Below are 144,179 nucleotides of genomic sequence, written 5' to 3' on the forward strand. Positions count from 1 at the left end.
AACATCTTTTTATTCTCCCTAAAATTTACTGATAGTCTCTCACCCCAACTCTCATTTGCCCTTTTTTTCACCTCTTGCACCTTTCTCTTGACCTCCTGTCTCTTTCTTTTATACTTCTCCCACTCAATTGCATTTTTTCCCTGCAAAAATCGTCCAAATGCCTCTCTCTTCTCTTTCACTAATACTCTTACTTCTTCATCCCACCACACACTACCCTTTCTAAACAGCCCACCTCCCACTCTTCTCATGCCACAAGCATCTTTTGCGCAATCCATCACTGATTCCCTAAATACATCCCATTCCTCCCCCACTCCCCTTACTTCCATTGTTCTCACCTTTTTCCATTCTGTACTCAGTCTCTCCTGGTACTTCCTCACACAAGTCTCCTTCCCAAGCTCACTTACTCTCACCACCCTCTTCACCCAAACATTCACTCTTCTTTTCTGAAAACCCATACAAATCTTCACCTTAGCCTCCACAAGATAATGATCACACATCCCTCCAGTTGCACCTCTCAGCACATTAACATCCATATATATGTATATATATATATATATATATATATATATATATATATATATATATATATATATATATATATATATATACACAGACATATACATATATATACATACACAGAATTCATACTGTCTGCCCTTATTCATTCCCGTTGCCACCCTGCCACACATGAAATGACAACCCTTTTCCCCTGCATATGCATGAGGTAGCACTAGGAAAAGACAAGAAAGGCTAAATTTGTTCACACTCAGTCTCTAGCTGTCATGTATAATGCACCGAAATCACAGCGCCCTTTCCACATCCAGGCCCCACAAAACTTTCTATAGTTTACCCCAGATGCTTCACATGCCCTGGTTCAGCACATTAACATCCAAAAATCTCTCTTTCATGCACCTATCAATTAACATGTAATCCAATAACACTCTCTGGCCTCTCTCCTACTTTTTAAACCAACATTCACCGAGAACCAATCACTTTCCTCTCTTCCTACACGCACACATGCCTTACATCCTCGATAAAAACTTTTCACTGCTTCTAACAACTTGCCTTCCACATGAACATATAATCATAAAAAGTCACTAAAGTGCAAAAATGTTGTGGTACTAAAACTGAGTGCACACCAACAGCTAGAATCTGATAATCATTATGATCAAATTACTGCCACACTGAACAGTCCAACAGACAAATGCAACAGCTTACCTCATGCATTCATGCCCAGTGTAAAGTAGAATGCTTTTGTCTATGTAGACAACTTGGGGTGTACCTACTGATCTACAAATGCCTACGATGAGATACTGCCCAAGGTACAACTAATGCACTGCACTTATCTTACTTAAATTATGAACCAGTATTCTTCAGCTGCTGCTGACTATTCTTGGCAGATCCAGTACCTTTATAAGAAACCCATCCAATTTTCATCTGAGGGTTCTCATGTTAACTTTGGACTTCTCCCTTACCTTACTAGCAGGATAATGAAGTGTCTCAATCTTTCTTCTAAGGCATTCATATAGTTTTGTTTAATGTTTTTCCAGCATATCCCCAGGGATACTTACAAATCTAATAACTATTTCTTCTGCTGTTTTGTTTTTACTTTTTTCATCTACATCTCTATAGTAATGTGGCAATTGAGGGAATAATTGGTGTACATGGGGTGTTCAGTGTTGTAAATGGAAATGGTGAGGAGCTTGTAGATTTGTGTGGTGAATAAGGACGGGTGATTGGAAACATCCGGTTTAAAAAGTAGGAGAGATGGCCAGAGTGTTATTGGATTATGTGTTAATTGATAGGTGCGTGCAAGAGATATTTTTGGATGTTAATGTGTTGAGAGGTGCAACTGGAGGGATGTCTAATCATTATCTTGAGGAGGCAAAGGTGAAGATTTGTAAAGGTTTTCAGAAAAGGAAAGAGAATGTTGGGGTGAAGAGAGTGGTGAAAGTAAGTGAGCTTCGAAAGGAGACTTGTGTGAGGAAGTACCAGGAGAGATTGAGTGCAGAATTGAAAAAGGTGAGAGCAAATGACGTAAGGGGAGTGGGGGAGGAATGGGATGTATATAGGGAAGCAGTGATGGCTTGTGCCAAAGATGCTTGTGGCATGAGAAAGGTGGGAGGTGGGCAGATTATAAAAGGCAGTGAGTGGTGGGATGAAGTAGTAAGATTGTTAGTGAAGAAGAGAGAAAGGCATTTGGACGATTTTTGCAGGGAAATAGTGCAAATGACTGGGGGATGTATAAAAGAAAGAGGCAGAGAGTCAAGAGAAAAAAGGTGCAAGAGGTGAAAAAGAGGGCAAATGAGAGTTGGGTTAAGAATCATTAAATTTTAGGGAGAATAAAAAGATGTTTTGGAAGAAGGTAATTGAAGTACGTAAGGGAAGAGAACAAATGGGAACATCAGTGAAGGAGGCTAATGAGGAGGTAATAACAAGTAGTGGTGAAGTGAGTATTTTGAAGGTTTGTTGAATGTGTTTGATGATAGAGTAGCAGATATAGGGTGTTTTGGTCAAGGTGGTGTACAAAGTGTAAGGGTCAGGAAGAATGGTTTGGTAAGCAGAGAAGAGGTAGTGAAAGCTTTGCGGATGATGAAAGCCAGCAAGGTGGCGGGTTTGGATGGTACTACAGTGGAATTCATTAAAAAAGGGGGTGACTGAATTGTTGACTCGGTGAGGAAATTCAATGTATGTAAGGTTCATTGTGAAGTGCCTGAGGATTGAAGGAATGCATGCAGAGTGCCATTGTACAAAGGCAAAGGGGATAAAGGTGAGTGTTCAAATTACAGAGGTATAAGTTTGCTGAGTATTTCTGGGAAATTGTATGGGAGGGTATTGATAGAGAGGGTGAAGGCATGTACAGAGCATCAGATTGGGGAAGAGCAGTGTGGTTTCAGAAGTGGTAGAGGAAGTGTGGATCAGGTGTTTGCTTTGAAGAATGTATGTGAGAAAGACTCAGAAAAACAAATGGATTTGTATGTAGTATTTATGGATCTCGAGAAGGCATACAATAGAGTTGATAGAGATGCTCCTTAGAGGGTATTTAAGAGTATATGGTGTGGGAGGTACGTTGCAAGAAGCAGTGAAAGGTTTTAACAAAGGATGTAAGGCATGTGTATGAGTAGGAAGAGAGGAAAGTGATTGGTTCTCAGTGAATGTCGGTTTCTGGCAGGGGTGCGTGATGTCTCCATGGTTGTTTAATTTGTTTATGGATGGGGTTGATAGGGAGGTGAATGCAAGAGTTTTGGAGAGAGGGACAAGTATGCAATCTGTTATGGATAAGAGGGCTTGGGAAGTGAGTCAGTTGGTGTTTGTTGATGATACAGCACTGGAGGCTGATTTGGCTGAGAAACTGCAGAAGCTGGTGACTGACTTTGGTAAAGTGTGTGAAAGAAGAAAGTTGAGAGTAAATGTGAATAAGAGCAAGGTCATTAGGTTCAGTAGGGTTGAGGTACAAGTTAACTGGGAGGTAAGTTTGAATGGAGAAAAACTGGAGGAAGTGAAGTGTTTTAGATATCTAGGAGTGGATTTAGCAGCGGATGGAACCATGGAAGCGGAAGTGAGTCACAGGGTGGGGTAAGGCCGAAGGTTCTGGGAGCGTTGAAAAATGTGGAAAGCCAGAACGTTATCTCAGAGAGCAAAAATGGTTATGTTTGAAGGAATAGTGGTTCCAACTATGTTATATGGTTGCAAGGCATGGGCTATAGAGAGAGTTGTGTGGAGGAGGGTGGATGTGTTGGAAATGAGATGTTTGAGACAATATGTGATGTTAGGTGGTTTGATTGAGTAAGTAATGAAAGGGTAAGAGAGATATGTGGTAATAAAAAGTGTGAGGTTGAGAGAGCAGAAGAGGGTGTTTTGAAATGGTTTGGTCACATGGAGAAAATGAGCGAGGAAAGACTGACAAAGAGGATATATGTATCATAGGTGGAGGGAACAAGGAGAAGCGGGAGACCAAATTGGATAGGGAAGGATGGAATGAAAAAGATTTTAAGTGATCGGGGCCTGAACATACAGGAGGGTGAAAAGTGTGCAAGGAATAGAGTGAATTGGAACAATGTGGTATACTGGGGTCGAAGTGCTGTCAATGGATTGAACCAGGGCATGTAAAGCATGTGGGGTAAACAATGAAAAGTTTTGTGGGGCCTGGATGTGGAAAGGGAGCTGTGGTTTTGGTGCATTATACATGACAGCTAGAGATTGTGTGGGAACAAATGTGGCCTTTGTTGTCTTTTCCTAGCGCTGTGACGATTCCTAAATCTCTGACATTTGCTTTAAGTTTCTCCTTTTCCTGTAGAGTCTCTAGGTGATGTTGCCATTATATTGATAATCATTCCATGACTTATTTGCTTAAATTTCTCTTCACTGAATTTAGTCAAGATTCCTTATAGGCCATTTATAAATCATATCGTCTTTTTGCAGTCTCATTCTCTGAGCCTATGATTTTATTCATCCTCTGAGCCTATAGTTTTATCAACTATAATCTCATCTCCAAAACATCTGACTTTACATTCCTTCACTTTACTGTTAGTGTCTAAGATCATTACTACAAACAGAACTGGAGCTAACACCCTGGAAAAAGCATCAATCTCTTCAGCCTTGGTTCCATCTCCTACAACAGTTAGAGAAACTCTTTGACTCAGCTTTCTAATTTACCTTTCATGTTTGCTTTGCTACTTTATCCAATGAGATTTTGAAGTTCATTTTGCCTTAAGTATTAGCAAAGTTACAGAAACCACTCTAATAACATACATCAGAATTCTGAAAAGGAATGAAAACCACAGCTCCCTACCCACATCAAGGCCCCACAGACCTTCACATGGTTTACCCTAGATGCTTCACATGCCCTGGTTCAGTCCACTGACAGCACATCGATCCTGGTATATCACATCGTACCAATTCACTCTATTCCTTGCACGCCTCTCACCCTGTATGTTTAAAATCGTTTTCACTACGTCCTTCCACCTCCAATTTGGTCTCCCGCTTCTCCTTGTTCCCTCCACCTCTGACACATATATCCTCTTTGTCAATCTTTCCCCACACATTCTCTCCATATGTCCAAACCATTTCAACACATACGCTTCTGCTCTCTCAACTAAACTCTTCTCATTTCCACACATCTCTCTTACCCTTTCATTACTTACTCGATCAAACCATCTTACATCACATATTGTCCTCATACATTTCATTTCCAACACATCCACCCTCCTCTATACAACCCTGTCTATAGCCCATGCCTCGCAACCATACAACATTGTTGGAAAAACTATTCCATCAAACTTACCCATTTTTGCTCTCTGGGATAACATTCTCTCCTTCCACACATTCTTCAATGCTCCCAGAACCTTTACAGTGGAATTTATTAAAAAAGGGGGGTCTGTGTTGTTGACTGGTTGGTAAGGATATTCAATGTATGTATGGATCATGGTGAAGTGCCTGAGGATCGGAGGAATGCACGCAAAGGGGATAAATGTGACGTTCAAATGAAAGAGGCATATGTTTGTTGAGTATTCCTGAGAAATTATATGGGAGGGTATTGATTGAGAGGGTAAAGGCATGTACAGAGCATCAGATTGGGGAAGAGCAGTGTGGTTTCAGAAGTAGTAGAGGATGTGTAGATTAGGTGCTTTCTTTGAAGGACGTATTTGAAAAATACTTAGAAAACAGATGGATATGTATGTAGCATTTATGGAACTGGGAAATGCATATGATAGGATTGATAGAGATGCTTTGTGGAAGGTTTTAAGAGTATATGGTGTGGAAGGTAAGTTGCTAGAAGCAGTGAAAAGTTTCTCCCAAGGATGTAAGGCATGTGTACGAATAGGAGTGGAAAGTGATTGGTTCTCAGTGAATGTCAGTTTGCGGCAAGGGTGCGTGATGTCTCCATAGTTGTTTAATTTGTTTATGGATGGGGTGGTTAGGGAGGTGAATGCAAGAGTTTTGGAGAGAGGGGCAAGCATGCAGTCTGTTGGGGATGAAAGAGCCTGGGTAGTGAGTCAGTTGTTGTTTGTCTATGATACAGTTATGGTGGCTGATTCGAGTGTGAACTGCAGAAGTTGGTGACTGAGTTCGGAAATGTGTGTGAAAGGAGAAAGTTGAGAGTAAATGTGCATAAGAGCAAGGTTATTCATGAGCTTCAGTAGGGTTGCAGGACAAGTTAATTGGGACATAAGCTTAAATGGAGAAAAATTGGAGGAAGTGAAGTGTTTTAGATATCTGGGAGTGGACTTAGCAGCGAATGGAACCATGGAAGAGGAAGTGAGTCAAAGGGTGGGGGAACGGGTGAAGGTTTTAGAGTGATGAAGAATGTGAGGAGAGAGAGAACATTATCTCAGAGAGCAAAAATGGGTATGTTTGAATCAACTGTAGTTCCAACAATGTTATGTGTCTGCAAGGCATGAGCTATAGATAGGTTTGTATGGAGGAGGGTGGATGTATTAAAAATGAAATGTTTGAGGACAATATGTGTGTGAGGTAGTTTGATTGAGTAAGTAATGAAAGGGTTAGAGAGATAAGTGGAAATAAAAAGTGTGGTTGAAAGAGCAAGAGAGGGTGTGTTGAACTGATTTGGACATATGGAGAAAATGAGTGAGAAAAGATTGACAAAGAGGATATATATGTCAGAGGTAGAGGGAACAAGGAGAAGCAGGAGACCAAATTGGAGTAGGAAGGATGGAGTGAAAATGATTTTGAGCAATCAGGGCCTGAACATAAAGGAGGGCGAGAGGCTTGCAACGAAAAGAGTGAATTGGAACGATGTGGTATACCAGGGTCAACGTGCTGTCAGTGGACTGAACCAGGGCATATGAAACATCAGGGGTAAACCATGGAAAGGTCTGTGGGGCCTGAATGTGGATAGACAGCTGTGGTTTCAGTACATTACATGATAACTAGAAACCGAGTGTGAACGAAAGTGGCCTTTTTCATCTGTTTTCCTGGAGCTACCTCACTGACAGAAGTGGTAGCAATGCTGTTTCCAGTTTTGATATATGCTTTGTCCCATCAGTAGTATCACTGATTTTGCTATCATTGTCTTATAAGGGAAAATATCTGGCATTCCATCTCTAGTCAATGTTGAACATTTGTAATAATTATGTTACCGTTATGTTAGTGCTTGTAAGGGCATTCTTATCATACTGATCACTTCATAGTCCATTTTTCTTTTTTTCCTTTTGGTGCTGAATGTTTATCTGGTCTGTAAGTATCCTCCTTCTTTTTATGTCATCTCTTCCATATTTTTCTCACTTCAAAAGGTCCAGTCTAAAATTTTCTTTTGTCCTTTGCTTTGTTTACATATCAGAATAATAATAATACTTTTGGGTATCAGAATAATCATAATACTTTTGGGTTCTGTTTCATGCTTTGTGTTACTTTATTCAGTCTCTGGTTTCTTCTATGACATTCCACTAATTCTGTCAGAATTTTTTGTTTTTTCATTTTTTTTGTTTCTTGCAAATCTTTTCAAATTTTCCATTCCCTCCTCCCACACATCTGTTTTCTATCTCTTGGTATTTTTCCTCTTACATTATTTTTTCTGTTTCTGTGGCATTAATCCATTAGCTAATCTTACATAAAACAGTGTTGTGTTGATGTCCATTATTGTCCTTAAACCTTTTAGTCATCAATCTACTGTTATATGGCTAGGTGCCATGAACATCAATCTACAAACTTAATTTCCTGTCAGAAGCTGAATTCTACAAACAATCAAACAATTTAGGCTATGTTGGCTGATCATAAATGGCAACCCAAAGAATGAGTTACTAAAGCTGCCTGGAAATCTCAATACCATGCTAGTGGCCAAAAGGGGCAGTTCCCAGCCTTTTCTTTGGACTTCCTCCATTTGTGGCATTTTCTGTTATGCATAGCTCTCACTGCTTGCCCTCATCATCCATATTTAGGATTGGCCAATCTGGTTAATAATGTGTTCTCCCTATACTAAGAATACCACTCTTAAATCACATGAAAAAAGTTTTAAATCATTTTTGTGCACCTAATCATTTATATTTAGTAGCTATGAATCTTTTTGAATAGCTTAGAATAGGCACATATCAGCAAATGTGAGTTTTCCTAAACTTGGAACAGTTAAATCTTAATACATATGAAAAAGTAACAGCTGTTACATGAGATTTGTGTGTGTGTGTGTGTGTGTGTGTGTGTGTGTGTGTGCAGTGGAAAGGCGAAAAAAAAAGAACCAAAAGGGTTAAACACATTCCAAGTTGTACCTGCAACTGTGTCATTAATCTCACTCATATTTGTTGACTAAATGGAAATTAATGAAGTGAGATATTACCCTCAGCTCAGCTTGTTCTAGTCTCAGAAATGAGTATATACAAAAAATACAAAACTGTGTTCTGATCTCAACTGACAGCCATATACTGGACTTGATGACAAGGAAAAATGTCTACAAGTAAGGGTGAAGTAGTTAACTTGCAATCTGCACAGAAGGTATAAAACTCTTAAAATGAAGAGGATGACTAAATCTGATGTAAGCTACTGCCACACACACTATATTATGTTAAATAAATCTGCATAGTTAAATTCACAAAACTTTCAGTTTACGAAAAAATACCTGCATTCTTGATAATTGCAAACTTTATAAGAGGCAAAATGTGTCCTAAGCTTATGGTATATGATACCCCAGTCACATATATGTGCATCAACATTTAATAATTAACACTGAGGAACAATGACCTTAACAATCTATATAATGAGGTAAGATATATACTTCCTAAAGGCAAAAGGTCACAAGATCCATGACATTTGGATACAGGTACCATGTCCAAAACTAACTAATGCAGCAAGTATGTTTCTTTTAACTTCACATGCATAAAAACAAGCTAATGTTTCCTACAGTGAGTGTCAATACAAGAGATTTTGTTGTAATAGGAATACTAATTCATCTTTGGATAAAAGCATCTAACTTAAATTTTTGTCCTGTTTCAAATTTTCCCAGTGTGAATAAACAGCTTGTTAGGCTATCTAAATCTAACAAATTTTTCATGCATCAAACATAAGGACCTTTTTGTCAAAATGATTCATGATACAGTAAGTCCCCACTACTCTGAAACATTCAATTTCCTTCCTCAGATCATAAGCTGGTCTTCAATTTCAAACTAAACGGTAAGAATTATAACAATCTCCACCATCATCTTTGTTGAGTGTATCTGGTAATAGTGTGTAAATCACCGTTTCGAAGTTCTTGTACACCCTTCATTATAACACTTGAGTCATAGACACTCAACTTCTTTATCGACAGGTTACCTTTATCCAGTAACTTTTGTTATACAGATCAAGTATGTTTATTAAAGTAACAAAGTATACTCAAACACATCATTCACTTGGACCCAATATATACAATCATGTATCATAATGAAAAAAAAAACAATGCCAAAAGAGACAGAAGGTCCAAAGATCCTTATTCATAAGAATTCACCAACTCAAAGGTTTAATGTACTATATATCCAAACTTTTAAATATGTGTCATAAAGGTCAATAAAGTAAATCATTATCATGATGATTATCATTATCATTATTATTATCATTATCACTTGGTATATCATAATTATAGCTGCAGATTGGATGTATGCATACACAGCTGTTGTTCATCTGTTCATGAAACTACCTCAAGAAGGCAGGAGAAGCAGTTTATTAGGTACATATATATTATCATTTTTACCATTATTAACATTATTTCAATCATTTTCATCACTCTCGATAACATTATTACAAGAAAATTCTAAAGACTATACTGAGAGAAGCAGGGTTCCCATAGAGAACAGAACTGCACTGATAAAGCAAAATATGTACATTACAGTTTCAGAGACATTTAACTCGGCACAATTTGTTGCTTTTAACCTCCCGTACAATCTTTTAGTTTCAATCCGGAAGTCAAGAAAATGACACACATTAATAACTATGATATCAAGATTCTATATTTTGGCTATTTCTTAATAATACTACGAGGCTTGACTGAATCAGGCAATGTTCTTTAACAGAGAATATATCTTTTCACTAGAGTTGCACCTGCCAGTGGCCTGTTAAGTGTGAGGCACTGAAGGATAAGTAGCTGCACTGGAGCTCATCAGTTACAGGGACTTTTGCTGTGGCCACCGCCTTGAGGGAGTTTCAAAAGGGAACAGGCATCAAAGAGAGAGAGAAAGGTAGATACATAGATATTCTCTGATCTGAACTCCCTATCTAGCTGTGTGCAAGCATGGGAGAAAAACCAAACAATCAATCAGTTACATGTTAATCATATGTTCTGTCTTCCTACAGAATGACATATTTGTCCTTATAAATACCATGTTTGAGAATGAAGAGTTAATAGATAAATGGTTACTTAAATTCTAAACAAGAGATAAGGCATCATTTACAAATGCTCAAAGATCTAGAAAAAGAGCAAGAAGCTACAAAGCTTTAGTATTTTTCCCATTGTAAAATACTTCAATGGGTGGGATGTCAAACTATAGGACTCACTGATGTCATTTCTATTTTCAGTAAACAATCCTCTGAAAGGTTTAGTTACCACAGTATTCAAATGGAAGCAAGATCCATACCATAATCCCTAAATAACAAAAAATCCTTTACTGGCTATGTTTGTAGGACAACATCAATTAGCTAGTTCTTATACAATGTGAGGAAATATAGGAATTCAGCAGAGGCATAAAAAGCCCTTACAGCTGTAGGAACACTTCCATTCCTGGAATTGACACACCAATCACTTCAAAATGCATTATAATATAATATTGCAAGAAAGAAGTTTATCTTTAGTAAAAGGCAAAACACCCTGAATTAGAAGGATAAATCAAAGTGCAGTTAAGGGGGTAATATCTCTTAACCAATCAGGCAGGACACATCCTAATCTACATAATGCAACACAATAACATCCAGCTGTCTTCAGCTTAAACCAAATTCACTTAAATTATCAAAGGAGGACATGATCATATCTAAAGCCTGTATATATGATAAAGTACAAAAACTGAACTATCTTCAAGGTACCAAATCCCTTTTTCAACCTCCTTAACTCTTATTTTCTACAACATGCATGACAGCTCTCAAAGCCATACTAGCTCAAATCAAGTTACTCCTAAAGTTACTTTCTTGAGAGAAGTAGCGAGTACCTTTTATAATCAAAAGATTACAAGGGTGATTTTGTACTCAGAATCTTTGGAAGAACCTTTTATAAGTAAATATCTACCAGTTTTAACATTCAGTGGCTTTAGAAATCCATGTCACTTTCCTTAATTTCTTCTCAACTGAATTCATAACAATCATTTTCATTATATATCTGTGGCCCCCACTTAGCAATGAAAACCTCACACTAAGATCCATTGTTGTAGGAGCAACTGAAAAATTATAAAGAAAGAGGGATATGTTCCTGAGCAAAAATTTTCTGAATATAACTCTTAAGTACTGTATGAAATATACACAGAGCAGCTTAAGAACAGTATATCAAGCTTTCTCATCTATTGCTTTAGACCATATCTAACATTTTCTTTCATACTTGATGCATATGTTAAACAAAATCACAACCATTCAGTCAAATTGGATGGACGCCAATGCTACATCATATAGACACAAATTTGCTAAAAATTGGCACTTATGGATGCAAGATTCAACTTGATGACTCTCTTCAGTATATATGGTAGTTATCTAATTCATGAACTAATACTTACACATCTATTAACAAAAATTATATAAAAAAATGGGTGGTAAAGGTGAAACAAGGCAATTGTTGGTAATGACGGAACAGCTGGCAAGTGGGACAACTTACTGTTAAACTTAAACTCAGTAAATAAGATGGGAAACCATATCTCATATCTTTTTCAAAACAGTCATCATCAGTAACTTGTTACCTACCTCATGAACCAATAATTACTTAGATATTCACAAAAGTAATAGAAACACTGGGTGATAGATGGAAGAGCTAGAAACACCCAGGAAGTGTATGTGTACAAGATAGTGCCCACTAAAGAACATTCAACATATACAATTTCCTAACTCATGAACTTGTAATCATTTAGCTAATTACAAAACTTATGGTGAAAATGTTAATGAAACATTATCAGATGTGATGATGACGGCATGTGGTGGTGTTGTAGTGGGTTTGAGGTGAAGTGAGAATTAAGGGAAAGGATTCAGCAACTGTTGCCAAATCACAGATGCTGATTCTTTATAATCCTGTGATTTTATGAATGAAAAACAAGCAAGAAATTCTACATAAAATCTCTGTCAGCACTCTTCCCTAACAGAAGCAATCTTTGGCAGACTCAAACCCTAAAGCATTCTTTTCTTCCCTACTGAAATATATCTTGTTTAGAACTCTTTTCTAGAACAGGCCAGTTTCATCCATACTAAACTAAACCACCTAAACAGGTTCTCTATCATATCTCTTTTCTTGGCTATCTAGCTGATTTTCTATTTCTTTGCATCTATCAAATTGATCATTACCTTGAATTCTTTCCCAATGCTGGCCTTGATATTCCTCTTTTGCAATGATGAATAGGACTCTTGAGTTGAGAGTAAGCTGAAGGTATATGGATGGAATTCTGTCTGTTATTGAAGTAATCAAAATTTAATGTAATTTCCTTGTTTGCTCTCTATCATTGGGATTAATGGTTGGTTATGAATATGAAGTCATTATTGTTGAGGTTATTATTTTTTTTATCATACTTTGTCGCTGTCTCCCGCGTTTGCGAGGTAGCGCAAGGAAACAGACGAAAGAAATGGCCCAACCCCCCCCCACACACATGTATATACATACGTCCACACACGCAAATATACATACCTACACAGCTTTCCATGGTTTACCCCAGACGCTTCACATGCCTTGATTCAATCCACTGACACCACGTCAACCCCGGTATACCACCTCGCTCCAATTCACTCTATTCCTTGCCCTCCTTTCACCCTCCTGCATGTTCAGGCCCCGATCACACAAAATCTTTTTCACTCCATCTTTCCACCTCCAATTTGGTCTCCCTCTTCTCCTCGTTCCCTCCACCTCCGACACATATATCCTCTTGGTCAATCTTTCCTCACTCATTCTCTCCATGTGCCCAAACCATTTCAAAACACCCTCTTCTGCTCTCTCAACCACGCTCTTTTTATTTCCACACATCTCTCTTACCCTTACGTTACTCACTCGATCAAAGCACCTCACACCACACATTGTCCTCAAACATCTCATTTCCAGCACATCCATCCTCCTGCGCACAACTCTATCCATAGCCCACGCCTCGCAACCATACAACATTGTTGGAACCACTATTCCTTCAAACATACCCATTTTTGCTTTCCGAGATAATGTTCTCGACTTCCACACATTCTTCAAGGCCCCCAGAATTTTCGCCCCCTCCCCCACCCTATGATCCACTTCCGCTTCCATGGTTCCATCCGCTGCCAGATCCACTCCCAGATATCTAAAACACTTCACTTCCTCCAGTTTTTCTTCATTCAAACTCACCTCCCAATTGACTTGACCATCAAACCCTACTGTACCTAATAACCTTGCTCTTATTCACATTTACTCTTAACTTTCTTCTTCCACACACTTTACCAAACTCAGTCACCAGCTTCTGCAGTTTCTCACATGAATCAGCCACCAGCGCTGTATCATCAGCGAACAACAACTGACTCACTTCCCAAGCTCTCTCATCCCCAACAGACTTCATACTTGCCCCTCTTTCCAAAACTCTTGCATTTACCTCCCTAACAACCCCATCCATAAACAAATTAAACAACCATGGAGACATCACACACCCCTGCCGCAAACCTACATTCACTGAGAACCAATCACTTTCCTCTCTTCCTACACGTACACATGCCTTACATCCTCGATAAAAACTTTTCACTGCTTCTAACAACTTTCCTCCCACACCATATATTCTTAATACCTTCCACAGAGCATCTCTATCAACTCTATCATATGCCTTCTCCAGATCCATAGATGCTACATACAAATCCATTTGCTTTTCTAAGTATTTCTCACATACATTCTTCAAAGCAAACACCTGATCCACACATCCTCTACCACTTCTGAAACCACACTGCTCTTCCCCAATCTGATGCTCTGTACATGCCTTCACCCTCTCAATCAATATTGTTGAGGTATTTCATCATTTATGACATGTGTCTCTAGTAGCTGAAGAAGTCCTACATAACGAGGGCATTAGAAAACCAAGAACAGGTGATGCTTAAGACAAATTATCTGTGTATAGGTACATGAAACTATTATGCTCTTTCAGTGCCTAACTTACTGTTTCAGGCATTTTGAATGTGTTCATCACTGTCCTGCTTCCATTCCTTATTCATATTATACTTGTTGGAATGTCTAGAAATGGAAGATAACACATACTAGTTTCTATACAAAAGGCTCTGAACATTCTTACATGACCACACCTAACAAAACACACATCCCCATCCTGAAAAAAAAAAAAAAAATGCTGCTACCCACGAAACCTGAATCACTCACAAAATATAATCCAGCTTAATATCACTGGCATCATAAACAAACACTCAACTTGCTCCAAGAGCAAATTTTCTTCATCCCAAATGCCAAACTTACACCCAAATCCACCCTCTGCCCCTTCTATTACTACACAATTTCGAGAAAGTAAAAACAATACATACAAGAAGAACTCATTACTGTCCATAATATCCAATTCAATGACATCTATCAACACAAGAAAAGTCACAAAGGCAACATTTTCGAAATTTCATCCTTAATCTTTTGCACACGAATACTACATACAAGGACCACCAGACATATTATATGAACTCTTCTCTGACCACAAACCTTTTACCTTTTATTAAGCATCATCTAACCCATTCAATTTATCAGCAACAACTGAAAAGACAATAACAAATTACAAAGAAGCTGACAAAATACATAGAATCCAAAATTCCAAATTTAAACATACACAACTTCCTATCCACAGCCTAAGGCATCTTTCATTTTCACAATATAATCACCCAAGCCAGCAAAAAAAATGACAAAAGTGGATATAAAAGAATGTGAGCCAAACTTCTTAAAATCAGCAAACCTTCAAAAAAGCACAGGAATACAATCAAACAAAACCACTCACCATCAGTACAGACAAGAAAATACCTCCAAATATTTGAAACAAAAATGACAAAAATGGTTGGCCAACTTCTAACAGGCTACCAAGCCAATTTCATCCACAAAAGCCACACTTGTAAAATTCTCAAGCTCTACTGTGGAGTCTTCCAAGGAGCTGTTTTTCCTATAATCCTTATCAGTCCCTTCCAATATGACCTCTTTATGCTCCCTGCACATCAGTGTAAATACCTTCACATATATACATGATCTCACCATTATGCCAAAAAAGCAAAAAAGGGCAGCACTATATCACACCATCAAAACACTGGCTTACTCAAAATAATGTCAGCATCCCAGAAGAAATCCACCTTATCCCTTTAAACCCCTGACATGAATCTAACCTAAGTACTTCCATCACCCTGAATGATCAACCATTCCAATTCAACAAAACACTAACTTACTTCCTGCTCCAAGAGTACCTCCTTTCTTTACTTTAAGTAGCTTAAATACTAGCTCAATCCTTATTCTACACATCTATTATGGCTGAAGACACCTAACTCCATTATCATCTACAATAACTTATTTACTTATAACACAAACTTCCATCTTACCCAAAGTCTTCCACTGTGGTGTTCCTATAGCCTTCAGCTTTGAAATTCTCATTTTGTCAAAAAATCTTCAAGCTCCAACTTGACTGCAGTTTGACTTTCAAAATGCTGTAGTTTTCAGTTGTTTTAAATCACCTCCTGGATCCTCCTGGTCTCATTATTTTCTGTTTTTTTCACCTAAATGTTTCAATCAACACTGAGCTGCAACTCTAAAACATTCATAAGATTTATAATCCTTGCAGATAAGACTCTCTATTTATGGTTAAGAATGCAAAACTGATCAATAATCACTTCTCTAGTAACTGAGGTCAACAAAGTATTTCCTACAATGAAGATACATACTTTGGTTTCCATTATCTTTAGCAACATTCTGAATTTTACAAGAACTTTTCCCTCTAGCTATGGTACACTGATTGCAAAGAGAAGCTAAAAGGCACATCTGAGCATAAAGACAATGCACTTTCATGCTCTTTATCATAGTCATTTTTGCTGACTCTCATGTTACGGCATATAAATATTCTCCTTTGGCTTTCCTCCTTGTGTCAGCCAAGTTTTTGAATTTTCTGATTACATTTCTCCAAGCTCTTCAATACCTGACAGGTTGCCATCTTTGAATGAATCAAAAAATCATTATTCCAAACTAATACATTCACATCTAAAACTGATTATTACCATCTATAACTCACTCTAAAGAGTTCAAAATTCTATGGTTGTGAGTATTCTTGGAGAGATATACAGAACTTTTCTTTCTGGGTAATAATCCACTCTTGACATACATTATTCAAAATGAGTCTTCCATTCAAAACACAGCCAACTCTAGATGTGTAAATCTGAACAGACTAGCTTGAAAAGTTTCTTAATTCAATAAGTCAAAGAGTTCTCTATAGAACTTTTTCTATCTGGGTATCAATCCACTCTGCCATGCATTATCTAAAATGAGGCTCTTTTCCATTGAAAACAGAAAACCCTAGATGTGTAAACTTAAAAGATTCTTTAATATTTTCTCATTGGAGTGATGATAGAGAAATGTTCTCAGTACTGATGTAGCAGTTCTTCATATCAATTTTCTTGACTATTAAGCATAATTTCTCTATTTCTTATATCTATCACAACTTTAATTTTCTTGAACTTTTATCCAATGATAACCCTTACATCTCTCTTCTTTGCCATGCTGAATGGAATTCATGTTGTGTTTGGTAGCTGAATGCAGTTATGAGGGACTCCATCTTCTTTCATACTTGTTCACCATTTCCCACACATGTGAGGTAGATCCAGGAAGAAACAAAGGCCTCATTCTTTCACATTCATTCTCTAGCTGTCATGTGTAATCCATCAAAACTGCAACCCACTATCCACAACCAACCCCTAAAGACTTTTCCATGGTTTCCACAATGCATTTCCATACATCCTGGTTTAGTTCTATCAGCACATAGCACCTATACCACACCGCTTTAATTCAATCTATCCTATGCATACATCTCCTGCATGTTCCGACCACAAGCACTCAAAATCTTATTAACTTCATCCTTCAATGCCCAATATGATTTCTTCCTTCTCTTTGTCCCTTCCACTTCTAAGATATATACTGTCTTTGTCAATCTCTCCTAACTCATTCTCTCCATATGTACAAACTATACAGCAAACACTCTTCAGTCTCTCAAGCATACTCTTCTTATTACAACACCTCTCTCTTACCCTACCATTGCTGACTTTATAAACCCTCCTCACCCCACATACTGCCCTCAAACATTTCATTTCCAATATATTCTCTCTCTCTTCCATACATTCTCATCTATAGCCCTTGCCTCCAATCAATGCAGCACCATCTGAACTATAGGATATAAAAACTGAACTTCAAAACTAAAATGACAGTATAGGGACTGGGACCAACTTTTCTGCTAAATGTATTGTGGCTCATATGTGTTTATCAGTATGGTTACCCTTATTTTAGAAATAATTAAGGAGGTAATAATCTGTTTATCACTCAAGAATATGTAATCCTATTGACATTTAAAAGTGTACCTCATGAAACTAAGACAAATACAAAGATTCAAAGATCAAATCTCAGGAAGAAAACTAAAAGTCATATCAAATAAAAGTATGCTTATACACAGTATACACATAACTTCATTAAAACTTCCCACACTTCTGAGTGAAATTATGCCTAAACCCACCTTATATCTCTTCTGGGATAAACATTTTATTACTTCTATGCCATTCACATGGAAGTGTAAATTACCTATCATATCTAATTTGCATAATGGGCAATCTAATGCCTAAAAACTTTCATCAAGCATTGAAAACAGGAAAGAGTGAATATAGCTTTACATGCTAATGAATACAATTAAATATGGGTCTCGTCAGCAATCAGTACTAACTTTTGCAAACATTACTGTCAAAGGTCATCAAGAGCTCATGCACTTCTAAACTGTATAAGATCCACCAGCAACTGTATCCAGACTTTATGAAGGGTATATTTCTATAGTGTTGTAAACTTAAATTTCACAATATTTAGGGTATAACTACCATACAATTTAGACATGAATAATTCTATGATACCCACTCCATGTTATTTATATGTGGCCAGCATGACTTGTATCTTCTAACTGCATCCAATAATGGTAGAATATTGACAAGTTGTAGTTTGGGACAAAGTAACATTCACATTTTGGATTGTCATGGATTTAAGAAATATTTACCACAGACTGCAGCCTCACTTTATCATAACCTTAACAGACTGTTTTGGATATCAAATGCAGTTTCAAAATGCTGTTTGTCTATATAAAACAAAAAGACATTCATTGAAATCATTAATCAGCACTTACCCAAAATCATTCCTTGTTTTCACAATGCCACTTGATCTCATATATTTGTATTACCAAAACCTAGACTCATGTAGGTGATGCAACAATGCCCTCATATAAATTGTAAGAGCAATATGCTTCCTCTTTGCATCACTACACCTTGCAATATCAGTAGTACACTTTGTGCATGCAATGATAAGAGCAGAATATGAGAATATACCTCTTGAACAACTGAAAGAGCACGAAGCTTTACTGCCATGTATTCAGACAGAGAGAATGGTGGTGTGGGCTACATCTGAGCACAGTGAACAAAGTAGCCACCTTTGAAAACTCATGCTCCATGCAGGTGATGATCTCAAAAATTCTGGACCATGGATTTTGGAAGTCTATAAAGAATCATGGATTTTCTTATACACTAACTGTATGAGTATTTTTGTAAAAATCCTCTTTTTTAACCATGTTATCTAAGTAATGTAAGCATGACTTACTAAACTGACTGACATGCTGATCTCTTAACATGCCTATTTTCCTAGCTGATACTGATGCTAAATCTTTGCAAAGAATAAAGAATTACAAAAAATATCACATTTCTTATCATTTTAAATTTCAATAAAGGTTTCACATGGAAAAGAGTTTACTTTGGTGGAGTTATGACATGTATGACTGCCCATGTTTACTATTCAAATAAGTTATTACAAATGCCCACCCAAGGCCATTATTAAGCTATAATTCTTATTACCATCCCATAAGAGGTTAAATATGTTTAATGTCCTTAGGCTGAAATTTCTTAAGTGCATAACACAGCAGCGTACAAGTTCTAAGACATACCAAGGTTTACACAAAAAACTTGTACAAAATCTTATACAGAGCATCATCCACATAATGTGTCTCAATATCCAACTACCCTTTTGTTAAGTCCATTTCCACGACTGCTGATGGATCAACCTCACCTTCATTTCCCATTAACACCAATACTCATTAAGATTCTATCATGTCTCTCACCTTTCTCTATTTTACAGATATCCTTCCTTCCTAAAATAACCAGTCATTCATGCACTAATGATAATGCACTCTTCCATTTCTTTCAAACCTGCTCCATCTAGATCTCTTCTCATCAATACTTGTATACAATAAGATTTGGAAAGGATTTCCAACTGTTTCAAGCTTCTTACACCCAAAATTCTTTCTATTTCTATGTCTAGAACTTCACAGCTTTCTGATCTACTTCTATGGATTTATAACTTCACTAAACAACACAGCAAACATTTTTTATATCATAATAACATCCAAATGATGTTATCACAAAAAACTACCTTTGATAAACTTGCTTAAGATTTTTCTAAATAGTTGTTCCAATTATACAAACATCTATTTCATCCTTGAATGCAGCTCTGCTTGCATCTTGGGTTATTCTAGCTCCACATGCCTGCGATCCTGTTAATCAACTCTTCTATTTTGACCTCAAAATTTTACCAAATTTTCTTTTGCTGCAAATCTGGTTCTCTTCCTCTTCTATACATGTTACTTTAATTTCAGCTCCAGAAAATTGAATCCCTACATAGCCTTGTCATTAATTAAACCATACAATTCTAAGCAAGCCACTGTGTAACATAATTATTTTGTGGCCTATGGCAGCTCAAGGGTAAGCTATTGCTAAACAAGTTTCTTTATACTGTTCAGCTCTTGAGTCTCTCTATCCAATAAGTTTTTCTATACAAGTTCAAAATGCCCAATTTCAGGATACAGATTTTCCAACTTATAAACAACTCATTATTACCCTCCATTTTTTCATTTTCTCCTGCAATTTTTTATGTTTCATTCAAACCCAGGCCTTGATGAGTTTCATTCATGACTGAAGCCTGAGGAGGGGCGAGGGAGGGTAGGTGTTCATAGAAGAATCTCCAAAAGTGGATTGAAATAATGGTGGAAGGAAAGAAGAGCCTCTGTATTACTGAACTTGCTGTGCACAAGAAAACAAAATAAAGCATTTCAGTGAATTTTACTATGAAGAAACAAAAAATGCTTGAGTTAAATCAAATTGTGATGTACAAAGATGTAGGTAATCTGAAAAATGCTGAAAAATTTTGACAACCCAAGTTCAGAATCTTCACATGGTAAACTAAGAACGGTGCAACCTTTGCTGTTTGGAATGAAAAAAAAATGTATAACGAATTGTTTTTTCTAAATCAACTGACACTAACATTATAAACCTACTTCTTTAATTATATCAGTAATGATTGCAGCTACTTTAATTCATCAATAGCACACACAAAATAATTAGAAATCAAGAAAAAGTAAATGGGACTACAATTCTAATCTACATGTCAACTGGCACTATGAAAAATTTCTTACATTTTAATTACTTAATATCCTGTGCAACAAACATATTACAACCCCTGAAAAAGCTTGTTCTCATTAAGTAAATAATCAAGTAAGCTATATATGAATATGGTTATGCTGGTAGTACTCTATGTAGTGCAATCAATCTTTGAAAATAATGGTAAATGAACTAAGTGCTGAGTATGGCATTAACCCTAGTGTCATGCTCTTAAATGTTACTTCTCAATATGTGAAGCCCTTAACCACTATCCTATAATAAAAAACTAAAAAAATTAATTAACCATTTGGTTCATATAGAAACATTGATAGCATTTATATCAGTTATGACACAGTAACTTCCTCTAATAGTTTTCGACAATTTTCCTCAAGGTCTTGTGCAAGAGTCAAGATAGTATTATGGTCTGTCATCTCTTGGAGGCGCTTCATTTGCTGTCCTAAGAACACCCGCAATGAAGTTGTGTGCACAGGGTCTCTTTGAGCCAATGCTTGTCGTCTCAGGACATGTTCTGTCTCAAGTTCATAGGGCTCAGGTGATCCAAGACGGCCTCCATTAATAACCTTTCAGGAAAACCAAGAAAAAATCTTTATGAAGAAGACTTTGAAAAGTTTTGTGTTATATGTTACTTTCTTATAATCAGCAAACATTGATGAGTATGTAAAACTAGATATCCTGCAAAAAATCTGTAGTAATAGATGGCCAAAATTCAAATCTACTATTGTGTCCGATCAATGATCACGAGTTTGAAGGAAAAATACATAAGACATTGAAGTTCATGCTATCTATCCTGAGTAAACACAATAGAATTCCAAAATGGGGTTCACATCATTTAACATACCAGAGTATTGAAACTAGCAAGTACTATGCTCTTCATATCACTAGTGTTACCTGAATGTATAACATGAAACTTCTATTTTTCCACAACTACCTGAACGTCTTAAATGAGAGTCACTCATTTTATGATATGAATACTATTGACATTTTTATTCTATGATTACTTTCCTTTCAGAAGACGTCTTGTACTCTAGCATAGACAAGTTACATGGAAAAATTCAATGGGTTCAGGTTTGTTACATTACCATTTGGAAACCTAATTACATAAAACAGTTACATCATGCTGATGTGAATAGTTCTTAAATTTTTCTGAAGAAATTATCAAAACAAATTCACTCGAAAATAATCCAAAAGTAAAGGAATCAGCAAATTGTAAATGAAAGTTACAATGCAAACTAACATAATCTCCAGCCCACACTATCCTTGGTTCATCCTCATTAGCATACTTCACTTAAATTCCATATCTGATCAGTCCACTTATGAACATATGCTCTGTACTTCTTTGCCTAAAAAGCAGGCTTCCTGTAAATTTTGTGAAAAACATAATTCTTATTGTATCACATGACACAATTTTCACTGTTCTGACTTGAAATTCTATGAATACCTTTGTGTTAAGGGAATTCTATGATACTTTGGAGAGCTTAATTGAATATGGTCAATGATTTGCTAAACTTCAAGCCTTTCTCCAATGGTTTAATCAATGCTGGGAAATTATTGGAGATAAAATGTTACCTAAGCTGTTCAATGAATGAAGAAAATAAAAGAGTAGAAGAATAAGCTGAAACTAAGTACAACATTAGGGTTCTCAGTCCAAACTTTAGAATACATAGGAAAAGCTTCTTCATCCCACCCCCCCAAAAAAAAATCATACAGCTGATGTGGTCCATGCTGAGTCAACACCAAAGTTTGTGGAAAGTAATGGGAATAGGTAATTAAGAATCAATGGTATACAGTGAAATTGGAATATCCTCAGATCACAAACTGCATGGCTTAGGATAACATCTTAAAAGATGATTGCACTTTGCAGCATCAACAGTTAGATACATGGACAGGAATGCACAAACAGGTGACTATAAGTGATTCTTTTAGATTTTCACACAGGTGGAAATTGGATGCTGAATTCATCGCTGACCCAAGATGCTCATTATTTTGAAGGACCAAGTTATTAACCTATAGAAGGCTTACTGAATGACCTCTTATTGATTGAGGCTATTCAAGGATTCCCTTTAATATTAAAAATTTTAATGAAAATCATATATTTCAGTTTACTTATTTTACTTTGTTGCCATCTCCCACATCAGCAAGGTAGAGCAAGGAAACAGACGAAAGAATGGCCCAACCCACCCACATACACATGTATATACATATACGTCCACACACTCAAATATACATACCTCTACATCTCAATGTACACATATATATCCACACACAGACATATACATATATACAGATGTATATAATTCATACTGTCTGCCTTTATTCATTCCCATCGCCACCCAGTCACACATGAAATAACAACCCCCTCCACCCGCATGTGCGCGAGGTAGCATGAGGAAAAGACAACAAAGGCCACATTCATTCACACTCAGTCTCTAGCTGTCATGTATAATGCACCGAAACCACAGCTCCCTTTCCACGTCCAGGCCCCACACAACTTTCCATGGTTTACCCCAGACGCTTCACATAAACTGCTTCAATCCATTGACAGCACGTCGACCCCAGTATACCACATCGTTCCAATTCACTCTATTACTTGCACGCCTTAAACCCTCCTGCATGTTCAGGCCCAAATCACTCCAAATCTTTTTCACTCCATCTCTCCATCTCCAATTTGGTCTCCCACTTCTCCTTGTTCCCTCCACCTCAGACACATATATCCTCTTGGTCAATCTTTCCTCACTCATTCTCTCCATGTGACCAAACCATTCCAAAACACCCTCTTCTGCTCTCTCAACTACACTCTTTTCATTACCACACATCTCTCTTACCCTATTATTGATCAAACCACCTCACACCACATATTGCCCTCAAACATCTCATTTCCCACACATCCACCCTCCTTTGCACAACTCTATCAATAGCCCACACCTCGCAACCATATAACATTGTTGGAACCACTATTCCTTCAAACATACCCATTTTTGCTTTCCGAGATAATGTTCTTGACTTCCACACATACTTCAATGCTACTAGAACTTTCGCCCCCTCCCCCACCCTATGATTCCCTTCCACTTCCATGGTTCCATCCGATGCCAGATCCACTCTCAGATATCTAAAACACTTCACTTCCTCCAGTTTTTCTCCATTCAAACTTACCTCCCAATTGACTTATTCCTCAACCCTACTGTGCCTAATAACCTTGCTTTTATTCACATTTACTCTCAGCTTTCTTCTTTCACACACTTTACCAAACTCAGTCACCAGCTTCTGCAGTTTCTCACACGAATCAGCCACCAGTGCTGTATCATCAGCAAACAACAACTGACACACTTCCCAAGCTCTCTCATCCACAACAGACTGCATACTTGCCCCTCTTTCCAAAACTCTTGCATTCACCTCCCTAACAACCCCATCCATAAACAAATTAAACAACCATGGAGACATCACACACCCCTGCCGCAAACCTACATTCATTGAGAACCAATCACTTTCCTCTCTTCCTACACATACACATGCCTTACATATTCGATAAAAACTTTTCACTGCTTCTAACAACTTGCCTCCCATATCTTAATACCTTCCACAGAGCATCTCTATCAACTCTATCATATGCCTTCTCCAGATCCATAAATGCTACATACAAATCCATTTGCTTTTCTAAGTATTTCTCACATACATTCTTCAAAGCAAACACCTGATCCACACATCCTTTACCACTTCTGAAACCACACTGCTCTTCCCCAATCTGATGCTCTGTACATGCCTTCACCCTCTCAATCAATACCCTCCCATATAATTTACCAGGAATACTCAACAAACTTATACCTCTCTAATTTGAGCACTCACTTTTATCCCCTTTGCCTTTGTATAATGGCACTATGCAAGCATTCCGCCAATCCTCAGGCACCTCACCATAAGGTATACATACATTAAATAACCTCACCAACCAGTCAACAATACAGTCACCTACTTTTTTAATAGATTCCACTGCAATACCATCCAAACCTACTGCCTTTCATATTCCGCAAAGCTTTTACTACCTCTTCTCTGTTTACCAAATCATTTTCCCTAACCCTCTCACTTTGCACACCACCTCAACCAAAACACCCTATATCTACCACTCTATCATCTAACACATTCAACAAACCTTCAAAATACTCACTCCATCTCCTTCTCACATCACCACTACTTGTTATCACCTCCCCATTAGCCCCCTTCACTGAAGTTCCCATTTGTTCCCTTGTCTTATGCACTTTATTTACCTCCTTCCAAAACATCTTTTCATTCTCCCTAAAATTTAATGATACTCTCTCACAACAACTCACATTTGCCCTCTTTTTCACCTCTTGCACCTTTCTCTTGACATCCTGCCTCCTTCTTCTATACATCTCCCACTCATTTGCATCATTTCCCTGCAAAAATCATCCAAATGCCTCTCTCTCTTCTCTTTTACTAATAATCTTACTTCTTCATTCCACCACTCACTACCCTTTCTAATCTGCCCACTTCCCACACTGTCAAGCCACAAGCATCTTTTGCACAAGCCATCACTGCTTCCCTAAATACATCCCATTCCTTCCCCACTCCCCTTATGTCCTTTCTCACATTTTTCCATTCTGTACTCAGTCTCTCCTGGTACTTCCTCGCACAAGTCTCCTTCCCAAGCTCACTTCCTCTCACCACTCTCTTCACCCCAACATTCTCTCTTCTTTTATGAAAACCTCTACAAATCTTCACCTTCACCTCCACAAGATAGTGATCAGGCATCCCTCCAGTTGCACCTCTCAGCACAATAACATCCAAAAGTCTCTCTTTCGTGCGCCTATCAATTAACATGTAATCCAATAATGCTCTCTGGTCATCTCTCCTACTTACATACGTATACTTCTGTATATCTTTCTTTTTAAACCAGATATTCCCAATCACCAGTCCTTTTTCAGCACATAAATCTACAAGCTCTTCACCATTTCCATTTCCAACACTGAACATCCCATGTATACCAATTATTCCCTCAACTGCCACATTACTCACCTTTGCATTCAAATCACCAATCACTATAACCTGGTCTCGTGCATCAAAACTACTTTCACGCTCTCAGCTGCTCCCAAAACACTTGCCTCTCATGATCTTTCTTCTTATGCCCAGGTGCATATTCACGAATAATCACCCACCTCTCTCCATCAACTTTCAGTTTTACCCATATCAATCTAGAGTTTATTTTCTTACACTCTATCACATACTCCCACCACTCCTGTTTCAGGAATAATGCTACTCCTTCCCTTGCTCTTGTCCTCTCACTAACCCCTGACTTTACTCCCAAGACATTCCCAAAACACTCTTCCCCTTTACCCTTGAGCTTCGTTTCACTCAGAGCCAAAACATCCAGGTTCCTTTCCTCAAACATACTACCTATCTCTCCTTTTTTCTCATCTTGGTTACATCCACACATATTTAGACACCCCAATCTGAGCCTTCGAGGAGGATGAGCACTCCCCGCGTGACTCCTTCTGTTTCCCCTTTTAGAAAGTTAAAATATAAGGAGGGGAGGGTTTCCAGCCCCCTGCTCCCATCCCCTTTAGTTGCCTTCAACGACACATGAGGAATGCGTGGGAAGTATTCTTTCTCTCCTATCCCCAGTATTTTTGGCACCAATTAAGCTCTAAGGACAAAAACAGTGATAAAGAGGATCTTGTGCATAATGTCCTGTCTCATTCATGTTATGTTGGCTTATATATGGTGTTACAAGGACTGCTTCAGTCAACAAATACAAAAAGCACACACCACCAATAAGAACATGTATATTCTATCTAAATATCCAATGCCTGTTCCCACTAGAACTCCCTCAAGAGGTGGCCACAGCTTCTTAGCCTTTGGTACCTCAACCTTATCAGACCACTGGTAGAGGGTAACTCTTGCACAATGTTTGCAAAGGCTCACATCTAATGCTCCTACTGACTACCACTACTTAGTGCTCCTACTTAAAGTTTCCACTTAATGCTCCTTCCTAAATGTTCCTACCTACTACTTCCATCTACTGCTCCAAATACTTTGCCAAAAGGAAGGGTTGTCAAGTGTCATGCTTGATAGATACAGGTTGTGGGTTTATGGACAAGATGCGTGCAGGCCACATGTGAAAGAGGCAGAAAGAAAAGAAAAAACATATATCAATTTCTAATAATGAGTGAGGCATGCAAAAGACAGTCTTTCTTTTTTTTTTCTTTTTTTGTCTTGTACCTCCTTGCCTTTTCCTACACTAGTAAGCTTGCCCTTAGAACAGATTACTCATCTTTTCATTGAAAATATCCTCACTTGGCTCCTGTAACATCTCTGAACCACTAGTCTTGGTGTACCATTCTCTGACTGTACTATTGTCTCAGTGCACTGCTACTCCAGGTACCATTGTCTCACAATACTGCTCTTTCTGGGTACCACTCTCTCTCAAGTAATGCTGAGTCAGTGGGCCACTTTCTCCATCTCACTGTACTGCTGTCTCTATCTCAAAGTGCCACTGTCTCCAAGTTCCATCATCTCTGAGTACTGTTAGCTCTGTGTACAAATGTCTCCATTTACTTCTGTCCTCAAATACTGTTTACCTATGTTGAACTGCTGTCTCCACATACTGTTATTTACATGTACTGCTGTTTCCATGTTCTGGTGACTCATGTGCCGCTATCTCAGTGTAATACTGTCCGCATGATGTATAATCTCTATGTTCCACTGCCTCCATGTATCAATCTCTATGAGTACCAATATCTATCATATTTTTTATCATACTCTGTCGCTGTCTCCCGCATTAGCGAGGCAGCGCAAGGAAACAGACGAAAGAATGACCCAACCCACCCACACAAACATGCACACACACATACACGTCCACACACGCACATTTACACACCTATACACCTTAATGTACACACACAGACATATACATATATACAGATGTACACAATTCATACTGTCTGCCCTTATTCATTCCCAGTCGCCACCCAGTCACACATGAAATGACAACCCCCTCCACCCGCATGTGCGCGAGGTAGCATGAGGAAAAGACAACAAAGGCCACATTCATTCACACTCAGTCTCTAGCTGTCATGTATAATGCACCGAAACCACAGCTCCCTTTCCACGTCCAGGCCCCACAAAACTTTCCATGGTTTACCCCAGACGCTTCACATAAACTGCTTCAATCCATTGACAGCACGTCGACCCCAGTATACCACATCGTTCCAATTCACTCTATTACTTGCACGCCTTAAACCCTCCTGCATGTTCAGGCCCAAATCACTCCAAATCTTTTTCACTCCATCTCTCCATCTCCAATTTGGTCTCCCACTTCTCCTTGTTCCCTCCACCTCAGACACATATATCCTCTTGGTCAATCTTTCCTCACTCATTCTCTCCATGTGACCAAACCATTCCAAAACACCCTCTTCTGCTCTCTCAACTACACTCTTTTCATTACCACACATCTCTCTTACCCTATTATTGATCAAACCACCTCACACCACATATTGTCCTCAAACATCTCATTTCCAGCACATCCACCCTCCTTTGCACAACTCTATCAATAGCCCACACCTCGCAACCATATAACATTGTTGGAACCACTATTCCTTCAAACATACCCATTTTTGCTTTCCGAGATAATGTTCTTGACTTCCACACATACTTCAATGCTACTAGAACTTTCGCCCCCTCCCCCACCCTATGATTCCCTTCCGCTTCCATGGTTCCATCCGATGCCAGATCCACACTCAGATATCTAAAACACTTCACTTCCTCCAGTTTTTCTCCATTCAAACTTACCTCCCAATTGACTTATTCCTCAACCCTACTGTGCCTAATAACCTTGCTTTTATTCACATTTACTCTCAGCTTTCTTCTTTCACACACTTTACCAAACTCAGTCACCAGCTTCTGCAGTTTCTCACACGAATCAGCCACCAGTGCTGTATCATCAGCAAACAACAACTGACTCACTTCCCAAGCTCTCTCATCCACAACAGACTGCATACTTGCCCCTCTTTCCAAAACTCTTGCATTCACCTCCCTAACAACCCCATCCATAAACAAATTAAACAACCATGGAGACATCACACACCCCTGCCGCAAACCTACATTCATTGAGAACCAATCACTTTCCTCTCTTCCTACACATACACATGCCTTACATATTCGATAAAAACTTTTCACTGCTTCTAACAACTTGCCTCCCATATCTTAATACCTTCCACAGAGCATCTCTATCAACTCTATCATATGCCTTCTCCAGATCCATAAATGCTACATACAAATCCATTTGCTTTTCTAAGTATTTCTCACATACATTCTTCAAAGCAAACACCTGATCCACACATCCTTTACCACTTCTGAAACCACACTGCTCTTCCCCAATCTGATGCTCTGTACATGCCTTCACCCTCTCAATCAATACCCTCCCATATAATTTACCAGGAATACTCAACAAACTTATACCTCTCTAATTTGAGCACTCACTTTTATCCCCTTTGCCTTTGTATAATGGCACTATGCAAGCATTCCGCCAATCCTCAGGCACCTCACCATAAGGTATACATACATTAAATAACCTCACCAACCAGTCAACAATACAGTCACCTACTTTTTTAATAGATTCCACTGCAATACCATCCAAACCTACTGCCTTTCATATTCCGCAAAGCTTTTACTACCTCTTCTCTGTTTACCAAATCATTTTCCCTAACCCTCTCACTTTGCACACCACCTCGACCAAAACACCCTATATCTACCACTCTATCATCTAACACATTCAACAAACCTTCAAAATACTCACTCCATCTCCTTCTCACATCACCACTACTTGTTATCACCTCCCCATTAGCCCCCTTCACTGAAGTTCCCATTTGTTCCCTTGTCTTATGCACTTTATTTACCTCCTTCCAAAACATCTTTTCATTCTCCCTAAAATTTAATGATACTCTCTCACAACAACTATGCCCTCTTTTTCACCTCTTGCACCTTTCTCTTGACATCCTGCCTCCTTCTTCTATACATCTCCCACTCATTTGCATCATTTCCCTGCAAAAATCATCCAAATGCCTCTCTCTCTTCTCTTTTACTAATAATCTTACTTCTTCATTCCACCACTCACTACCCTTTCTAATCTGCCCACTTCCCACACTGTCAAGCCACAAGCATCTTTTGCACAAGCCATCACTGCTTCCCTAAATACATCCCATTCCTTCCCCACTCCCCTTATGTCCTTTCTCACATTTTTCCATTCTGTACTCAGTCTCTCCTGGTACTTTCTCGCACAAGTCTCCTTCCCAAGCTCACTTCCTCTCACCACTCTTTTCACCCCAACATTCTCTCTTCTTTTATGAAAACCTCTACAAATCTTCACCTTCACCTCCACAAGATAGTGATCAGGCATCCCTCCAGTTGCACCTCTCAGCACAATAACATCCAAAAGTCTCTCTTTCGTGCGCCTATCAATTAACATGTAATCCAATAATGCTCTCTGGTCATCTCTCCTACTTACATACGTATACTTCTGTATATCTTTCTTTTTAAACCAGATATTCCCAATCACCAGTCCTTTTTCAGCACATAAATCTACAAGCTCTTCACCATTTCCATTTCCAACACTGAACATCCCATGTATACCAATTATTCCCTCAACTGCCACATTACTCACCTTTGCATTCAAATCACCAATCACTATAACCTGGTCTCGTGCATCAAAACTACTTTCACGCTCTCAGCTGCTCCCAAAACACTTGCCTCTCATGATCTTTCTTCTTATGCCCAGGTGCATATTCACGAATAATCACCCACCTCTCTCCATCAACTTTCAGTTTTACCCATATCAATCTAGAGTTTATTTTCTTACACTCTATCACATACTCCCACCACTCCTGTTTCAGGAATAATGCTACTCCTTCCCTTGCTCTTGTCCTCTCACTAACCCCTGACTTTACTCCCAAGACATTCCCAAAACACTCTTCCCCTTTACCCTTGAGCTTCGTTTCACTCAGAGCCAAAACATCCAGGTTCCTTTCCTCAAACATACTACCTATCTCTCCTTTTTTCTCATCTTGGTTACATCCACACATATTTAGACACCCCAATCTGAGCCTTCGAGGAGGATGAGCACTCCCCGCGTGACTCCTTCTGTTTCCCCTTTTAGAAAGTTAAAATATAAGGAGGGGAGGGTTTCCAGCCCCCTGCTCCCATCCCCTTTAGTTGCCTTCAACGACACATGAGGAATGCGTGGGAAGTATTCTTTCTCTCCTATCCCCAGTATTTTTGGCACCAATTAAGCTCTAAGGACCAAAACAGTGATAAAGAGGATCTTGTGCATAATGTCCTGTCTCATTCATGTTATGTTGGCTTATATATGGTGTTACAAGGACTGCTTCAGTCAACAAATACAAAAAGCACACACCACCAATAAGAACATGTATATTCTATCTAAATATCCAATGCCTGTTCCCACTAGAACTCCCTCAAGAGGTGGCCACAGCTTCTTAGCCTTTGGTACCTCAACCTTATCAGACCACTGGTAGAGGGTAACTCTTGCACAATGTTTGCAAAGGCTCACATCTAATGCTCCTACTGACTACCACTACTTAGTGCTCCTACTTGAAGTTTCCACTTAATGCTCCTTCCTAAATGTTCCTACCTACTACTTCCATCTACTGCTCCAAATACTTTGCCAAAAGGAAGGGTTGTCAAGTGTCATGCTTGATAGATACAGGTTGTGGGTTTATGGACAAGATGCGTGCAGGCCACATGTGAAAGAGGCAGAAAGAAAAGAAAAAACATATATCAATTTCTAATAATGAGTGAGGCATGCAAAAGACAGTCTTTCTTTTTTTTTTCTTTTTTTGTCTTGTACCTCCTTGCCTTTTCCTACACTAGTAAGCTTGCCCTTAGAACAGATTACTCATCTTTTCATTGAAAATATCCTCACTTGGCTCCTGTAACATCTCTGAACCACTAGTCTTGGTGTACCATTCTCTGACTGTACTATTGTCTCAGTGCACTGCTACTCCAGGTACCATTGTCTCACAATACTGCTCTTTCTGGGTACCACTCTCTCTCAAGTAATGCTGAGTCAGTGGGCCACTTTCTCCATCTCACTGTACTGCTGTCTCTATCTCAAAGTGCCACTGTCTCCAAGTTCCATCATCTCTGAGTACTGTTAGCTCTGTGTACAAATGTCTCCATTTACTTCTGTCCTCAAATACTGTTTACCTATGTTGAACTGCTGTCTCCACATACTGTTATTTACATGTACTGCTGTTTCCATGTTCTGGTGACTCATGTGCCGCTATCTCAGTGTAATACTGTCCGCATGATGTATAATCTCTATGTTCCACTGCCTCCATGTATCAATCTCTATGAGTACCAATATCTATCATATTTTTTATCATACTCTGTCGCTGTCTCCCGCATTAGCGAGGCAGCGCAAGGAAACAGACGAAAGAATGACCCAACCCACCCACACAAACATGCACACACACATACACGTCCACACACGCACATTTACACACCTATACACCTTAATGTACACACACAGACATATACATATATACACATGTACACAATTCATACTGTCTGCCCTTATTCATCCCTGTCGCCACCCCGCCACACACGAAATGACAACCCCCTTCCCCCACATGTGTGCGAGATAGCGCCAGGAAAAGACAACAAAGGCCACATTCGTTCACACTCAGTCTCTAGCTGTCATGTAATAATGCACTGAAACCACAGCTCCCTTTCCACATCCAGGCCCCACAAAACTTTCCATGGTTTACCCCACACACTTCACATGCCCTCATTCAATCCATTGACAGCACGTCCACCCCGGTATACCACATCGTTCCAAGTCACTCTATTTCTTGCATGCCTTTCACCCTCCTGCATGTTCAGGCCCAAATCACTCAAAATCTTTTTCACTCCATCTTTCCACCTCCAATTTGGTCTCCCACTTCTCCTCATTCCCTCCACCTCTGACACATATATCCTTTTTGTCAATCTTTCCTCACTCACTCTCTCCATGTGACCAAACCATTTCAAAACACCCTCTTCTGCTCTCTCAAACACACTCTTTTTATTACCACATATCTCTCTTACCCTTTCATTACTTACTCGATCAAACCACCTCACACCACATATTGTCCTCAAACATCTCATTTCCAACACATCTACCCTCCTCTGCACAACTGTATCTATAGCCCAATACTTGCAATCATATAACATTGTTGGAACCACTATTCTCGACTTCCATACATTTTCAACACTCCCAGAACTTTAGCCCCCTCCCCCACCCTGTGACTCGCTTCCACTTTCATGGTTCCATCCGCTGCTAAATCCACTCCCAGATATCTAAAACACTTCACTTCCTCCAGTTTTTCTCCATTCAAACTTACCTCCCAGTTGACCTGTCCCTCAACCCTACTGTACCTAACAACCTTGCTCTTATTCACATTTACTCTCAGCTTTCTTCTTTCACACACTTTACCAAACTCAGTCACCAGCTTCTGCAGTTTCTCACATGAATCAGCCACTAGTGCTGTATCATCAGCGAACAACAACTGACTTACTTCCCATACTTTCTCATCCACAACAGACTGCATACTTGCCCCTCTCTCCAAAACCTCCCTAACAACCCCATCCATAAACAAATTAAACAACCATGGAGACATCACGCTCCCCTGCCACAAACCAACATTCACTGAGAACCAATCACTTTCCTCTCTTCCTACTCGTACACATGCCTTACATCCTCGATAAAAACTTTTCACTGCTTCTAACAACTTGCCTCCCGCACCATATATCCTTAATACCTTTCACAGAGGATCGCTATCAACTCTATCATATGCATTCTCCAGATCCATAAATGCTACATACAAATCCATTTGCTTTTCTAAGTATGTCTCACATACATTCTTCAGAGCAAACACCTGATCCACACATCCCCAACCACTTTTGAAACCACATTGCTCTTCCCCAAGCTGATGCTCTGTACATGCCTTCACCTTCTCAATAAATACCCTCCCATATAATTTCCCAGAAATACCAATATCTATGTACACAAAAAACATATCTTAATTACAAAGTTCACTTCTTAGGTGTGATAAGCAGGTGGGGGTAACCAAATTTTGGTTGGGTACTGAAGCACTCATTAATAAGCACCATCATATGAATGTTAAATGACAGTACATCAAACAGCAGCTAAGAAATGAACTCGAATGTAAATATCAACAATGTGCATGAGTAACTAGACACAGACACAGATATCAAGGGCTTTAGATCAGTTCTTCCTCTAATTCTGAGAGATGACCTAAAAGCACTACAATGATTAATGTTTTAATCTACTTTATCATTTGTTTTTAGTTTTGTGTTGTATAAGCTGCTAGAACTGACATGACAAACTAAGAATTGAAACATGGTGCAACAGGATTCACCTGAGGCTATGCATGCCCATAAAGGCTAAAGTCTAACAATTGCTAATACGATTCTCCTTCAAGAGATCTTTACCTCACCTCCGGAGGGTGACCATACAAATTCTTGGATTGACTTGAACCTTCTACAGAAGCTTAACCATTTCACTTCAGCAGTTCTAATATCTGCTGTAAACTCTGTCTATGTATCTCTGCATGCAACACTCTTAAATATTCTATAAAAAATGTCTTCAATTTATCATTACAGTCCACTACATCAAAAATTTCATAATATAATAATAAAAAACTCAAACTGACAAAATACAGTTCACTTGTGTTACATGCCCTATAACTTAAGTTGCTCCACTGCCAAGCATTTATGGTACTCCATGAGTACTGTCAGGCATAGACAGAAACAAAAGTGGTATTTCTGGCAAAGCTTTTGTCTGAGGCAAATATGAGTACTAGGGGCTTTCATTACTAATATCTATCATCCTGTAAGGATATCACAGCTTCATAAATTATTACATAACATCAAGGGATGTATCTCGAACAACCTTCCTTGGCATCCCCACGTATACTAACCAGTCTATGTAAAAATATTAGGCTGCAGTGTCTAGTAGCAATGCAAAGGATGCCACTACATGCAATAACAGCTGTATATTTTGCCTTGAAGATAAGGAGGGCAATCCATGAATTTTATCGTGGAAGGTTTTAAGAGTGTGGTGTGGGAAGTAAGTTGTTAGAAGCCTGCATATTAGTAGGAAGAGAGGAGAGTGACTGGTTCCCAGGGAATGTCGGTTTGCAGCAGGGGTGTGTGATGTCCCCATGGCTGTTTAATTCATTTATGGATGGGAAAGTTAGGGAGATATATGCAAGAGTTTTGGAGAGAGGGGCAGGTATGCAGTCTGTTGTGGATGAGAGGGCCTGGGAAGTGAGTCAGTTGTTGTTTGCCAATGATACAGCTCTAATAACTGATTCGGATGAGAAATTGCAGAGATTGGTGACTAAGTTTGGAAAAGTGTGTAAATGGAGAAAATTGAGAGTAAATGTGAATAAGAGCAAGGTTATTAGGTTCAGTAGGGTTGAGGGGCAAGTTAATTGGAATGTGAATTTGAACAGAGAAAAACTGGAGAAGGTGAAGTGTTTTAGATATCTGAGAGAGGAATTAGCAGCAGATGGAACTGTGGAAGCAAAAGTGAGTCACAGGGTGGGGAAGGGGGTGAAGGTTCCGGGAGCCATGAAGAATGTGTGGAAGGTGAGAATGTTATCTAGGAGAGCAAACATGGGTATGTTTGAAGGAACAGTAGTTCAAACAATGTTATATGATTGTGAGGCATGGGCTATAAATAGGGTTGTATGGAGGAAGGTGGAAGTGTTAGATATGAAATATTTGAGGACAATATGTAGTTTGAGGTGGTTTGATCGAGTAAGTAATGAAAGGGTAAGAGAGATGTGTGGAATTAAAAAGAGTGTGGCTGAGAGAGCAGAAGAGGGCATGTTGAAATGGTTTGGACATATGGAGAGAATGAGTGATGAAAGATTTACAAAGTGGATATATGTGTCAGAGGTGAAGAAAACAAAAAGAAGCAGGAGACTATATTGGAGGTGAAAGGAGGGAGTGAAAAATATTTTGAGCCTAAACATACAGGAAGGTGAAAGATGTGCAAAGAATAGTGTTAACTGGAACGATGTGGTATACTGGGATTGATGTGCTGTCATTGGACTGAACCTGGGCATGTGAAGCGTCTGGGGTAAACCATGGAAAGATCTGTGGCGCTTGGATTTGGATAGGGAGTTGTGGTTTCAGTGCATTACACATGACAGCTAAAAGAATGAGTGTGAACGAATGTGGCCTTTTTTATCTGTTTCCCTGGCGCTACCACATTGGAGCAGGGGACAGCGATGCTATTTCCTGTGTGGCGGGGCAGCGACGGGAATGGATGAAGGTAAGCAAGTATGAGTAAGTACATGTATATGTCTGTGTATGTGTAGGTATATGTAAGTTTATTGGAAAGGATCACAATTTTGCATGTGATCAAGTATATTCCTATGAGTCCACTGGGAAAATGAAACACAATAAGTTCCCAAGTGCACTTTCGAGTAATAATCACATCAGGGGAGACACAAGAGAGAAATATAACAGTCAGTTGATATACAACGAAGAGATGTAGCTAGGACGCCATTTGGTAAACATGCGATTGTCCAGGAGAGACAACAAGCGTATCATAAACTTATCATGTGGACAAGAAGGTGAATTGTTTATAAATATTTTCAACGATAAAGTTATCCAATTTGTATAGTTCATCACTAACATTAAGATTATAATTCTTTGCATATTTAATAATAGAATATTCAGTGATATTTCTTGTGGTAATAGAGTTAGAGTTATTAACTGAGATGGCATTACTCGAGTCAGTACAATGATCATAGTTTTTAACATGATCAAACAAGGCATTTGATTCTTGTATCATTCCTATACTATAAGTCTAACAGAAAGATCCTTACTGGTTTGCCCAACATAAAACTTATCACAATTTCTACATGGCACTTTATAGATGCACCCATGAGAATTTTCTGGTGGGTTCCCGATTAAGATACTCTTTATGGTATCATTGTTGCTGAATGCAACATTTACATTAAAGGATTTAAGCAACATGGGAAGTAAAGTAAAACTATTATCAAAAGGGAGAACTAAAAGATTCTTGGTGTCATTGGGAAGTTTGCACTCAACTCTATAAAATGATTTCTTTGCTAACTTATGAGATTTCTCAATGAAAGATGTAGGATACTTTAACTTAGATCCAAAAGAATATATCTTCTCAAACTCATCATCAATACACTCTGGACTGCAAATACATAATGCCCTAAGGAACATAGATTGAAATGATGATAATGTAACTGTCATCTTGAGATGAGTAATAATGGATATATGAGTATACATTGGCAGGTTTTCTGTATATGCTAATCTTAAACTTGTTTCGTTGCCTATGAGTCAAGGAATCTAAAAATGGTAACATACCATTATTTTCATTTTCTACAGTAAATTTGATGGAAGGTACTAAATTGTTAAGAGGAGAAATATTTGTATATTTTCATTTTTTGGCCAAACACAAAGAACATCATCTACATACCTAAACCAAATTGCATTAGAAGGTAAGATATCCATTAGTAATTTTGTTTCAAAAAATTCCACATAAAGATTACTTACTACAGGTGAAAGAGGGTTACCACTGCCATACCAAATTTTTGAGCATGATAATCTCCATTGAAATACACAGTCTTTTATACACAATTTTATCAGTTCAATTAAAACAGACTTTGAAACAGGTAAATGAATATCATCCAAGACATCAAATAGATATTCTAAAAGGTCATCAACTGGAACTTTTGTGAAAACTGAGGAAACATCAAAGCTAACAAGTTTGAAATCAAAATTAACATTGATATTGTTAAGCTTGCTCATGATATTCTAATATCATGAACAATGTAGCATAACAATATCAATGTTAATCTTTATATCAAATTTGTTAGCTTTGACATTTCCTTACTTTTCACTAAAGTTCCAGTTGATGACCTTTTAGAATATATATTTGATGTCTTGGATGATATTCATTTACCTGTTTCAAAGTTTGTTTTCATTGAACTGATAAAATTGTGTATAAAAGATTGTGTATTTCAATTCAATGGAGATTATTGAGCTCAAGAATTTGCTATGGCAATGGGTAACCCTCTTTTACCTGTACTAAGCAATCTTTTATATGGAATTTTTTTAAACAAAATTACTAAAGAATATCTTACCTTCTAATGCAATTTGGTTTAGGTATGTAGATAATGTTCTTTGTGTTTGGCCAACAAATGAAAATTTACAAATATTTCTCCCCTTACTTAATTTAGTACCTTCAATCAAATTTACTGTAGAAATTGAAAATAATGATATGTTACCATTTTTAGATTGCATGATCCATAGGCAACGAAACAAGTTCAAGTCTGGCATATACAGAAAACCTACCAATGTATTCTCATATATCCAGTATCAATCATCTCAACATGACAGAGTTACATTATCATCATTTCAATCTATGCTCCTTAGGGCATTATGTATTTGCAGTCCAGAGTGCATTGATGATGAGTTTGAGATGATATATTCTTGTGAATCTAAGTTAAAGTACCCTACATCTTTCATTGAGAAATCCCTTAAGTTAGCAAAGAAATCATTTTATAGAGTTGAGCCCAAACCTCCCAATGACACCAAGAATCTTTTAGTTATCCCTTTTAATAATAATTTTACTTTACTCCCCACGTTGATTAAATCATTTAATTTAAATGTTGCCTTCAGCAACAATAATACTATAAAGAATATCTTAATCAGGAGTTCAACAGAAAATTCTACTGGGTGCATCTATAAAGTGCCACGAAGAAATTGTAATAAGTTTTATGTTGGGCAGACTGGTAAGGATCTTTCTGTTAGACTTAAGCAACATAGGTATAGTATAAAAACGGGACAAGAATCAAATGCCTTACTTAATCACGTTAAAAACAATCATTGTATTGACTAATACCATCTCACTTATTAACTCTAACTCTATTACCACAAGAAATATCATTGAATCTTCTATCATTAAATACACAAAGAATCATAATATCAAAATTAGTGATGGCCTATACAAATTGGATGACTTTATTGTTGATAAAATTTGTAAACAATTCACCTTCTTTTCCACATAATAAGGTTATGATATGAGCGTTGTCTGTCTTCGACATTCGCATGTTTACTAAATGGCGTTCTATATAAACTGACTGTTCCATTTCTCTCGTGTCTCGCCGGATGATGTGATTATTACATGAAAGTGCACTTGGGAACTACGAAAGTGCACTTGGGAACTTACAGGGTTTCATTTTACCTGTGGACTCATAGGAATGTAAGTATATGTGCGTGTATGGACATTTATATATATATTCATATTTTATTCATTATACTTTGTTACTTTGTTGCTGTCTCCCATGTTAGCGAGGTAGCGCAAGGAAACAGACGAAAGAATGGCCCAACCCACCTACATACACATATATATATATATACACGCCCACACACGACCATATACTTACCTATACATCTCAACGTTTACATATATATATATATATATATATATATATATATATATGTATATATATATATATATATATATATATATATATATATATTTTTTCTTTCTTTTAAACTATTCGCCATTTCCCGCGTTAGCGAGGTAGCGTTAAGAACAGAGGACTGGGCCTTTTTTGGAATATCCTCACCTGGCCCCCTCTGTTCCTTCTTTTGGAAAATAAAAAAAAAAAAAAAAAAAGGAGAGGGGAGGATTTCCAGCCCCCCGCTCCCTCCCCTTTTAGTCGCCTTCTACGACACGCAGGGAATACGTGGGAAGTATTCTTAATCTCCTATCCCCAGGGAGATTATATATATATATATATATATATATATATATATATAGGTCAAGACAGATGGTGTAGACCCACTTCCTAACTGTCGTATGATGATTCGCATTCAGCATACCTAAAAGCATCTATCCTGAAATTCTCAAGAAAATCCATTTTTTGAAAAAAAAAAAATCAAGAGAAATCCAAGGCGTGTGCATGCAAGATCTAGCTACACGACACCCAGAGGTCAGGAGAGGCAGCAGCAGTGAGCTGCCCTAACCAAGGAATCATTAGCCTCGTGGACGGATTCTATTCACCGCTCACTTCTACAGCAGAACCTCGCAATAAGTCAACAGCTGGGAAGGTGAGATCAGTTCCCCTGGCCTGACGTGGGCCTACCACGTAACAAGGGCCTCACAAGGACGACTGAACAACCACGGACAGATCAGCTTTGAGCGCCTCTTCGCAAACGGAACTACCTTGGCCCACCAGTGATGCTACTACGTTTGTAAATCGGGAACCATTGCAACACAAACCTCGCCAGGTGGTAGAGTTTCCCGCAGTGTATCGAGACAGACTTCCCCAGAACTTTTTTAAAGGGGAAGTAAATGTTTATAGTTGTGTTACTGGAGTGATAGTTTTCATACATGGTGTTTTGACAAGAAAATAGTGAAATTGGTGAAAAATGTAGCTTAGACATTGAAGCTTATTGATACAGTGGTTAAATTGATGAGAACTGCTATTGATGTTTCTGTAAATAAATTATACATTTCCTTTTTCCATAGCCAGAGGTTGAACCATTATGTAACATTCATTTTTTCATTCATTTCAAGCTAGAAGTTTCAGTTTTCTAAATTGTTTCTTACATTTTTCATATGTATATATATGTATGTGTGTGTGTGTGTGTGTGTGTATATGTGCATATGTATGTGTATGTGTGTGTATGTGTATATGTATATATATGTGTATATTATCCCTGGGGATAGAGGTGAAAGAATACTTCCCACGTATTCCTCGCGTGTCGTAGAAAGCGACTAGAGGGGACGGGAGCGGGGGGCCAGAAATCCTCCCCTCCTTGTATTAACTTTCTAAAATGGGAAACAGAAGAAGGAGTCACGCGAGGAGTGATCATCCTCCTCGAAGGCTCAGAGTGGGGTGCCTAAATGTGTGTGGATGTAACCAAGATGTGAAAAAAAGGAGAGATAGGTAGTATGTTTGAGGAAAGGAACCTGCATGTTTTGGCTCTGAGTGAAACGAAGCTCAAGGGTAAAGGGGAAGAGTGGTTTGGGAATGTCTAGGGAGTAAAGTCAGGGGTTAGTGAGAGGACAAGAGCAAGGGAAGGAGTAGCAATACTCCTGAAACAGGAGTTGTGGGAGTATGTGATAGAATGTAAGAAAGTAAATTCTCGATTAATATGGGTAAAACTGAAAGTTGATGGAGAGAGGTGGGTGATTATTGGTGCATATGCACCCGGGCATGAGAAGAAAGATCATGAGAGGCAAGTGTTTTGGGAGCAGCTGAATGAGTGTGTTAGTGGTTTTGATGCACGAGACCGGGTTATAGTGATGGGTGATTTGAATGCAAAGGTGAGTAATGTGGTAGTTGAGGGAATAATTGGTATACATGGGGTGTTCAGTGTTGTAAATGGAAATGGTGAAGAGCTTGTAGATTTATGTGCTGAAAAATGACTGATGATTGGGAATACCTGGTTTAAAAAGCAAGATATACATAAGTATACTTATGTAAGTAGGAGAGATGGCCAGAGAGCGCTATTGGATTACGTGTTAATTGACAGGCGTGCGAAAGAGAGACTTTTGGATGTTAATGTGCTGAGAGGTGCAACTGGAGGGATGTCTGATCATTATCTTGTGGAGGCTAAGGTGAAGATTTGTATGGGTTTTCAGAAAAGAAGAGTGAATGTTGGGGTGAAGAGGGTGGTGAGAGTAAGTGAGCTTGGGAAGGAGACCTGTGTGAGGAAGTACCAGGAGAGACTGAGTACAGAATGGAAAAAGGTGAGAACAATGGAAGTAAGGGGAGTGGGGGAGGAATGGGATGTATTTAGGGAATCAGTGATGGATTGCGCAAAAGATGCTTGTGGCATGAGAAGAGTGGGAGGTGGGTTGATTAGAAAGGGTAGTGAGTGGTGGGATGAAGAAGTAAGAGTATTAGTGAAAGAGAAGAGAGAGGCATTTGGACGATTTTTGCAGGGAAAAAATGCAATTGAGAGAGAGATGTATAAAAGAAAGAGACAGGAGGTCAAGAGAAAGGTGCAAGAGGTGAAAAAAAGGGCAAATGAGAGTTGGGGTGAGAGAGTATCAATAAATTTTAGGGAGAATAAAAAGATGTTCTGGAAGGAGGTAAATAAAGTGCGTAAGAGCAAGGGAGTGAAGGGCGCAAATAGGGAGGTGATAACAAGTAGTGGTGATGTGAGAAGGAGATGGAGTGAGTATTTTGAAGGTTTGTTGAATCTGTTTGATGATAGAGTGGCAGATATACGGTGTTTTGGTCGAGGTGGTGTGCAAAGTGAGAGGGTTAGGGAAAATGATTTGGTAAACAGAGAAGAGGTAGTGAAAGCTTTGCGGAAGATGAAAGCCGGCAAGGCAGCAGGTTTGGATGGTATTGCAGTGGAATTTATTAAAAAAGGGGGTGACTGTATTGTTGACTGGTTGGTAACGTTATTTAATGTATGTATGACTCATGGTGAGGTGCCTGAGGATTGGCGGAATGCGTGCATAGTGCCATTGTATAAAGGCAAAGGGGATAAGAGTGAGTGCTCAAATTACAGAGGTATAAGTTTGTTGAGTATTCCTGGTAAATTATATGGGAGGGTATTGATTGAGAGGGTGAAGGCATGTACAGAGCATCAGATTGGGGAAGAGCAGTGTGGTTTCAGAAGTGGTAGAGGATGTGTGGATCAGGTGTTTGCTTTGAAGAATGTATGTGAGAAATACTTAGAAAAGCAAATGGATTTGTATGTAGCATTTATGGATCTGGAGAAGGCATATGATAGAGTTGATAGAGATGCTCTGTGGAAGGTATTAAGAATATATGGTGTGGGAGGAAAGTTGTTAGAAGCAGTGAAAAGTTTTTATCGAAGATGTAAGGCATGTGTACGTGTAGGAAGAGAGGAAAGTGATTGGTTCTCAGTGAATGTAGGTTTGCGGCAGGGGTGTGATGTCTCCATGGTTGTTTAATTTGTTTATGGATGGGGTTGTTAGGGAGGTAAATGCAAGAGTTTTGGAAAGAGGGGCAAGTATGAAGTCTGTTGGGGAGGAGAGAGCTTGGGAAGTGAGTCAGTTGTTGTTCGCTGATGATACAGCGCTGGTGGCTGATTCATGTGAGAAACTGCAGAAGCTGGTGACTGAGTTTGGTAAAGTGCGTGGAAGAAGAAAGTTAAGAGTAAATGTGAATAAGAGCAAGGTTATTAGGTACAGTAGGGTTGAGGGTCAAGTCAATTGGGAGGAGAGTTTGAATGGAGTAAAACTGGAGGAAGTGAAGTGTTTTAGATATCTGGGAGTGGATCTGGCAGCGGATGGAACCATGGAAGCGGAAGTGGATCATAGGGTGGGGGAGGGGGCGAAAATTCTGGGGGCCTTGAAGAATGTGTGGAAGTCGAGAACATTATCTCGGAAAGCAAAAATGGGTATGTTTGAAGGAATAGTGGTTCCAACAATGTTGTATGGTTGCGAGGCGTGGGCTATGGATAGAGTTGTGCGCAGGAGGATGGATGTGCTGGAAATGAGATGTTTGAGGACAATGTGTGGTGTGAGGTGGTTTGATCGAGTGAGTAACGTAAGGGTAAGAGAGATGTGTGGAAATAAAAAGAGCGTGGTTGAGAGAGCAGAAGAGGGTGTTTTGAAGTGGTTTGGGCACAAGGAGAGGATGAGTGAGGAAAGATTGACCAAGAGGATATATGTGTCGGAGGTGGAGGGAACGAGGAGAAGAGGGAGACCAAATCGGAGGTGGAAAGATGGAGTGAAAAAGATTTTGTGTGATCGGGGCCTGAACATGCAGGAGGGTGAAAGGAGGGCAAGGAATAGAGTGAATTGGAGCGATGTGGTATACCGGGGTTGACGTGCTGTCAGTGGATTGAATCAGGGCATGTGAAGCGTCTGGGGTAAACCATGGAAAGCTGTGTAGGTATGTATATTTGCGTGTGTGGACGTATGTATATACATGTGTATGGTGGGGGGGTTGGGCCATTTCTTTCGTCTGTTTCCTTGCGCTACCTCGCAAACGCGGGAGACAGCGACAAAGCATAATAAAAAAAATACTAAAATATATATATATATATATATATATATATATATATATATATATATATATATATATATATATATATAGTGCCATTGTACAAAGGCAAAGGGGATAAGAGTGAGTGCTCAAATTACAGAGGTATAAGTTTGTTGAGTATTCCTGGTAAATTATATGGGAGGATATTGATTGAGAGGGTGAAGGCATGTACAGAGCATCAGATTGGGGAAGAGCAGTGTGGTTCCAGAAGTGGTAGAGGATGTGTGGATCAGGTGTTTGCTTTGAAGAATGTATGTGAGAAATACTTAGAGAAGCAAATGGATCTGTAAGTAGCATTTATGGATCTGGAGAAGGCATATGATACAGTTGATAGAGATGCTCTGTGGAAGGTATTAAGAATATATGGTGTGGGAGGCAAGTTGTTCGAAGCAGTGAAAAGTTTTTATCGAGGATGTAAGGCATGTGTACATGTAGGAAGAGAGGAAAGTGATTGGTTCTCAGTGAATGTAGGTTTGCGGCAGGGGTGTGTGATGTCTCCATGGATGTTTAATTTGTTTATGGATGTTGTTGTTAGGGAGGTGAATGCAAGAGTTTTGGAAAGAGGGGCAAATATGAAGTCTGTTGGGGATGAGAGAGCTTGGGAAGTGATTCAGTTGTTGTTCGCTGATGATACAGCGCTGGTGGCTGATTCATGTGAGAAACTGCAGAAGCTGGTGACTAAGTTTGGTAAAGTGTGTGAAAGAAGAAAGTTAAGGGTAAATGTGAATAAGAGCAAGGTTATTAGGTACAGTAGGGTTGAGGGTCAAGTCAATTGGGAGGTGAGTTTGAATGGAGAAAAACTGGAGGAAGTGAAGTGTTTTAGATATCTGGGAGTGGATCTGGCAGCGGATGGAACCATGGAAGCGGAAGTGGATCATAGGGTGGGGGAGGGGGCGAAAATTCTGGGAGCCTTGAAGAATGTGTGGAAGTCGAGAACATTATCTCGGAAAGCAAAAATGGGTATGTTTGAAGGAATAGTGGTTCCAACAATGTTGTATGGTTGCGAGGCGTGGGCTATGGATAGAGTTGTGCGCAGGAGGATGGATGTGCTGGAAGTGAGATGTTTGAGGACAATATATGGTGTGAGGTGGTTTGATCGAGTAAGTAACGTAAGGGTAAGAGAGATGTGTGGAAATAAAAAGAGCGTGGTTGAGAGAGCAGAAGAGGGTGTTTTGAAATGGTTCGGGCACATGGAGAGAATGAGTGAGGAAAGATTGACCAAGACAGCGGCAAAAAAAAAAAAAAAAAAAAAAAAAAAAAAAAAAAAAAAAAATATATATGTATATTCTTTCTTTCTTTCAAACTATTCGCCATTTCCCGCATTAGCGAGGTAGCGTTAAGAACAGAGGACTGAGCCTTTGAGGGACTACCCTCACCTGGCCCAATTCTCTGTTCCTTCTTTTGGAAAATTAAAAAAAAAAACGAGAGGGGAGGATTTCCAGCCCCCCGCTCCCTCCCCTTTTAGTCGCCTTCTACGACACGCAGGGAATACGTGGGAAGTATTCTTGCTCCCCTATCCCCAGGGATAATATATATATATATATATATATATATATATATATATATATATATATATTTTTTTTTTTTTTTTTTATACTTTGTCGCTGTCTCCCGCGTTTGCGAGGTAGCGCAAGGAAACAGACGAAAGAAATGGCCCAACCCCCCCCCCCCATACACATGTACATACACACGTCCACACACGCAAATATACATACCTACACAGCTTTCCATGTTTACCCCGGACGCTTCACATGCCTTGATTCAATCCACTGACAGCACGTCAACCTATGTATACCACATCGCTCCAATTCACTCTATTTCTTGCCCTCCTTTCACCCTCCTGCATGTTCAGGCCCCGATCACACAAAATCCTTTTCACTCCATCTTTCCACCTCCAATTTGGTCTCCCTCTTCTCCTCGTTCCCTCCACCTCCGACACATATATCCTCTTGGTCAATCTTTCCTCACTCATTCTCCCCATGTGCCGAAACCATTTCAAAACACCCTCTTCTGCTCTCTCAACCACACTCTTTTTATTTCCACACATCTCTCTTACCCTTACGTTACTTACTCGATCAAACCACCTCACACCACACATTATCCTCAAACATCTCATTTCCAGCACATCCATCCTCCTGCGCACAACTCTATCCATAGCCCACGCCTCGCAACCATACAACATTGTTGGAACCACTATTCCTTCAAACATACCCATTTTTGCTTTCCGAGATAATGCTCTCGACTTCCACACATTCTTCAAGGCTCCCAGGATTTTCGCCCCCTCCCCCACCCTATGATCCACTTCCGCTTCCATGGTTCCATCCGCTGCCAGATCCACTCCCAGATATCTAAAACACTTTACTTCCTCCAGTTTTTCTCCATTCAAACTTACCTCCCAACTGACTTGACCCTCAACCCTACTGTACCTAATAACCTTGCTCTTATTCACATTTACTCTTAACTTTCTTCTTTCACACACTTTCCCAAACTCAGTCACCAGCTTCTGCAGTTTCTCACATGAATCAGCCACCAGCGCTGTATCATCAGCGAACAACAACTGACTCACTTCCCAAGCTCTCTCATCCACAACAGACTTCATACTTGCCCCTCTTTCCAAAACTCTTACCTTTACGTCCCTAACAACCCCATCCATAAACAAATTAAACAACCATGGAGACATCACACACCCCTGCCGCAAACCTACACTCACTGAGAACCAATCACTTTCCACTCTTCCTACACGTACACTTGCCTTACATCCTCGATAAAAACTTTTCACTGCTTCTAACAACTTGCCTCCCACACCATATATTCTTAATACCTTCCACAGAGCATCTCTATTAACTCTATCATATGCCTTCGCCAGATCCATAAATGCTACATACAAATCCATTTGCTTTTCTAGGTATTTCTCACATACATTCTTCAAAGCAAACACCTGATCCACACATCCTCTACCACTTCTGAAACCATATATACATATATATATATATATATGGGAGCGGGGGGCTGGAAATCCTCCCCTCTCATTTTTTGAATTTTCCAAAAGAAGGAACAGAGAAGGGGGCAAGGTGAGGATATTTCCTTAAAGGCCCAGTCCTCTGTTCTTAACGCTACCTCGCTAATGCGGGAAATGGCGAATAGTATGAAAGAAAAAAGAATATATATATATGCAGGTGAGTGGGAGACGTATAAAAGAAAGAGAACAGGAGGTCAAGAGAAAGGTGCAAGAGGTGAAAAAAAGGGCAAATGAGAGTTGGGGTGAGAGAGTATCAGTAAATTTTAGGGAGAATAAAAAGATGTTCTGGAAGGAGGTAAATAAAGTGCGTAAGACAAGGGAGCAAATGGGAACTTCAGTGAAGGGCGCAAATGGGGAGGTGATAACAAGTAGTGGTGATGTGAGAAGGAGATGGAGTGAGTATTTTGAAGGTTTGTTGAATCTGTTTGATGATAGAGTGGCAGATATACGGTGTTTTGGTCGAGGTGGTGTGCAAAGTGAGAGGGTTAGGGAAAATGATTTGGTAAACAGAGAAGAGGTAGTGAAAGCTTTGCGGAAGATGAAAGCCGGCAAGGCAGCAGGTTTGGATGGTATTGCAGTGGAATTTATTAAAAAAGGGGGTGACTGTATTGTTGACTGGTTGGTAACATTATTTAATGTATGTATGACTCATGGTGAGGTGCCTGAGGATTGGCGGAATGCGTGCATAGTGCCATTGTATAAAGGCAAAGGGGATAAGAGTGAGTGCTCAAATTACAGAGGTATAAGTTTGTTGAGTATTCCTGGTAAATTATATGGGAGGGTATTGATTGAGAGGGTGAAGGCATGTACAGAGCATCAGATTGGGGAAGAGCAGCGTGGTTTCAGAAGTGGTAGAGGATGTGTGGATCAGGTGTTTGCTTTGAAGAATGTATGAGAGAAATACCTAGAAAAGCAAATGGATTTGTATGTAGCATTTATGGATCTGTTGAAGGCATATGATAGAGTTGATAGAGATGCTCTGTGGAAGGTATTAAGAATATATGGTGTGGGAGGAAAGTTGTTAGAAGCAGTGAAAAGTTTTTATCGAGGATGTAAGGCATGTGTACGTGTAGGAAGAGAGGAAAGTGATTGGTTCTCAGTGAATGTAGGTTTGCGGCTGGGGTGTGATGTCTCCATGGTTGTTTAATTTGTTTATGGATGGGGTTGTTAGGGAGGTGAATGCAAGAGTTTTGGAAAGAGGGGCAAGTATGAAGTCTGTTGGGGAGGAGAGAGCTTGGGAAGTGAGTCAGTTGTTGTTCGCTGATGATACAGCGCTGGTGGCTGTTTCATGTGAGAAACTGCAGAAGCTGGTGACTGAGTTTGGTAAAGTGTGTGAAAGAAGAAAGTTAAGAGTAAATGTGAATAAGAGCAAGGTTATTAGGTACAGTAGGGTTGAGGGTCAAGTCAATTGGGAGGTAAGTTTGAATGGAGAAAAACTGGAGGAAGTAAAGTGTTTTAGATATCTGGGAGTGGATCTGGCAGCGGATGGAACCATGGAAGCGGAAGTGAATCATACGGTGGGGGAGGGGGCGAAAATCCTGGGAGCCTTGAAGAATGTGTGGAAGTCGAGAACATTATCTCGGAAAGCAAAAATGGGTATGTTTGAAGGAATAGTGGTTCCAACAATGTTGTATGGTTGCGAGGCATGGGCTATGGATAGAGTTGTGTGCAGGAGGGTGGATGTGCTGGAAATGATATGTTTGAGGACAATGTGTGGTGTGAGGTGGTTTGATCGAGTAAGTAATGTAAGGGTAAGAGAGATGTGTGGAAATAAAAAGAGCGTGGTTGAGAGAGCAGAAGAGGGTGTTTTGAAATGGTTTGGGCACATGGAGAGAATGAGTGAGGAAAGATTGACCAAGAGGACATATGTGTTGGAGGTGGAGGGAACGAGGAGAAGTGGGTGACCAAATTGGAGGTGGAAAGATGGAGTGAAAAAGATTTTGAGTGATCGGAGCCTGAACATGCAGGAGGGTGAAAGGCAGGCAAGGAATAGAGTGAATTGGATCGATGTGGTATACCGGGGTTGACGTGCTGTCAGTGAATTGAATCAGGGCATGTGAAGCGTCTGGGGTAAACCATGGAAAGTTGTGTGGGGCCTGGATGTGGAAAGGGAGCTGTGGTTTTGGGATTTATTGCATGACAGCAAGAGACTGAGTGTGAATGAATGGGGCCTTTGTTGTCTTTTCCTAGCACTACTTCGCACACATGAGGGGGGAGGGGGATGGTATTCCATGTGTGGTGAGGTGGCGATGGGAATGAATAAAGGCAGACAGTGTGAATTGTGTGCATGGGTATATATGAATGTGTCTGTGTGTGTATATATATGTGTATATTGAGATGTATAGGTATGTATATTTGCATGTGTGGATGTGTATGTACATACATGTGTATGGGGTGGGTTGGGCCATTTCTTTCATCTGTTTCCTTGCGCTACCTCGCAAACGCGGGAGACAGCGACAAAGCAAAATAAATAAATAAATAATATATATATACTCACACAGACATATATATATATACACATGTACATAATTCGTACTGTCTGCCCTTGTTCATTCCCGTCGCCACCCCACCACACATGAAATGACAACCCCCTCCCTCCGCATGTGTGCGAGGTAGGGCTAGGAAAAGACAACAAAGGCCACATTTGTTCAAACTCAGTCTGTAGCTGTCATGTATAAAGCACCGAAACCACAGCTCCCTTTCCACATCCACGCCCCAAAAAACTTTCCATGGTGTACCCCAGACGCTTCACATGCCCTTGTTCAATCCATTGACAGCACATCCATCCCGGTATACCACATCGTTCCAATTCACTCTACTCCTTGCACACCTTTCACACTCCTGCATGTTCAGGCCCCAATCACTCAAAATCTTTTCCACTCCATCACTCCATCTCCAATTTGGTATCCCACTTTTCCCTGATTCCTCCACCTCTGACAAATATATCCTCTTTGTCAATCTTTCCTCAGTCATTATCTCCATGTGACCAAACCATTTCAAAACATCCTCTTCTGCTCTCTCAACCACACTCCTTTTATTACCACACATCTCTCTTACGCTTTCATTACTTACTCGATCAAACCACCTCAAACCACATATTGTCCTCAAACATCTCATTTCCGGCACATCAACCCACCTCCGCACAACTCTACCTATACCCCATGCCTTGCAACCATATAACATTGTTGGAACCAATATTCCTTCAAACATATCCATTTTTGCTTTTCAAGATAACGTTCTCGACTTTCACATATTTTTCAACACTCCCAGAACTTTCGCCCCCTCCCCCACCCTATGATTCACTTCCACTTCCATGGTTCCATCTGCTGCCAAATCCACTCCCAGATATCTAAAGCACATCACTTCCTCCAGTTTTTCTCCACTCAAACTTACCTCCCAATTAACTTGACCCTCAACCCTACTGTACCTAATAACCTTGGTCTTATTCACATTTACTCTCAGCATTTTTCTTTCATACACTTTGCCAAACTCAGTCACCAGCTTCTGTAGTTTCTCACCCGAATAAGCCATCAGCGCTCTATCATCAGCAGACAACAACCGACTCACTTCCCAAGCTCTCCCATCCACAACAGACTGCATATTTGCCCCTCTTTCCAAAACTTTTGCATTCACCTCCCTAACAACCCTATCCATAAACAAATTAAACAACTATGGAGACATCATGCACCCCTGCCGCAAACCAACATTCACTGAGAACCAATCACTCTTCTCGCTTCCAACACTTACACATGCCTTACATCCTCGATAAAAACTTTTCACTGCTTCTGACAACTTACCTCCCACACCATATATTATTAATACCTTCCACATAGCATCTCTATCAACTTTATCATAAGCCTTCTCCAGATCCATAAATGCTACATACAAATCCATTTGCTTTTCTAAGTATATCTCACATACATTCTCAAAAGCAAACACCTGATCCACATATCTGAAACCACACTGCTCTTCCCCAGTCTGATGCTCTGTACATGCCTTCACCCTCTCAATCAATACCCTCCCATATACTTTCCCAGGAATACTAAACAAACTTATACCTCTGTAATTTGAGTATTCACTTTTATCCCCTTTGCCTTTGCACAATGGCACTATGCAAGCATTCCGCCAGGCCTCAGGCACCTCATCATGAGTCATACATACACTAAATAACCTTACCAACTAGTCAACAACACAGTCACCCCCTTTTTTAATAAATTCCACTGCAATATCATCCAAACCCACTGCCTTGCCGTCTTTCATCTTCCGCAAAGCTTTTACTACCTCTTCTCTGTTTACCAAATCATTTTCCCTAACCCTCTCACTTTGCACACCACTACGACCAAAATATCCTAAATCTGCCACTCTATCATCAAACACATTCAACAAACCTTCAAAATACTCACTCCATTTCCTTCTCACATCACCACTACTTGTTATCACCTCCCCATTAGCCGCCTTCACTAATGTTCCCATTTGTTCCCATGTCTTACGCACTTTATCTACCTCATTCCAAAACATCTTTTAAGTCTCCCTAATATTTAATGATACTGTCACACAGCAACTCTCATTTGCCCTCTTTTTTGCCTCTTGCACCTTTCTCTTGACCTCCTGCCTCTTTCTTTTACACATCTCCCACTCATTTGCATTATTTCCCTGCAAAAATCGTCCAAATACCTCTCTTCTCTTTCACTAATAATATCACTTCTTCATCCCACCACTCACTACCCTATCTAATCTGCCCACCTCCCATGCTTCTCATGCCACAAGCATCCCTTGCACAAACCATCACTGCTTCCCTAAATACATCCCATTCCTCCTCCACTCCCCTTACGTCCTTTGTTCTCACCTTTTTCCATTCTGTACTCAGTCTATCCTGGTACTTCCTCACACAAGTCTCCTTCCCAAACTCACTTACTCTCACCACTCTCTTCACCCCAACATTCTCTCTTCTTTTATGAAAACCTCTACAAATCTTCACCTTCGCCTCCACAAGATAATGATCAGACATCCCTCCAGTTGCACCTCTTAGCACATTAACATCCAAAAGTCTCTCTCTTGCGTGCCCATCAATTAACACATAATCCAATAATGCTCTCTGGCCATCTCTCCTACTTACATATGTATACTTAGGTATATCTCTCTTTTTAAGCCAGGTATTCCCAATCACCAGTCCTTTTTCAGCACATTAATCGACAAGCTCTTCACCATTTCCATTTACAACACTGAACACCCCATGTACACCAATTATTCCCTCAACTACCACATTACTCACCTTTCCATTCAAATCATCCATCACTATAACCCGGTCTCGTGCATCAAAACTACTAACACACTCACTCAGCTGCTCCCAAAACACTTGCCTCTCATGCCGAGGTGCATATATACCAATAATCACCCATCTCTCTTATTCCACTGTCAGTTTTACCCATATCAATCTAGAGTTTATTTTCTTACACTCTATCACATACTCCCACCAATGCTGTTTCAGAAGTAGTTCTAGTCCTTCCCTTGCTCTCGTTCTATCCCTAACCCCTGACTTTACTCCTAAGACATTCCCAAACCACTCTTCCTCTTTACCCTTGAGCTTCGTGTCACTCAGAGTCAAAGCATCCAGGTTCCTTTCCTCAAACATACTACCTATCTCTCCTTTTTTCTCATCTTGGTTACATCCACACAAATTTAGACACCCCAATCTGAGCCTTCGAGGAGATGAGCACTCCGCGATTGACTTCTTGTTCTGCTTTCCCGTTTAGAAAGTTAAAATACAAGGACGGGAGGGTTTCTAACCTCCCCCGGCTCCCATTCCCTTTAGTCGCCTTCTACGACACGTGAGGAATGCATGGGAAGTATTCTTTCTCCCTTATCCCCATATATAGGGGGGATAGGGGAGAAAGAATACTTCCCACGCATTCCTCACGTGTCATAGAAGGCGACTAATGGGGACAGGAGCGGGGGTCTAGAAACCCTCCCCTCCTTGTATTTCAACTTTCTAAAAGGGGAAACAGATGAAGGAGTCATGCGGGGAGGGCTCATCCTCCTCGAAAGCTCAGATTGGGGTGTCTAAATGTGTGTGGATGTAAACAAGATGAGAAAAAAGGAGAGACAGGTAGTATGTTTGAGGAAAGGAACCTGGATGTTTTGGCTCTGAGTGAAACGAAGCTCAAGGGTAAAGGGGAAGAGTGGTTTGGAAATGTCTTGGGAGTAAAGTCAGGGGTTAGGGAGAGGACAAGAGCAAGGGAAGGAGTAGCACTACTCCTGAAAAAGGAGTGGTGGGAGTATGTGATAGAGTGTAAGAAAGTAAACTCTAGATTGATATGGGTAAAACTGAAAGCTGATGGAGAGAGATGGGTGATTATTGGTGCAGATGCACCTGGGCATGAGAAGAAAGATCATGAGAGGTAAGTGTTTTGGGAGCAGCTGAAAGAGTGTGTTAGTGGTTTTGATGCACAAGACTGGGTTATAGTGATGGGTGATTTAAATGCAAAGGTGAGTAATGTGGCAGTTGAGGGAATAACTGGTATACATGGGGTGTTCAGTGTTGTAAATGGAAATGGTGAAGAGCTTGTAGATTTATGTGCTGAAAAAGGACTGGTGATTGGGAATACCTGGTTTAAAAAGAGAGATATACATAAGTATACCTATGTAAGTAGGAGAGATGGCCAGAGAGCGTTATTGGATTACGTGTTAATTGATAGGCGTGCGAAAGAGACTTTTGGATGTTAATGTGCTGAGAGGTGCAACTGGAGGGATGTCTAATCATTATCTTGTGGAGGCGAAGGTGAAAATTTGTAGAGGTTTTCAGAAAAGAAGAGAAAATGTTAGGGTGAAGATAGTGGTGAGAGTTAGTGAGCTTGGGAAGGAGACTTGTGTGAGGAAGTACCAGGAGAGACTGAGTACAGAATGGAAAAAAGTGAGAACAAAGGACGTAAGGGGAGTGGGGGAGGAATGGGATGTATTTAGGGAAGCAGTGATGGCTTGCGCAAAATATGCTTGTGGCATGAGAAGCTACATACAAATCCATTTGCTTTTCTAATTATTTCTCACATACATTCTTCAAAGCAAACACCTGATCCACACATCCTCTACCATTTCTGAAACCACACTGCTCTTCCGTAATCTGATGCTCTGTACATGCCTTGACCCTCTCAATCAATACCCTCCCATATAATTTCCTAGGAATACTCAACAAACTTATGCCTCGGTAATTTGAGCAATCACTTTTATCCCCTTGGCCTTTGTACAATGGCACTATGCAAGCATTCTGCCAGTCCTCGGGCACCTCATCATGAGACATACATACATTAAATAACCTTACCAACCAGTCAACAATACAGCCAGCCCCTTTTTGAATAAATTCCCCTGCAATGCCATCCAAACCTGCTGCCTTGCCAGCTTTCATCTTCCGCATAGCTTTTACTACCTCTTCTCTATTTACCAAATGATTCTCCCTAAACCTCTCAAACATAGTAACTATCTCTCCATTTTTCTCATCTTGGTTACATCCACACACATTTAGACACCACAATCTGAGCGTTCAAGGAGGATGAGCACTCCCCGTGTGACTCCTTCTTCTGTTTCCCCTTTTAGAAAGTTAAAAACAATATGTATATTATTTACTTTTTTTATTTTGCTTTGTCGCTGTCTCCCGTGTTAGCGAGGTAGCGCAAGGAAACAGACGAAAGAATGGCCGAACCCACCCACATACACATGTATATATATACACGTCCACACACGCAAATATATATACCTATACATCTCAACATATATACATATATATACACACAGACATATGCATATATACACATGTACTTAATTCATACTGTCTGCCTTTATTAATTCTCATCGCCACCCCGCCACAAATGAAATAACAACCCCCCCCATGTGTGTGAGGTAGTGCTAGGAAAGGCCAACAAAGGCCAAATTTGTTCACACTCAGTCTCTATCTGTCATGTAATAATGCACCGAAACCACAGCTCCCTTTCCACATCCAGGCCCCACAGAACTTTCCATGGTTTACCCCAGACACTTCACATGCCCTGGTTCAATCCACTGACAGCACGTCAACCCCGGTATACCACATCGTTCCAATTCACTCTATTCCTTGCCCGCCTTTCACCCTCCTGCATGTTCAGGCCCCGATCACTCAAAATCTTTTTCACTCCATCTTTCCACCTCCAATTTGGTTTCCCTCTTCTCCTCATTCCCTCCACCTCTGACACATATATCCTCTTTGTCAATCTTTCCTCACTCATTCTCTCCATGTGCCCAAAACATTTCAAAACACCCTCTTCTGCTCTCTCAACCACACTCTTTTTATTACCACACATCTCTCTTACCCAATTATTACTTACTCAATCAAACCACCTCACCGTACACATTGTCCTCAAACATCTCATTTCCAGCACATCTACCCTCCTCCACACAACTCTATCCATAGCTCACGCCTCGCAACCTTATAACATTGTTAGAACCCCTATTCCTTCAAATATACCCATTTTTGCTTTCCGAGATAATGTTTTCGACTTCCACACATTCTTCAATGCTCCCAAAATTTTTGCCCCCTCCCCCACCCTATGATTCACTTCCGCTTCCATGGTTCCATCCGCTGCCAAATCCACTCCTAGATATCTAAAACACTTCACTTCCTCCAGTTTTTCTCCATTCAAACTTACCTCACAATTGACTTGTCCCTCAGCCCTACTGTACCTAATAACCTTGCTCTTATTCACATCTACTCTCAGCTTTCTTTTTTCACAAACTTTACGAAACTCAGTCACCAGCTTCTGCAGTTTCTCACAGGAAACAGCCACTAGCGCTGTATAATCAGAAACCAACAAGTGACTTGCTTCCCAAGCTCTCTCATCCACAACAGACTGCATACTTGCCCCTCTTTCCAAACCTCTTCCATTCACCTCCCTAACAACCCCATCCATAAACAAATAAAACAACCATGGAAACATCACACATCCCTGCTACAAACCTACATTCACTGAGAACCAATCACTTTCCTCTCTTCCTACACGTAGACATGACTTACATCATCGATGAAAACTTTTCACTGTTTCTAACAACTTGCCTCTCGCAAAATATATTCTTAATATCTTCCACAGAGCATCTCTATCAACTCTATTATATGCCTTCTTCAGTTCCATAAATGCTACATACAAATCCATTTGCTTTTCTAAGTATTTCTCACATACATTCATCAAAGCAAACACCTGATCCACACATCCTCTACCACTTCTGAAGCCACACTGCTCTTCCCTAGTCTGATGCTCTGTACATGCCTTCACCCTCTCAATCAATACCCCCCCCATATAATTTACCAGGAATACTCAACAAACTTATACCTCTGTAATTTGAGCACTCACTTTTATTACTTTGCCTTTGTACAGTGGCACTAAGTAAGCATTCCGCCAATCCTCAGGCACCTCACCATGAATCATACATATATTAGATAACCTTACCAACCAGTCAAGAGTATTGTCACCCCCTTTTTTAATAAATTCCACAGCAGTACCATTCAAACACTCTGCCTTGCCGGCTTTCATCTTCCGCAAAGCTTTTACTACCTCTTCTCTGTTTACCAAATCATTCTCCCTAACCTCTCACTTTGCACACCACCTCTACCAAGACACCCTATATCTGCCACTCTTTCATCAAACACATTCAACAAACCTTCAAAATACTCACTCCATCTTCTTATCACTTCACCACCACTTGTTATCACCTCCCCATTAGTCCCCTTCACTTAAGTGCCCATTGATTCCCTTGTCTTATGTATATTGTTTACCTCCTTTCAAAACATCTTTTTATTCTACCTAAAATTTAATGATAGTCTCTCACCCCAACTCTCATTTGCCCTCCTTTTCACCTCTTGCACCTTTCTCTTGACCTCCTACCTCTTTTTTATACATCTCCCACTCATTTGCATTATTTACCTGTAAAAATCGTTCAAAAGCCTGTCTCTTCTCTTTCACTAACAATCTTATTTCATCATCCCACCACTCACTACCCTTTCTAATCTGCCCACCTCCAACGCTCCTCATGCCACCAGTATCTTTTGCGCAAGCCATCACTGCTTCCCTAAATACATTCCATTCCTTCCCCACTCCCCTTTTGTCCTTTGTTCTCACCTTTTTCAATCTTATACGCATTCTCTCCTGGTACTTCCACAGGCAAGTCTCCTTCCTAAGCTCACATACTCGCACCACTCTCTTCACCCCAACATTCTTCTCTTCTGAAAACCTCTACAAATCTTCAACTTCGCCTCCACAAGATAATGATCAGACATCCCTCCAGTTGCACCTCTCAGCACATTAACATCCAAAAGTCTCTCTCTTGCATGCCTTTCAATTAACACATAATCCAATAATGCTCTCTGGCCATCTCTCCTACTTACATATGTATATTTATGTATATCTCTCTTTTTAAACCAGGTATTCCCAATCACCAGTCCTTTTTCAGCACATAAATCTACAAGCTCTTTACGATTTCCATTTACAACACTGAACATCCCATTTACATTAATTATTCCCTCAACTGCCACATTACTCATCTTTGCATTCAAATCACCCATCACTATAACCCGGTCTCATGTATCAAAACTACTAGCACACTCACTCGGCTGTTCCTAAAACACTTGCCTCTTGTGATCTTTCTTCTCATGCCCAGGTGCATATGCACCAATAATCACCCATCTCTCTCCATCAACTTTCAGTTTTACCCATATCAATCTAGAGTTTACTTTCTTACACTCTATCACATACTCCCACCACTTCTGTTTTAGGAGAAGTGCTACTCCTTCCCCTTCTCTTGTCCTCTCACTAACCCCTGCCTTTACTCCCAAGACATTCCCAAACCACTCTTCCCCTTTACCCTTTAGCTTTGTTTCACTCAGAGTCAAAACATCCAGGTTAACTTTCCTCAAATATACTATGTATCTCTCCTTTTTTCTCATCTTGGTTACATCCACACACATTTAGACAACCCAATCTGAGCCTTCGAGGAGGAGGATCACTTCCCGCATGACTCCTTCTTCTGTTTCCTCTTTTAGAGAGTTAAAATACAAGGAGGGGAAGGTTTCCAGCCCCCACTCCCGTCCCCTTTAGTCGCCTTCTATATCATGTGAGTAATGCGTGGGAAGTATTCTCTCTCCCGTATCCACAGGGATATATATACATATATATTTCTTTTCTTTCAAACGATTCCCAATTTCCCGCGTTAGCAAGGTAGCCTTTGAGGGAACTGGGCCTTTGAAGGAATATCCTCACTTGGCACCCTTCTCTGTTCCTTCTCTTGGAAAATCAAAAAAAAAAAAGAGAGGGAGCATTTCCAGCCCCCCGCTCCCTTCCCTTTTAGTCGCCTTCTTTCTCCCCTATCCCCAGGGATAATATATATATCTATATATATATATATATATATATATATATATATATATATATATATATATATATATATATATATTGATAACGGATAGATTAAATCAATTTCTTACTTATACCACATTTTTTAAAAACACCAAAACTTCTTAGAGAAAACGTGGTGGAATTGTGACGTCACATGGAATAACGGTAGCTGTGGTAAGACCCTCAGGTGACCATCTGAACTTTAATAGAAGTGGCTGGTGTGTGCTGGTTGTCTTTCTGTACAGTGACTGGCTAGACTCTCAACAGTAGCCAGTGATGCGTGATTTTGCCGAAATCGTTCATTAGGGTGAGTAGTTAGTCAGGCAAACGGTTATTTTCTGTTGATTTCATTGCTGGACAAACACACACACACACACACACACACACAGAGTGGTTAGCGTTACTGACGCGGGCTGGCTTGATGTCGGACCCGTATGGGTTCGGATCCTGGTCGTGGCACTCGGCCTACAAGCATCCCAGGTGTTCATCCTTTCAGTGGGATTACAATCGATAAATTTAATACCTGGGTTATACTAGGATATATATATATATATATATATATATATATATATATATATATGTATGTGTAAATATATATATATATATATATATATATATATATATATATATATATATATATATATATATATATAGCGTTATTGGATTACGTGTTAATGGACAGGCGTGCGAAAGAGAGACTTTTGGATGTCAATGTGCTGAGAGGTGCAACTGGAGGGATGTCTGATCATTATCTTGTGGAGGCTAAGGTGAAGATTAGTATGGGTTTTCAGAAAAGAAGAGTGAATGTTGGGGTGAAGAAGGTGGTGAGAGTAAGTGAGCTTGGGAAGGAGACCTGTGTGAAGAAGTATCAGGAGAGACTGTGTACAGAATGGAAAAAGGTGAGAACAATGGAAGTAAGGGGAGTGGGGGAGGAATGGGATGTATTTAGGGAATCAGTGATGGATTGCGCAAAAGATGCTTGTGGCATGAGAAGAGTGGGAGGTGGGCTGTTTAGAAAGGGTAGTGAGTGGTGGGATGAAGAAGTAAGAGTATTAGTGAAAGAGAAGAGAGAGGCATTTGGACGATTTTTGCAGGGAAAAAATGCAATTGAGTGGGAGAAGTATAAAAGAAAGAGACAGGAGGTCAAGAGAAAGGTGCAAGAGGTGAAAAAAAGGGCAAATGAGAGTTGGGGTGAGAGACTATCAGTAAATTTTAGGGAGAATAAAAAGATGTTCTGGAAGGAGGTAAATAGGGTGCGTAAGACAAGGGAGCAAATGGGAACTTCAGTAAAGGGCGTAAATGGGGAGGTGATAACAAGTAGTGGTGATGTGAGAAGGAGATGGAATGAGTATTTTGAAGGTTTGTTGAATGTGTCTGATGACAGAGTGGCAGATATAGGGTGTTTGGGTCGAGGTGGTGTGCAAAGTGAGAGGGTTAGGGAAAATGATTTGGTAAACAGAGAAGAGGTAGTAAAAGCTTTGCGGAAGATGAAAGCCGGCAAGGCAGCAGGTTTGGATGGTATTGCAGTGGAATTTATTAAAAAAGGGGGTGACTGTATTGTTGACTGGTTGGTAAGGTTATTTAATGTATGTATGACTCATGGTGAGGTGCCTGAGGATTGGCGGAATGCTTGCATAGTGCCATTGTACAAAGGCAAAGGGGATAAGAGTGAGTGCTCAAATTACAGAGGTATAAGTCTGTTGAGTATTCCTGGTAAATTATATGGGAGGGTATTGATTGAGAGGGTGAAGGCATGTACAGAGCATCAGATTGGGGAAGAGCAGTGTGGTTTCAGAAGTGGTAGAGGATGTGTGGATCAGGTGTTTGCTTTGAAGAATGTATGTGAGAAATACTTAGAAAAGCAAATGGATTTGTATGTAGCATTTATGGATCTGGAGAAGGCATATGATAGAGTTGATAGAGATGCTCTGTGGAAGGTATTAAGAATATATGGTGTGGGAGGCAAGTTGTTAGAAGCAGTGAAAAGTTTTTATCGAGGATGTAAGGCATGTGTACGTGTAGGAAGAGAGGAAAGTGATTGGTTCTCAGTGAATGTAGGTTTGCGGCAGGGGTGTGTGATGTCTCCATGGTTGTTTAATTTGTTTATGGATGGGGTTGTTAGGGAGGTAAATGCAAGAGTTTTGGAAAGAGGGGCAAGTATGAAGTCTGTTGGGGATGAGAGAGCTTGGGAAGTGAGTCAGTTGTTGTTCGCTGATGATACAGCGCTGGTGGCGGATTCATGTGAGAAACTGCAGAAGCTGGTGACGGAGTTTGGTAAAGTGTGTGGAAGAAGAAAGTTAAGAGTAAATGTCAATAAGAGCAAGGTTATTAGGTACAGTAGGGTTGAGGGTCAAGTCAATTGGGAGGTGAGTTTGAATGGTGAGAGGCTGGAGGAAGTGAAATGTTTTAGATATCTGGGAGTGGATCTGTCAGCGGATGGAACCATGGAAGCGGAAGTGGATCATAGGGTGGGGGAGGGGGCGAAAATTTTGGGAGCCTTGAAAAATGTGTGGAAGTCGAGAACATTATCCCGGAAAGCAAAAATGGGTATGTTTGAAGGAATAGTGGTTCCAACAATGTTGTATGGTTGCGAGGCGTGGGCTATGGATAGAGTTGTGCGCAGGAGGATGGATGTGCTGGAAATGAGATGTTTGAGGACAATGTGTGGTGTGAGGTGGTTTGATCGAGTAAGTAACGTAAGGGTAAGAGGGATGTGTGGAAATAAAAAGAGCGTGGTTGAGAGAGCAGAAGAGGGTGTTTTGAAGTGGTTTGGGCACATGGAGAGAATGAGTGAGGAAAGATTGACCAAGAGGATATATGTGTCGGAGGTGGAGGGAACGAGGAGAAGAGGGAGACCAAATTGGAGGTGGAAAGATGGAGTGAAAAGGATTTTGTGTGATCGGGGCCTGAACATGCAGGAGGGTGAAAGGAGGGCAAGGAATAGAGTGAATTGGAGCGATGTGGTATACAGGGGTTGACGTGCTGTCAGTGGATTGAATCAAGGCATGTGAAGCGTCTGGGGTAAACCATGGAAAGCTGTGTAGGTATGTATATTGCGTGTGTGGACGTATGTATGTACATGTGTATGGGGGGGGTTGGGCCATTTCTTTCGTCTGTTTCCTTGCGCTACCTCGCAAACGCGGGAGACAGCGACAAAGTATAAAAAAAAAAAAAAAAAAAAATATATATATACATATATATGTATCTTTTTTTCTCATGTTTATTACACTTAGTCGCTGTCTCCCGCTTTGGCGAGGTGGCGCAGGGAAACAGAGAAATGGCCCAACCCACCCACATGGACATGTGCATACATAAACGCCCACTCATGCATATATATATATATATATGGATTGCGCAAAAGATGCATGTGGCATGAGAAGAGTGGGAGGTGGGTTGATTAGAAAGGGTAGTGAGTGGTGGGATGAAGAAGTAAGAGTATTAGTGAAAGAGAAGAGAGAGGCATTTGGACGATTTTTGCAGGGAAAAAATGAAATTGAGTGGGAGATGTATAAAAGAAAGAGACAGGAGGTCAAGAGAAAGGTGCAAGAGGTGAAAATAAGGGCAAATGAGAGTTGGGGTGAGAGAGTATCAGTAAATTTTAGGGAGAATAAAAAGATGTTCTGGAAGGAGTGCGTAAGACAAGGGAGAAAATGGGAACTTCAGTGAAGGGCGCAAATGGGGAGGTGATAACAAGTAGTGGTGATGTGAGAAGGAGATGGAGTGAGTATTTTGAAGGTTTGTTGAATGTGTTTGATGATAGAGTGGCAGAATAGGGTGTTTTGGTTGAGGTGGTGTGCAAAGTGAGAGGGTTAGGGAAAATGATTTGGTAAACAGAGAAGAGGTAGTAAAAGCTTTGCGGAGGATGAAAGCTGGCAAGGCAGCAGGTTTGGATGGTATTGCAGTGGAATTTATTAAAAAAGGGGGTGACTGTATTGTTGACTGGTTGGTAAGGTTATTTAATGTATGTATGACTCATGGTGAGGTGCCTGAGGATTGGCGGAATGCGTGCATAGTGCCATTGTACAAAGGTAAAGGGGATAAGAGTGAGTGCTCAAATTACAGAGGTATAAGTTTGTTGAGTATTCCTGGTAAATTATATGGGAGGATATTGATTGAGAGGGTGAAGGCATGTACAGAGCATCAGATTGGGGAAGAGCAGTGTGGTTTCAGAAGTGGTAGAGGATGTGTGGATCAGGTGTTTGCTTTGAAGAATGTATGTGAGAAATACTTAGAAAAGCAAATGGATCTGTATGTAGCATTTATGGATCTGGAGAAGGCATATGATAGAGTTGATATAGATGCTCTGTGGAAGGTATTAAGAATATATGGTGTGGGAGGCAAGTTGTTAGAAGCAGTGAAAAGTTTTTATCGAGGATGTAAGGCATGTGTACGTGTAGGAAAAGAGGAAAGTGATTGGTTCTCAGCGAATGTAGGTTTCCGGCAGGGGTGTGTGATGTCTCCATGGTTGTTTAATTTGTTTATGGATGGGGTTGTTAGGGAGGTGAATGCAAGAGTTTTGGAAAGAAGGGCAAGTATGAAGTCTGTTGGGGATGAGAGAGCTTGGGAAGTGAGTCAGTTGTTGTTCGCTGATGATACAGCGCTGGTGGCTGATTCATGTGAGAAACTGCAGAAGCTGGTGACTGAGTTTGGTAAAGTGTATGAAAGAAGAAAGTTAAGAGTAAATGTGAATAAGAGCAAGGTTATTAGGTACAGTAGGGTTGAGGGTCAAGTCAATTGGGAGGTGAGTTTGAATGGAGAAAAACTGGAGGAAGTGAAGTGTTTTAGATATCTGGGAGTGGATATGGCAGCGGATGGAACCATGGAAGCGGAAGTGGATCATAGGGTGGGGGAGGGGGTGAAAATTCTGGGAGCCTTGAAGAATGCGTGGAAATCGAGAACATTATCTCGGAAAGCAAAAATGGGTATGTTTGAAGGAATAGTGGTTCCAACAATGGTGTATGGTTGCGAGACGTGGGCTATGGATAGAGTGGTGCGCAGGAGGATGGATGTGCTGGAAATGAGATGTTTGAGGACAATGTGTGGTGTGAGGTGGTTTGATCGAGTAAGTAACGTAAGGGTAACAGAGATGTGTGGAAATAAAAAGAGCGTGGTTGAGAGAGCAGAAGAGGGTGTTTTGAAATGGTTTGGGAACATGGAGAGAATGAGTGAGGAAAGATTGACCAAGAGGATATATGTGTCGGAGGTGGAGGGAACGAGGAGAAGAGGGAGACCAAATTGGAGGTGGAAAGATGGAGTGAAAAAGATTTTGTGTGATCAGGGCCTGAACATGCAGGAGGGTGAAAGGAGGGCAAGGAATAGAGTGAATTGGAGCGATGTGGTATACCGGGGTTGACGTGCTGTCAGTGGATTGAATCAGGGCATGTGAAGCGTCTGGGGTAAATCATGGAAAGCTGTGTAGGTATGTATATTTGCGTGTGTGGACGTATGTATATACATGTGTATGGGGGTGGGTTGGGCCATTTCTTTCGTCTGTTTCCTTGCGCTACCTCGTAAACGCGGTAGACAGCGAGAAAGCAAATAAAAAAAAAATATATATATATATATATATATATATATATATATATATATATATATATATATATATTGTACAAAGGCAAAGGGGATAAGAGTGAGCGCTCAAATTACAGAGGTATAAATTTGTTGAGTATTCCTGGTAAATTATATGGGAGGGTATTGATTGAGAGGGTGAAGGCATGTACAGAGCATCAGATTGGGGAAGAGCAGTGTGGTTTCAGAAGCGGTAGAGGATGTGTGGATCCAGTGTTTGCTTTGAAGAATGTATGTGAGAAATACTAACAAAAAGCAAATGGATTTGTAGGTAGCATTTATAGATCTGGAGAAGGCATATGATAGAGTTGATAGAGATGCTCTGTGGAAGGTATTAAGAATATATGGTGTGGGAGGCAAGTTGTTAGAAGTAGTGAAAAGTTTTTATCGAGGATGTAAGGCATGTATACGTGTAGGAAGAGAGGAAAGTGATTGGTTCTCAGTGAATGGAGATTTGCGGCAGGGGTGTGTGATGTCTCCATGGTTGTTTAATTTGTTTATGGATGGGGTTGTTAGGGAGGTAAATGCAAGAGTTTTGGAAAGAGGGGCAAGTATGAAGTCTGTTGGGGATGAGAGCGCTTAGGAAGTGAGTCAGTTGTTGTTCGCTGATGATACAGCGCTGGTGGTTGATTCATGTGAGAAACTGCAGAAGCTGGTGACTGAGTTTGGTAAAGTGTGTGAAAGAAGAAAGTTAAGAGTAAATGTGAATAAGAGCAAGGTTATTAGGTACAGTAGGGTTGAGGGTCAAGTCAATTGGGAGGTAAGTTTGAATGGAGAAAAACTGGAGGAAGTAAAGTGTTTTAGATATCTGGGAGTGGATCTGGCAGCGGATGGAACCATGGAAGCGGAAGTGGATCATATGGTGGGGGAGGGGGCGAAAATCCTGGGAGCCTTGAAGAATGTGTGGAAGTCGAGAACAATATCTCCGAAAGCAAAAATGGGTATGTTTGAAGGAATAGTTGTTCCAACAATGTTGTATGGTTGCGAGGCGTGGGCTATGGATAGAGTTGTGCGCAGGAGGATGGATGTGCTGGAAATGAGATGTTTGAGGACAATGTGTGGTGTGAGGTGGTTTGATCGAGTAAGTAACGTAAGGGTAAGAGAGATGTGTGGAAATAAAAAGAGTGTGGTTGAGAGAGCAGAAGAGGGTGTTTTGAAATGGTTTGGGCACATGGAGAGAATGAGTGAGGAAAGATTGACCAAGAGGATATATGTGTCGGAGGTGGAGGGAACGAGGAGAAGTGGGAGACCAAATTGGAGGTGGAAAGATGGAGTGAAAAAGATTTTGTGTGATCGGGGCCTGAACATGGAGGAGGGTGAAAGGAGGGCAAGGAATAGAGTGAATTGGATCGATGTGGTATACTGGGGTTGACGTGCTGTCAGTGGATTGAATCAGGGCATGTGAAGCGTCTGGGGTAAACAATGGAAAGCTGTGTAGGTATGTATATTTGCGTGTGTGGACATATGTATATACATATGTATGGGGGTGGGTTGGGCCATTTCTTTTGTCTGTTTCCTTGCGCTACCTCACAAATGTGGAAGACAGCGACAAAGCAAAAAAAAAAAAATATATAATTTTTTTTTTTTTTTTTTTTTTTTGCTGTCTCCCACGTTTGCGAGGTAGCGCAAGGAAGCAGACGAAAGAAATGGCCCAAGCCACCCCCATACACATGCCTTGATTCGATCCACTGACAGCACGTCAACCCCGGTATACCACATCGCTCCAATTCACTCTATTCTTTGTCCTCTTTCACGCTCCTGCATGTTCAGGCCCCGATCACACAAAATCTTTTTCACTCCATCTTTCCACCTCCAGTTTGGTCTCCCTCTTCTCCTCGTTCCCTCCACCTCCGACACATATATCCTCTTGGTCAATCTTTCCTCACTCATTCTCTCCATGTGACCAAACCATTTCAAAACACCCTCTTCTGCTTTCTCAACCACGCTCTTTTTATTTCCACACATCTCTCTTACCCTTACGTTACTTACTCGATCAAACCACCTCACACCACACATTGTCCTCAAAAATCTCATTTCCAGCACATCCATCCTCCTGCACACAACTCTATCCATAGTCCACGCCTCGCAACCATACAACATTGTTGGAACCACTATTCCTTCAAACATACCCATTTTTGCTTTCCGAGATAATGTTCTCGACTTCCACACATTCTTCAAGGCTCCCAGAATTTTCGCCCCCTTCCCCACCCTATGATTCACTTCCGCTTCCATGGTTCCATCCGCTGCCAGATCCACTCCCAGATATCTAAAACACTTACCTTCCTCCAGTTTTTCTCCATTCAAACTCACCTACAATTGAATTGACCCTCAACCCTACTGTACCTAATAACCTTGCTCTTATTCACATTTACTCTTAACTTTCTTCTTTCACACACTTTACCAAACTCAGTCACCAGCTTCTGCAGTTTCTCACATGAATCAGCCACCAGCGCTGTATCATCAGCGAACAACAACTGACTCACTTCCCAAGCTCTCTCATCCTCAACAGACTTCATACTTGCCCCTCTTTCCAAAACTCTTGCATTTACCTCCCTAACAACCCCATCCATAAACAAATTAAACAACCATGGAGACATCACACACCCCTGCCGCAAACCTACATTCACTGAGAACCAATCACTTTCCTCTCTTCCTACACGTACACATGCCTTACATCCTCGATAAAAACTTTTCACTGCTTCTAACAACTTGCCTCCCACACCATATATTCTTAATACCTTCCACAGAGCATCTCTATCAACTCTATCATATGCCTTCTCCAGATCCATAAATTTTTTTTTTTTTTTTTTTTTTTTTTTATACTTTGTCGCTGTCTCCCGCGTTTGCGAGGTAGCGCAAGGAAACAGACGAAAGAAATGGCCCAACCCCCCCCCCCATACACATGTACATACACACGTCCACACACGCAAATATACATACCTACACAGCTTTCCATGGTTTACCCCAGACGCTTCACATGCCTTGATTCACTCCACTGACAGCACGTCAACCCCTGTATACCACATCGCTCCAATTCACTCTATTCCTTGCCCTCCTTACACCCTCCTGCATGTTCAGGCCCCGATCACACAAAATCTTTTTCACTCCATCTTTCCACCTCCAATTTGGTCTCCCTCTTCTCCTCGTTCCCTCCACCTCCGACACATATATCCTCTTGGTCAATCTTTCCTCACTCATTCTCTCCATGTGACCAAACCATTTCAAAACACCCTCTTCTGCTCTCTCAACCACGCTCTTTTTATTTCCACACATCTCTCTTACCCTTACGTTACTTACTCGATCAAACCACCTCACACCACACATTGTCCTCAAACATCTCATTTCCAGCACATCCATCCTCCTGCGCACAACTCTATCCATAGCCCACGCCTCGCAACCATACAACATTGTTGGAACCACTATTCCTTCAAACATACCCATTTTTGCTTTCCGAGATACTGTTCTCGACTTCCACACATTTTTCAAGGCTCCCAAAATTTTCGCCCCCTCCCCCACCCTATGATCCACTTCCGCTTCCATGGTTCCATCCGCTGACAGATCCACTCCCAGATATCTAAAACACTTCACTTCCTCCAGTTTTTCTCCATTCAAACTCACCTCCCAATTGACTTGACCCTCAACCCTACTGTACCTAATAACCTTGCTCTTATTCACATTTACTCTTAACTTTCTTCTTCCACACACTTTACCAAACTCAGTCACCAGCTTCTGCAGTTTCTCACATGAATCAGCCACCAGCGCTGTATCATCAGCGAACAACAACTGACTCACTTCCCAAGCTCTCTCATCCCCAACAGACTTCATACTTGCCCCTCTTTCCAGGACTCTTGCATTTACCTCCCTAACAACTCCATCCATAAACAAATTAAACAACCATGGAGACATCACACACCCCTGCCGCAAACCTACATTCACTGAGAACCAATCACTTTCCTCTCTTCCTACACGTACACATGCCTTACATCCTCGATAAAAACTTTTCACTGCTTCTAACAACTTGCCTCCCACACCATATATTCTTAATACCTTCCACAGAGCATCTCTATCAACTCTATCATATGCCTTCTCCAGATCCATAAATGCTACATACAAATCCATTTGCTTTTCTAAGTATTTCTCACATACATTCTTCAAAGCAAACACCTGATCCACACATCCTCTACCACTTCTGAAACCGCACTGCTCTTCCCCAATCTGATGCTCTGTACATGCCTTCACCCTCTCAATCAATACCCTCCCATATAATTTACCAGGAATACTCAACAAACTTATACCTCTGTAATTTGAGCACTCACTCTTATCCCCTTTGCCTTTGTACAATGGCACTATGCACGCATTCCGCCAATCCTCAGGCACCTCACCATGAGTCATACATACAATAAATAACCTTACCAACCAGTCAACAATACAGTCAAACCCCATATATATATTTATCTATTTATTTATTTATTTATTTTGCTTTGTCGCTGTCTCCCACGATTGCGAGGTAGCGCAAGGAAACAGACAAAAGAATGGCCCAACCCGCCCACATACACATGTATATACATACACGTCCACAGACGCAAAGATACATAACTATACATCTCAATGTACACATATATACACACACACAGACATATACATATATACACATGTACATAATTCATACTGTCTGCGTTTATTTGTTCCCATTGCCACCTCGCCACACATGGAATAACAACCCCCTCCCCCCCTCATGTGTGCGAGGTAGTGCTAGGAAAAGACACCAAAGGCCCCAATCATTCACACTCAGTCTCTAGCTGTCATGTAATAATGTACCAAAACCACAGCTCCCTTTCCACATCCAGGCCCCACAGAACTTTCTATGGTTTACCCCAGATGCTTCACGTGCCCTGGTTCAATCCATTGACAGCACGTCGAACCCGGTATACCACATCGTTCCAATTCACTCTATTCCTTGCACGCCTTTCACCATCCTGCATGTTCAGGCCCCGATCACTCAAAATCTTTTCCACTCCATCATTCCACCTCCAATTTGGTCTCCCTCTTCTCCTCGTTCCCTCCACCTCCGACACATATATCCTCTTGGTCAATCTTTCCTCACTCATCCTCTCCATGTGCCCAAACCACTTCAAAACACCCTCTTCTGCTCTCTCAATCACGCTCTTTTAATTTCCACACATCTCTCTTACCTTTACGTTACTCACTCGATCAAACCACCTCACACCACACATTGTCCTCAAACATCTCATTTCCAGCACATTCATCCTCCTGCGCACAACTCTATCCATAGCCCACGCCTCGCAACCATACAACATTGTTGGAACCACTATTCCTTCAAACATACCCATTTTTGCTTTCCGAGATAATGTTCTCGACTTCCACACATTCTTCAAGGCCCCCAGAATTTTCGCCCCCTCCCCCACCCTATGATCCACTTCCGCTTCCATGGTTCCATCCGCTGCCAGATCCACTCCCAGATATCTAAAACACTTCACTTCCTCAAGTTTTTCTCCATTCAAACTCACCTCCCAATTGACTTGACCCTCAACCCTACTGTACCTAATAACCTTGCTCTTATTCACATTTACTCTTAACTTTCTTCTTCCACACACTTTACCAAACTCAGTCACCAGCTTCTGCAGTTTCTCACATGAATCAGCCACCAGTGCTGTATCATCAGCGAACAACAACTGACTCACTTCCCAAGCTCTCTCATCCCCAACAGACTTCATACTTGCCCCTCTTTCCAAAACTCTTGCATTTACCTCCCTAACAACCCCATCCATAAACAAATTAAACAACCATGGAGACATCACACACCCCTGCCGCAAACCTACATTCACTGAGAACCAATCACTTTCCTCTCTTCCTACACGTACACATGCCTTACATCCTCGATAAAAACTTTTCACTGCTTCTAACAACTTTCCTCCCACACCATATATTCTTAATACCTTCCACAGAGCATCTCTATCAACTCTATCATATGCCTTCTCCAGATCCATAAATGCTACATACAAATCCATTTGCTTTTCTAAGTATTTCTCACATACATTCTTCAAAGCAAACACCTGATCCACACATCCTCTACCACTTCTGAAACCACACTGCTCTTCCCCAATCTGATGCTCTGTACATGCCTTCACCCTCTCAATCAATACCCTCCCATATAATTTACCAGGAATACTCAACAAACTTATACCTCTGTAATTTGAGCACTCACTCTTATCCCCTTTGCCTTTGTACAATGGCACTATGCACGCATTCCGCCAATCCTCAGGCACCTCACCATGAGTCATACATACATTAAATAACCTTACCAACCAGTCAACAATACAGTCACCCCCTTTTTTAATAAATTCCACTGCAATACCATCCAATATATATATATATATATATATATATATATATATATATATATATATATATATATATATATATATCCTTGTAGATTTATGTGCTGAAAAAGGACTGATGATTGGGAATACCTGGTTTAAAAAGCGAGATATACATAAGTATACTTATGTAAGTAGGAGAGATGGCCAGAGAGCGTTATTGGATTACGTGTTAATTGACAGGCGTGCGAAAGAGAGACTTTTGGATGTTAATGTGCTGAGAGGGGCTACTGGAGGGATGTCTGATCATTATCTTGTGGAGGCTAAGGTGAAGATTTGTATGGGTTTTCAGAAAAGAAGAGTGAATGTTGGGGTGAAGAGGGTGGTGCGAGTAAGTGAGCTTGAGAAGGAGACCTGTGTGAGGAAGTACCAGGAGAGACTGAGTACAGAATGGAAAAAGGTGAGAACAATGGAAGTAAGGGGAGTGGGGGAGGAATGGGATGTATTTAGGGAATCAGTGATGGATTGCGCAAAAGATGCTTGTGGCATGAGAAGAGTGGGAGGTGGGTTGATTAGAAAGGGTAGTGAGTGGTGGGATGAAGAAGTAAGAGTATTAGTGAAAGAGAAGAGAGAGGCATTTGGACGATTTTTGCAGGGAAAAAATGCAATTGAGTGGGAGATGTATAAAAGAAAGAGACAGGAGGTCAAGAGAAAGGTGCAAGAGGTGAAAAAAAGGGCAAATGAGAGCTGGGGTGAGAGAGTATCATTAAATTTTAGGGAGAATAAAAAGATGTTCTGGAAGGAGGTAAATAAAGTGCGTAAGACAAGGGAGCAAATGGGAACTTCAGTGAAGGGCGCAAATGGGGAGGTGATAACAAGTAGTGGTGATGTGAGAAGGAGATGGAGTGAGTATTTTGAAGGTTTGTTGAATGTGTTTGATGATAGAGTGGCAGATATAGGGTGTTTTGGTCGAGGTGGTGTGCAAAGTGAGAGGGTTAGGGAAAATGATTTGGTAAACAGAGGAGAGGTAGTGAAAGCTTTGCGGAAGATGAAAGCCGGCAAGGCAGCAGGGTTGGATGGTATTGCAGTGGAATTTATTAAAAAAGGGGGTGACTGTATTGTTGACTGGTTGGTAAGGTTATTTAATGTATGTATGACTCATGGTGAGGTGCCTGAGGATTGGCGGAATGCGTGCATAGTGCCATTGTACAAAGGCAAAGGGGATAAGAGTGAGTGCTCAAATTACAGAGGTATAAGTTTGTTGAGTATTCCTGGTAAATTATATGGGAGGGTATTGATTGAGAGGGTGAAGGCATGTACAGAGCATCAGATTGGGGAAGAGCAGTGTGGTTTCAGAAGTGGTAGAGGATGTGTGGATCAGGTGTTTGCTTTGAAGAATGTATGTGAGAAATACTTAGAAAAGCAAATGGATTTGTATGTAGCATTTATGGATCTGGAGAAGGCATATGATAGAGTTGATAGAGATGCTCTGTGGAAGGTATTAAGAATATATGGTGTGGGAGGAAAGTTGTTAGAAGCAGTGAAAAGTTTTTATCGAGGATGTAAGGCATGTGTACGTGTAGGAAGAGAGGAAAGTGATTGGTTCTCAGTGAATGTAGGTTTGCGGCAGGGGTGTGTGATGTCTCCATGGTTGTTTAATTTGTTTATGGATGGGGTTGTTAGGGAGGTAAATGCAAGAGTTTTGGAAAGAGGGGCAAGTATGAAGTCTGTTGGGGATGAGAGAGCTTGGGAAGTGAGTCAGTTGTTGTTCGCTGATGATACAGCGCTGGTAGCTGATTCATGTGAGAAACTGCAGAAGCTGGTGACTGAGTTTGGTAAAGTGTGTGGAAGAAGAAAGTTAAGAGTAAATGTGAATAAGAGCAAGGTTATTAGGTACAGTAGGGTTGAGGGTCAAGTCAATTGGGAGGTGAGTTTGAATGGAGAAAAACTGGAGGAAGTGAAGTGTTTTAGATATCTGGGAGTGGATCTGGCAGCGGATGGAACCATGGAAGCGGAAGTGGATCATAGGGTGGGAGAGGGGGCGAAAATTCTGGGGGCCTTGAAGAATGTGTGGAAGTCGAGAACATTATCTCGGAAAGCAAAAATGGGTATGTTTGAAGGAATAGTGGTTCCAACAATGTTGTATGGTTGCGAGGCGTGGGCTATGGATAGAGTTGTGCGCAGGAGGATGGATGTGCTGGAAATGAGATGTTTGAGGACAATGTGTGGTGTGAGGTGGTTTGATCGAGTAAGTAACGTAAGGGTAAGAGAGATGTGTGGAAATAAAAAGAGTGTGGTTGAGAGAGCAGAAGAGGGTGTTTTGAAATGGTTTGGGCACATGGAGAGAATGAGTGAGGAAAGATTGACCAAGAGGATATATATGTCGGAGGTGGAGGGAACGAGGAGAAGAGGGAGACCAAATTGTAGGTGGAAAGATGGAGTGAAAAGGATTTTGTGTGATCGGGGCCTGAACATGCAGGAGGGTGAAAGGAGGGCAAGGAATAGAGTGAATTGGAGCGATGTGGTATACAGGGGTTGACGTGCTGTCAGTGGATTGAATCAAGGCATGTGAAGCGTCCGGGGTAAACCATGAAAAGCTGTGTAGGTATGTATATTTGCGTGTGTGGACGTGTGTATGTACATGTGTATGGGGGGGTTGGGCCATTTCTTTCGTCTGTTTCCTTGCGCTACCTCGCAAACGCGGGAGACAGCGACAAAGTATAAAAAAAAAAAAAAAAAAATATATATTTATATATATATATATATATATATATATATATATATATATATATATATATATATATATATATATAAAAAATTGAGAGGGGAGGATTTCCAGCCCCCCGCTCCCTCCCCTTTTAGTCGCCTTCTACGACACGGAGGGAATACGTCTGAAGTATTCTTTCTCCCCTATCCCCAGGGATAATTTTTTTTAATTTTTTTTAATTTTCCAAAAGAGGGAACAGAGAAGGGGGCCAGGTGAGGATATTCCCTCAGTGGCCCAGTTCTCTGTTCTTAACGCTACCTCGCTAACGCGGGAAATGGCGAATAGTTTGAAAAAAAAATATATATATATATACATATATATATATATATATATATATATATATATATATATATGTAGGAAGAGAGGAAAGTGATTGGTTCTCAGTGAATGTAGGTTTGCGGCATCGGTCTGTGATGTCTCCATGGTTGTTTAATTTGTTTATGGATCGGGTTGTTAGGGAGGTGAATGCAAGAGTTTTGGAAAGAGGGGCAAGTATGAAGTCTGTTGGGGATGAGAGAGCTTGGGAAGTGAGACAGTTGTTGTTCGCTGATGATACAGCGCTGGTGGCTGATTCATGTGAGAAACTGCAGAAGCTGGTGACTGAGTTTGGTAAAGTGTGTGAAAGAAGAAAGTTAAGAGTAAATGTGAATAAGAGCAAGGTTATTAGGTACAGTAGGGTTGAGGGTCAATTCAATTGGGATGGAGAAAAACTGGAGGAAGTAAAGTGTTTTAGATATCTGGGAGTGGATCTGGCAGCGGATGGAACCATGGAAGCAGAAGTGGATCATAGGGTGGGGGAGGGGGCGAAAATTCTGGGAGCCTTGAAGAATGTGTGGAAGTCGAGAACATTATCTCGGAAAGCAAAAATGGGTATGTATGAAGGAATAGTGGTTCCAACAATGTTGTATGGTTGCAAGGCGTGGACTATGGATAGAGTTGTACGCAGGAGGATGGATGTGCTGGAAATGAGATGTTTGAGGACAATGTGTGGTGTGAGGTGGTTTGATCGAGTAAGTAACGTAAGGGTAAGAGAGATGTGTGGAAATAAAAAGAGCGTGGTTGAGAGAGCAGAAGAGGGTGTTTTGAAATGGTTCGGGCACATGGAGAGAATGAGGGAGGAAAGATTGACCAAGAGAATATATGTGTCGGAGGTGGAGGGAACGAGGAGAAGAGGGAGACCAAATTGGAGGTGGAAAGATGGAGTGAAAAAGATTTTGTGTGATCGGGGCCTGAACATGCAGGAGGGTGAAAGGAGGGCAAAGAATAGAGTGAATTGGAGCGATGTGGTATACCGGGGTTGACGTGCTGTCAGTGGCTTGAATCAAGGCATGTGTATGGGGGTGGGTTGGGCCATTTCTTTCGTCTGTTTCCTTGCGCTACCTCGCAAACGCGGGAGACGACAAAGCAAAAAAAAAAAAAAAAAAAAAAATATATATATATATATATATATATATATATATATATATATATATATATATATATATATATATATATATATATTAGCTACCTCGCTAATGCGGGAAATGGCGAATAGTATGAAAGAAAGAAAAAGAATATATATATATATCATGTATCCAAGATATGGTTGTACTTTGTGCAATGAAGACGACTGATAAACATCATAAGCCAATATTCCTGTTTCATGATAAGAGAAGTGGACCAGGCAGTATGATACAGTGGTTAAATTGATGAAAACTACAATTGACGTTTGTGTAAATAAATTATACATTTCTCTTTTCCATAGCCAGAGGTTGAACCATTATGTGATATTTATTTTTCATTTCATTTCAAGCTAGAAGTTTCAGTTTTCTAAATTATTTCTTACATTTTCCATATGTATATATATGTGTGTGTGTGTGTGTGTGTGTGTGTGTGTGTGTGTGTGTGTGTGTGTGTGTGTGTGCGTGCGTGTGTATGTGTGTATATGTGTATGTATGTATGTATGTATGTATATATATATATATATATATATATATATATATATATATATATATATATATATATATATTATCCCTGGGGATAGGGGATTAAGAATACATCCCACGTATTCCCTGCGTGTCGTAGAAGGCGACTAAAAGGGGAGGGAGCGGGGGGCTGGAAATCCTCCCCTCTCTCTCTTTTTTTTTTTTTTTTTTTTTTTTTTTTTTTTTTAATTTTCCAAAAGAAGGAACAGAGGGGGCCAGGTGAGGATATTCCAAAAAAGGCCCAGTCCTCTGTTCTTAACGCTACCTCGCTATCGCGGGAAATGGCGAATAGTATGAAAAAAAAAAAAAAAAAAAAAAATATATATATATATATATATATATATATATATATTATCCCTGGGGATAGGGGTGAAAGAATACTTCCCACGCATTCCTCGCGTGTCGTAGAAGGCGACTAGAGGGTACGGGAGCGGGGGGCCAGAAATCCTGTCCTCCTTGTATTTTTAACTTTCTAAAATGGGAAACAGAGAAGGAGTCACGCGGGGAGTGCTCATCCTCCTCGAAGGCTCAGACGGGGGTGTCTAAATGTGTGTGTATTTAACCAAGAGGTGAAAAAAGGAGAGATAGGTAGTATGTTTGAGGAAAGGAACCTGGATGTTTTGGCTCCGAGTGACACGAAGCTAAAGGGTAAAGGGGAAGAGTGGTTTGGCAATGTCTTGGGAGTAAAGTCAGGGGTTAGTGAGAGGACAAGAGCAAGGGATGGAGTAGCAGTAATCCTGAAACAGGAGTTGTGGGAGTATGTGATAGAATGTAAGAAAGTAAATTCTCGATTAATATGGGTAAAACTGAAAGTTGATGGAGAGAGATGGGTGATTATTGGTGCATATGCACCTTGGCATGAGAAGAAAGATCATGAGAGGCAAGTGTTTTGGGAGCAGCTGAATGAGTGTGTTAGTGGTTTTGATGCACAAGACCAGGTTATAGTGATGGGTGATTTGAATGCAAAGGTGAGTAATGTGGCAGTTGAGGGAATAATTGGTATATTTGGGGTGTTCAGTGTTGTAAATGAAATGGTGAAGAGCTTGTAGATTTATGTGCTGAAAAAGGACTGGTGATTGGGAATACCTGGTTTAAAAAGCGAGATATACATAAGTATACGTATGTAAGTAGGAGAGATGGCCAGAGAGCGTTATTGGATTACGTGTTAATTGACAGGCGCGCGAAAGAGAGACTCTTGGATGTTGATGTGCTGAGAGGTGCAACTGGAGGGAAGTCTGATCATTATCTTGTGGAGGCTACGGTGAAGATTTGTATGGGTTTTCAGAAAAGAAGAGTGAATGTTGGGGTGAAGAGGGTGGTGAGAGTAAGTGAACTTGGGAAGGACAGCTGTGTGAGGAAGTAACAGGAGAGACTGAGTACAGAATGGAAAAAGGTGAGAACAATGGAAGTAAGGGGAGTGGGGGAGGAATGGGATGTATTTAGGGAAGCAGTGATGGATTGCGCAAAAGATGCTTGTGGCATGAGAAGAGTGGGAGGTGGACAAATTAGAAAGGGTAGTGAGTGGTGGGATGAAGAAGTAAGATTATTAGTGAAAGAGAAGAGAGAGGCATTTGGACAATTTTTGCAGGGAAAAAATGCATTTGAGTGGGAGATGTATAAAAGAAAGAGACAGGAGGTCAAGAGAAAGGTGCAAGAGGTGAAAAAGAGGGTGAGAGAGTATCATTAAATTTTAGGGAGAATAAAAAGATGTTCTGGAAGGAGGTAAATAAAGTGCGTAAGACAAGGGAGCAAATGGGAACTTCAGTGAAGGGCGCAAATAGGGAGGTGATAACAAGTAGTGGTGATGTGAGAAGGAGATGGAAAGAGTATTTTGAGGGTTTGTTGAATGTATTTGATGATAGAGTGGCAGATATAGGGTGTTTTGGTCGAGGTGGTGTCCAAAGAGAGAGGGTTAGGGAAAATGATTGGGTAAACAGAGAAGAGGAAGTAAAAGCTTTGCGGAAGATTAAAGCCGGCAAGGCAGCAGGTTTGGATGGTATTGCAGTGGAATTTATTAAAAAAAGGGGGTGACTATATTGTTGACTGGTTGGTAAGGTTATTTAATGTATGTATGACTCATGGTGAGGTGCCTGAGGATTGGCAGAATGCGTGCATAGTGCCATTGTACAAAGGCAAAGGGGATAAGAGTGAGTGCTCAAATTACAGAGGTATAAGTTTGTTGAGTATTCCTGGTAAATTATATGGGAGGGTATTGATTGAGAGGGTGAAGGCATGTACAGAGCATCAGATTGGGGAAGAGCAGTGTGGTTTTAGAAGTGGTAAAGGATGTGTGGATCAGGTGTTTGCTTTGAAGAATGTATGTGAGAAATACTTAGAAAAGCAAATGGATTTGTATGTAGCATTTATGGATCTGGAGAAGGCATATGATAGAGTTGATAGAGATGCTCTGTGGAAGGTATTAAGAATATATGGTGTGGAAGGCAAGTTGGTAGAAGCAGTGAAAAGTTTTTATCAAGGATGTAAGGCATGTGTACGTGTAGGAAGAGAGGAAAGTGATTGGTTCTCAGTGAATGTAGGTTTGCAGCAGGGGTGTGTGATGTCTCCATGGTTGTTGAATTTGTTTATGGATGGGGTTGTTAGGGAGGTGAATTCAAGAGTTTTGGAAAGAGGGGCAAGTATGCAGTCTGTTGTGGATGAGAGAGCTTGGGAAGTGAGTCAGTTGTTGTTCGCTGATGATACAGCGCTGCCAGCTGATTCATGTGAGAAACTGCAGAAGCTGGTGACTGAGTTTGGTAAAGTGTGTGAAAGAAGAAAGTTAAGAGTAAATGTGAATAAGAGCAAGGTTATTAGGTACAGTAGAGTTGAGGGTCAAGTCAATTGGGAGGGTAGTTTGAATGGAGAAAAACTGGAGGAAGGTAAGTGTTTTAGATACCTGGGAGTGGATCTGGCAGCGGATGGAACCATGGAAGCGGAAGTGAATCATAGGGTGGGGGAGGGGGCGAAAATCCTGGGAGCCTTGAAGAATGTGTGGGTCGAGAACATTATCTCCGAAAGCAAAAATGGGTATGTTTGAAGGAATAGTGGTTCCAACAATGTTGTATGGTTGCGAGGCATGGGCTATGGATAGAGTTGTGCGCAGGAGGGTGGATGTGCTGGAAATGAGATGTTTGAGGACAATGTGTGGTGTGAGGTGGTTTGATCGAGTAAGTAATGTAAGGGTAAGAGAGATGTGTGGAAATAAAAAGAGCATGGTTGAGAGAGCAGAAGAGGGTGTTTTGAAATGGTTTGGACACATGGAGAGGATGAGTGAGGAAAGATTGACCAAGAGGATATATGTGTCGGAGGTGGAGGGAACGAGGAGAAGTGGGAGACCAAATTGGAGGTGGAAAGATGGAGTGAAAAAGATTTTGTGTGATCGGGGCCTGAACATGCAGGAGGGTGAAAGGAGGGCAAGGAATAGAGTGAATTGGATCGATGTAGTATACCGGGATTGACGTGTTGTCAGTGGATTGAATCAGGGCATGTGAAGCGTCTGGGGTAAACCATGGAAAGTTGTGTGGGGCCTGGATGTGGAAAGGGAGCTGTGGTTTCGGGCATTATTGCGTGGCAGCTAAAGACTGAGTGTGAACGAATGGGGCCTTTGTTGTCTTTTCCTAGTGCTACCTCGCACACATGAGGGGGGAGGGGGATGGTATTCCATGTGTGGCGAGGTGGCGATGGGAGTGAATAAAGGCAGACAGTGTGAATTGTGTGCATGGGTATATATGTATGTGTCTCTGTATGTATATATATGTGCACATTGAGATGTATAGGTATGTATACTTGTGTGTGTGGACGTGTGTGTGTGTGTGTATACATTGTGTATGGGGGTGGGTTGGGCCATTTCTTTCGTTTGTTTCCTTGCGCTACCTCGCAAACGTGGGAGACAGCGACAAAGCAAAATAATAAAAAAAATAATATATATATTGATTAGAAAGGGTAGTGAGTGGTGGGATGAAGAAGTAAGATTATTAGTGAAAGAGAAGAGAGAGGCATTTGGACGATTTTTGCAGGGAAAAAATGCAATTGAGTGGGAGATGTATAAAAGAGACAGGAGGTCAAGAGAAAGGTGCAAGAGGTGAAAAAGAGGGCAAATGAGATTTGGGGTGAGAGAGTATCATTGAATTTTAGGGAGAATAAGATGATGTTCTGGAAGGAGGTAAATAAAGTGCGTAAGACAAGGGAGCAAATGGGAACTTCAGTGAAGGGCGCAAATGGGGAGGTGATAACAAGTAGTGGTGATGTGAGAAGATGGAGTGAGTATTTTGAAGGTTTGTTGAATGTGTTTGATGATACAGTGGCAGATATAGGGTGTTTTGGTCGAGGTGGTGTGCAAAGTGAGAGGGTTAGGGAAAATGATTTGGTAAACAGAGAAGAGGTAGTAAAAGCTTTGCGGAAGATGAAAGCCGGCAAGGCAGCAGCTTTGGATGGTATTGCAGTGGAATTTATTAAAAAAGGGGGTGACTGTATTGTTGACTGGTTGGTAAGGTTATTTAATGTATGTATGACTCATGGTGAGGTGCCTGAGGATTGGCGGAATGCGTGCATAGTGCCATTGTACAAAGGCAAAGGGGATAAGAGTGAGTGCTCAAATTACAGAGGTATAAGTTTGTTGAGTATTCCTGGTAAATTATATGGGAGGGTATTGATTGAGAGGGTGAAGGCATGTACAGAGCATCAGACTGGGGAAGAGCAGTGTGGTTTCAGAAGTGGTAGAGGATATGTGGATCAGGTGTTTGCTTTGAAGAATGTATGTGAGAAATACTTAGAAAAGCAAATGGATTTGTATGTAGCATTTATGGATCTGGAGAGGGCATATGATAGAGTTGATAGAGATGCTCTGTGGAAGGTATAAAGATGTGAGAGGCAAGTTGTTAGAAGAAGTGAAAAGTTTTTATCGAGGATGTAAGGCATGTGTACATGTAGGAAGAGAGGAAAGTGACTGGTTCTCAGTGAATGTAGGTTTGCGGCAGGGGTGTGTGATGTCTCCATGGTTGTTTAATTTGTTTATGGATGGGGTTGTTAGGGAGGTGAATGCAAGAGTTTTCGAAAGAGGGGCAAGTATGAAGTCTGTTGTGGATGAGAGAGCTTGGGAAGTGAGTCAGTCGTTGTTCACTGATGATACAGCGCTGCCAGCTGATTCATGTGAGAAACTGCAGAAGCTGGTGACTGAGTTTGGTAAAGTGTATGAAAGAAGAAAGTTAAGAGTAAATGTGAATAAGAGCAAGGTTATTAGGTACAGTAGGGTTGAGGGTCAAGTCAATTGGGAGGTAAGTTTGAATGGAGAAAAACTGGAGGAAGTAAAGTGTTTTAGATATCTGGGAGTGGATCTGGCAGCGGATGGAACCATGGAAGCGGAAGTGAATCATAGGGTGGGGGAGGGGGCGAAAATCCTGGGAGCCTTGAAGAATGTGTGGAAGTCGAGAACATTATCTCGGAAAGCAAAAATGGGTATGTTTGAAGGAATAGTGGTTCCAACAATGTTGTATGGTTGCGAGGCGTGGGCTATGGATAGAGTTGTGCGCAGGAGGGTGGATGTGCTGGAAATGAGATGTTTGAAGACAATGTGTGGTGTGAGGTGGTTTGATCGAGTAAGTAATGTAAGGGTAAGAGAGATGTGTGGAAATAAAAAGAGCATGGTTGAGAGAGCAGAAGAGGGTGTTTTGAAATGGTTTGGGCACATGGAGAGGATGAGTGAGGAAAGATTGACCAAGAGGATATATGTGTCAGAGGTGGAGGGAACGAGAAGTGGGAGACCAAATTGGAGGTGGAAAGATGGAGTGAAAAAGATTTTGTGTGATCGGGGCCTGAACATGCAGGAGGGTGAAAGGAGGGCAAGGAATAGAGTGAATTGGATCGATGTGATATACCGAGGTTGACGTGCTGTCAGTGGATTGAATCAGGGCATGTGAAGCGTCTGGGGTAAACCATGGAAAGTTCTGTGGGGCTGTGGTTTCGGGCATTATTGCATGACAGCTAGAGACTGTGAACGAATGGGGCCTTTGTTGTCTTTTCCTAGTGCTACCTCGCACACATGAGGGGGGGAGGGGGATGGTATTCCATGTGTGGCGAGGTGGCGATTGGAATGAATAAGGGCAGACAGTGTGAATTGTGTGCATGGGTATATGTGTCTGTGTGTGTATATATATGTGTACATTGTGATGTATAGGTATGTATATTTGCGTGTGTGGACGTGTATGTATATACATTGTGTATGGGGGTGGGTTGGGCCATTTCTTTCGTCTGTTTCCTTGCGCTACCTCGCAAACGCGGGAGACAGCGACAAAGCAAATTAAATATATAAATATAAATATATAAATATATAAATTAAGTATATAAAAAAAAAAAAATACTTCCCATGTATTCCCTGCATGTCGTAGAAGGCGACTAAAAGGGGAGGGAGCGGGTGGCTGGAAATCCTCCCCTCTCGTTTTTTTTTCAATTTTCCAAAAGAAGGAACAGAGAAGGGGGGCCAGGTGAGGATATTCCCTCAAAGGCCCAGTCCTCTGTTCTTAACGCTACCTTGCTAATGTGGGAAATGGCGAATAGTATGAAAGAAAGAAAGATATATATATATATATATATATATATATATATATATATATTTTTTTTTTTTTTTTTTTTTATACTTTGTCGCTGTCTCCCGCGTTTGCGAGGTAGCGCAAGGAAACAGACGAAAGAAATGGCCCAACCCCCCCCCCATACACATGTACATACACACGTCCACACACGCAAATATACATACCTACACAGCTTTCCATGGTTTACCCCAGACGCTTCACATGCCTTGATTCAATCCACTGACAGCACGTCAACCCCTGTATACCACATGACTCCAATTCACTCTATTCCTTGCCCTCCTTTCACCCTCCTGCATGTTCAGGCCCCGATCACACAAAATCTTTTTCACTCCATCTTTCCACCTCCAATTTGGTCTCCCTCTTCTCCTCGTTCCCTCCACCTCCGACACATATATCCTCTTGGTCAATCTCTCCTCACTCATTCTCTCCATGTGCCCAAACCATTTCAAAACACCCTCTTCTGCTCTCTCAACCACGCTCTTTTTATTTCCACACATCTCTCTTACCCTTACGTTACTCACTCGATCAAACCACCTCACACCACACATTGTCCTCAAACATCTCATTTCCAGCACATCCATCCTCCTGCGCACATCTCTATCCATAGCCCACGCCTCGCAACCATACAACATTGTTGGAACCACTATTCCCTCAAACATACCCATTTTCGCTTTCCGAGATAATGTTCTCGACTTCCACACATTTTTCAAGGCTCCCAAAATTTTCGCCCCCTCCCCCACCCTATGATCCACTTCCGCTTCCATGGTTCCATCCGCTGACAGATCCACTCCCAGATATCTAAAACACTTCACTTCCTCCAGTTTTTCTCCATTCAAACTCACCTCCCAATTGACTTGACCCTCACCCCTACTGTACCTAATAACCTTGCTCTTATTCACATTTACTCTCAACTTTCTTCTTCCACACACTTTACCAAACTCAGTCACCAGCTTCTGCAGTTTCTCACATGAATCAGCCACCAGCGCTGTATCATCAGCGAACAACAACTGACTCACTTCCCAAGCTCTCTCATCCCCAACAGACTTCATACTTGCCCCTCTTTCCAGGACTCTTGCATTTACCTCCCTAACAACCCCATCCATAAACAAATTAAACAACCATGGAGACATCACACACCCCTGCCGCAAACCTACATTCACTGAGAACCAATCACTTTCCTCTCTTCCTACACGTACACATGCCTTACATCCTCGATAAAAACTTTTCACTGCTTCTAACAACTTGCCTCCCACACCATATATTCTTAATACCTTCCACAGAGCATCTCTATCAACTCTATCATATGCCTTCTCCAGATCCATAAATGCTACATACAAATCCATTTGCTTTTCTAAGTATTTCTCACATACATTCTTCAAAGCAAACACCTGATCCACACATCCTCTACCACTTCTGAAACCGCACTGCTCTTCCCCAATCTGATGCTCTGTACATGCCTTCACCCTCTCGATCAATACCCTCCCATATAATTTACCAGGAATACTCAACAAACTTATACCTCTGTAATTTGAGCACTCACTCTTATCCCCTTTGCCTTTGTACAATGGCACTATGCACGCATTCCGCCAATCCTCAGGCACCTCACCATGGGTCATACATACATCAAATAACCTTACCAACCAGTCAACAATACAGTCACCCCCTTTTTTAATAAATTCCACTGCAATACCATCCAAACCTGCTGCCTTGCCGGCTTTCATCTTCCGCAAAGCTTTTACTACCTCTTCTCTGTTTACCAAATCATTTTCCCTAACCCTCTCACTTTGCACACCACCTCGACCAAAACACCCTATATCTGCCTATATATTTTTTTCATACTATTTGCCATTTCCCGCGATAGCAAGGTAGCGTTAAGAACAGAGGACTGGGCCTTTTTCTGGAATATCCTCACCTGGCCCCCTCTGTTCCTTCTTTTGGAAAAAAAAAAAAAAAAATATATATATATATATATATATATATATATATATATATATATATATATATATATATATATATATATATATTTTTTTTTTTAATTTTTTTTTTTTTTTTTTTTTTTTTCTGTCTCCCGCATTTGCGGTAAACCATGGGGTAAACCATGGAAAGCTGTGAAGGTATGTATATTTGCGTGTGTGGACGTATGTATACACAAGTGTATGGGGGTGGGTTGGGCCATTTCTTTCGTCTGTTTCCTTGCGCTACCTCGCAAACGCGGGAGACAGCGACAAAGCAAAAAAAAAAAAAAAAAAATATATATATAAACACAAATAAAAAGATTTTGTGTGATCGGGGCCTGAACATGCAGGAGGGTGAAAGGAGGGCAAGGAATAGAGTGAATTGGATCGATGTGGTATACCGGGGTTGACGTGCTGTCAGTCGATTGAATCAGGGCATGTGAAGCGTCTGGGGTAAACCATGGAAAGATGTGTAGTTATGTATATTTGCGTGTGTGGACATATGTATATACATGTGTATGGGGGTGGGTTGGGCCATTTCTTTCGTCTGTTTCCTTGCACTACCTCGCAAACGCGGGAGACAGCGACAAAAAAAAAAAAAAAAAGGAAAATATAACAAAGGCCACTTTTGTACACGTCAGTCTTTAGCTGTCATGTAATAATGCACCGAAACCACATCTCCTTTTCCACATCCAGGCTCCACAGAACTTTCCATGGTTTACACAAGACGCTTCACATGCCCCGGTTCAATCCACTGACAGCAAGTCGACCCCAGTATACCACATTGTTCCAATTCACTCTATTACTTGCACAGCTTTCATCCTCCTGCAAGTACAGGTCCCGATCACTCAAAATCTTTTTCACTCCATCTTTCCACCTCCAGTTTGGTGTCCCACTTCTCGTTTCCTCCACCTCTGACACATACATCCTCTTTGTCTATCTTTCCTCACTCATTTTCTCCATGTGACCAAACCATTTCAAAACACCCTCTCCTGCTCTCTCAACCACTTTTTTTATTGCCAAACATTTCTCTTTCCCTTTCATTGCTTACTCGATCAAACCAACTGACACCACATACTGGCCTCAAACATCTCATTTCCTGCACATCCACCCTCCTCTGCACAATTCTATCTATAGCCCATGCCTCGCAACCATATAACATTGTTGGAACCACTATTCCTTCGAACATATCCATTTTTGCTTTCCAAGATAAGGTTCTCGATTTCTACACATTTTTCAACACTCTCAGAACTTTCACCCACTCTCCCACCCTATGATTCACTTCCGCTTCCATGGTTCCATCTGCTGCTAAATCCACTCCCAGATATCTAAAGCACTTCACTTCCTCCAGTTTTTCTCCATTCAAACTTACCTCCCAACTGACATGTCCCTGAACCCTACTGTACGTAAGAAACTTCCTCTTATTCAAATTTACTCTCAGCTTTCTTCTTTCATACACTTTACCGAAGTCAGTCACCAGCTTCTGCAGTTTCTCACCAAAATCAGCCACCAGCGCTGTATCATCAGGAAATAACAACCGACTCACCACCCAAGCTCTCTCATCCACAGCAGATTGCATACTTGCCCTTCTTTCCAAAACTCTTGCATTCACTTCCCTAACAACCCCATCCATAAACAAATTAAACGACCATGGAGATATATCGCACCCTTGCCGCAAACCAACATTCACTGAGAAGCAATCACTCTCCTCTCCTCCTACAAATACACATGCCTTACATCCTCGATAAAACCTTTCACTGCTTCTACCAACTTGCCTCCCACACCATATGTTCTTAATACCTTCCACAGAGGATCTCTATCAACTCTATCATATACCTTCTCCAGATCCAAACATACTACATTCATATCCATATCTAAAGGGGAAACAGAAGGAGGAGTCACGCGGGGAGTGCTCATCCTCCTCGAAGGCTCAGATTGGGATGTCTAAATGTGTGTGGATGTAACCAAGATGAGAAAAAAGGAGAGATAGGTAGTATCTTTGAGGAAAGGAACCTGGATGTTTTGGCTCTGAGTGAAACAAAGCTCAAGGGTAAAGGGGAAGAGTGGTTTGGGAATGTCTTGGGAGTAAAGTCAGGGGTTAGTGCGAGGACAATAGCAAGGGAAGGAGTAGCACTACTCCTGAAACAGGAGTGGTGGGAGTATGTGATAGAGTGTAAGAAAGTAAATTCTAGATGAATATGGGTAAAACTGAAAGATGATGGAGAGAGATGGGTGATTATTGGTGCATATGCACCTGGGCATGAGAAGAAAGATCATGAGAGGCAAGTGTTTTGGGAGCAGCTGAATGAGTGTGTTAGTGGTTTTGATGCACAAGACCGGGTTATAGTGATGGGTAATTTGAATGCAAAGGTGAGTAATGTGGCAGTTGAGGGAATAATTGGTATACATGGGGTGTTCAGTGTTGGAAATGGAAATGGTGAAGAGCTTGTAGATTTATGTGCTGAAAAAGGATTGAGTGTTAATTGATAGGCATGCAAAAGAGAGACTTTTGGATGTTAATGTGCTGACAGGTGCAACTGGAGGGATGTCCGATCATTATCTTGTGGAGGCGAAGGTGAAGATTTGTATGGGTTTTCAGAAAAGAAGAGAGAATGTTGGGGTGAAGAGAGTGTTGAGAGTAAGTGAGCTTGGGAAAGAGACATTCGTGAGGAAGTACCAGGAGACACTGAGTACAGAATGGAAAAAGGTGAGAACAAAGGAGGTAAGGGGAGTGGGGGAGGAATGGGATGTATTTAGGGAAGCAGTGATGGCTTGCGCAAAAGATGCTTGTGGCATGAGAAGCGTGGGAGGTGGGTTGATTAGAAAGGGTAGTGAGTGGTGGGATGAAGAAGTAAGATTATTAGTGAAAGAGAAGAGAGAGGCATTTGGACAATTTTTGCAGGGAACGAATGCAAATGAGTGGGAGATGTATAAAAGAAAGAGGCAGGAGGTCATGAGAAAGGTGCAAGAGGTGAAAAAGAGGGCAAATGAGAGTTGGGGTGAGAGAGTATCATTAAATTTTAGGGAGAATAAAAAGATGCTTTGGAAGGAGGTAAATAAAGTGCATAAGATAAGGGAGCAAATGGGAACTTCAGTGAAGGGGACTAATGGGAAAGTGATGACAAGTAGTGGTGATGTGAGAAGATGGAAAGTTTTGGAAAGAGGGGCAAGTATGAAGTCTGTTGGGGATGAGAGAGCTTGGGAAGTGAGTCAGTTGTTGTTCGCTGAAGATACAGCGCTGGTGGCTGATTCATGTGAGAAACTGCAGAAGCTGGCGACTGAGTTTGGTAAAGTGTGTGAAAGAAGAAAGTTAAGAGTAAATGTGAATAAGAGCAAGGTTATTAGATACAGTAGGGTTGACGGTTAAGTCAATTGGGAGGTAAGTTTGAATGGAGAAAAACTGGAGGAAGTGAAGTGTTTTAGATATCTGGGAGTGGATCTGGCAGCAGATGGAACCATGGAAGCGGAAGTGAATCATAAGGGTGGGGGAGGGGGCAAAAATCCTGGGAGCCTTGAAGAATGTGTGGAAGTCGAGAACATTATCTCCGAAAGCAAAAATAGCTATGTTTGAAGGAATAGTGGTTCCAACAATGTTGTAATCTCATGAGCTAGGAGGAAGAATGATGTGGGAATACCTTTGGGGTTGAATCTGTGGTCAGTGTGATGGCAAGAGCAAAGGAACGGGTAACACTTCAGCTGAAGTAGCAATTATGGGAATGCATGAAAGAGTGTAAGGAAGTGAGCCACAAATAGATGTGGGTAAAACTGAGAGTGGACTACGAGAGGTGATCAATCAATAGTGCTTATGCACCTGGCCATGAGAAGGATGATAAAGAGACAAGTGGTTTTGGAGTGGATGAGTAACTACATCTTTGATGTGAGAGATCCAGTATCAGTGATGGGTAATATGGTAGTTGGGGGTATAACTGGGGGACATGAGGTATTCAGTAATGTGATAAAAAAATGAACACCTTGTGGAGTTGCATTCTGAAAAAGGAATAATGATAGGGAACACCTGATTCAATAAGAGCAACACACACAAGTTTACTTGGAGTAGGAAAAATGTAAAGCAGGAATCTATGAATTACATACTAATTGATAGCCATGTAGAAGGGATATTTTTGAATGTGAATATGCCAAGGTTTGCTGATGGAATGACTGATCATTACCTGGTAACGAGGAAGAGGATTTGTATAGGCTTTCAGAAAAGAGGATAAGATGTGAGCGAGAACAGGGTGGTGAAAGTAAAAGAGCTTGAAAAAACGTCTTGTGTGAGGGATAACCAGAAAAGGTCGAGTGTGGAATGGCAAATGATGAGACTAAATGTTGATGGGGAATGGGTGAATAATGGATGGTATTTGAGGAAGCAGTGCTGGCATGTGCGAGAGAAGTGTATGGCTTGTAGAAGATGGGAAGTGGGCAGATAAGAAAGGGTACTGAGTTGTGGAATGATGATATTAAGCTGCTAGTGAAAGAAGAGATATGTATAGGAGGTACTTATAGGGAAAGAGTGCAAATGATTTGGATACATAGAAAAGAAAGTGGCAAGAGGTCATGACAAAGGAAGGTTTCCAGCCTAAAAAAGTGGGCAAATGAGAGATGGGGTGAGCAAGTATCAACAAACTTCATGAAGAATAAGAAAATGTTTTGGATGGAGGTTAAAGTTGTGAAAAAAAAGCAAAAGAAGGAGACAAAGAGGTATGCAATAACAGGCGGAGAAGAGGTAGAGAGGTGATGGAGTCAGTACTCTGTAAGTTTTCTGAATGTGTTTAATGATAGGGTGACAGATGTAGGGTGTTTGGGTTAGGAAGGTATGGAAAGTGAAACAGTCACGGCACGTGGTTTGGTGAAAAGAGATGAAAATCTTGCATATGATGAAATGTGGCATGGTGGCTTGAGTTGAAAGTATTGCAGGTGAATTTCTAAACAAAGGGGACAACTGTGTTTGTTGTTGATTGGTTAGTAGGATTTTCAATATATGTATGGATAATGGTGATGTGCCAGAAGACTAGTGGAATGCAAGTATGGTGCCACTGTATAAAGACCTGAGAGACAAAGGCGAGTGTATACGTCTGCTGAGTGTACCTGGTAAGTCTTATGGAAGATTGGTTAGTGAGAGGGTAGTGACATGCATAGAATATCTGAGTTGCAGAGGATCAGGTGTTTGCTTTAAAGAATGCTTGTAAGAAACACTAAAGAGGGGCAGAAGGATTTGTATGTGGCATTTATGGATCTGGAGAAAAGCATATCATACAGTTGATAGAGATGCTCTGTGGAATGTATTACATTTAAGTGGTATGGAAAGAAAGCTATGTGAAGCAGAGGAGTTTTTATCTACAGAATAAGGTGTCTGTAGGGTAGGTAGTGAGAAGCGTGGCTTAAGGTGAAGGTGGGTCTGTGGAAGGGATGTGTGATGTCACCATAGTTATTTAATTTGTTTATGGTGGGGTGGTGAGAAAGGTCAATGTAAGGGTCTCAGAGAGAAGGGCCATTATGCAGTCTGTTGTGGGTGGGGTGCCTGAGAGTTGTCAGTTGTTTTTGGTTGCTGATAACACAGCACCAGTGGCAGATTCAAGTGATTCCAGAAGTTGATGTCTGGGTTTGGGAGAGTGTATGAGCGTAGAGAGCAAACATGATTAAAAACAAGGTTATTAGGCTTAGCAGCACAGAACAGGTTAGTTACGGTGTGGGTATGAAAGGAGAAAACTTGGAGGAAGTGAAGTGTTTTAGATACCTGGGAGTGAACATGGCAGTGAATGGAACCATGGATGCTGAGAGGAGCCATAGGAAGTCACAGAGGAATGTGTGGAAAGAGAGGTCACTATCTGGAAGGATTGAAAAGGGGTCAAGGCTTCTTAAATGGCCAGCAATGTCTAGGAATTCCATTATGGAATGCATTAAAAAACAATGAAAAATTCTTCATGAAATGATAGATTAGCATTCAATAAATGAAAATTGCTTTATCATGGCCTGGTTCTATACTAAGTACATGCTTGGAGGGGTTGTACATGATGTGTATGACTCCTCCTGATAACAGAGGAAGACATAGTATTGATATTTCTTTCTTTCTGTTAAATTTCTCGCATTGTACTCTTACTTCATAGACAGACAGAGTGTCAGCAGGAAATAATATAAATGTATTTAGAAATTTTGCAACTTTCACACTAAAGTTCAGGGTGAATTTTCATATTCGTCACTACACATAATAATACAAGAAATGATAAAATGCAAGAAAGGAAGGTTAAGTAAACCCAAAAAGATGTAAGGGAGATTATTGATTTGAGGTGATGGCATGAACAAAGCACCAGAAGAAGGAGGAACAATGTGGCTTCAGGATTAGTGAGGGACGTGTGATTCAGGAGTTTGCATTGAAAATTCTGTGCAAGAAATACTTAAGAGAAACATAAGGATAGGTATGTGGCATCTATGGATTTGAGGATAGCACCAAAAGATATGCTTTGCCAAAGATGTTACAAACATGTGGTGTAGAAAGAAAGCTACTAGAAGCAGAAAAGTGTTTATCATACGAATAAGGATAATGTGCCAATTGGAAGAGAAGATGGTGAGCAGATACAGTTGAAGATGAGTCTTTAGCTGGGATGTGTGATGTCTGTCATCAATACTGTTTAATCTGTTCATGGATGGAATGGGGAGGGAGGTGAATGTGATGGTCTTGAAGAAATAGGCAGATACTTAGTCTCCTGGGGGTAGGGGAGTCTGGGAGGTGAGTCAGTGCTATATGTCACTGACACAGCTCTGATGGCAGGTTTGTGAGAAACAGCAGAAGCTGGTTTCTGGGACAGGGAGAGTGTGATATGAGAAAGATGAGTTAATGTGAATAAAAGTAAGGTTACCATATTTAGCAGCGGAAAGAGACTGAAAGATTGGATTTTAAGACTGAAGGGAGAAAGCCTGGAGGAAAAGAGGTGTTTCTGATACTTGGGAGGGGATATAGCAGCAGACGGAACCATGAGAGATAAAATAAACCATTGGGTGCTAAGGTCTTGGTTGCAAAGTGAAGTGTACAGAAAAGAGAGGTCAATATCTGTGAGGGGACACATAGGTATGTTTGATGGTATAGTAGATCCAACAGTGTTGCATGGATGCATGTCACTGGTCCTATATGAAAAAAAAATATAGGAGAGTGGATGTACCAGAAATTAAATTTTTAAGGACAGTAAGTGGCGTGAGGAGAGTTGATCAAGAGAGAAACAACAGGGTAAAAGGGGGATGTGGCAGTAAGAGGAGTATGTATGATAAAGCTAAAAAGGGAGTGCTGAAATGGTATGAGCACATGAAGAAGATGAATGAGAAACTGACTAAGAGGGTAAAGGTTAATGTTGGAAGTGGAGGAAAAAAGGAGAAAAGGGAAACCAAGGAGGAGGTGGAAGGATGGAGTTATAAATGCTCTGAGTGACTAAGTCCTGAACATGCAGGAGGGTGTGAAGTGTGAACAGCAAAGCACGAACTGGAACAATATACAAGGGGCAACGTGCAGTCAGTGGGCTGAACCAGGGTACAAGAGGTAGCCAACGGGAAACCAAAGAAAGATCTGTGGTTTGTCTGTGTCTAAAGGAAATCTGGTTTCATTGCATTATACGTAACAGCTAGTGAGTGCATATGAGTGAATGAGGCCATGTTCCATCTATTCCTGATGCTATCACAAGAAAAAGAATGGCAAACAAGTACAAGAAACATTTGTATTTGGTGCAGCTATGGATCATGAATAAACTTTTTTTGTTTGTAGTGGTTTAATAAATGATGTAAATAAGGTGATTCAATTGGATCTAGAAGCCTCTTAAATGATATAAATACACATGATTCATACCAAAAGTAGTCTGCAATTGATGCTTGCCCCTGACCTAACAGCTGACCTAACAGAAAATTCATAGCATACATATCTGTAACTGTGCATCATATTCAGATAAAGCTTCCTCACCAGTTTGTCCTGTGTAGAATCTTCCATTGTCACATCAAAAACAACTTCTGCAACAGCATTAACAGCAGATGGCCACCCTTTGAGTACTGGAGGCCAGCCTGATCCACATAAATAGGCAAGACCCAGGCCACATAGTTTACGGCGTTCCTCTGGAGATACCAATGCTATCTTATCAGACCACACATTTACAATGCGTTCCAAAACTTCTTCCGGTCTCTTGGATTCATTTTCAGCAGCCTAAAAGTAAGAAAAAAATTGTGTAAAATGTAACACTTTTGGTAATCATATTAAAGTTTCACTAGTTTAGTCAATAGACTCGTCAATATTAAAATTTCCCAACTAAACACGTCACTTCCTACATCTAGCAAAGGTTCTTAATCCGTGGTCCTTGGCCCAATCAAATATGTCTGTGTATGTATTTTTTTTTTTTTCAAACTATTTGCCATTTCCCGCGTTAGCGAGGTAGCGTTAAGAACAGAGAACTGGGCCACTGAGGGAATATCCTCACCTGGCCCCCTTCTCTGTTCCTTCTTTTGGAAAATTAAAAAAAATTGAGAGGGGAGGATTTCCAGCCCCCCGCTCCCTCCCCTTTTAGTCGCCTTCTACGACACGCAGGGAATACGTGGGAAGTATTCTTTCTCCCCTATCCCCATGTATATGTATGTTTATTTATTTATACTGATCATACTTTGTCGCTGACTTCGACGTTAGCGAGGAAGTGCAAGAATGGCCCAACCCACCCACATACACATGTATATACATACACGCCCACACATGCACATCTACGTACCCATACATTTCAATGTATGCATACATGTACATACACAGACAAATACATTTATACACATGTACATATTCATACCTGCTGTCCTCAGCCATTCCCCTCGCCACCCTGCCACACATGAAATGGTACCCCCCTCCCCTGGCATGTTCACGAGGTAGCGCTAGGAAAAGACAACAAAGGCTGCATTTGTTCATACTCAGTCTCTAGATGTCATGTGTAATAAACTGAAACCACAGCTACCTTTCCACATCTAGGCCCCACAAAACCTTCCATGGTTTACTCCAGACACTTCACATGCCCTGGCTCAATCCATTGAGAGCACGTTGACCCCGGTATACCACATCATTCCAATTCCAATTAGAGTAAATTGGAACGATGTGGTATACGTATGTATACAGTGAAATGTTTTTTCTTTATTATAATTTGTCAGTCTCCCGCGTTAGCGAAGGAAACAGACGAAAAAATGGCCCAACCAACCCACATACACCTGTATATACATACACATCCACACACAGCACATATACATACCTATACATCTCAACATATACATATATATACACACACAGACATATACACATATACACATGTACATAATTCATACTGTCTGCCCTTATTCATTCCCATTGCCACCCCGCCACACATGAAATGACAACCCCCTTCCCCCCGCATGTGCGTGAGGTAGCACTAGAAAAAGACAACAAAGGCCCCATTCGTTCACACTCAGTCTCTAGCTGTCATGTATAATGCACCGAAACCACAGCTCCCTTTCAACATCCAGGCCCCATAAAACTTTCCATGGTTTACCCCAGAGACTTCACATGCCCTGGTTCAATCCATTGCCAGCACGTCGACCCCAGTATACCACATCGTTCCAATTCACTCTATTCCTTGCACGCCTTTCACCCTCATGCATGTCCAGGCCCCGATCACTCAAAATCTTTTTCACTCCATCTTTCCATCTCGAATTTGGTCTCCCACTTCTCCTCGTTCCCTCCACCTCCAACACATATATCCTCTTGGTCAATCTTTTCTCACTCATTCTCTCCATGTGACCAAACCATTTCAAAACACCCTCTTCTGCTCTCTCAACCACACTCTTTTTATTACCACACATCTCTCTTACCCTTTCATTACTTACTCGATCAAACCACCTCACACCACATATTGTCCTCAACCATCTCATTTCTAACACATCCACCCTCCTGCACACGACTCTATCTATAGCCAAAGCCTCGCAACCATATAACATTGTTGGAACCACTATTCCTTCAAACATACCCATTTTTGCTTTCCAAGAACATCTTCTTGACTTCCACACATTTTTCAATGCTCCCAGAACTTTCGCTCCCTCCCCCACCCTATGATTCACTTCCGCTTCCATGGTTCCATCCACCGCCAAATCCACTCCCAGATATCTAAAACAATTCACTTCCTCCAGTTTTTCTCCATTCAAACTTATCTCCCAGTTGACTTGTCCCTCAACTCTACTGTACCTAATAACCTTGCTCCTATTCACATTTACTCTCAGCTTTCTTCTTTCACACACTTTACCAAACTCAGTCACCAGCTTCTGCAGTTTCTCACATGAATCAGCCACTAGCGCTGTATCATCAGCGAACAACAACTGACTCACTTCCCAAGCTCTTTCATCCACAACAGACCACATACTTGCCCCTCTCTCCAAAACTCTTGCATTCACCTCCCTAACAACCACATCCATAAACAAATTAAACAACCATGGAGACATCACACACCCCTGCCACGAACCAACATTCACTGAGAACCAATCACTTTCCTCTCTTCCTACATGCACACATGCCTTACATCCTCGATAAGAACTTTTCACTGCTTCTAACAACTTACCTCCCACAACATAAATTCTTAATACCTTCCAGAGGGCATCTCTCAACACTATCATATGCCTTCTCCAGATCCATAAATGTATATGTATGTATATATGCATGTATGGGCATTTATGTACATACATGTGTAGGTGGGTGGGCTGGGCCATTCCTCGTCTGTTTCCTTATGCTACCTTGCTGGAATGGGAGATGGCGATTAAGTATAAAAGAAAATAAATTAGAAGCAGTGAAAAGTTTTTATGGAGGATGTAAGGCATGTGTACGTGTAGGAAGAGAGGAAAGTGATTGGTTCTCAGTGAATGTAGGTTTGCGGCAGGGGTGTGTGATGTCTCCATGGTTGTTTAATTTGTTTATGGATGGCGTTGTTAGGGAGGTAAATGCAAGAGTTTTGGAAAGAGGGGCAAGTATGAAGTCTGTTGGGGATGAGAGAGCTTGGGAAGTGAGTCAGTTGTTGTTCGCTGATGATACAGCGCTAGTGGCTGATTCATGTGAGAAACTGCAGAAGCTGGTGACTGAGTTTGGTAAAGTGTGTGGAAGAAGAAAGTTAAGAGTAAATGTGAATAAGAGCAAGGTTATTAGGTACAGTAGGGTTGAGGGTCAAGTCAATTGGGAGGTGAGTTTGAATGGAGAAAAACTGGAGGAAGTGAAGTGTTTTAGATATCTGGGAGTGGATCTGGCAGCGGATGGAACCATGGAAGCGGAAGTGGATCATAGGGTGGGGGAGGGGGCGAAAATTCTGGGGGCCTTGAAGAATGTGTGGAAGTCGAGAACATTATCTCGGAAAGCAAAAATGGGTATGTTTGAAGGAATAGTGGTTCCAACAATGTTGTATGGTTGCGAGGCGTGGGCTATGGATAGAGTTGTGCACAGGAGGATGGATGTGCTGGAAATGAGATGTTTGAGGACAATGTGTGGTGTGAGGTGGTTTGATCGAGTGAGTAACGTAAGGGTAAGAGAGATGTGTGGAAATAAAAAGAGCATGGTTGAGAGAGCAGAAGAGGGTGTTTTGAAGTGGTCTGGGCACATGGAGAGAATGAGTGAGGAAAGATTGACCAAGAGGATATATGTGTCGGAGGTGGAGGGAACGAGGAGAAGAGGGAGACCAAATTGGAGGTGGAAAGATGGAGTGAAAAAGATTTTGTGTGATCGGGGCCTGAACATGCAGGAGGGTGAAAGGAGGGCAAGGAATAGAGTGAATTGGAGCGATGTGGTATACCGGGGTTGACGTGCTGTCAGTGGATTTGAATCAAGGCACGTGAAGCGTCTGGGGTAAACCATGGAAAGCTGTGTAGGTATGTATATTTGCGTGTGTGGACGTATGTATATACATATGTATGGGGGGGATTGGGCCATTTCTTTCGTCTGTTTCCTTGCGCTACCTCGCAAACGCGGGAGACAGCGACAAAGTATAATAAATAAATAAAAATATAAATAAAATAAATAAATCTTACCATCAGTATCATCTCTAGTGAAGGCTTGGATGGTATAAATTGTTCTAGACTGTGATTTCAGCCTCAATATAATACTGGATATATGCTGAATGTGGTCTGCTGACAAAGCAGAAGTCTCTAAGCAGTCCTCAAACATAAAACGGTTAAGAAATCTTAATCTAAAGCATGCAGGTACACATAGGAATTTCAGGAGGCATTTTGACTTTCTTCCATGTCTTTTAATCATTATGTAAAAGCATACCCAAAACATCTGTTGAAATGCTGGACCTGTACGTTTAGTCATGACTTCAATGACTTTAGATGTTTGCACTATTTCAAAACATATAAATACTGATAAATGCCTGATAAACTCCCCCGCATTCCTCACGTGTCGTAGAAGGCGACTAAAGGGGACGGAAGCGGGGGGCCAGAAACCCTCCCCTCCTTGTATTTTAACTTTCTAAAAGGGGAAACAGAAGAAGGAGTCATGCGACGAGTGCTCATCCTCCTCGAAGGCTCAGATTGGGGTGTCTAAATGTGTGTGGATGTACCCAAGATGAGAAAAAAGGAGAGATAGGTAGTATCTTTGAGGAAAGGAACCTGGATGTTTTGGCTCTGAATGAAACGAAGCTCAAGGGTAAAGGGGAAGAGTGGTTTGGGAATGTCTTGGGAGTAAAGTCAGGGGTTAGTGAGAGGACAAGAGCAAGGGAAGGAGTAGCACTACTCCTGAATCAGGAGTTGTGGGAGTATGTGATAGAGTGTAAGAAAGTAAATTCTAGATTGATACGGGTAAAACTTAAAGTTGATGGACAGAGATGGGTGATTATTGGTGCATATGCACCTGGGCATGAGAAGAAAGATCATGAGAGGCAAGTGTTTTGGGAGCAGCTGAATGAGTGTTAGTGGTTTTGATGCAAAAGACCAGGTTATAGTGATGGATGATTTGAATGCAAAGGTGAGTAATGTGGCAGTTGAGGGAATAATTGGTATACATGGAGTGTTCAGTGTTGTAAATGGAAATGGTGAAGAGCTTGTAGATTTATGTGCTGAAACAGGACTGGTGATTGGGAATACCTGGTTTAAAAAGCGAGATATACATAAGTATACGTATGTAAGAAGGAGAGATGGCCAGAGAGCATTATTGGATTACGTGTTAATTGATAGACGCACGAGAGAGACTTCTGGATGTTAATGTGCTGAGAGGTGCAACTGGAGGGATGTCTGTTCATTACCTTGTGGAAGCAAAGGTGAAGATTTGTGGGGGTTTTCAGAAAAGAAGAGAGAATGTTGGGGTGAAGAGACTGGTGAGAGTAAGTGAGCTTGGGAAGGAGACTCGTATGAGGAAGTACCAGGAGAGACTGAGTACAGAATGGAAAAAGGTGAGAACAAAGGAGGTAAGGGGAGTGGGGGAGGAATGGGATGTATTTAGGGAAGCAGTGATGGATTGCGCAAAAGATGCTTGTGGCATGAGAAGCGTGGGAGGTGGGTTGATTAGAAAAGGTAGTGAGTGGTGGAATGAAGAAGTAATATTATTAGTGAAAGAGAAGAGAGAGGCATTTGAACGATTTTTGCAGGGAAAAAATGCAAATGAGTGGGAGAGGTATAAAAGAAAGAGGCAGGAGGTCAAGAGAAAGGTGCAAGAGGTGAAAAAGATGGTAAATGAGAGTTGGGGTGAGAGAGTATCATTAAATTTCACGGAGAATAAAAAGATGTTCTGGAAGGAGGTAAATAAAGTGCGTAAGACAAGGGAGCAAATGGGAACTTCAGTGAAGGGGGCAAATGGGGAGGTGATAACAAGTAGTGGTGATGTGAGAAGGAGATGGAGTGAGTATTTTGAAGGTTTGTTGAATGTGTTTGATGATAGAGTGGCAGATGTGGGGTGTCTTGGTCGAGGTGGTGTGCAAAGTGAGAGGGTTAGGGAAAATGATTTGGTAAATAGAGAAGAGGTAGTAAAAGCTTTACGGAAGATGAAAGCCGGCAAAGCAGCAGGTTTGGATGGCATTGCAGTGGAATTTATTAAAAAAGGGGGTGACTGTATTGTTGACTGGTTGGTAAGGTTATTTAATGTATGTATGATTCATGGTGAGGTGCCTGAGGATTGGCGGAATGATTGCATAGTGCCATTGTACAAAGGCAAAGGGGATAAGAGTGAGTGCTCAAATTAGAGAGGTATAAGTTTGTTGAGTATTCCTGGTAAATTATATGGGAGGGTATTGATTGAGAGGGTGAAGGCATGTACAGAGCATCAGATTGGGGAAGAGCAGTGTGGTTTCAGAAGTGGTAGAGGATGTGTGGATCAGGTGTTTGCTTTGAAGAATATATGCGAGAAATACTTAGAAAAACAAATGGATTTGTATGTAGCATTCATGGACCTGGAGAAGGCATATGACAGAGTGGATAGAGATGCTCTGTGGAAGGTATTAAGAATATATGGTGTGGGAGGAAAGTTGTTAGAAGCAGTGAAAAGTTTTTATCGAGGATGTAAGGCATGTGTACGTGAAGGAAGAGAGGAAAGTGATTGGTTCTCAGTGAATGTAGGTTTGCGGCAGGGGTGTGTGATGTCTCCATGGTTGTTTAATTTGTTTATGGATGGGGTTGTTAGGGAGGTGAATGCAAGAGTTTTGGAAAGAGGGGTAAGTATGCAGTCTGTTGTGGATGAGAGAGCTTGGGAAGTGAGTCAGTTGTTGTTCACTGATGATACAGTGCTGGTGGCTGATTCATGTGAGAAACTGCAGAAGCTGGTGACTGAGTTTAGTAAAGTGTGTGAAAGAAGAAAGTTAAGAGTAAATGTGAATAAGAGCAAGGTAATTAGGTACAGTAGGGTTGAGGGTCAAGTCAATTGGGAGGTAAGTTTGAATGGACAAAAGCTGGAGGAAGTGAAGTGTTTTAGATATCTGGGAGTGGATCTGGCAGCGGATGGAACCATGGAAGCGGAAGTGAATCATAGGGTGGGGGAGGGGGCGAAAATTCTGGGAGCCTTGAAGAATGTGTGGAAGTCGAGAACATTATCTCGGAAAGCAAAAATGGGTATGTTTGAAGGAACAGTGGTTCCAACAATGTTGTATGGTTGCAAGGCGTGGGCTATGGATAGAGTTGTGCGCAGGAGGGTGGATGTGCTGGAAATGAGATGTTTGAGGACAATATGTGGTGTGAGGTGGTTTGATTGAGTAAGTAATGTAAGGGTGAGAGAGATGTGTGGAAATAAAAAGAGTGCGGTTGAGAGAGCAGAAGAGGGTGTTTTGAAATGGTTTGGTAACATGGAGAGAATGAGTGGGGAAAGATTGACCAAGAGGATATATGTGTCAGAGGTGGAGGGAACGAGAGAAGTGGGAGACCAAACTGGAGGTGGAAAGATGGAGTGAAAAAGATTTTGAGTGATCGGGGCCTGAACATGCAGGAGGGTGAAAGGCGTGCAAGGAATAGAGTGAATTGGAACGATGTGGTATACCGGGGTCGACGTGCTGTCAATGGATTGAACCAGGGCATGTGAAGCGTCTGGGGTAAACCATGCAAAGTGTGTGGGGCCTGGATGTGGAAAGGGAGCTGTGGTTTCGGTGCATTATTACATGACAGCTAGAGACTGAGTGTGAACAAATGGGGCCTTTGGTGTTTTTCCTAGCGCTACCTCGCACACATGAGGGGGGAGGGGGTTGTTATTACATGTGTGGCGAGGTGGCGATGGGAACAAATAAAGGCAGAGAGTATGAATTATGTACATGTGTATATATGTATATGTCTGTGTGTGTATATATATGCGTACATTGGGATGTATAGGTATGTATATTGTGCATGGGTGGACATGTATGTATATACATGTGTATGTGGGCGGGTTGGGCCATTCTTTCGTCTGTTTCCTTGCGCTACCTCGCTAACGCGGGAGACAGCGACAAAGCAAAAATAAAATGCCTGGATACATGAATACACTAGTGGAAGGTATTAGTACAGTGAGCATACAGAGAACATGACTGTGGACAAGGTTAATGCACATAGCATACATAAATCTAAGAAACTTAACGGTAGAAGGAAATGTTCAAAAGATGAACACCATAAGTGCAACCCCATCCCCCCCCAGAATACAAAGGTAATCACATTCTTAAAAGCATGGATAATGAAAATATTACATGTTATAGACAAGCTTCAAAAAAGATCATGTAATGCTCAAGTATGACTAAGAAATAAATGGGGAGCTTAAATGAGGTGAAACAAGACCTAAAGGGGAAATATAGTCATGGAAGTTCAACAAGTTCTATAATAACAAAGACTGGGAAATGGAGTTCAGAAGCAAAGACCTCCAGTACTGTGGGGGGAGCTTCTGTGAAATTTACAATGATGGAGAAGGTACATGGGTACCTTTTGTCTTAACAGGGAGGGCATATCAAGACAGAGGAAGGGATGATGTAATAAAAGATGTCAGAGAGCAAAGGAGCATCAAGGTGTGCAGTGAAGAAGGTATAGGTGGTACTCCAGCCACCCAGTTTCTGATAGGGATTAAGACAACAAGGTATGAATATGGCAGGATAAAAAAGGATTTTGAGCTATTGGGGCCTGAACATACAGGAGGGTGAGAGGCATGCAGGGAACAGAGCGAATTGGAATGATGTGATATACTGGGGTCGACGTGCTGTTAATGGATTGAACCAGGGTATGTGAACTGTCTGGGGTACACCATGGAAAAGCCTGTGGGGCTTGGTTGTGGATAGGGAGCTGTGGTTTTGGTGCATTACACATGACAGATAGACCCTGAGCGTGAATGAATGTAGCCTTTTTTTGTCTGTTTTCCTGGCGCTACCTCGCTGAAGCAGGCAGTATCAATCCTGTTTTCTGTGGAGTGGGGTAACAACAGAAATGGATGAAGGCAAGCAAACATGAATATGTACATGTGTATATATGTATATGTCTGTCTATGTGTCTAAATGTGTGTGGATGTAATCAAGATGAGAAAAAAGGAGAGATAGGTGGTATGTTTGAGGAAAGGAAACTGGATGTTTTATCTCTGAGTGAAACGAAGCTCAAGAGTAAAGGGGAAGAGTGGTTTGGGAATGTCTGGGGAGTAAAGTCAGGGGTTAGTGAGAGGACAAGAGCAAGGGAAGGAGTAGCACTACTCCTGAAACAGGAGTGGTGGGAGTATGTGATAGAATGTAAGAAAGTAAACTCTAGATTGATGTGGGTAAAACTGAAAGTTGATGGACAGAGATGGGTGATTATTGGTGCATATGCACCTGGGCATGAGAGGAAAGATCACGTGGCAAGTGTTTTGGGAGCAGCTGAATGAGTGTGTTAGTGGTTTCGATGCACTAGACCGGTTTATAGTGTTGGGTGATTTGAATGCAAAGGTGAGTAATGTGGCAGTTGAGGGAATAATTGGTATACATGGGGTGTTCAGTGTTGTAAATGGAAATGGTGAAGAGTTTGTAGATTCATGTGCTGAAAAAGGACTGGTACTTGGTAAATACCTGGTTTAAAAAGAGAGATATGCATAAGTATACGTATGTAAGTAGGAGAGATGGCCAGAGAGCGTTATTGGATTACGCGATAATTGACAGGCACGCGAAAGAGAGACTTTTGGATGTTAATGTGCTGAGAGGTGCAACTGGAGGGATGTCTGATCATTGTCTTGTGGAGGCGAAGGTGAAGATTTGTAGAGGTTTTCAGAAAAGAAGAATGTTGGGGTGAAGAGAGTGGTGAGAGTAAGTGAGCTTGGGAAGGAGACATGTGTGAGGAAATACCAGGAGACACTGAGTACAGAATGGAAAAAGGTGAGAACAAAGGACGTAAGGGGAGTGGGGGAGGAATGGGATGTATCTAGGGAAGCAGTGATGGCTTGTGCAAAAGATGCTTGTGGCATGAGAAGTGTGGGAGGTGGGCAGATTAGAAAGGGTAGTGAGTGGTGGGATGAAGAAGTAAGATTATTAGTGAAAGAGAAGAAAGAGGCATTTGGATGATTTTTGCAGGGAAATAATTCAAATGAGTGGGAGATGTATAAAAGAAAGAGGCAGGAGATCAAGAGAAAGGTGAAAGAGGTGAAAAAGAGGGCAAATGAGAGTTAGGGTGAGAGAGTATCATCAAATTTTAGGGAGAATAAAAAGATGTTTTGGAAGGAGGTAAATAAAGTGCGTAAGACAAGGGAACAAATGGGAACTTCAGTGAAGGGGCTAATGGGGAGGTGATAACAAGTAATGGTGATGTGAGAAGGAGATGGAGAGAGCATTTTGAAGGTTTGTTGAATGTGTTTGATGATAGAGTGGCAGATACAGGGTGTTTTACTCGAGGTGGTGTGCAAAGTGAGAGGGTTATGGAGGATGATTTGGTAAAGAGAGAAGAGGCAGTAAAAGCTTTGCGGAAGATGAAAGCCGGCAAGGCAGCGGGTTTGGATGGCATTGCAGTGGAATTAATTAAAAAAAAGGGGTGACTGTATTGTTGACTGGTTGGTAAGTATATTTAATGTATGTATGATTCATGGTGAGGTGCCGGAGGATTGGTGGAATGCTTGCATAGTGCCGTTGTACAAAGGCAAAAGGGACAAAGGTGAGTGCTCAAATTACAGAGGTATAAGTTTGTTGAGTATTCCTGGTAAATTATATGGGAGGGTATTGATTGAGAGGGTGAAGGCATGTACAGAGCATCAGATTGGGGAAGAGCAGTGTGGTTTCAGAAGTGGTAGAGGATGTGTGGATCAGGTGTTTGCTTTGAAGAATGTATGTGAGAAATACTTAGAAAAGCAAATGGATTTGTATGTAGCATTTATGGATCTGGAGAAGGCATATGATAGAGTTGATAGAGATACTCTGTGGAAGGTATTAAGAGTAAATGGTGTGGGAGGCAAGTTGTTAGAAGCAGTGAAAAGTTTTTATCGAGGATGTAAGGCATGTGTATGTGTAGGAAGAAAGGAAAGTGATTGGTTCTCAGTGAATGTAGGTTTGCGGAAGGGGTGTGTGATGTCTCCATGATTGTTTAATTTGTTTATGGATGGGGTTGTTAGGGAGGTGAATGCAAGGGTTTTGGAAGGAGGGGCAAGTATGCAGTCTGTTGTGGATGAGAGAGCTTAGGAAATGAGTTAGTTGTTGTTCGCTGATGATAGAGCGCTGGTGGCTGATTCATGAGAGAAACTGCAGAAGCTGGTGACTGAGTTTGGTAAAGTGTGTGAAAGAAGAAAGTTGAGAGCAAATGTGAATAAGAGCAAGGTTATTAGTTACAGTAGGGTTGAGGGTCAAGTCAATTGGGAGGTAAGTTTGAATGGAGAAAACTGGAGGAGGTGAAGTGTTTTAGATATCTGGGAGTGGATTTGGCAGCAGATAGAACCATGGAAGTGGAAGTGAATCATAGGGTGGGGGAGGGGGCAAAAATTCTGGGAGCCTTGTAGAATGTGTGGAAGTCAAGAACATTATCTCGGAAAGCAAAAATGGTTATGTTTGAAGGAATAGTGGTTTCAACAATGTCGTATGGTTGAGATGTGAGGGCTATGGATAGAGTTATGCGGAGGAGGGTGGATGTGCTGGAAATGAGATGTTTGAGGATAGTATGTGGTGTGAGGGGGTTTGATCGAGTAAGTAACAATAGGGTAACAGATGTGTAGTAATAAAAAGAGTGCGGTTGAGAGAGCAGAAGAGGGTGTTTTCAAATGGTTTGGTCACATGGAGAGAATGAGTGAGGAAAGATTGACCAAGAAGATATATGTGTCAGAGGTGGAGGGAACGAGGAGAAGTGGGAGACCAAATTGGAGGTGGAAAGATGGAGTGAAAAAGATTTTGAGTGATTGGGGCCTGAACATGCAGGAGGGTGAAAGGCGTCCAAGGAATAGAGTGAATTGGAACGATGTGGTATATCGGGGTCGATGTGCTGTCAATTGATTGAACCAGGACATGTGAAGCGTCTGGGGTAAACCATGGAAAGTTGTGTGGGGCCTGGATGTGGAAAGGGAGCTGTGGTTTCAGTGCATTATTACATGACAACTAGAGACTGAGTGTGAACGAATGGGGCCTTTGTTGTCTTCCTAGCGCTACCTCGCGCGCATGAGGGGGGAGGGGGTTGTTATTCCATGTGTGGCTGGGTGGCGATGGGAATGAATATAGGCAGACAGTATGAATTATGTACATGTGTATATATGTATATGTCTGTGTGTGTATATATATGTATACGTTGAGATGTATAGGGATGTATATTTGCGGGTGTGGACGTGTATGTATATACATGTGTATGTGGGTGGGTTGGGCCATTCTTTCGTGTTTCCTTGCGCTACCTCACTAACGCAGGAGACAGCGACAAAGCAAAATAAATAAATAAATATAAATATTTATGTGCGTATATGGGTGTTTATCTAAATATATATATGTGTGCATATGAGTGGATGGGCCATTCTTCCTCTGTTTCCTGGTGCTACCTAGCTGATGCGGGAAACAGCAATAATGTATAATAATAATAAAAAATTATCATTTCTATCATTAATATATTATGTCACTGTCTCCCGCATTAGAGAGGTAGCACAAGGAAACAGACAAAAGAATGGCCCAACCCACCCACATACACATGTATATACATACACATCCACATATGCACATATACATAACTATACATTTCAATGTATACATACATATACATACACAGACATATACATGTAACACATGTAAACATTCACACTTGCTGCCCTCACCCATTCCCATCACCACCTTGCCACACATGAAATGGCATCTCCCTCCCCGTGTGTGCACACAAGGTAACGCTAGGAAAAGACAACAAAGGCCACATTCATTCACACTCAGTCTCTAGCTGTCATGTGTAATGCACCAAAACCACACCTCTCTTTCCACATCTAGGCCCCACAAAACCTTCCATGGTTTACTTCAGAAGCTTCACATGCCCTGGTTCAATTCAATGACAGCATGTCCACTCCGGTATACCACATCGTTCCAATTCACTCTATTTCTTGCATGCCTTTCACCCTCCTGCATGTTCAGGCCCCAATTGCTCAAAATCTTTTTCACTCCATCCTTCCACCTCCAATTTGGTCTCCCACTTCTCCTCGTTCCCTCCCTCTGACACATACATCCTCTTCGTCAATCTTTCCTCACTCATTCTCTCCATGTGACCAAACTATTTCAATACACCATATTCTGCTCTCTCAACCACACTCTTTTCATTACCACACATCTCTCTTACCCTTTCATTACTTACTCAATCAAACCACCTCACATCACATATTGTCCTCAAACATCTCATTTCCAACATATCCACCCTCCTCCGCACAACCCTATCTATAGCCTATGCCTCACAACCATACATGCATACCTATTTTTGCTCTCCAACATAACGTTCTCACCTTCAACATTCTTCAACGCTCCCAGAGCCTTTGCCCCCCTCCACCACCCTGTGACTCACTTCTGCTTCTATGGTTCCATCCATTGTTAAATCTACTCCAAGATATCTAACACACTTCACTTCCTCTAGTTTTTCTCCATTCAACTTACCTCCCAAGGTATTGATTGAGAGGGTGAAGGCATGTACAGAGCATCAGATTGGAGAAGAGCAGTATGGTTTCAGAAGTGGTAGAGGATGTGTGGATCAGGTGTTTGCTTTGAGGAATGTATGTGAGAAATACTTAGAAAAACAAATGGATTTGTATGTAGCATTTATGGATCAGGAGAAGGAATATGATAGAACTGATAGAGGTGCTCTTTGGAAGGTATTAAGAGTATATGGTGTGGGAGGCAAGTTGCTTGAGGCAGTGAAAAGTTTTTATCGAGGATGTAAGGGAAGTGTACGAGTAGGAAGAGAGGAAAGTGATTGGCTCTCTGTGAATGTCAGTTTGCGGCAGGGGTGCGTGAAGTCTCCACGGATGTTTAATTTGTTTATGGATGGGGTGGTTAGGAAGGTGAATGCGAAAGTTTTGGAGAGAGGGCCAAGTATGCAGTCCGTTGTGTATGAGAGGGCTTGGGAAGTGAGTCAGTTGTTGTTCAGTGATGAGACAGCACTGATGGCTGATTCAGGTAAGAAACTGCAGAAGCTGGTGACTGAGTTTGGTCAAGTGTGTGAAAGAAGAAAGCTGAGAGTACATGTGAATAAGAGCAAGGTTATTAGGTTAAGTAGGGTTGAGAGACAAGTCAAAAAAAATATGAAACAAAGAAACATTCCAAAGAACATTGTGAAAAAAGCAAGAGAAAATAATCACAGAATAAATTGTCAGTCCCAGAGCAGAATCAGAGTAAAATATTCAGAAGGAAGAATTGTAGAGGATGATAATGTTTTCACAATGTAAGACACTATAACCACATCACTAGAGAGCTGGTGGGAGGTTTTGGAAAACAATGATAGATCAAGAAAAGACATTAACAAAATACCAAAAGGTCTTGACCCATAAAAGACTCAAGTTACTCATGAAATTTCACCATATGTGCTAAAGATGTCCATAGATACACTAAACAAACCTCTTGAAATACTGTTCAGGATGTTGCCAGATTGAGGCAAAATGTCAAGGAAACACAAAAAGGCTATTCAGGATGTTGCCAGACAGAGGCAAAATGTCAAGGAAACACAAAAAGGCAAGTGTCATATCTATTTATATGAAATGAGACTTAGAACAGACAATGAATTACAGACTGTTCTCGCTAACAAGCATGGTCTCTAAGGTTATGGACTTGATAATTATATAGCAAGTCAATGACTTTCTGCAGAGAAGTAATTAACCAAGAGGGAGACAGCATTTTTTTGGAAACCAAAACTCTTGGATTGCTAGGAAAAAATATTTTCTACATATGACAAAAGGAAAAGCTGATTGGATTGTTCGTATTTAGACTGACAGAAAGCATTTGACAGTGTTCCACATAAAGCTGATTAAGAAGACAGATCATCAAGTAGGAATAACGATGAAACTCCTTCGACAAACAAGATTAACTGAGTGGAAAGGAACATGGGATGAATGGCAGAGGTGCTTTGTCAACATGGGTCAAGGTCGCCAATGGTGTGCCATAGGGCTCTGTTCTGGGACTACTACTCTTCTTGATCTATGTAAATGACTTGCCTGAAGGGTGAGACTCCTACCTGAACATATTTGCAGATGATGGAGAGGTCATGAAGGTAGTGAAAAGAGTAGAGGATTGAAACACCATACAAGTTAAACCCATGTAAATGTAATGAGTGAAAGAAAGCCTTGTTATAATTATTTTCAAGCAGAAAACAAACTTCAGGAGTCTGTAAGTGAAAAAGATTTGGGTGTCCTTAACCTGTCACCAAACTCCCACCACTGGTAAATATGAGTATACTATTCAAGTTCAAGGATAAGGAATTTTTCACCAAGATGTTGACATTAAACATATATACAAACCTAGAATATGCTTCTCAGGTTTGGTTACAGGACCTGAATAAGCACAAAGAGCTAACAGAGAAAATCCATACAAAAGCAAAAAAGAAACAAGATAGCTAAGTTACTGGTAAAGAATTGAGGCTTTAAATCTGACCACCTTAAAAGAGAGAAGTGTGATGGAAGGCCTAATCACAAATTATAAATCTTTAGAACATACTGATTACACAGGTTTGGTTACAGAACCTAAATAAGCACAAAGAGCTAACAGAGAAAGTTCATACAAGAGCAAAAAAGAAACAAGATAGCTAAGTTACTGATAAAGAATTGAGGCTTCAAATCTGACCACCTTAGAAGAGAGAAGTTGAGGGAAGGCCTAATCACAAATTATAAATCTTTAGAACATACTGATTACACACACAGTGGTAAGTTCTTTGAGAGATACAAGAACACAAAATATGAAATTAAGCAGGAGGCATTTTAAAAGAGGTATGGAGGTACCTTTTTAGTGTAAATCTGGTATGTGAAAGGTATATATATATATATGTATACTGACTGATGACATGGTTAATGCAAACAGCATACATAAATCTCAGAAGTTGTATGATAAAATCCAAGAGATGGGCCCCCACGAGTGAAAAACTCCCTCCCCTTCTTACAATACATACACACACACAGCAGCTAAGTTCTTTGAGGTACCTAGAAAGACAAAATAGATGTGTGTAAGTATGTTTTTAGTATAAGAATGATGAATGTGATGGATGAATGGAATAAAATGATTGACAACATGGTTATTGGAGAGAGTGTACATAAATTCAAGTTGTATGATATAGAATGTTCAAAAGATGGAACTCCATAAGTGTAGCACTCCCTCCCTTTACGATACAAATTGATATTTCCTGAGGTAAACACACATACAAAAAAACAAAAAACATGGAGTCTACAAAACTTATAAACAACTTTACCATCTCTGACAAGGAAAAGTATTTAATACGGGATTTCATTTATGATGAGACATAATGGGAGACTTTGGATCCTCATGATGACAGGAAGTCAGGGAGAGACAAGGTTTCAGAATGTATACTGAAATTTTTCCAATAATAAGTCAGCAAGCACACCAGGATGAGAAAGACTGATACAACATCATTGTTAGATCTACCCTTCACACATACACGCATGGATAATGAGAATATTCTCTATGATTCACCAAATGGAACAAGTGATAAAACAATGCTCAAGTGTGATTGTGTGATAAATCATGACATTAAAGGAGCAAAGGTGAGACAAGACATAAATATCTATTTTTATTTATTTATTTTGCTTTGTTGCTGTCTCCCGCGTTTGCGAGGTAGCGCAAGGAAACATGAAAGAAATGACCCAACCTACCCCCATACATATGTATATACATACACGTCCCCACACGCAAATATACATACCCATACATCTCAATGTAGACATATATATATACACACACACACATATACATATATACACATGCACACAATTCACACTGTCTGCCCCTATTCAGTCCCATCGCCACCTCGCCACACATGGAATAACATCCCCCTCCCCCCTCATGTGTGCGAGGTAGCGCTAGGAAAACACAACAAAGGCCACATTCATTCACACTCAGTCTCTAGCTGTCGTGCAATAATGCCCGAAACCACAGCTCCCTTTCACATCCAGGCCCCACACAACTTTCCATGGTTTACCCCAGACGCTTCACATGCCCTGATTCAATCCATTGACAGCATGTCGACCCCGGTATACCACATCGATCCAATTCACTCTATTCCTTGCATGCCTTTCACCCTCCTGCATGTTCAGGCCCCAATCACTCAAAATCTTTTTCACTCCATCTTTCCACCTGCAATTTGGTCTCCCACTTCTCCTCGTTCCCTCCACCTCCGACACATATATCCTCTTGGTCAATCTTTCCTCACTCATTCTCTCCATGTGCCCAAACCATTTCAAAACACCCTCTCCTGCTCTCTCAACCACGCTCTTTTTATTTCCACACATCTCTCTTACCCTTACATTACTTACTCGATCAAACCACCTCACACCACATATTGTTCTCAAACATCTCATTTCCAGCACATCCACCCTCCTGCGCACAACTCTATCCATAGCCCACACCTCGCAACCATACAACATTGTTGGAACCACTATTCCTTCAAACATACCCATTTTTGCTTTCCGAGATAATGTTCTCGATTTCCACACATTCTTCAAGGCTCCCAGGATTTTTGCCCCCTCCCCCACCCTATGATTCACTTCCGATTCCATGGTTCCATCCGCTGCCAGAACCACTCCCAGATATCTAAAACACTTTACTTCCTCCAGTTTTTCTCCATTCAAACTTACCTCCTATTGACTTGACCCTCAACCCTACTGTACCTAATAACCTTGCTCTTATTCACATTTACTCTTAACTTTCTTCTTTCACACACTTTACAAACTCAGTCACAAGACATAAAAGAGGAGATATAATCATAGAAACTATCTAGACTTTAACAAATTCTATGGTAACAAGGATTGTGAAACAGAGTTCTATAGCCAGGAACCAGGGCAGTGAAGTTATAAGTTTTACAAAATTCACAACAAAAAAGTAGGAACATAAGTGTCTCTAGCCTAAAATACAGAGTAAATAGTAAGGAAAATGAAAGAATGGTTCAACAAAAGTGAAATGCTAAGAAGCTTCAAGATACAGTTCAGTACTCCAGCCAGCCAGCACATGCAAGGTATAAGAGAACAAGGAATGAGTATATCAAGATAAGAAAGGAGGAACAAAGAAGCTTTGTATAGAATTTTGTGGACAAGACTGGAGAAAATACAAAACTTTTCCAAAAATTCAACAAGCCAGTTGTCACTTCAAGAGCAGCTAATCAGGATAAGAGATTCATAAGGAAGAATTCCAGAGAATGATTGATGATCATGTGAGGAACTGAACAAGTTCACAAGTGTTTTCACTGTGAATGACGTTTTAGCCCAACACCAGTGAAATGGAAAGAGGAGGATGCTTTGGAAAACATTGAGATATCTAGAAAATACATTAACTGAATACTAAAAAGTCTTGACCCATGAAAAGCTCATAGTTCTGGTAAAAATTTTACCATAAGTGCTGAAGACTGTGTTGTACAGATTTGATAGAAAAAGCTCATGAAATACTTCAAGATGTCTTTCAAGATGTCACAGAAAAGAAAAAAATGCCATGAGTATGGAAATGGGGAAACATTATACCTATCTATAAGAAAGACCAAGAACACATTAAATTACAGACCAGTCTCACAGATGAGCATGATCTGTAAAGTTCTGGAAAAGATAATCAGAAAGCAAATGGAGGTATTTAAACGATGGTAAAATTACCTATGGGAGAGACAACACAGTTTCAGGAAAAAGAGGTCTTGTCTAACAAACCTATTCAATTTCTATGAGTGAGTTCTGCCTTAGACAATAAAGAAGGCTGGGTGGATTGTTAGTATCTAGTCTGTCATATAGCATTTGAAAATGTACCAGATAAGAGGTTGATTTCAACACTATATCATCAGGCAGGATAAGGGGACACTCCTTCTCATGATAAATTACCTTAGAGGAAGGGAAAAAAGGATGCACGTCAGCAGAACCTCCTCCAAATGGGTCAAGGTGTCCAGAAGAGGGATAAGGGTTCTGTTCTGGCATAATTACTCTTTTTGATCTATGTAAATGACTTGCCTATACATATGTCACTGGATTCCAACCAAAATGTTTGCAGATGATGCAAAAGTACATGAAAGTAGTGAAAAGCATTGAGGACTGTATCAACTTACAATGGGATCAATACAGATTCAAAAGTTGGTTTTATACACAGTGGATGAAATTCAAATTGAATAAATGTACAACAATGAGGATGGGATAAAGTGAAACAAGGTCTGTTTAATTATCATGTAGAAGAAAAAATGCTTCAGGATTCAATGTGTGAGAACAAGTTGGGAGTCAGCATCATCCCTAACCTGTTGCCAGAGTCACATGTTAGGAGAACAGTTAAGAGCACAAACTGTCTGCTAACAAAAAACAGATTAGCTTGCAAGTATAAGGATGAGGAAATATTTGGCAAGCTGTCCATATCCTAAATAAGGCCAAGATTAGAATACACTTTTCAAGTTTGGTCATCATACCTAAGGAGACACAAAGTTCTAGGCTAGAGAAAGTACTGAGGAGGGGTACAAAGATGGTACCAGAATTATGAGTCAAGTTGCAGGAAAAGCCTATAGATTTTAAGTTTGCCCACCTTAAAAGAGGAGAAGAGTAAGGGGTGACCTGCTTACAATCTTTAAGTTTTTAAAACAGCTTGATGACACTGCCAGTAAACAATTCTTCAAGAAATGTAGGGAGAGAGTAACTAGAGGACTTAACATGAAATTAGGCAAGAACCCTCCTCAACAAGATATAAAGACATACTTTTATAGTATAAGAGTGGTGGATGTATGGAAAGAAATAACTAAGGCCATGATTAATACAGAGAATACATAAATCTAAGAAGTTGTATGGTAACATAATGTTCAAGGATGGGAGCCCCATGAGTATAAAACTTCCATCCGTTACAGTACAAAGAGGTACTGCAAGGTGGAATTCAATGGAGTATTCAAAAAACATGAGAGACCAAGGGAAGAATGGGAGGAAAAAAAGATACATTCAGAAAGCAAAAAATGGGAGACATTAAAGGAGGTATCCCAACAGTACTGCAAAGAGATCAGGCATGTTGAAACTAATTCGTACAAAAGCAGAGGGATTTGAAGTAAACGGTAAAGAGTTCGAATTTATGGATCATTTATGGGAAAATGCACCTGATGTTAACAGAGTTATGGAAACAGCTGACAAAATAGACAATCTCTTAACTCTTCTGCCAAGAGGAGTAAATGATGGCAAGAAGGCAAGGAGAGGGCAAAGGAGCAGGAGGACTAGCCCTACAGTTATGAAACTGCCATAAATTTCAGGAAACAGTGGAAGATGATCTATTCAGAGAGGACATGTGAAAAGTATATATAAGAAAGAAGTGCATAACAGAGTTCATATTATATATTTATTTATTTATTTTGCTTTGTTGCTGTCTCCCGCATTAGCGAGGTAGCGCAAGGAAACAGACGAAAGAATGGCCCAACCCACCCACATACACATGTATATACATACATATCCACACACGCAAATATATATACCTATACATCTCAACGTATACATATATATGTACACACACAGACATATACATATATACATGTGTACATAATTCATACTGTCCGCCTTTATTCATTCCCATCGCCACCTTGCCACATATGAAATAACAACCCCCTACCCCTCATGTGTGCGAGGTAGCGCTAGGAAAAGACAACAAAGGCCCCTTTCGTTCACACTCAGTCTCTAGCTGTCATGTAATAATGCACCGAAACCACAGCTCCCTTTCCACATCCAGGCCCTACACAACTTTCCATGGTTTACCACAGACGCTTCACATGCCCTGGTTCAATACATTGACAGCACGTTGACCCCGGTATACCACATCGCTCCAATTCACTCTATTCCTTGCACGCCTTCCACCCTCCTGCATGTTCAGGCCCCGATCACTCAAAATCTTTTTCACTCCATCTTTCCACCTCCAATTTGGTCTCCCACTTCTCGTTCCCTCCACATATATCCTCTTGGACAATCTTTCCTTACTCATTCTCTCCATGTGACCAAACCATTTCAAAACACCCTCTTCAGCTCTCCCAACCACACTCTTTTTATTAACACACATCTCTCTTACCCTTACATTACTTACTCGATCAAACCACCTCACACCACATATTGTCCTCAAGCATCTCATTTCCAGCACACCCACCCTCCTGCGCACAACTCTATCCATAGCCCATGCCTCGCAACCATACAACATTGTTGGAACCACTATTCCTTCAAACATACCCATTTTTGCTTTCCGAGATAATGTTCTCGACTTCCACACATTCTTCAAGGCTCCCAGAATTTTCAGCCCCTCCTCCACCCTATGATTCACTTCCACTTCCATGGTTCCATCCGCTGCCAGATATCTAAAATACTTTACTTCCTCCAGTTTTTCTCCATTCAAACTTACCTCCCAATTGCCTTGTCCCTCAACCCTACTGTACCTAATAACCTTGCTCTTATTCACAGTTACTCTTAACTTTCTTCTTTCACACACTTTACCAAACTCAGTCACCAGCTTCTGCAGTTTCTCACATGAATCAGCCACCAGCGCTGTATCATCAGCGAACAACAACTGACTCACTTCCCAAGCTCTCTCATCCACAACAGACTGCACACTTGCCCCTCTTTCCAAACCTCTTGCATTCAACTCCCTAACAACCCCATCCACAAACAAATTAAACAACTATGGAGACATCACACACCCCTGCTGCAAACCTACATTCACTGAGAACCAATCACTTTCCTCTCTTCCAATACGTACACATGCCTTGCATCCTCGATAAAAACTTTTCACTGCCTCTAACAACTTGCCTCCCACACCATATATTCTTAATACCTTCCACAGAGCATCTCTATCAACTCTATCATATTTATATTTTTTTATTATACTTTGTCGCTGTCTCCCGCGTTTGCGAGGTAGCGCAAAGAAACAGACGAAAGAAATGGCCCAACCCCCCCCATACACATGTATATACATACGTCCACACACGCAAATATACATACCTACACAGCTTTCCATAGCTTACCCCAGACGCTTCACATGCCTTGATTCAATCCACTGACCGCACGTCAACCCCGGTATACCACATCGCTCCAATTCACTCTATTCCTTGCCCTCCTTTCACCCTCCTGCATGTTCAGGCCCCGATCACACAAAATCTTTTTCACTCCATCTTTCCAACTCCAATTTGGTCTCCCTCTTCTCCTTGTTCCCTCCACCTCCGACACATATATCCTCTTGGTCAATCTTTCCTCACTCATCCTCTCCATGTGCCCAAACCACTTCAAAACACCCTCTTCTGCTCTCTCAACCACGCTCTTTTTATTTCCACACATCTCTCTTACCCTTACGTTACTCACTCGATCAAACCACCTCACACCACACATTGTCCTCAAACATCTCATTTCCAGCACATCCATCCTCCTGCGCACAACTCTATCCATAGCCCACGCCTCGCAACCATACAACATTGTTGGAACCACTATTCCTTCAAACATACCCATTTTTGCTTTCCGAGATAATGTTCTCGACTTCCACACATTCTTCAAGGCCCCCAGAATTTTCGCCCCCTCCCCCACCCTATGATCCACTTCCGCTTCCCTGGTTCCATCCGCTGCCAGATCCACTCCCAGATATCTAAAACACTTCACTTCCTCCAGTTTTTCTCCATTCAAATTCACCTCCCAATTGACTTGACCCTCAACCCTACTGTACCTAATAACCTTGCTCTTATTCACATTTACTCTTAACTTTCTTCTTCCACACACTTTACCAAACTCAGTCACCAGCTTCTGCAGTTTCTCACATGAATCAGCCACCAGCGCTGTATCATCAGCGAACAACTGACTCACTTCCCAAGCTCTCTCATCCCCAACAGACTTCATACTTGCCCCTCTTTCCAAAACTCTTGCATTTACCTCCCTAACAACCCCATCCATAAACAAATTAAACAACCATGGAGACATCACACACCCCTGCCGCAAACCTACATTCACTGAGAACCAATCACTTTCCTCTCTTCCTACACGTACACATGCCTTACATCCTCGATAAAAACTTTTCACTGCTTCTAACAACTTTCCTCCCACACCATATATTCTTAATACCTTCCACAGAGCATCTCTATCAACTCTATCATATGCCTTCTCCAGATCCATAAATGCTACATACAAATCCATTTGCTTTTCTAAGTATTTCTCACATACATTCTTCAAAGCAAACACCTGATCCACACATCCTCTACCACTTCTGAAACCACACTGCTCTTCCCCAATCTGATGCTCTGTACATGCCTTCACCCTCTCAATCAATACCCTCCCATATAATTTACCAGGAATACTCAACAAACTTATACCTCTGTAATTTGAGCACTCACTCTTATCCCCTTTGCCTTTGTACAATGGCACTATGCACGCATTCCGCCAATCCTCAGGCACCTCACCATGAGTCATACATACATTAAATAACCTTACCAACCAGTCAACAATACAGTCACCCCCTTTTTTAATAAATTCCACTGCAATACCATCCAAACCTGCTGCCTTGCCGGCTTTCATCTTCCGCAAAGCTTTCACTACCTCTTCTCTGTTTACCAAATCATTTTCCCTAACCCTCTCACTTTGCACACCACCTCGACCAAAACACCCTATATCTGCCACTCTATCATCATACACATTCAACAAACCTTCAAAATACTCACTCCATCTCCTTCTCACATCACCACTACTTGTTATCACCTCCCCATTTGCGCCCTTCACTGAAGTTCCCATTTGCTCCCTTGTCTTACGCACTTTATTTACCTCCTTCCAGAACATCTTTTTATTCTCCCTAAAATTTAATGATACTCTCTCACCCCAACTTTCATTTGCCCTTTTTTTCACCTCTTGCACCTTTCTCTTGACCTCCTGTCTCTTTCTTTTGTACATCTCCCACTCAATTGCATTTTTTCCCTGCAAAAATCGTCCAAATGCCTCTCTCTTCTCTTTCACTAATAATCTTACTTCTTCATCCCACCACTCACTACCCTTTCTAATCAACCCACCTCCCACTCTTCTCATGCCACAAGCATCTTTTGCGCAACCCATCACTGATTCCCTAAATACATCCCATTCCTCCCCCACTCCCCTTACTTCCATTGTTCTCACCTTTTTCCATTCTGTACTCAGTCTCTCCTGGTACTTCCTCACACAGGTCTCCTTCTCAAGCTCACTTACTCTCACCACCCTCTTCACCCCAACATTCACTCTTCTTTTCTGAAAACCCATACAAATCTTCACCTTAGCCTCCACAAGATAATGATCAGACATCCCTCCAGTTGCACCTCTCAGCACATTAACATCCAAAAGTCTCTCTTTCGCACGCCTGTCAATTAACACGTAATCCAATAACGCTCTCTGGCCATCTCTCCTACTTACACAAGTATACTTATGTATATCTCGCTTTTTAAACCAGGTATTCCCAATCATCAGTCCTTTTTCAGCACATAAATCTACAAGCTCTTCACCATTTCCATTTACAACACTGAACACCCCATGTATACCAATTATTCCCTCAACTGCCACATTACTCACCTTTGCATTCAAATCACCCATCACTATAACCCGGTCTCGTGCATCAAAACCACTAACACACTCATTCAGCTGCTCCCAAAACACTTGCCTCTCTTGATCTTTCTTCTCATGCCCAGGTGCATATGCACCAATAATCACCCACCTCTCTCCATCAACTTTCAGTTTTACCCATATTAATCGAGAATTTACTTTCTTACACTCTATCACATACTCCCACAACTCCTGTTTCAGGAGTATTGCTACTCCTTCCCTTGCTCTTGTCCTCTCACTAACCCCTGACTTTACTCCCCAGACATTCCCAAACCACTCTTCCCCTTTACCCTTGAGCTTCGTTTCACTCAGAGCCAAAACATCCAGGTTCCTTTCCTCAAACATACTACCTATCTCTCCTTTTTTCACATCTTGGTTACATCCACACACATTTAGGCACCCCACTCTGAGCCTTTGAGGAGGATGAGCACTCCCCGCGTGACTCCTTCTTCTGTTTCCCATTTTAGAAAGTTAATACAAGGAGGGGAGGATTTCTGGCCCCCCGCTCCCGTCCCCTCTAGTCGCCTTCTACGACACGCGAGGAATACGTGGGAAGTATTCTTTCACCCCTATCCCCAGGGATAGGGGTGAATCATATGCTACATACAAATCCATTTGCTTTTCTAAGTATTTCTCACATAAATTCCTCAAAGCAAACACCTGATCCACACATCCTCTACCACTTCTGAAACCACACTGCTCTTCCTCAATCTGATGCTCTGTACATGCCTTCACCCTCTCAATCAATACCCTCCCATATAATTTACCAGGAATACTCAACAAACTTATACCTCTGTAATTTGAGCACTCACCTTTGTCCTCTTTGCCTTTGTACAATGGCACTATGCATGCATTCCAACAATCCTCAGGCACCTTACCATGAGTCATACATACATTAAATAACCTTAGCAACCAGTCAACAACACAGTCATCCCCTTTTTTTATAAATTCTACTGCAATACCATCCAAACCCGCTGCCTTGCTGGCTTTCATCTTCCGCAAAGCTTTTACTACCTCTTATCTGTTTACCAAATCATTTTCCTTAACCCTCTCACTTTGCACACCACTTCGACCGAAACACCCTATATCTGCCACTCTATCATCAAACACATTCAACAAACCTTCAAAATACTCACTTCAGCTCCTCACATCACCACTCCTTATTATCATCTCCCCATTAGCCCCCTTCACTGAAGTTCCCATTTGTTCCCTTGCCTTACGCACTTTATTTACCTCCTTCCAGAACATCTTTTTATTCTCCCTAAAATTTAATGATACTCTCTCACCCCAACTCTCATTTGCCCTCTTTTTCACCTCTTGCAACTTCCTCTGGACCTCCTGTCTCTTACTTTTATACATCTCCCACTCATTTGCATTTTTCCATGCAAAAATCATCCAAATGCCTCTCTCTTCTCTTTCACTAATGATCTTACTTCTTCATCCCACCACTCACTACCCTTTCTAATCAACCCACCTCCCACACTTCTCATGCCACAAGTATCTTTTGCGCAAGCCATCACTGTTTCCCTAAATACATCCCATTCCTCCCCCACTCCCCTTACCTCCTTTGTTCTCACCTTTTTCCATTCTGCACTCAGTCTCTCCTAGTACTTCCTCACACAAGTCTCCTTCCCAAGCTCACTTACTCTCACCACCCTCTTCACCCCAACATTCTCTCTTCTTTTCTGAAAACACATACAAATCTTCACCTTCGCCTCCAGAAGATAATGATCAGACATCCCTCGAATTACACCTCTCAGCACATTAACATCAGAGCATCAGATTGGGGAAGAGCAGTGTGGTTTCAGAAGTGGTAAAGGATGTTTGGATCAGGTATTTGCTTTGAAGAATGTATGTGAGAAATACTTAGGAAAGCAAATGGATTTGTATGTAGCATTTATGGATCTGGAAAAGGCATATGATAGAGTTCATAGAGATGCTCTCTGGAAGGTACTAAGATTATATGGTGTGGGAGGCAAGTTCTTAGAAGCAGTGAAAAGTTTTTATCGAGGATGTAAGGCATGTGTATGTGTAGGAAGAGAGGAAAGTGATTGGTTCTCAGTGAATGTAGGTTTGCAGCAGGGGTGTGTGATGTCTCCGTGGTTGTTTAATTTGTTTATGGATGGGGTTGTTAGGGAGGTGAATGCAAGATTTTGGAAAGAGGGGCAAGTATGAAGTCTGTTGGGGATGAGAGAGCTTGGGAAGAGAGTCAGTTGTTGTTCACTGATGATACAGCGCTGGTGGCTGATTCATGTGAGAAACTGCAGAAGCTGGTGACTGAGTTTGGTAAAGTGTGTGAAAGAAGAAAGTTAAGAGTAAATGTGAATAAGAGCAAGGTTATTAGGTACAATAGGGCTGACGGTCAAGTCAACTTGGAGGTAAGTTTGAATGGAGAAAAACTGGAGGAAGTAAAGTGTTTTAGATATCTGGGAGTGGATCTGGCAGCAGATGGAACCATGGAAGCGGAAGTGAATCATAGGGTGGGGGAGGGGGTGAAAATCCTGGGAGCCTTGAAGAATGTGTGGAAGTCGAGAACATTATCTCTGAAAGCAAAAATAGCTATGTTTGAAGGAATAGTGGTTCTAACAATGTTGTATGGTTGGGAGGCGTGGGCTATGGATAGAGTTGTGCGCAGGATGTGCTGGAAATGAGATGTTTGAGGACAATATGTGGTGTGAGGTGGTTTGATCGAGTAAGTAATGTAAGGGTAAGAGAGATGTGTGGAAATAAAAAGAGCGTGGTTGAGAGAGCAGAAGAGGGTGTTTTGAAATGGTTTGGGCACATGGAGATTATGAGTGAGGAAAGATTGACCAAGAGGATATATGTGTCGGAGGTGGACTGAACGAGGAGAAGTGGGAGACCAAATTGGAGGTGGAAAGATGGAGTGAAAAAGATTTTGAGTGATCGGGGCCTGAGCATGCAGGAGGGTGAAAGGCGGGCAAGGAATACAGTGAATTGGATCGATGTGATATACCAGGCTCGTCATGCTGTCAATTGATTGAATCAGGGCATGTGAAGCATCTGGGGTAAACCATGGAAAGTTCTGTGGGGCCTGGATGTGGAAAGGGAGCTGTGGTTTCGGGTATTATTGCATGACAGCTAGAGACTGAGTGTGAACGAATGGGGCCTTAGTTGTGATTTCCTTGCCCTATCTCACATATGAGGGGGGAGGAGGATGTTATTCCATGTGTGGCGAGGTGGCGACGGGAATGAATAAAGGCAGACAGTGTGAATTGTGTGCATGTGTATATATGTATGTGTCTGTGTGTGTATATATATATGTCTACATTGGGATGTATGGGTATGCATATTTGCGTGTGTGGACGTGTGTGTATATACATACGTATGGGGGTGGGTTGGGCCATTTCTTTCGTCTGTTTCCTTGCGCTACCTCGCTACATACACATCCACACACGCACATATACATACCTATACATCTCAACGTATACATACATATACATACACAGACATGTACATATATACACATGTACATAATTCATACTGTCTGCCCTTATTCATTCCCATCGCCACCCCGCCACACATGATATAACAACCCCCTCCCCCGCATGTGCGCGAGGTAGTGCTAGGAAAAAAACAACAAAGGCCACATTCGGTCACACTCAGTCTCTAGCTGTCATGTAATAATGTACCAAAACCACTGCTCCCTTTCCACATCCAGGCCCCACAAATCTTTCCATGGTTTACCCCAGATGCTTCACATGCCCTGGTTCAATCCATTGACAATATACCACATCGTTCCAATTCACTATCCCTTGCACGCCTTAAACCCTCCCGCATGTTCAGGCCCCAATCACTCAAAATTTTTTTCACTCCATCTTTCCAACTCCAATTTGGTCTCCCACTTCTCCTCGTTCACTCCACCTCTGACACATATATCCTCTTGGTCAATCTTTCCTTACTCATTCTCTCCATGTGACCAAACCATTTCAAAATACCCTCTTCTGCTCTCTCAACCACATTCTTTTTATTTCCAAACATCTCTCTCACCCTATCATTACTTACTTGATCAAACCATCTCACACCACATATTGTCCTCAAATATCTCATTTCCAGCACATCCACACTCCTCCGCACAACTCTATCCATAGCCCACACTTTGCAACCATATAACATTGTTGGAACCACTATTCCTCAAAACATAACCATTTTTGCTTTCCGAGATATATATATATGGTGAAAAGCTTGTAGATTTATGTGCTGAAAAAGGGCTGGTGATTGGGAATACCTGGTTTAAAAAGAGAGATATGCATAAGTATACGTATGTATGTAGGAGACATGGCCAGAGAGAGTTATTGGATTACGTGTTAACTGATAGGCGCGTGAAAGAGAGACTTTTGGATGTTAATGTGCTGAAAGGTGCAACTGGAGGGATGTCTGATCATTATCTTGAGGAAGCAAAGGTAAAGATTTGTAGAGGTTTTCAGAAAAGAAGGGAGAATGTTGGGGTGAAGAGAGTGGTGAGAGTAAGTGACCTTGGGAAGGAGACGTGTGAGGAAGTCCCACGAGTGACTGAGTACAGAATGGAAAAAGGTGAGAAAAAAGGACATAAAGGGAGTGGGGGAGGAATGGGATGTATTTAGGGAAGCAATGATGGCTTTTGCAAAAGATGTTTGTGGCATGAAAAGCTTGGGAGGTGGGCAGATTACGGGCAGTGAGTGGTGGGATGAAGAAGTAAGATTGTTAGTGAAAGAGAAGAGAGAGGCATTTGGACAATTTTTGGATGGAAATAATGCAAACAACTGGGAGATGTATAAAAGAAAGAGGCAGGAAGTCAAGAGAAAGGTACAAGAGGTGAAAAAAAGGTCAAATGAGAGTTGGGGTGAGAGAGTATCATTAAATTTCGGGGAAAATAAAAAGATGTTTAGGAAGGAGGTAAGTAATTTGTGTAAGACAAGGGAATCAAGGGGAACCTCAGTGAAGTGGGCTAATGGGGAGGTGAAAATAAGTAGTGGTGATGTGAGAAGGAGATGGAGTGAGTATTTTGAAGGTTTGTTGAATGTGTTTGATGATAGAGTGGCAGATATAGGGTGTTTTGGTCGAGGTGGTGTGCAAAGTGAGAGGGTTAGGGAGAATGATTTGGCACACAGAGAAGAGGTAGTAAAAGCTTTGCAGAAAATGAAAGCTGGCAAGGCAGTGCTTTTGGATGGCATTACAGTAGAATTTATTAAAAAAGGGGTTGACTGTATTGTTGACTAGTTGGTAAGGTTATTTAATGTATGTATGACTCATGGTGAGGTGCCTGAGCATTGGCAGAATGCTTCCACAGTGCCATTGTACAAAGGAAAAGGGGATAAAAGGGAGTGCTCAAATTACAGAGGTATAAGTTTGTTTAGTATTCCTGGGAAATTATATGGGAGGGTATTGATTGAGAGGGTGAAGGCATGTACAGAGCATCAGATTGGGGAAGAGCAGTGTGGTTTCAGAAGTGGTAGAGGATGTGTGGATCGGGTGTTTGCTTTGAAGAATACATGTGAGAAATACTTAGAAAAGCAAATGGATTTGTATGTAGCATTTATGGATCTGGAGAAGGCATATGATAGAGTTGATAGAGATGCTCTGTGGAAGGTATTAAGAATATATATTGTGGGAGGCAAGTTGTTAGAAGCAGTGAAAACTTTTTATCGAGGATGTAAGGCATGTGTACGTGTAAGAAGAGAGGAGAGTGACTGGTTCTCAGTGATAGTAGATTCGCAGCAGGGATGTGTGATGTCTCCATGGGTGTTTAATTTAATTATGGATGGGGTTGTTAGGGAGGTGAATGCAAGAGTTTTGGAAAGAGGGGCAACTATGTTCGCTGATGATACAGTGCTGGTGGCTGATTCATGTGAGAAACTGCAGAAGCTGGTGACTGAGTTTGGTAAAGTGTGTGAAAGAAGAAAGTTAAGAGTAAATGTGAATAAGAGCAAGGTTATTAGGTACAGTAGGGTTGAGGGTCAAGTCAATTGGGAGGTAAGTTTGAATGGAGAAAAACTGGAGGAAGTAAAGTGTTTTAGATATCTGGGAGTGGATCTGGCAGCGGATGGAACCATGGAAGTGGAAGTGGATCATAGGGTGGGGGAGGGGGCAAAAATCTTGTGAGCCTTGAAGAATGTGTGGAAGTCGAGAACATTATCTCGGAAAGCAAAAATGGGTATGTTACTTGTTATCACCTCCCCATTTGTGCCCTTCACTGAAGTTCCCACTTGCTCCCTTGTCTTACGCACTTTATTTACCTCCTTCCAGAACATATTTTTATTCTCCCTAAAATTTAATGATACTCTCTCACCCCAACTCTCATTTGCCCTTTTTTTCACCTCTTGCACCTTTCTCTTGACCTCCTGTCTCTTTCTTTTATACATCTCCCACTCAATTGCATTTTTTCCCTGCAAAAATCGTCCAAATATATATATATATATATTATTTTTTTTTTTTATTATACTTTGTCGCTGTCTCCCACGTTTGCGAGGTAGCGCAAGGAAACAGACGAAAGAAATGGCCCAACCCCACCCCACACACATGTATATACATACGTCCACACACGCAAATATACATACCCACACAGCTTTCCATGGTTTACCCCAGACGCTTCACATGCCTTGATTCAATCCACTGACAGCACGTCAACCCCGGTATACCACATCGCTCCAATTCACTCTATTCCTTGCCCTCCTTTCACCCTCTGCATGTTCAGGCCCCGATCACACAAAATCTTTTTCACTCCATCTTTCCACCTCCAATTTGGTCTCCCACTTCTCCTTGTTCCCTCCATCTCCGACACATATATCCTCTTGGTCAATCTTTCCTCACTCATTCTCTCCATGTGCCCAAACCATTTCAAAACACCCTCTTCTGCTCTCAACCACGCTCTTTTTATTTCCACACATCTCTCTTACCCTTACATTACTTACTCAATCAGACCACCTCACGCCACACATTGTCCTCAAACATCTCATTTCCAGCACATCCACCCTCCTTCGCACAACTCTATCCATAGCCCACACCTCGCAACCATACAACATTGTTGGAACTACTTTTCCTTTAAACATACCCATTTTTGCTTTCCGAGATAATGTTCTCGACTTCCACACATTCTTCAAGGCTCCCAGGATTTTTGCCCCCTCCCCCACCCTATGATTCACTTCCGCTTCCATGGTTCCATCCGCTGCCAGATCCACTCCCAGATATCTAAAACACTTTACTTCCTCCAGTTTTTCTCCATTCAAACCTCGCAAACGCGGGAGACAGCGGCAAAAAAAAAAAAAAAAAAATATATATATATATATATATATATATATATATATATATATAAGTCAATTGGGAGGTGAGTTTGAATGGTGAAAAACTGAAGGAAGTGAAGTGTTTTAGATATCTGGGAGTGGATCTGTCAGCGGATGGAACCATGGAAGCGGAAGTGGATCATAGGGTGGGGGAGGGGGCGAAAATTTTGGGAGCCTTGAAAAATGTGTGGAAGTCGAGAACATTATCCCGGAAAGCAAAAATGGGTATGTTTGAAGGAATAGTAGTTCCAACAATGTTGTATGGTTGCGAGGCGTGGGCTATGGATAGAGTTGTGCGCAGGAGGATGGATGTGCTGGAAATGAGATGTTTGAGGACAATGTGTGGTGTGAGGTGGTTTGATCGAGTAAGTAACGTAAGGGTAAGAGAGATGTGTGGAAATAAAAAGAGCGTGGTTGAGAGAGCAGAAGAGGGTGTTTTGAAATGGTTTGGGCACATGGAGAGAATGAGTGAGGAAAGATTGACCAAGAGGATATATGTGTCGGAGGTGGAGGGAACGAGGAGAAGAGGGAGACCAAATTGGAGGTGGAAAGATGGAGTGAAAAGGATTTTGTGTGATCGGGGCCTGAACATGCAGGAGGGTGAAAGGAGGGCAAGGAATAGAGTGAATTGGAGCGATGTGGTATACAGGGGTTGACGTGCTGTCAGTGGATTGAATCAAGGCATGTGAAGCGTCCGGGGTAAACCATGGAAAGCTGTGTAGGTATGTATATTTGCGTGTGTGGACGTGTGTATGTACATGTGTATGGGGGGGGTTGGGCCATTTCTTTCGTCTGTTTCCTTGCGCTACCTCGCAAACGCAGGAGACAGCGACAAAGTATAAAAAAAAAAAAAAAAAAAAAAAAAAAATATATATATATATATATATATATATATATATATATATATATATATAAAGACTCGAAGGCTCAGATTAGGGTGTCTAAACGTGTGTGGATGTAACCAAGATGAGAAAAAAGGAGAGATAGGTAGTATGTTTGAGGAAAGGAACCTGGGTGTTTTGGCTCTGAGTGAAACAAAGCTCAAGGGTACAGGGGAAGAGTGGTTTGGGAATGTCTTGGGAGTAAAGTCATGGGTTGGTGAGAGGACAAGAGCAAAGGGAGGAGTGGTGGGATTATGTGATAGAGTGTAAGAAAGTAAACTCTAGATTGATATGGGTAAAACTGAAAGTTGATGGAGAGAGATGGGTGATTATTGGTGCATATGCACCGGGGCATGAGAAGAAAGATCATGAGAGGCAAGTGTTTTGGGAGCAGCTGAATGAGTGTTTTAGTAGTTTTTATGCATGAGACCAGGTTATAATGATGGGTGATTTGAATGCAAAGGTGAGTAATGTAGCAGTTGAGGGAATAATTGGTATACATGGGGTGTTCAGTGTTGTAAATGGCAATGGTGAAGAGCTTGTAGATTTATGTGCTGAAAAAGGACTGGTGATTGGGAATACCTGGTTTATAAAGAGATATATACAAGTATATGTATGTAAGTAGGAGAGATAGCCAGAGTGTTATTGGATTACGTGTTAATTGATAGGCGCTTGAAAGAGAGACTTGGATGTTAATGTGCTGAGATAGCAATTGGTGGGATGTCTGATCATTATCTCGTGGAGGCGTAGGTGAAGATTTGTAGAAGTTTTCAGAAAAGAAGAGAGAATGTTGGGGTGAAGAGAGTGGTGAGAGTAAGTGAGCTTGGGAAGGAGACTTGTGTGAGGAAGTACCAGGAGAGACTGAATACAGAATGGAAAAAGGTGAAAACAAAGGAGGTAAGGGGAGTGGGGGAGGAATAGGATGTATTTAGGGAATCAGTGATGGCTTGCGCAAAAGAAGCTTGTGGCATGAGAAGCGTGGGAGGTGGGCAGATTAGAAAGGGTAGTGAGTGGTGGGATGAATAAGTAAGATTATTAGTGAAAGAGAAGAGAGAGGCATTTGGACGATTTTTGCAGGGAAATAATGCAAATGAGTGGGAGATGTATAAAAGAAAGAGGCAAGAGGTCAAGAGAAAGGTGCAAGAGGTGAAAAAGAGGTCAAATGAGAGTTGGGGTGAGAGAGTATCATTAAATTTTAGGGAGAATAAAAAGATGTTTTGGAAGGAGGTAAATAAAGTATATAAGACAAGGGAGCAAATGGGAACTTCAGTGAAGGGGTCTAATGGGGAGGTGATAACAAGTAGTGGTGATGTGAGAAGGAGATGGAGTGAGTATTCTGAAAGTTTGTTGAATGTGTTTGATGATAGAGTGGCAGATATAGGGCGTTTTGCTCGAGGTGGCATGCAAAGTGAATGGGTTAGGAAAAATGTGAGAAATACTTAGAAAAGCAAATGGATTTGTATGTAGCATTTATGGATCTGGAGAAGGCATATGATAGAGTTGATAGAGATGCTCTGTGGAAGGTATTAAGGATATATGGTGTGGGAGGCAAGTTGTTAGAAGCAGTGTAAAGTTTTTCACCTCTTTTTCAAGTCTTGCACCTCTCAGTGAATGTAGGTTTGCGGCAGGGGTGTGTGATGTCTCCATGGTTTTTTAGCTTGTTTATGGATGGGGTTGTTAGGGAGTTGAATGCAAGAGCTTTGGAAAGAGGGGCAAATATGCAGTCTGTTGTGGATGAGATAGCTTGGGAAGTGAGTCAGTTGTTGTTCGCTGATGATACAGCACTGGTGGCTGATTCATGTGAGAAACTGCAGAAGCTGGTGACTGAGTTTGGTAAAGTGTGTGAAAGAAGAAATTTAAGAGTAAATGTGAATAAGAGAAAGGTTATTACGCACATTAGGGTTGAGGGTCAAGTCAATTGGGAGGTAAGTTTGAATGGAGAAAAACTGGAAGAAGCGAAGTGTTTTAGATATCTGGGAGTGGATTTGGCAGCGGATGGAACCATGGAAGCGGAAGTGAATCATAGGGTGGGGGAGGGGGTGAAAATTCTGGGAGCCTTGAAGAATGTTTGGAAGTCGAGAACATCATCTCCGAAAGCAAAAATGGGTATGTTTGAAGGAATAGTGGTTCCAACAATGTTGTATGGGAGCCTTGAAGAATGTGTGGAAGTCGAGAACATTATCTCGGAAAGCAAAAATGGTTATGTTTGAAGGAATAGTGGTTCCAACAATGTTGTATGGTTGCGAGGCGTGGGCTATGGATAGAGTTGTGCGCAGGAGGGTGGATGTGCTGGAAATGAGATGTTTGAGGACAATATGTGGTGTGAGGTGGTTTGATCGAGTAAGTAATAATAGGGTAAGAGAGATGTGTGGTAATAAAAAGAGTGTGGTTGAGAGCAGAAGAGGGTGTCTTGAAATGGTTTGGTCACATGGAGTATGAGTGAAGAAAGATTGACCAAGAGGATATATATGTCAGAGGTGGAGGGAACAAGAAGTGGGAGACCAAATTGGAAGTGGAAAGATGGAGTGAAAAAGACTTTGAGTGATCAGGGCCTGAATATGCAGGAGGGTGAAAGGCATGCAAGGAATAGAGTGAATTGGAACGATGTGGTATACTGGGGTCGACGTGCTGTCAATGGATTGAACCTGGGCATGTGAAGCGTCTGGGGTAAACCATGGAAAGTTCTGTGGGGCCTGGATGTGGAAAGGGAGCTGTGGTTTCAGTGCATAATTACATGACAGCTAGAGACTGAGTGTGAACGAATGGGGCCTTTGTTGTCTTTTCCTAGCGCTACCCCGCACACATGAGGGGGGAGGGTGTTGTTATTCCATGTGTGGCGGGATTGCGATGGGAATGAATAAAGGCAGACAGTATGAATTATGTACATGGGTATATATGTATATGTCTGTGTGTGTATATATATATGTATACATTGAGATGTATAGGTTTGTATATTTGCGGGTGTGGATGTGTATGTATGTACATGTGTATGTGGGTGGGTTGGGCCATTCTTTTTTCTGTTTCCTTGCGCTACCTCGCTAACGCGGGAGACAGCGACAAAGGAACATATATAAATAAAATAAATAAAAATCACTTATCATTTATTTTTTTTTTTTTGCTTTGTCGCTGTCTCCCGCGTTCGCGAGGTAGCGCAAGGAAACAGACGAAAGAAATGACCCAACCCACCCCCATACACATGTATATACATACGTCCACACATGCAAATATACATACCTACACAGCTTTCCATGGTTTACCCCAGACGCTTCACATGCCTTGATTCAATCCACTGACAGCACGTCAACCCCGGTATACCACATCGCTCCAATTCACTCTATTCCTTGCCCTCCTTTCACCCTCCTGCATGTTCAGGCCCCGATCACACAAAATCTTTTTCACTCCATCTTTCCACCTCCAATTTGGTCTCCCTCTTCTCCTCGTTCCCTCCACCTCCGACACATATATCCTCTTGGTCAATCTTTCCTCACTCAATCTCTCCATGTGCCCAAACCATTTCAAAACACCCTCTTCTGCTCTCTCAACCATGCTTTTTTTATTTCCACACATCTCTCTTACCCTTACATTACTTACTCGATCAAACCACCTCACAGCACACATTGTCCTCAAACATCTCATTTCCAGCACATCCACCCTCCTGCGCACAACTCTATCCATAGCCCACGCCTCGCAACCATACAACATTGTTGGAACCACTATTCCTTCAAACATAACCATTTTTGCTTTCCGAGATAATGTTCTCGACTTCCACACATTCTTCAAGGCTCCCAGAATTTTCGCCCCCTCCCCCACCCTGTGATCCACTTCCGCTTCCATGTTTCCATCCGCTGCCAGATCCACTCCCAGATATCTAAAACACTTCACTTCCTCCAGTTTTTCTCCATTCAAACTCACCTCCCAATTGACTTGACCCTCAACCCTACTGTACCTGATAACCTTGCTCTTATTCACATTTACTCTTAACTTTCTTCTTTCACACACTTTACCAAACTCAGTCACCAGCTTCTGCAGTTTCTCACATGAATCAGCCACCAGCGCTGTATCATCAGCGAACAACAACTGACTCACTTCCCAAGCTCTCTCATCCCCAACAGACTTCATACTTGCCCCTCTTTCCAAAACTCTTGCATTCACCTCCCTAACAAATTAAACAACCATGGAGACATCACACACCCCTGCCGCAAACCTACATTCACTGAGAACCAATCACTTTCCTCTCTTCCTACACGTACACATGCCTTACATCCTCGATAAAAACTTTTCACTGCTTATAACAACTTGCCTCCCACACCATATATTCTTAATACCTTCCACAGAGCATCTCTATCAACTCTACCATATGCCTTCTCCAGATCCATAAATGCTACATACAAATCCATTTGCTTTTCTAAGTATTTCTCACATACATTCTTCAAAGCAAACACCTGATCCACACATCCTCTACCACTTCTGAAACCACACTGCTCTTCCCCAATCTGATGCTCTGTACATGCCTTCACCCTCTCAATCAATACCCTCCCATATAATTTACCAGGAATACTCAACAAACTTATACCTCTGTAATTTGAGCACTCACTCTTATCCCCTTTGCCTTTGTACAATGGCACTATGCACGCATTCCGCCAATCCTCAGGCACCTCACCATGAGTCATACATACATTAAATAACCTTACCAACCAGTCAACAATACAGTCACCCCCTTTTTTAATAAATTCCACTGCACTACCATCCAAACCTGCTGCCTTGCCGGCTTTCATCTTCCGCAAAGCTTTTACTACCTCTTCTCTGTTTACCAAATCATTTTCCCTAACCCTCTCACTTTGCACACCACCTCGACCAAAACACCCTATATCTGATTATTTATTTATTTGCTTTGTCGCTCTCTCCCACATTAGCGAAGCAGCGCAAGGAAACAGACAAAAAAATGGCCCAACCCACCCACATGCACATGTATATACATACATGTCCACACATGGAAATATACATACCTATACATCTCAACGTATACATATATATACACACACACAGACAAATACATATATGCACATGTACATAATTCATATTGGCTGCCTTCATTCATTCCCATCGTCACCCCACCCCACATGAAATAAGAACCCCCTTCCCCCTCATGTATGCAAGGTAGCCCTAGGAAAGATAGGTAGAATGTTTGAGGAAAGGAACCTGGATTTTTTGGCTCTGAGTGAAACAAAGATCGAGGGTAGAGGGGATGAGTGGTTTGGGAATGTCTTGGGAATAAAGTCGGGTTAGTGAGAGGACAAAAGCAAGGGAAGGAGCAGAGTTACTCCTAAAACAGGAGTGGAGGGAGTATGTGATAGAGTGTAAGAAAGTAAACTCTAGATTGATATGGGTAAAACTGAAATTGGATGGAAAGAGATGGGTGATTATTGGTGCAAGTGCAAGAGGGCATGAGAAGAAAGATAATGAGAGGTAAGTGTTTTGGGAGCAGCTGAGCAAGTGTGTTATGAGTTTTGATGCACGAGACCAGCTTAGAGTGAGGGGTGATTTGAATGCAAAGGTGAGTAATGTGGCAGTCGAGGGAATAATTGGTGTACATGGGGTGTTCAGTGTTGTAAATGGAAATGGTGAAGAGCTTGTAGATTTGCAGAAAAAGGATTGGTGATTGGAAATACCTGGTTTAAAAACAGACATATACATAAGTATAGGTATGTAAGTAGGAGAGATGGCCAGAGAGCATTATTGGATTACGTGTTAATTGATAGGCGCGCGAAAGGGAGACTTTTGGATGTTAATGTGCTGAGAGGTGCAACTGGAAGGATGTCTTATCATTATCTTGTGGAGGCAAAGGTGAAGATTTGTAGAGGTTTTCAGAAAAGAAGAGAGAATGTTGGGGTGAAGAGAGCGCTGAGAGTAAGTGAGCTTGGGAAGGAGACTTGTGTGAGGAAGTACCAGGAGAGAATGAGTACATAACGGAAAAAGATGACAACAAAGGACGTAAGGGGAGTGGAGGAGGAATGGGATGTATTTAGGAAAGCAGTGATGGCTTGTGCAAAAGATGCTTGTGGCATGACAAGCATGGGAGGTGGGCAGATTAGAAAGGGTAGTGAGTGGTGGGATGAAGAAGTAAGATTATCAGGCAAAGAGAAGAGAGAGGCATTTGGACGATTTTTGCAGGGAAATAATGCAAATGAGTGGGAGATGTATAAAATAAAGAGGCAGGAGGTCAAGAGAAAGGTGCAAGAGGTGAAAAAGAGGGCAAATGAGAGATGGGGTGAGAGAGTATCATTAAATCTTAGGGAGAATAAAAAGATGTTTTGGAAGGAGGTAAGTAAAGTGCATAAGACAAGGGAACAAATGGGAACTTCAGTGAAGGGGGCTAATGGGGAGGTGATAAGTAGTGATGTCAGAAGGAGATGGAGTGAGTATTTTGAAGGTTTGTTGAATGTGTTTGATGATAGAGTGGCAGATATAGGGTGTTTTGGTCAAGGTGGTGTGCAAAGTGAGATGGTTGGGGAGAACTATTTGGAAAACAGAGAAGAGGTATAGTAAAAGCTTTGAGGAAAAAGAAAGCCGGCAACACAGCGGGCTTGGATGGTATTGCACTGGAGTTTATCAAAAGAGGGGGTGACTGTATTGTTGATTGCTTGGTAAGGTTATTCAATATATGTATGATTCTTGGTGAGGTGCCTGAGGAATGGAGGAATGCTTGCATAGTGCCATTGTACAAAAGCAAAGGGGATAAAAGGGACTACTCAAATTACAGAGGTATAAGTTTGTTTAGTATTCTGGGGAAATTATATGGGAGGGTATTGATTGAGAGGGTGAAGACATGTACAGAGCATCAGATTGGGGAAGAGCAGTGTGGTTTCAAAAGTGGTAGAGGATGTGTGGATCAGGTGTTTGCTTTGAAGAATTTATGTGAGAAATACTTAGAAAAGCAAATGGATTTGTATGTAGCATTTATGGATCTAGAGAAGGCATATGATAGAGTTGAAAGAGATGCTCGGTGGAAGTTATGAAGAACATATGGTGTGGGAGGCAAGTTGTTAGAGGCAGTGAAAAGTATTTATCAGTAGGGCATGTGTATGTGTAGGAAGAGAGAAAAGTGATTGGTTCTCAGTGAATGTTGGTTTGCAGCAGGGGTGTGTGATGTCTCCATGGTTGTTTAATTTGTTTATGGATAGGGTTGTTAGGGAGGTGAATGCAAGAGTTTTGGAAAGAGGGGCAAGTATGCAGTCTGTTCTGAATGAGAGAGCTTGGGAAGTGAGTCATTGTTCGCTAATGATACAGCGCTGGTGGCTGATTCGGATGAGAAACTGCAGAAGCTGGTAACTGAGTTTGGTAAAGTGTGTGAAAGAAGAATGCTGAGAGTAAATGTGAATAACGGAGAGGTTATCATTAGGTAGAGTAGGGTTGAGGGACAAGTCAATTGGGAGTAAGTTTGAATGGAGAAAAACTGGAGGAAGTGAAGTGTTTTAGATATCTGGGAGTGTATTTGGAAGCAGAAGGAACCATGGAAGTGGAAGTAAATCATAGGGTGGGGGAGGGGGTGAAAGTTTTGGGAGCGTTGAAGAATGAGTGGAAGTCGAAAACATTATCTCAGAAAGCAAAAATGGGTATGTTTGAAGGAATAGAGGTTCCAACAATGTTACATGGTTGCGAGGCGTGGGCTATAGATAGAGCTGTGCGGAGGAGGGTGGATGTGCTGGAAATTAAATGTTTGAGGGAAATATGTGGTGAATGGTGGTTTGATCGAGTAATTATAGGGTAAGAGAGATGTGTGGTAATAAAAACAGTGTGGTTGGGAGAGCAAAGGAGGATGTTTTGAAACGGTTTGGTCACATGGAGAGAATGAGAGAGGAAAGATTGACCAAGAGGATATATGTGTCAGAGGTGGAGGGAGCGAGGAGAAGTGGAAGACCAAATTGGAGGTGGAAATATGGAGTGAGAAACATTTTGAGTGATCGGTTCCTTAACATGCAGGAGGGTGAAAAGCATGTAAGGAATAGAGTGAATTAGAACCATGTGGTATACCGGGGTCAACGTGCTGTCAATAGATTGAAGCAGGTCATGTGAAGCATCTGAAGTAAACCATGGAAAGTTCTGTGGGGCATAGATGTGGAAAGGGAGCTGTGGTTTTGGTGCATTATTACATAACAGCTAGAGACTGAGTATGAATGAATGTGGCCTGTGTTGTCTTTTCCTAGCACTACCTTGCACACATGCGGGGGTGAGGGGGTTGTTATTTCATGTGTGGCGGGGTGGCGATGGGAATAAATAAACGCAGACAATATGAATTATTTACATGAGTATATATGTACATGTCTGTGTGTGTATATATATATATATGTATACGTTGAGATGTATGGGTATGTATATTTGCGTGTTTGGACATGTATGTATATTCATGTTTATGTGGGTGGGTTGGTAAACTTTCATCTGTTTCCGTGCGTTACCTACCTCACACAGGAGACAGCGAAAAAGTAAAATAAATAAATAGATAAAATGAATTATATACTTACTTTGTAGCTGTCTCCCGTGTTAGCGAGGTAGCACAAGGAAACAGAAGAAAGAATGGCCCAACCAACCCCCATACACGTGTATATACATACATGTCCACTCACGCACATATACATAACTATACATCTTAACGTATACATATAAATATACAGCTATTTATTCTGTTTTGCATTGTCGCTGTCTCCCACTTTAGTGAGGTAGCGAAAGGAAACAGACGAAAGAATGGCCCAACCCACCCGTATACACATGTATATACATAAACATATACACATATATACACAAACAGACATATACATATATACACATGTACACAATTCATACTGTCTGCCTTTATTCATTCTCATTGCCACCTCGCCACACAAGAAATAACAATCCCCTCCCACCTCATGCGTGCGAAGTACCGCTAGGAAAAGACAACAAAGGCCCCATTCGTTCACACTCAGTCTCTAGCTGTCATGTAATAATGCACCGAAACCACTGCTCCCTTTCCACATCCAGGCCCCACAGAACTTTCCATCGTTTACCCCAGATGCTTCACATGCCCTGGTTCAATCCATTGACAGCACGTTGACCCTGGTATACCACATTGTTCCAATTCACTCTATTCCTTGCACGCCTTTCACCCTCCTGCATGTTCAGGCCCTGATCACTCAAAATCTTTTTCACTCCATCTTTCCACCTCCAATGCGGTCTCCCACTTCTCCTCGTTCCCTCCACCTCCAACACATATATCCTCTTCGTCAATCTTTCCTCACTCATTCTCTCCATGTGACCAAACCATTTCAAAACACCCTCTTCTGCTCTCTCAACCAAACTCTTTTTGTTACCACACATCTCTCTAACCCTATCATTACTAAATCGTTCAAACCACCTCACACCACATATTGTCCTCAAACATCTCATCCCCAGCAAATCCACCCTCCTGCACACAACTCTATCCATAGCCCACGCCTCGCAACCATACAATATTGTTGGAACCACTATTCCTTCAAACATACCCATTTTTCCTTTCTGAGATAATGTTCTCGACTTCCACACATTCTTCAAGGCTCCCAGAATTTTTGCCCCCTCCCCCACCCTATGATTCACTTCCGCTTCCATGGTTCCATCTACTGCCAAATCCACTCCTAGATATCTAAAGCACTTCACTTCCTTCCGTTTTTCTCCTTTCAAACTTACCTCCCAACTGACTTTGACTTCTCCCTCAACCCTACTGTACCTAATAACCTTGCTCTTATTCACATTTACTCTCAGCTTTCTTCTTTCACACACTTTACCAAACTCAGTCACCAGCTTCTGCAGTTTCTCACATGAATCAGCCACCAGAGCTGTATCATCAGCGAACAACAACTGACTCACTTCCCAAGCTCTCTCATCCACAACAGACTGCATACTTGCCCCTCTTTCCAAAACTTTTGCATTTACCTCCCTGACAATCCCATCCATAAACAAATTAAACAACCATGGAGACATCACACACCCCTGCCGCAATCCTACATACACTGAGAACCAATTACTTTCCACTCTTCCTACACGTACACATGCCTTACAGCCTCGATAAAAACTTTTCACTGTTTCTAACAACTTGCCTCCCACACCATATATTCTTAATACCTTCCACACAGCATCTCTATCAACTCTATCATATACCTTCTCCAGATCCATAAATGCTACATACAAATCCATTTGCTTTTCTAAGTATTTCTCACATAAATTCTTCAAAGCAAACACCTGATCCACACATCCTCTACCAATTCTGAAAACGCACTGCTCTTCCCCAATCTGATGCTCTGTACATGCCTTCACCCTCTCAATCAATACCCTCCCATATAATTTCCCAGGAATACTGAACAAATTTATACCTCTATAATTTGAGCACTCACCTTTGTCCCCTTTGCATTTGTACAATAGCACTATGCAAGCATTCTGCCAATCCTCAGGCACCTAACCATGAGTCATACATACATTAAATAACCTTACCAACCAGTCAACAATACAGTCACCCCCATCTTTAATAAATTCCATGGCAATACCATCCAAACCCGCCGGCTTGCCGGCTTTCATCATCCGCAAAGCTTTTACTACCTCTCCTCTGTTTACCAAATCATTTTCTCCAACCCTCCCACTTTGCACACCACCTTAACCAAAACACCCTATATCTGCCACTCTATCATCAAACACATTCAACGAACCTTCAAAATACTCACTCCATCTCCTTCTCACATCACCACTACTTGTTATCACCTCCCCATTAGCCCCTTTCACTGAAGTTCCCATTTGTTACCTTGTCTTATGCACTGTATTTACCTCCTTCCTAAACATCTTTTTATTCTCCCTAAAATTTAATGGTACTCTCTCACCCCAACTCTCATTTGCCTTTTTCTCACCTCTTGCATCTTTCTCTTGACCTCCTGCCTCTTTCTTTTATACATCTCCCAGTCGTTTGCATTACTTCCCTGCAAAAATCGTCCAATTCTCTCTCTTTTCTCTTTCACTAATAATCGTTCTTCTTCATCCCACCACTCACTACCCTTTCTAATCTGCCCACCTCCCATGCTTCTCATGCCACAAGCATCTTTTGCGCAAGCCATCACTGCTTCCCTAAATACATCCCATTCCTCCAAAACTCCCCTTAACTCCTTTGTTCTCACCTTTTTCCATTCTGTACTCAGACTCTCTTGGTACTTCCTCACACAAGTCTCCTTTCCAAGCTCACTTACTCTTACCACTCTCTTCAGTCTCTCTTGGTACTTCATCACACAAGTCTCCTTCCCAAACTCACTTACTCTCACCACTCTCTTCACCCCAAAATTCTTTCTTCTTTTCATAAAACCTCTACAATTCTTCACCTTCGCCTCCACAAGATAATGATCAGACATCCCTCCAGTTGCACCTCTCAGCACATTAACATCGAAAGGTCTCTCTTTCGCGTGCCTATCAATTAACACGTACGTATACTTACGTATATCTCTCTTTTTAAACCAGGTATTCCCAATCACCAGTCCTTTTTCAGCACATAAATCTACAAGCTCTTCACTATTTCCATTTACAACACTGAATACCCCATGTATACCAATTATTCCCTCACCTGCCACATTACTCACCTTTGCATTCAAATCACCCATCACTATAACCCGGTCTTGTGCATCAAAACCACTAACAATCTCATTCAGCTGCTCCCAAAACACCTGCCTCTCATGATCTTTCTTCTCATGCCCAGGTGCATATGCACCAATAATCACCCATCTCTCTCTATCAACTTTCAGTTTTACACATATCAATCTAGAGTTTACTTTCTTACACTCTATTACATACTCCCACCACTCCTGTTTCAGGAGTAGTGCTACTCCTTCCCTTGCTCTTGTCCTCTCACTAACCCCTGACTTTACTCCCAAGACATTCCCAAACCACTCTTATCCTTTACCCTTGAGCTTCGTTTCACTCAGAGCTAAAGCATCCAGGTTCCTTTCCTCAAACGTACTACCAATCTCTCCTTTTTTCTTATCTTGGTTACATCCACACACATTTAGACATCCCAAGCGGAGCCTTCGAGGAGGATGAGTACTCCCCATGTGACTCCTTCTGTTTCCCCATTTAGAAAGTTAAAATACAAGGAGGGGAAGGTTTATAGACCCTGCTCCCGTCCCCTTAAGTCGCCTTCTATGACACCTGAGGAATGTGTGGGAAGTATAGGGATAGGGGAGAAAGAATAAATATACATACACAGACATATACATATATACACATATACATAATTCATACTCTCTGCCCTTATTCATTCCAGTCTCTACCCTGCCACATATGATATAACAGCCTCCTCTCCCCAAAACGGTGCAAGGTAGCGCTAGAAAAGGCAACAAAGACCACATTCATTCACACTCAGTCTCTAGCTGTCATGTATAATGCACCAAAACCACAGCTCCCTTTCCACATCCAGGCCCCACAGAATTTTCCATGGTTTACCCCAGACGCTTCACATGCCCTGGTTCAATCCACTAACAGCACGTCGACCCCAGTATACCACATCTTGCCAATTAAATCTATTCCTCATATGCCTTTCACCCTCCTGCATGTTCAGGCCCTGATCACTCAAAATCTTTTTAACTCCATCTTTCCACGTCCAATTTGGTCTTCCACTTCTCCTTGTTCCTCCACCTCTGACACATATAAAATCTTGGTCAATCTTTCCTCACTCATTCTCTCCATGTCACCAAACCATTTCAAAACATCCGTCAACAACACTCTTTTTACTACCACACATCTCTCTTAACCTTTCATTACTTACTCGATCAAACCACCTCACACCACATATTGTCCTCAAATATCTCATTTCCAGGACATCCACCCTCCTCCGCACAACTCAATCTATAGCCCATGTATCGCAACCATATAACAATGGTGGAACCACTATTCCTTCAAACATACCCATTTTTCCTTTCCAAGATAACGTTCTCGACTTCCACGCATTTTTCAACGCTCCCAGAACCTTCAACCCCTCCCCTACCCTAAGATTCACTTCCGCTTCCATGATTCCATCCACTGCAAAATCCACTCCCAGATATCTAGAACACTTCACTTCCCCCAGTTTTTCTCCATTCAAACTTACCTCCCAATTGACTTGTCCTTCAACCCTACCGCACCGAATAACCTTGCTCTTATTCACATTTACTCTCAGCTTTCTTCTTTCACACACTACCAAACTCAGTCACCAGCTTCTACAGTTTCTCACATGAATCAGCCACTAGCGCTGTATCATTAGCAAACGACAAATGACTCACTTCACAAGCTCTCTCATCCACAACAGACTTTATATTTGCCACCCTTTCCATAACTACTGCATTCTCCTCTGCAACAACCCCATCCATAAACAAATTAAACAACCACGGACACATCACCCACCCCTACCACAAACAAAAATTCACTGACAACCAATCACTTTCCTCTCTTCCTACTCGTACACATGCCTTACATCCTCGATAAAAACTTTTCACTGCTTCTAACAACTTACCTCCCACACCATATACTCTTGATACCTTTCACAGAGCATCTCTAACAACTCTATCATATTCCTTCTCCAGATCCATAAATGCTACATACAAATCCATTCGCTTTTCTAAGCATTTCTCACATACATTATTCAAAGCAAACACCTGATCCACACATCCTCTACCACTTCTGAAACAACACTGCTCTTCCCCAATCTGATGCTCTGTACAAGCCTTCACCCTCTCAAACAATACCCTCCCATATAATTTCCCAGGAATACTCAACAAACTTATACCTCTGTAATTTGAGCACTCACTCTTATCCCCTTTGCCTTTGTACAATGGCACTATGCAAGCATTCCGCCAATCTTCAGGAACCTCACCATGAGTCATACATACATTAAATAACCTTACCAACCAGTCAACAATACAGTCACCCCATTTTTTGATAAATTCCACTACAATTCCATCCAAACCCACTGTCTTGCCGGCTTTCATCTTGCACAAAGCTTTTGCTACCTCTTCTCTGTTTATCAAATAATTTTCCCCAACCCTCTCACTTTCCACACCACCTCAACCAAAACACCCTATATCTGCCACTCTATCACCAAACACATTCAACAAACCTTCAAAATACTCACTCCATCTCCTTCTCATATCACCACAACTTGTTATTGCCTCCCCATTAGCCCCCTTCACTTAAGTCCCCATTTGTTATCTTATCTTACGCAATTTATTTACCTCCTTCCAAAACATCTTTTTATCCTCCCTAAAATTTAATGGTACTCTCTCACCCCAACTCTCATTTGCCCGCTTTTTCACCTCTTGATCTCTTGCCTCTTTCTTTTATACATCTCCTAATCATTTGCATTATTCCCCTGCAAAAATCGTCCAAATGCCTCTCTCTTCTCTTTCACGTGAATAATAATCTTACTTCTTCATCCCACCACTCACTACCCTTTCTAATCTGCCCACCTCCCACGCTTCTCATGACACAAGCATCTTTTGTGCAAGCCATCACTGCTTCCCTAAAGACATCCCATTCCTCCCCCACTGGGGATAGGGGCGAAAAAACACTTCCCACGCTTTCCTCATGTCGTAGATGGCAACTAAAGGGGACGACAGCAGGGGTGTGTGTGTGTGTGTGTGTGTGTGTGTGTGTGTGTGTGTGTGTGTGTGTGTGTGAAAAACTTGACTCCTTGTTTTTTAACATTCTAAAAGGGGAAACAGAAGGAGTCGTGCGGGGAGTGCTCATCCTCCTCAAAGGCTCAGATTGGGGCGTCTAAATGTGTGTGGATGTTGCCAAAATAAGAAAAAAGTAGAGATAGATAGTATGTTTCAGGAAAGGAACCTGGGTGTTTTGGCTCTGAATGAAATGAAGCTCAAGGGTGAAGGGGTAGAGTGGTTTGGGAATGTCTTGGGAGTAAAGTCAGGGGTTAGTGAGAGGACAAGAGCAAGGTAAGGAGTAGAACTACTCATGAGACAGGAGTGGTGGGAGTATGTGATAGTGTAAGAAAGTAAATTCTAGATTGATATGGGTAAAACTGAAAGTTGATGGAGAGAGATGGGTGATTATTGGTGCATATGCACCTGGGCATGAGAGGAAAGATCATGAGAGGAAAGTATTTTGGGAGCAGCTGAATGAATGTGTTAGTGGTTTTGAAGCACAAGACCGGGTTATAGTGATGGGTGATTTGAATGCAAAGGTGAGTAATGTGGCAGTTCAGGGAATAATTTGTATACATGGGGTGTTCAGTGTTGTAAATGGAAATGGTGAAGACTTGTAGATTTATGTGGTGAAAAAGGACTGGTGATTGAGAATAACTGGTTTAAAAAGCGAGATATACATAAGTATACGTATGTAAGTAGGAGAGATGGCCAGAGAGCGTTATTGGATTACGTGTTAATTGATAGGCACGCGAAAAAGAGACTTTTGGATGTTAATGTGCTGAGAGGTGGAACTGGAGCAATGTCTGATCATTATTTTGTGGAGGCGAAGTTGAAGATTTGTAGCGGTTTTCAGAAAAGGAGAGAGAATGTTGGGGTGAAGAGAGTGGTGAGAGTAAATGAGCTTGGGAAGGAGACTTGTGTGAGGAAGTACTAGGAGAGACTAAGTACAAAATAGAAAAGGTGAGAACAAAGGAGGTAAGGAGAGTGGGGGAGAAAGGGGATGTATTTAGAGAAGCAGTGATGACTTGTGCAAAAGATACTTTCGGCATGAGAAGTGTTGGAGGTGGGTTGATTACAAAGGGTAGTGAGTGGTAGGATAAAGAAGTAAGATTATTAGTGAAAGAGAAGAGAGAGGCATTTGGATGATTTTTGCAATAAAAAAATAGAATTGAGTGGGAGATGTATGAAAGAAAGAGGCAGGAGGTCAAGAGAAAGGTGCAAGAGGTGAAAAAGAGGGCAAATGAGAGTTGGGGTGAGAGAGTATCATTAAATCTTTGGGAGTAAAACCTTTGCGGAAGATGAAAGCCGGCAAGGCAGCAGGTTTGGATGGTATTGCAGTGGAATTTATTAAAAAAAGGGGTGACTGTATTGTTGACTGGTTGGTAAGGTTATTTAATGTATGTATGACTCATGGTGAGGTGCCTGAGGCTTGCCAGAATGCTTGCATAGTGCCATTGTACAAAGGCAAAGGGGATAAGAGTGAGTGCTCAAATTACAGAGGTATAAATTTGTTGAGTATTCCTGGGAAATTATATGGGAGGGTATTGATTGAGAGGGTGAAGGCATGTAATGAGCATCAGATTGGTGAGGAGCAGCGTGGTTTCAAAAGTGGTAGAGGATGTGTGGATCAGGTGTTTGCTTTCAAGAATGTATTTGAGAAATACTTAGAAAAGCAAATGGATTTGTATGTAGTATTTATGGATCTCAAGAAGGCATATGATAGAGTTGATAGAGATGCTCTGTGGAAGGTATTAAGATATGGGAGGCAAGTTGTTAGAAGCAGTGAAAAGTTTTTATCAAGGATGTAAGGCATGTGTACATGTAGGAAGCAAGAAAAGTGATTGGTTCTCAGTGAATGTAGGTTTGCGGCAGGGGTGTGTAATGTCTCCATGGTAGTTTAATTTGTTTATGGATAGGGTTGTTAGGGAGGTGAATGCAAGAGTTTTGGAAAGAGGGGCAAGTATGCAGTCTGTTGGGGATGAGAGAGCTTGGGAAGTGAGTCAGTTGTTCTTCGCTGATGATACAGCGCTGGTGGCTGATTCATGTGAGAAACGGCAGAAGCTGGTGACTGAGTTTCGTAAAGTATGTGAAAGAGGAAAGTTGAGAGTAAATGTGAATAAGAGCAAGTTTATTAGGTACAGTAGGGTTGAGGGTCAAGTCAATTGGGAGGTAAGTTTGAATGAAGAAAAACTGGAGGAAGTAAAGTGTTTTAGATGTCTGGGAGTGGATCTGTCAGCGGATGGAACCATGCAAGCGGAAGTGAATCATAGGGTGGGGGAGGGGGCGAAAATTCTGGAAGCCTTGAAGAATGCTTGGAAGTCGAGAACATTATCTCGGAAAGCAAAAATGGGTATGTTTGAAGGAATAGTGATTCCAACAGTGTTGTATGGTTGCGAGGCGTGGGCTATGGATAGAGTCATGCGTAGGAGGGTGGATGTGCTGGAAATGAGATGTTTGAGGACAATATGTGGTGTGAGGTGGTTAGATCGAGTAAGTAATGTAAGGGTAAGAGAGATGTGTAGTAATAAAAAGAGAGTGGTTGAGAGAGCAGAAGAGGGTGTTTTAAAATGGTTTGGTCACATGGAGAGAATGATTGAGGAAAGATTGATCAAGAGGATATATGTGGCAACGGAGGAAGGAACAAGGAGAAGTGGGAGACCAAATTGGAGGTGGAAAGATGGAGTGAAAAAGATTTTGAGTGATCGGGGCCTTAACATGCAGGAGGGTGAAAGGCATGCAAGGAATAGAGTGAATTGGAACGATGTGGTATACCGGGGTCGACGTGCTGTCAATGGGTTGAACCAGAGCATGTGAAGCGTCGGGTAAACCATGGAAAGTTCTGTGGGGCCTGGATGTAGAAAGGGAGCTGTCGTTTCGGTGCATTATTACATGACAGCTAGAGACCGTGAACGAATGGGGCCTTTGTAGTCTTTTCCTAGCGCTACCTCGCACATATGAGGGGGAAAAGGGTTGTTATTTCATGTGTGGCGAGGTGGCGACGGGAATAAATGAAGGCAGACAGTAAGAATTATGTACATGTGTATATATGTATATGTCTGTGTGTTATATATATGTGTACATTGAGATGTATAGGTATGTATATTTGCGTGTGTGGATGTGTATGCATATACATGTGTATGTGGGTGGTTTGGGCCATTATTTCGTCTGTTTCCTTGCGCTACCTAACTAAAGCGGTAGACAGTGACAAAGCAAAATAAATAAAATAAATAAAATATATATATATATATATTTTTTTTTTGCTGTCGCTGTCTCCCGCGTTTGCGAGGTAGCGCAAGGAAACAGACAAAAGAAATGGCCCAACCCACCCCTATACACATGTATATACATGTCCACATACGCATATATACATACCTACACAGCTGTCCATGGTTTACCCCAGACGCTTCACATGCCCTGATTCAATCCACTGACAGCACGAGAACCCCGGAATACCACATCAATCCAATTCACTCTATTCCTTGCCCGCCTTTCACTCTCCTGCATGTTCAGGAACCGATCACTCAAAATCTTTTTCACTCCATCTTTCCACCTCCAATTTGGTCTCCCTCTTCTCCTCGTTCCCTCCACCTCCGACACATATATCCTCTTGGTCAATCTTTCCTCACTCATTCTCTCCATGTGCCCAAAGCATTTCAAAACACCCTCTTCTGTTCTCTCAACCACGCTCTTTTTATTTCCACACATCTCTCTTACCCTTACATTACTTACTCGATCAAACCACTTCACACCACACATTGTCCTCAAACATCTCATTTCCAGCACATCCATCCTCCTGCGCACAACTCTATCCATAGCCCACGCCTCGCAACCATACAACATTTTTGGAACCACTATTCCTTCAAACATACCCATTTTTGCTTTCCAAGATAATGTTCTCGACTTCCACACATTCTTCAAGGCTCCCAGGATTTTCGCTCCCTCCCCCACCCTATGATTCACGTCCGCTTCCATGGTTCCATCCTCTGCAATATACACTCCCAGATATCTATAACACTTTACTTCCTCCAGTTTTTCTCCATTCAAACTTACCTCCCAATTGACTTGACCCTCAACCCTACTGTACCTAATAACCTTGCTCTTATTTACATTTACTCTTAACTTTCTTCTTTCACACACTTTACCAAACTCAGTCACCAGCTTCTGCAGTTTCTCACATGAATCAGCCACCAGCGCTGTATCATCAGTGAAAAACAACTGACTCACTTCCCAAGCTCTCTCATCCACAACAGACTTCATTCTTGCCCCTCTTTCCAAAACTCTTGCATTCACCTCCCTAACAACCCCATCCATAAACATATTAAACAACCATGGAGACATCACACACCCCTGCCGCAAACCTACATTCACTGAGAACCAATCACTTTCCTCTCTTCCTACACGTACACATGCCTTACATCCTCGATAAAAACTTTTCACTGCTTCCAACAGCTTGCCACCCACACCATATATCCTTAATACCTTCCACAGAGCATCTCTATCAACTCTATCATATGCCTTCTCCAGATCCATAAATGCTACATACAAATCCATTTGCTTTTCTAAGTATTTCTCACATACATTCTTCAAAGCAAACACCTGATCCACACATCCTCTACCACTTCTGAAACCACACTGCTCTTCCCCAATCTGATGCTCTGTACATGCCTTCACCCTCTCAATCAATACCCCCCCATATAATTTACCAGGAATACTCAACAAACTTATACCTCTGTAATTTGAGCACTCACTCTTATCCCCTTTGCCTCTGTACAATGGCACTATGCACGCATTCCGCCAATCCTCAGGCACCTCACCATGAGTCATACATACATTAAATAACCTTATCAACCAATCAACAATACAGTCACCCCCATTTTTAATAAATTCCACTGCAATACCATCCAAACCTGCTGCCTTGCCGGCTTTCATCTTCCGCAAAGCTTTTACTACCTCTTCTCTGTTTACCAAATCATTTTCCCCAACCCTCTCACTTTGCACACCACCTCAACCAAGACACCCTACATCTGCCAATCTATCATCAAACACATTCAACAAACCTTCAAAATACTCACTCCATCTCCTTCTCACATCACCACTACTTGTTATCACCTCCCCATTAGCGCCCTTCACTGAAGTTCCCATTTGCTCCCTTGTCTTATGCACTTTATTTACCTCCTTCCAAAACATCTTTTTATTCTCCCTAAAATTTA

The 144,179-nt window shown here is 41.3% G+C and overlaps 1 protein-coding gene across 1 annotated transcript; it reads right to left on the bottom strand.

Annotated features, from left to right (window-relative positions):
* Positions 1-20,455: 20,455 nt before the first annotated feature.
* Positions 20,456-95,585, bottom strand: LOC139762010 (importin-11-like). Its single transcript, XM_071686792.1, has 3 exons — positions 95,574-95,585; positions 91,477-91,713; positions 20,456-21,371 (listed from the first exon to the last, which is right to left on the bottom strand). Exons 1-3 carry the CDS (start codon positions 95,583-95,585, stop codon positions 21,135-21,137), a joined length of 486 nt encoding a protein of 161 aa, XP_071542893.1. The 3' UTR covers positions 20,456-21,134.
* Positions 95,586-144,179: the final 48,594 nt, after the last annotated feature.

Source organism: Panulirus ornatus, chromosome 42, assembly GCF_036320965.1.
Source record: "Panulirus ornatus isolate Po-2019 chromosome 42, ASM3632096v1, whole genome shotgun sequence".
Classification (NCBI taxonomy): Eukaryota; Metazoa; Arthropoda; class Malacostraca; order Decapoda; family Palinuridae; genus Panulirus; species Panulirus ornatus.

What these genes read in the sequence shown, in the direction of transcription:
- LOC139762010 (XM_071686792.1), bottom strand. An exon ending in ATTCTACACAGGACAAACTG is followed by an intron (nt 21,372 to 91,476) that starts GTGAGGAAGCTT and finishes TTTTCCTGAAAG; the next exon opens with GTTATTAATGGAGGCCGTCT.